Source organism: Saccopteryx bilineata, chromosome 2, assembly GCF_036850765.1.
Source record: "Saccopteryx bilineata isolate mSacBil1 chromosome 2, mSacBil1_pri_phased_curated, whole genome shotgun sequence".
NCBI lineage: Eukaryota > Metazoa > Chordata > Mammalia > Chiroptera > Emballonuridae > Saccopteryx > Saccopteryx bilineata.
The window spans coordinates 368,559,738-368,702,508 of NC_089491.1; the positions used below are offsets into that span (position 1 = coordinate 368,559,738).

Below are 142,771 nucleotides of genomic sequence, written 5' to 3' on the forward strand. Positions count from 1 at the left end.
AGCCCTGCTTCCCCAGCTCGGGGCATCTAATAGGTAGGTAATCGGCAAATATTCCACACCCGTTTATTCATTCGCTTGTCAAATATCTATTGAGCACCTGTAGTACCTGGGGACACAGAGACATGATCTGCTATCCAGGAGCTCACTGACAAGGGGACAAAAAACAGATGGAGGATTCCACTCTGTGTGATGCATGCTGGGAGAGAGCACCTGGAGGCTTTGGCCAGGCCAGGGTGAAAAGCAGGATTAACAAGGGCTTCCAGGAGGAGGTTTCTTGAAGCTGAGTCCTGAAGGCAATTAATTGTTGGAGAAGGTTGGCAGGGAGAAGGTCAGGATTGGGGGGTGTTACTGACCTGGGAATAGTATTCCAGACAAAAGGAACGGCATGTTCCAAGGCAGGGGAGAGAGAGAGAATGTGGCCTGCTCAGAGAACCGAGGAAAGTTGGTGAGACTGGAAGACAGAATTAGGACCGGGAGAGGAGGAGGGGTAAGGGAAGGATAAGGGTGGATGTTGGCCAGATCCACCCTTAAACACACTAAAGAGTTTAGACTTTTATCCAGAGGGCAAAGGGAAGTTATTGAAGGGTTTTAAGCTGGGGGATGACATGACCGGAATTACAGTTTGGAAAGATTGCTCTGGCTGCTGTGTGGAGAATGGATTAGAGGTGAGGGAGCCTGGGGCCAGGCGGAGCGATCAGGAGGCTGTTGCAGAGGTCTTAGCCAGGAAGAGTGACGGCCTGGACCACACGGAGCAGACAGGTGGAGCGACCCAGGCACATTCGCTGGGAGAAGTCAGTCAGGGCAGGCAAAGAGCCATGGGGACCTATGCAGGACTGAGGCAGAGGGGTGACTCCAGGTACGTTGGGTGGGCAGGTGGATGGCAGTGCCCCTGAGGGCAGATGGAGCAGCCCAGCAGAACCATGTGCCCTCAGGAAGAAGCAGCCACTTGCCCCGTGCCTACGACCTCCAAGGAGAAGAAGGCTGGACACGTCTGAGCCATCCAGACCAAGAGAGCCTGCCACACAAAGCCACAGCCCTGGGAAAAGTAACACTGGCCTTTGTGACCGAAGCAGAGGAAAATTCCAGAACCCCAGGGGCCGCTGGCCACAGGGCCTGGAGGAGGACCCCCTGCCCGTCTGCCCGAGGTCCAGCCTACTGCAGCGACTGGCCCAGGTTGTGAATCTAACTGTGTCCAAGCTGGATTGGGTCTTCGAGAAACATCTAGATCAACCCTTTGTTTGACAGTCTTGGAAACTGAGGCCTGGGGAGGACGGTGACTTGCTCAAGGAGAATTCGTGACGGAGCTGGGGAGAGAGCCAGGTGTCCTGGCTCGGAGCAGAGATATTTCACAGGGGCTGCTCCAGGTGCCAGCTTTCCTGGGTCGTCTCCACGTGCAGCCATGCCCAGGGGTATACTAGGGTTTGTCACCTGTGCCCCTACTATGGGGTCAGAAAACACTGTCCCTATAGTAGCCATGAGGTACAGAGTCCAAGGGGCTCATTATCCTTCGGGTTCTGAAGTCTATAGTAAAGCACGGGGTAGAAAGGAGAGAGAAGGGGGAGGCATCAGGAGATCTGTGTGAATCCTGGCTCTTCTCCATGCATGTGCTCTGCAACGTCCTCACCTTCTCTGAGCCTCAGTTTCCTCATCTGTCAAAAGAGAATCAAATGGGTTGGAGGTACAGATTAAATAAGAACATGCATGATAAAGGCTTTTTGACTTCTAAAACAACACGGATGGAATAACAGCTTCGCATTTTCATTGCTAATCCTTTAACAAACATCAGGCCTGTGCCTGCACCGTTCCAGATGTGCCCCTATACCCGTGGGAAGCAGAGATGATGACGACTGAGGCCGTCAGTGGGAACTGTCTCCCTCTTCCCTGGCTCTGGCCTCTAGATGAGCCAGGACAGAAGGGAAGGGGGCTGGGGGCTGGTCCACTTCAGCAGGAGTGTCTCTTCTGCCAGGGCCCTGGCTGGCTGCCTCGGGCCACACCCACGTGCGCTCTGGGACCCTGAGATCCCACCTAGACCTACCCTGCCAGGGAGAGACTGCTCGAAGGCCATCCAATGTTCACTCAACAGTCTTTTCCTGTATGCCAGGCATCCTGCTAAGAGCCGGGCTCTCTACCCTCAAAGACCTTACAATCTGATAGGCCTGAGAAGCAAACAGCTCATGTTTTCTTTCCCATCACCTTTAGGGTAAAAGCCCAAACTTTCTCTTGTCTCAGGACCCTGTCAAGCACACTGACTTCATGTGCCAGCCCTGCCCCTCACGCGTGCCACTCCAGCCACACAGGACCCCATCTTTTCTTCCAGCAGAGCAGGAATGAACCCACCACCAGGCCTGCCCTCTGCCCTCCCCAAACAACCACATGGTTCGTTTCCTCCATTCAAGTCTCTGCACAAATGTCCCCTCCTCAGAGAGGGCTTCTCTGATCACCCTCGCTAACAGAACAATGCCTGATCCCTCTCCAGCCTCCCACCCTGCCACATATTTCTTCAGAACTCTTACCATGACCTTCCTTCTAAGTTATTTAGATTAGGTTCTGATTTGTTTACTGTTTGTTTCTCCCAATGGAATATAAGTTATATGAGGTTAGAGACTTGGTTTTGCTCACTGTTCCATCTCAGTACCTAGAACAGAATTCGAATGGATGGATAGATGGATGGATGGATGGATGGATAGTGAAAGTCAATTCTTGTGGTCCTTCCTTGTGCCATGAAATAAGCACTTACTACATTTCCTTGTTTCTAAAAGGCATTTTTTAAAAAACATTTCAACATTTCTGAAATGTGGATATGTACATTTAAAGCAGGGTTTCTTTTCCTCCAGAAGCTATTATTAAATCGATGGTGTATCTCACGATTGATGGCATCTTAAACCCAAGGAAATGCACAAGGACCCAGAGAGGCAGGGATCCATCCTCCCCAAGGAGACTTGGTGGAAACTTCCCCAGGCAGGGCACATTCAGCAGAGCTTTAAGGAATGAGTGAGCATTTTCTGCAATAAGATCGTAGAAAGGACATTACAGGGAGGAGAAGCCACACATGCAAAGGCACCGAGGTCCGGAACAGTATCTGTCCTTTGCAAGAAGAGAGAGGGCAGAGGGCCAGCCTCCCCCCTAACAATTCCATGTGCAAGTCACTGTGTCAAGCATGTTGCATTCCTTACCTTGTCTCCTTGTGAGCTGAGTAACATTGTTATTCCCACTTCACAGATGAGAAAACTGAGGCTACCATCCCAACACCTGCAAATGCCCGGCCCATAATAGACACTTAATGAACATATCCGTTTCCCATCGACATTAATTTAGCATTGCTAGTGTGTGCAAGGCCTTCCACCAGGTCCTGCTCCTCAATAAGCCCTAAGCTGGTCATGCTTATGCTGGTCCCTCCGCATACAGTCCTTCAACACCTGAAACCCTCCAGATGCTTCCAGATGCTGCTCAGATGCCACTTCTGCTGTGACCTCCCCAAGCAGGACCAGACACTCCTCCCTGCGACCCAGCCATTCTGCAGGGCCCTCTGCAGGGAATGAAGGGTTCACCTATCGGCTTTCCCTTCTTCTAGGGCAGAGACCGGGCCTAGCACACCACCTGGCACACAGGAGGCCTACAAAACCCATCAGTTCAATGTGTGAATGAACGGATGAACAACTGAGCGATCAACAAAAAGGAGCTGCCCTAACAGAGAGCAGAATCAGAAGAAAGAAAACAGGCCGAGCTGAAATGGGAGTGAGCAAGGCCAGCCGCTGCCGTTGCTCTGCCAGGCCCTGCGGCTGGAGCAGGGAGGGCTGGGTCCCCGGCTTCCTCCAGCGGCTGGAACAGGGAGGGCTGGGTCCCCGGCTTCCTCCAGCGGCTGGAACAGGGAGGGAGGGGTCCCTGGCTTCCTCCAGCGGGGGCGGCAGAGGCAGCAGAAGGGCTGGGGAGGTTTTCACGGAGGATGTCACTGAGCACTTCCTTCCACAGGAGAAAGGCGGGTGGGATGCCGTCAAGCTTGTCCTGAGAGCAGCCCCGCCTGGGAGGCCAGGGCTGGGAGCTCCCACTTAACAAATGAAACTGCCATTCCACAGCCCTTCACCAGCAGAACAGAAGCAATCTTTGGGTTTTCAGTTAATTTGTTCCTTTAATGGACCCATCTTGTTATCAGCTATTAAAATGGGCTTTCCCCATTAGCTGCTGGAGACCAGGGAGGCACTGCGTCCCCAGCCCCTCCGCCTTAACAGGCAGTGAATGAGCTGGCACATGTGTCCAGCCGTTCAGGGGAGGGTGGGGGAGGGCTGTGACCTCGCCAACGCACCCCTAGCTCAGAGGCACTGGAACCCCATGGCAGGCACACTGGAACTTACACTGGATAGTTTGAACACGGAGAGTCGAGAATCTCACCAATAGCTACACAGGAATGGAAAAGACTCAGTGACGCTTATATGCATAAAAAAAAAAAAAGGCAGAGCTGAAAAGGGCCTAGAGATCACTGAGCTTAGAGCTCTTCTTTTGAAGTTCAGAGAAGGAAAGCAACTTTTCTGAGGCTACACAGCACCTTGATGCCAGAACCAGGCCTGGAACCCCAGTCTCCCCCTGACCAGTTTCAGTGGTCTCCTAAAACATGAGCTGCAAAGGCTGGTTTGGCAGAGCTGGGGTTCCCTACAGTTCCCTGGGGCCCCTCTTCGTGTTCATTTTCCGCTCCATCAACTGGTCTCCTAGACATAAACCCAATAATGGCATCGCAGCTCAGCTCACAATAGTTACAATACTTACACTCCCTAACATGTGTACAGCGCTTTACAGTTTACCAACGGCTGTGCCTCATTAACCCTCCGTCCCAGAGGTAGACAGAGCTGGAGTTGTGTTGATCCCCATTTTCCAGATGAGGAAGCCAAGGCTCAGAGACAGGAAGAGATTTGTCCAAACTCATGGCTTGGAAAGACAAGGCCGGGACTCAAAGCCAGGTCTCCCAAACCCAAATCCCAGTATCCCCAGGGATGCTCTGTGATTGTGGATGCAGAAACCAAGGTCCCTCGTCCCAAAGCTGCACTCAGAAACACAAGCATGCAGGGACACACACATGCACCCATCACCCCGCGGCATATGCCTGAACACATGAGCAAGGCTGGAACACATCCACAGACAGACGGCCTCCCCCTACTCACATATTCCTCCCCCAGCCAAGGCGCTCCCAAATCTGCCGACACACCAGGCACTTAATAACCAAAACATCAAGTCACTCAATCAATAAGCTCAGCTGTTGACAACAGGCAAGGGCTGAGCACTCCTAAGAGCTAGTAATGCTTTGAGCTATAAACACAGCCATTAGCTGAGCTCTTGCCCTGCCAGGCCATCTCTGTTGTTATGGGCTGGGCGACTGCGTCTGCAGCCACAGGCCATGGCATTTCGAGGTTGGCTGAACCCACTTGGCATGTCCAGGCTGCTGCTGCCTCCTCCCTCCCCTAATTCCCCTGGGTATCCCTGCCCAGAACCCAAGAAGAGGTTGCCAGCCCAAGGAAGTCCCAGCTAGACCCCACCAGAACACCTGGAAACCCCTAAAGTCACCTCCAGGACTCCCAACTTTGAAACGCAGGCTTTGTCACAGCAATGTGGTGCCACCCTTGGAGAGCAGCTGGCGGAAGATGTTACACACCCAGCCCAAAGAAGACCCTGTTCAGAGAGGCTGCCAGGCTCCTGGCTCAGCTGCTTACTAGCTGCGGGACCTTGGGGAAGTTCCTTAACCTCCCTGTGCCTCAGCCGCCTCATCTGTAAAGTGGGAATAACCACCACTTCCCAAAGTAATTGTGAGGCTTAACTGTGATCACTGCGCCTAGCAGAGTGCCCAGCACATGAAAAAATGCTTGTGAATCGAGGCAGCAGGGGAGTGACCCATGGAAGCACCTGTGAGTGTGGCAGAAGCCGGCACCATGGGAAGCAGGGAGGAACACGAGCCAAGTGACAGATCTTGACGTCAAACATGGTCAGGCAGCAAGCAGAGGGTCTGCGTGTTTCCAGCTGTTTTCTCCAGATGAAGTCTGACCTTAAAAATTCTGTTTATCCTGGCAGGTGGGGGAGGTGAGGGATGAGCAGACCTGGGTGGCATGGAAAGACGGTGACCTGCCACGGTGCCAGGCCTGGAATAAGAAGGGCACCGGGGCCACAACACAAACTCTAAATCTGGGCACAAGATTACACCAGCCTCTCATTTTAAGTGAATCTTCATCCCGGCAGGGAGTTGCAACATCTGAGGGCTGCCCTTAATTAGTTGTTATTCCTGCAGATAGAATCAGGGGGCATGTACTTCCCCAACTTTTCAGAGGAAAATAATATACCTTCTTAGTAAGTAGGATTATTTGAAAGATGTGTCAAAACAAAAGCCATTTTTGCCTGACCTATGGTGGTGCAGTGGATAATGCATCGACCTGGAAATGCTGAGGTCACCGATTCGAAACCCTGGGCTTGCCTGGTCAAGGCACATATGGGAGTTGATGCTTCCAGCTCCTCCCTCCTTCTCTCTCTCTGTCTCTCTCTCTCTCCCTCTCTCTTTCCTCTCTAAAAATGAATAAAGAAAAAAAAAAAGCCATTTTTTTCCTCTCCAGAAATCTGTCAGTATTTCTGATTTTCCAGTGGGAACTTCTCCTCTCCTCTCCTCTCCTCTCCTCTCCTCTCCTCTCCTCTCCTCTCCTCTCCTCTCCTCTCCTCTCCTCTCCTCTCCTTTCCTCCCCCCTCCCCTCTCCTCTCCTCTCCTCTCCTTACTCTCCTCTCCTCTCCTCCCCCCTCCCCTCACCTCTCCTCCCCTCCCCTCTCCTCTCCTCTCCTCTCCTCCTCTCCTCCCCTCCCCTCTCCTCCTCTCCCCTCCCTTCCCCTTCCCTCTACTCCCCTCCCCTCCCCTCCCTTCCCCTCTCCTCTCCTCTCCTCTCCTTCCTCTCCTCTCCTTCCTCTCCTCTCCTCTCCTCCCCCTCCTCTCCTCTCCTCCCCCTCCTCACCTCTCCTCCCCCCTCCCCTCTCATCTCCTCCCCTCCCCTCCCCTCCCCTCTCCTCCCCTCCCCTCCCCTCCCCTCTCCTCCCCTCCCCTCTCCTCCCCTCCCCTCCCCTCCCCTCCGCTCTCCTCCCCTCCCCTCCCCTCCCCTCTCCTCCCCTCTTCCCTCTCCTCCCCTCCCCTCCCCTCCCCTCTGCTGTCCCCTCCCCTCTCCTCCCCTCCCCTCCCCTCTCCTCCCCTCTCCTCCCCTCTCCCCTCTCCTCTCCTCCCCTCCCCTCCCCTCCCCTCTCCTCCCCTCCCCTCCCCTCCCCTCCCCCTCTCCCCTCCCCTCTCCTCCTTGGCATCTTCCTCCTCCTCCTCCTTCTCTCTCTCTCTCCCTGTCTCCCTTTATCTTGCTTCTCGTTTCTCTCTGAGAGATAGTCATACATGCATGTGCGTTCACATACAATCTTATTTCTCCTCTCCTACTACTTACTTTTTTCAGCCAGTTCAGAATTCCTGAAAACTTTTGGATAAAGGTCCCGGCTAATGTCCGAAGACTGAGGCGGGAAAGTGCCTGAAAGGTATAAGGTTCAGGACCACGGACAGCGTCCCTGTGTTGTCCCTGAGGAAGAGGGTGCTGCACCGACCGCGTCCTGGAGCAGGTGAGCAGGGTGGGAGAAGGCTTAGCAGTATGAGAAGAAGCTTCTGGAACTGGAGAGGGTGGAAGAGGAGGAGGCTGAATCGATGAGCATGGCAGGGTTGAGAGCAGAGTGCGGGTGAGGGGCAGAGGTATGAAAGGAGGTGAGAGTGAGTGGAGTGGGAAGAGCTAAGGCTGCAAGTCCAAGGGTACCTGAGTGTAAGTAAGAGTGAGGTGAGCAGAAATGTAAATACACACGGGTGTGTAAAAGAGTGTGTATGCTCACTGGAGTAGATGCGAAGGCAGGTGTGAGAGCCGTGCAATGGGTGCAACTGCGGATTACAGCTAGGTTGCTTTCCGTCTTCCTGTTTCCCTCCTCACTGCTCCTGGGAGACGGGCGGGGTGCCGGCTAAGCCAGGGAGGGCCGGGGGGCGGGGAGCTGAGCTGTCACTCGGGGCTCTGCTAGTGGAGGGAAGGCCCGGAAGGGAAGCAGGCCATTCCACCACACTGGCGAGTAAATATTTAGAGGGTTGTTTCCACATGTATAAAAACTCAGCCTGTCTGCTAGGCAGTGTTTGCAGAGGCTGGGAGGAGAGAGCTGGACCTCAGCCAGTCAAGAAGCCTGTTTAAATCCCCTCATTCACAGCTCCTCCCACCCACACTGCACCGGCCTTCTGGCTCTCAGACTGACACAGGGCACGCAGCCCATTGGCACACATGTTCGCACACACCAGCGCCCTGCCTATAGGGACATTATTACACACTCAGGGCTTATTGGTTCTCACACAGATGCACATGTGAACACATATCCATGGCACCCAGATACTCACCGTACACTCATATCTAGACAAATGCACATAATACCCCGCAGGCCAGCTCTCTCTCACACACACACACCAGCCGCACTGTATCACATACACAACCAGACCACACAGCTCACACGTTATTACAAATACATCCACAGTAGCCCACACACAGCTCCCACATACACTCAGTTAACCAGACATCCCCCACGTGTCTACATACAACTTATACTTAAACACACAGAGACCAACAATCATAGATTAAACGGTATCACAGGTGCAAAAACACATACACAGGATATACACATGATATGTCACAGGGACCAAGCTATACTCTAAAAAGCCTGTCACTTGTACACTCAAGTCCATGGACGCACATACCGCATCTAACACCCATGGATGCACTTCAGCACAAACATAGTTTGTTTATCAAAGACCCGAGACACATCACGTGCTATCTTGCACAGGCGACTCACCACCTGTAGGGAGACTTTAAACCGTAAGTATAAAATCTATAGGGTGGTGGTTAAAAGACACACTCGAGTCAGATGGCCTGGGTTAGAATCCCAGTTCTGCTGTTTATGAGCCGATCTCCTAGGGGAGGGTGTCAGAGTTCACAGAGATCATGAACTTAAGACTGCTCTCAAGCACATGGTAAACACTCAGTAAACTCTACCTATAATCCTCTCAGAGCTTACATGTATTTACTGTCCCCTTTTAACAAGTTAGGAAGCTGAGGCCCAGAGTGTGGAAAGTTGTCCAAAGTGATAAGAATGATGATAAAGACGGTGGTGGTGGGATGAAGAGGAGGAAGAGGAGGAGGAGGATATAAGGGCAGACACTTACTCTGCACTTACCAGCACCAGCTATGTTCTAAGTGCTTTTATAATATATTATTTAAACATCACCATAACCGTATGAGAGAGGCCCTGTTATTACCCCCACTTTACGGTTTGAGGAACTGAGGCCCAGAATTGCTAGGCAGTCAGGGTAAAGTGGGCGGTGGGCTCTAGGATCACTGAAGAGGCGAGCAGGCCCCGCCCTGCCCTGCCATCCAGCCCGCCTGCTCCCCAGCCGCCCTCCGCGTGAACTCCAGGACCCTGGAGTGATATTGGTCTTTCCTCCCTTGGACTCCACTCCTTCCATCTGCAGGAGCTTTTCTTACTGACTGTCAGGTCCTCTTCTTTGGTCTGCATTCTTCCCTAGGAATCTAGGCTTTACTCTTTGTCCAAGGTGTGGGAAACCCCCAGGGGACGGGAGCCACGTCTGTGACTCAACCCATGGCCTGGCCAACTTCCTTCAGCCCTCTGGCTTGCAGTCTGCCCGTCTGTAAAATGGGAATGACTGTGTCTCCTCCAGAGGGATCGGTTGTACTCATGAGCATGAGCTGTCTCTGTAAACAAGGGAACAATCTACAGACAGTAATGCAGTTGCCAGGGAGCTGGGAAGCTCCCGGAAACCTTGACTCTCAGATTCTGCACTCAAAGCAGCACAGGATCTGAATTCAGCTTTGGCGGGAACGTCTGTATACTATGGGGTCCTTGGGAGAAAGCTCTCATGAAGTGATAGTCGCTGGGCCAGCAGGGCCAGAGCCTTGAAAGTAAACTCTACACCCCTTTTTACAGCAACAAGGGGAGGTACGTCTCAGGCAGGATCGGCTCCGTTACATTGCAGTAACAAGTAGCTCCCACATCTCAGCGGATGACAACCATGTTATCTTGCTGATACTGGTATCCAGCACTTGTCAGCAGGAGGCTCTGTTCCCAGACAACACTGAGCACTAGACCAACAGAGCAGCCAACATTTTTCCTGTTGCCAGTCACTCTACTCTGAAGGTCTCGCTTTGGCAGTTAAGCGCTTAGCCTGGAAGTGACAGGTGTCGATTCTGCTCACGAGTCAAGAGTCAAAACAAACACAGAGCCCCACTCGAGGGGCCAGGCAGTGCAATCCTTCCCTGTAGGAAAGGACGGCTGGACATATCTGTCTAGCAGTACTGATGATGATAAAGACGGTGGTGGTAGGATGATGAGGACCATAAGGATGAGAGAAGCAGTGGCCAGGACTCCGCAGGGCACACTGCACCTGCAGCCATAGCTCCTGACGTGGTCAGCCTCTGTGGCAAGTGTGCCCCGTCCTGTGAAACATTCTCTCCCTGTGTGACAAGGACGATGCAGTCCCAAAGGCCTGGATTTAAACACTGGCTCTACAACTTAAGGCTGTGTGACTATGGAACAGTTATATCTTCTCTGAGCCTGTTTCCTCATCTGTAAAACAGAGTGAGCTCTCTGCCAGAAAAGATGGCACAGAGATAGCACCCATATCGCACCTGCCACTGCACCTGGCACAGAGAGGGCACTACGTTAATAATAGCAGCTTCTCCCAAAGGCTGAACCATTGAAGAGACCCGTCCTCTGCCCCGGCTCCAGCCTCAGAGCCGAGCCTTCTTCCTTCCTCTGTCTATCCCACCCACCTGCCTCCTGCCATCACTGAGTTTCTGAAGTCCTGTCATGCCTTGTGGTGAGGCTGACCCATCCTTCACTGCTGGTGCCTGCCTCATGGAAGGAGAGGCAGGAGGCTGGTACCAGGGAGAGGGAGCCGAAGGAAATCTCAGCAGCTCATCTGCATGCTCATTAGTGAGGAAAACAATCACCCACCGAAACCAAAGGACTGGAGGGCGAGAAAGAGGGATGCCAAGCAGCACAGGTACCCTCATCCTGAGCGTCTCCCTCCTCCACAAAATGTGGATGCCGCTGGCCACAGAAGGACTGGCGGACACCCCCTGGCTCACATAGCTGGAGAAGGAAGGAGTCTGTCCTGCTCAAACCTAGCCTTGCTCAGGGTCATCCTCCCTCGTTAGCACTGCCCCCCAAGCACATGCATGTACCCCGTAGCTCCGACCATCACCCACTGTGTGCAGCTCCCACATCTCTCTCTGGTCCAGCCCTGCTCCTGAGCTCCAGGTCCGCGTACCCCTTTAGTCCTGAGCACCTTCATGTCCAAATCCAGGGACCAGTCAGTTCAACCTGCCAAAGCTCACTCCCTTCCCAGCCCATCCCAACCTGGTCTTCCTCCCACATTCCCGACATCAGTGCGGGAACTTTGGAAGCCATTTGTTTGTTCAACATGACCTTAATGCTGCCTGCCTGCAGGCCCTCTGCCAGGAGCTGGGGACACTGAGATGAAAGACAAGGTCTCAGCCCCTGGCGAGTTCTCAGTCTAACAGGGAAGACAGACAGGAGCCAAACACCACGGGGCAATTGCTAGGGGCATATGTGGCAGAGGAGGATGTGACCGACTGTGCAGGCCAGGCAGGGAGTGGGTGGTCAGGCCAGGCAGGGGTGTGGGCAGAAGAAGCCACCTGAAGAATGAGTGCCCTGGGAACAGCTGGGAAGGGCATTCCAGGCAAAAGGTGTATTGTATGCAAAGCAGCTAAAAGCACAATGCGATCAGAGAACACAGGCCTCTGAACTAAAGCATAAGGTACAAAAACAGAAAGAAAGAAGTGTGTGAGGGAAATGGGTCAGAGCAAGCAGGGGACATTGTTTCAGTGTTGCTCTATGGCTGCCTCCCTCCCGCGATGGGAAGACACGTGAGACAGGTTCTCACCTGGGAGCGGGAGACCTCTGGGGACCCCCTAGCATCACGCAGGCCCACCCAGTTTCCCCCTGTATAGCTTCTGCTTCTTCCTAGCTCATGCCCCTCTTAGTTTGGGCTGGCCATGGCCCCTTAAGGCTGACCTTGCCTCATTTTCTTGGACGCTTTCATGCACTCTAGTTACCTGCAACCTTGGGCTGTCTGCCCTTGAGCTAGGTCTACTCTAGGTGCAGCCAGCTGAAACCTAGGTGGGCCTGGGGCTGCCCCTTCAGTGGGGGCTTTGTGAAGACAAGACTGATGTGGTAGGGAGGGAATCGGAGCTCCACGAGAGGAAGGGAGGTGCTCCTGGGCATACACCCGAGTTTCTACCACTGTGGCTGAAGCTTCTTGTTTTATCAGAGCTGGAATCTTCCTCCAGGTCATGCTGATGCAAGCGGTAGGAGGAGGAAAGGAAGGCAGAGAGTAAGGGTGGTCCCACAGCAGCACGATAAAGTGGGAAACGCTCGGGCCAGTGGACAAGAACTCAGTTCTAGTAATGGCTTTTCCATGAGCACTCCCTGAACCTTGTATGTCACCGACCATCATCAAGCCTCAGTTTCCTCTGCTGTAAAATGAAGATAATCAGGGAAACCCTGCTTATTTCATAAGCCTCTGCTTAATTTCTTATTTAAAGAATGTGAAAATGCTTTAAAATAAGCTATAAAACATCAGGCAGGAATAAAGGGAAGAGCAAAAACAGTGACTGATGAGTGGTGGTAATAATCACCCTGATGATAATGGTGATGGTGGTGATGGTGGTGGTGGTGGTGGTGATGGTGGTGATGGTGGTGGTGGTGATGGTGATGGTGGTGATGATGGTGGTGATGGTGGTGATGGTGGTGATGGTGGTGATAATGGTGATGGTGGTGATAGTGGTGGTGGTGATGATGCAGGAATAAAGGGAAGAGCAAAAACAGTGACTGATGAGTGGTGATAATAATCACCCTGATGATAATGGTGATGGTGGTGATGGTGGTGATGGTAGTGATGGTGGTGATGGTGGTGATGGTGGTGATAATGGTGATGGTGGTGATAGTGGTGGTGGTGATGATGCTTATGGTGATGATGATGGTAATGGTGGTAATGGTGGTGGTAGTAATGTGGTGATGGTGGTGATGGTGGTAATAATGGTGATGTAGTAATCATGATGATCACACTCACAGTAACTAAACATAATGCCTTGAACCCAGCCTTCTGAGACTGAGCTATAAAACAATGGGCATGCTTTGGAAACAGCAGCTCCCCTCCACCTCACACCCAAGGACTTCTCTTCACCCATTTCCAGCCCAGGCTTTCGATCCCAAGTTACCCCAAACCACAGACCCAGGCTCTAGACTTTCATCCTTCCCATCTCCTCCAACCCCTCCCCTGTAGACAGCACTCTGTCCCGAGCCTATGGGTCATCTCTCTCTCTCTCTGCAGCCTCAGCTCCCCTTCCCTGGCCACCTTCCAGCTGTTGTCTACCTCGACTCACTCCTACACCTGGCAAGGAGAGTACAGACACCCACCACAGCTACATATTTATACCAGGCGCACCTCCCACAGAATCCACTTCCCGCCTTGGCTCACTCCATTCAGCACCGTCTGCAGTCAGCTTTCCAAGACAAGGGGCAGAACTGACTCCTGGGACTCGACTCCTGGGACAGGAGCACTGTGAATGCAAGAGGGCTGCTCACAGGGTGGCATGGAGCCCAGCTCTCTGCCTCAGTTTCCCCCACATGGGAGTGACTTTTTAGTCTCTGGTGATGATGAGAAGGGTTTCTGTTTGGCACAGATGCAGGTGAGTGGCTTCTGAACTCTTCTGCCAGTCCTCAGCGGGCTGGAGGCAGAAGGGTGAGGGGAGGCTCCAGGCTGGGCCATGTCCCGGGTGAGGGGAGGCTCCAGGCTGGGCCATGTCCCGGGCGAGGGGAGGCTCCAGGCTGGGCCATGTCCCGGGCGAGGGGAGGCTCCAGGCTGGGCCATGTCCCGGGCGAGGGGAGGCTCCAGGCTGGGCCATGTCCCGGGCGAGGGGAGGCTCCAGGCTGGGCCATGTCCCGGGCGAGGGGAGGCTCCAGGCTGGGCCATGTCCCGGGCGAGGGGAGGCTCCAGGCTGGGCCATGTCCCGGGCGAGGGGAGGCTCCAGGCTGGGCCATGTCCCGGGCGAGGGGAGGCTCCAGGCTGGGCCATGTCCTGGGCGAGGGGAGGCTCCAGGCTGGGCCATGTCCTGGGCGAGGGGAGGCTCCAGGCTGGGCCATGTCCTGGGCGAGGGGAGGCTCCAGGCTGGGCCATGTCCTGGGCGAGGGGAGGTTCCAGGCTGGGCCATGTCCTGGGTGAGGGGAGGCTCCAGGCTGGGCCATGTCCTGGGTGAGGGGAAGCTCCACGCTGGGCCATGTCCTGTCTGGGATGCTTCACCCGCCCTCCCCCATGGCCCTCCTCCCGGCGCAGGGAGAGATCAGGATTGGTCAGGGGCCAGCAGAGACTGAGTGCAGAAGGGAAACAGCTGTTAGTCAGGATTCAAGGCTGAGGTTTGGAGCTCTTCTGTCCAATAACAATAATGCTCCCCATCACATCACCCTGTCCCTGGGCCTTGGTTTCCCCTTTGCAGGAAGCATCATCACTGACTGATGCAGAAGCCCATTGAGTACCCCCACTGCAGAATGGACAGGCGCTGGCAGCCGCTCTCCACCCTAGCCCCTCCAGGGTCTCTCACAGACCCCCATGCCTCCTCCCACTGGCCTGGCTGCGCCTTTGACAAGCACCACTCGGAAATCAATCATCGCAGCAGAGCCAGGCCCCAGCCCCTGACATCGCAATCAAACACTTCACTCTGACCTTGGTTGCATCATCCTGGCTTGGAATAACGTCATCTATCTTCCCCAGATGGACGGAGCCGATAGGCCAGGCAGGGGGGACCAGAAGTCCCCCGTCCCCGGAGCTGGCCTCATCACTACAGGGACACATTTCAATCAAGAGGGACTGCGGCAGTCTTGGGAAGAAAAGCCGTCAGCCTTCCCAGGGACAAGCATTCATCTCTGCCTGAGGAGAAAAAAGAGCCTTGGCCTTCGCCAAGGGGAGCCCGGTGTTCATGCCTCTGCCCTTCCCATTAGTCGGGTTGTCACTGGCCAGCCAGAACTCTGGAGTCCCAGGAAAATGGCAAGCCATGGGGCCAGGGAGACCAAGAACAGAGTCTGATGGGACTTAGTTTGAAGAGAGTGAGGCCCCTGGTGAGGGAGCTTTGGACTGATGGGGCAGCTTCAGCTCGTCCATGACACAGCCCCAGATCTGAGGTGAGAGAGGGGGCCCTGCCCTGGGGCCCCTTCCAGCCTGAAAGGAGGCCGTTTTGTCTTGGGGAAGTCCCAGACTGAGCAGGGAGTCATGCCCTTGGGACTCTCTTTCTAATGAGGAAGATATAGACCTGCCCTGTGGAAAGCCCAGTCTTAGAGACCCAGTCCCTGCCCAGGGGACCCCCGTGCCCAGGCTTGAAGAGGGAAGCGCAGCCCTCCCTGGCAGCCTTAGGAAACACCATCGGGGCAAATATGGTCTGTGTTACATGCTGAGTATACCCTGCACCCCACTGGGTGAGCCCTGAGAGGACAGTCCAGGAATTCAGGGCTTCCTAAAGGAACTTTTGTGATCTTTGGCATCAGGCAGACCTGACCTGAGATCAAATTCCAATGCTACATTTTCCTTCCTGTGTGTCCTTGAGCCAGTGACTCAGTCTCTCTGAACCTCTTTTCTTTACCTGGAAAATGGGACCCGCTGCTTTGAAGAGGAAGTGGTGAGGCTACGTGTGTGAAACACCTCACAGCGTGTTAGGCACGTAGAGACCCTCAGAGGAGGGCAGCACCCCAGGTCAGACCAACTCACAGGATGAGGCAGAGAGGCAGCCCCAACCCCTCACGGATCCTGGCTCTTGACAGGGGAAGGGAGACCAGGTCCCGCAGGGTAGACACCAGACCAGCAGGGGGACCTATCACAGCCCTCCTGTGGCCACCAGAACATGGCACAAGGCCAGATGCCCACGGGGTATACTGAAGATGACCTCAGGGCCGGACTATGGGGCTAGGGAGCAGGACCCACCTCTGAAAGCAACTACAATTTAAAAATTAGACTCTATTACCCCAGAAGCTACAGAAGAGTTCCATGGACGCCCCCACCTCCAAAAACTGCCTCTGAGCTGCTGCTTCCTTGGCGTTTATTTTTAGCTTGTTTTCCCGCTAATGATTCTTTTGGGTGGATTTCAGGATTGTAGCTGTGTGCTCTCTGGGAGACGGGAACAGTATCCATACAAGAAAAAAAAAAATAAAAAGAGGGTTGTTATTCATAGTAATTTGACTGGATTTGTAAAGTTATTATTAAGCATTTGTCACCACAAAAGTCACTTTGATTTGGCTTTCCTTGGAGCTGTGCTCCATGCCCAGTGTTGCTTTCTTATCTTACATAGGAGGCCCAGAGAGTTTAGGGGGCCTGTCAAGAACACAATAAAAACTCGGAGACCACTTTCTCAGAAAGGCGAACCCTTGGAGCTTGCATCTCAGAGGAGGAGGCAAATATAATCTGGATAATAATGACAGCGAACACACAAACAGAGTATTTACCATGAGCCACTCGCTGCTTCAAAGAGCTCTGTCACTGCAAGGTAGGTACTTGTCAATATCCTTATTTAACAGATAAGGAACTGGGCACAGAGAGGTTAAGTAAGTTGCCTGAAGTCACACAGCTAGTGGATAGCAAACCTGACCTGAGTTCAAATTCCAATGCTACGCTTCTTTCCTGTGTGTCCTCAAAATAGTGACTCAGCCCCTCTGAGCCTCCTTTCTTTACCAGGAAGATAGGACCTGCCTGGATTTGAGCCCAGCAGTCCGGCTTCAGGAACTAACCTCTGAATCATCCACTGCACAGCCCCTGGCAACTGCCTTCCTGTGAGGATCTGAGAGGCAGGTGGTAAGGTGGCAGCAGGGATGCCTTCACTTAACCTGAGAAAGGGAAGGGATCTCCAAGTGAGAAAAACACAGCAGTCACCCCAGACTCGCTTTGACTGTCCCCTGCCAATGGATTTTGAGGTGAGCATGAGAAGTTCCGAGGAGATCAGCCTCAGAGGGCGTTTATAAGCAGATGTGCTCTGAGCAGGTGAAATAAACACGGGCTTTAGGGACAGAGACTTGGAATCAAATTCCAGCTCTGCCAGCTCTGTGGAATGTGAAGCATGTTACTTTGCCTCTCTGAGCCTCCACTTCCTCATCACGAAATGGAGGTGATATTCACAGACCACTCAGGATTCAAAAGGTAATGGATAGGAAGTACCTGAGATATTGTGGGATGCTGGTGTCCACTCTATTGCCTTTACTGACTCATTCATTCATTCATTCTTCATTCATTTGCTCAGTAAACATTTATTGAACACGTAATGCATGTATGGAACTATGTTCAATTTTGTGGAAGATTTAAAGATGAATAAGATATTATCTTTGTCCTTAAGGAGTTCATCAGAGAATAAGGGAAGCTAAGAGATCAGTTGAATTTTAACTACGAGACAGACAGTGATTGATTCCATCTTGAGTCACGAATAAGTCTTTAAAAAAAAAAAAAAAAAAGGCTCCAGACAGAGGTAGGAAAGAAGAACAAGTTTTTCAAGCAGAGGAAACAGCAGCCAAAAGGCACCAAAGCAGAGAAGGTTTGTTAGTGGGAGAATGGCTAGAAGGTATGTATTAGGCACTATATGAAAATCTGAGGAATTTGGAATTAATCCTGTAGGCAGTAGGGAGCCATAGATGGTTTTATAGCAAGAGTGAGATATAAGGAAGCTAAGAATCAGCTTTGGGAGGTGAGGTGGGAAAGTAAAGCAATGATTTCCATCTAAAGGGATACAGCAAGAGAACCTGAGTGTTGATCCCAACTCTGAGATGAACACCTTCTGTGAAGTCAGGCAAACTGCTCACTGCTCTGGATCTCACGTTCTCACCTGAAACACTGGATTTCCCAGAAGACCTCTGGTGGCCATACCAGTCTATGGTATAAGGGCTTCCTTCCACTTCCTCAGTACACCTGGTTCCCCTCTCATCTTCCCCCATAGCTAGCCTGGCATTCCTCACCCAAAGCAAGAATCCTGGGGCACTGTCACCCCCAGAAGCCAGGTGGAGCTGGCTCAACAGCTCCATGAGGTCACAGGCAGAGGTTTGAGAAACTCGGGGGAGAAGATGAGCCCCTGGCTCTTCCTCATCCACCTGCACCTGGCAGCCAAGTTAGCTAACAAAAGAGAAGTTGAGAAAGTTGTAAGAACATCAAGTTTACTGCGATGGAGCAGCTGGGCTGTGGCAAGGAAAGCATACTTGCTCACTCTATATTCTCTCTCTCTCTCTGGCTCTGCCTCTCTATTCTCTGCTGCACATTGGATCAGAGCTTTGCCCTGGAATTAAGTGGAGCTGTGTGGGGATGGGGAGGAAAAGATGGGTGAGCTCAGCCCATATGGCCTGAGTCCAAATCCTCCCTTGGCCGGGTGCCCAGGAGTGGTCTTAGCTTTCTGTCTGCATGTGCTAGAGGGAGGAAGAAAGGGGGGACAGTGAGAGTCAGGGTTTAGCAGAGGGTGGGGGTTGGAGGGAGTGTCCTGTCTGATGAGGAACTAAAGGTAGAGTGCTCTAGGGAAATGAGAGTATAAAGTCTGTAAACAGACGGTTCAGGAAGCAACTCATTTTGCAGAGAGTTTGGGGTGTGTGTGTGTGGGGGGGGTGTCTGCACGCACACATGTGGCGATAAGAAGCTTTATAAGCATCTCACTGTCTTTGACCACGTACGTGTGAAACCGTGTAATTGAGTAACCCTCGGAGTGCTGTCACACCAGCACATGCCTTAGTGTGTAGGGCTGTGTCTGCTTGCTTCTGCAGCCTCCCCTCCCAGCCCGCCGCAGCTCTCGGTGCCCCATCCATGCCATTGCTTGATAATACTGCACCCCCCTGGCCCCAGGTCCTTAGCAAAACTGCTCCCTCCTCCTGCAACAGCTTTCTCTCCTCTCTTTTCTCCCTACTTCTCCCCTCGCCCGCCAGCCTACACCAATTTGTCTTTCCTAAAAGTTCACTTCCTCCAGGAAGCCTTCCCTTCTCCTGCAACACTCATGGCAGAGACTGAGCTAGATGACCCTCATCCCCATTCCCCCCGTGCTTCCCTGTATGGGCAGCACTCACAGCCATTCTACGTTATAATCCACGTCTGCCCACGTACTTGTGTCACACAATGGTGAGCTCCTTGAGGGCAGAAACCACTTTCTTCAGCTAACACGGCTCCAGACACAGAGTAGGTGATCGATAATTCATTTATTCAAAAGCCATTAACTGAACATCCAACAGCTGTCAGGTGAAGGACATACAGTGGGGACAACACTGACACAGTGCCTGCCTTCCTTGGTCTCTTCACTGCAGGAGGAGACGGGTATATCAACACAATTCTATGCGTGCTTAGACGCAGAGCACAAGGCTTTATAGGTGCACAGAGCAGGGGCGGAGTGTGGGCAGTCAGGGAAGGCAGCAGAGAGGAAGAAATGCCCAAGGTGAGATGAATGAGTGAATGGGTATGTAAATGACTAAAACTGGAATCCAAGGTCTAAGCTGAACCAGCAGCCATACTGAATCAGGGCTGAATCCCCAAAATAACGGCCTGGAGAGCCTCATTTCCTCCATCAAAGAAAGGGTTAGCTCCCAAGTCCATGGTGGGACTGAGCCAGGTGGTAAAACTTGGGGGACACTGTGATGCAGGAAGCTGGCCCATCCTTTCATGGGGTTATAGTCCTGTCTGTGTCAGTAACTGGCTGTGTGACCATGGGCCAGTCACTTGCTCTCTCTGGAACTTGGGTTTCTTACTTGTAAACCAGGAAGGGGACGGATTCTGACCTATAATCCTTATTGAGAACGTGATCCCATTCTAGGGAGGACTTACTGTATTGCGATGGCTGGATGCTCAAGATGAAGACAGAGATTGAACAAGGGATACTGTGATCGGGACTTGAACCCTGACTGGTTTCATTGCCTCTGTTCGTTGCTTTTTTCTATGAGACCATGTAACCATACCACAGAGAAAGTCCGGGAAGACGCCCTCGAGAAGACCCGAGTTGAAATGTTAAGATAAGCAGGATTTGAACTGGTGGAGAAAAGGACTGATGAAGCACGGGGCCCAGCATGAGTGCAGCTGTGGAGAGAGGGATGAGCCCGGCATGAGGACGGACATCCCCAGTGATCATGGTGGTCAGCCTGGCCTGGCTGGGGCCAAGCATTCACACCGGGGCATAGTAGGCAATGCCTATGGCTTCAACCTGCAGGCTTTCGGGTCCCAGCAGTCAGGGTAAGGTTGCTATGGCAGCCGGAAGCATTGGGAATGAGGCACAATTAGAGTTGAGACAACCAAGAGGAACATCAGCATGAAGGTGACCTGGGCAGTGGCCTCCCAGGCTCTGGAACATCTAAGACTAAGGTGCCAAGCAGGTCCCTTACGTGAACTCAGACCCAAGACCTGATTATAAAGACTGGATAAAAATCAATGGCCCTGTTACCAAAATTATTGATTATAACTAAATAATACCATGAGTCTTGTTTTGTTGAGCACATATGTCAGGCACTGTTCTGGGTGCTGGGGATACGCTGGCGAACAGTCCCTAAAAAGAATCTTGGCCTTGGGGAGTTCATACTTAACAAAGGAGTCAGATGCAACAGACAAATTATAAAATTAAATGTCAACTGCTATGGATCAAATCAAAGTTGAGTAAGAGGACAGAGCAAAAGGCAGATTGATGGTCGTATTATTTGGCATTAGGTGGTCAGAGGAGGTGTTAGGGGAGTAGTGACCTTAATAAAGTAAAGGAGCGAGACATGATGTCTAAGGGCAAAGCATGCCAGATGGAAGGAACAGCAAGTACAAAGGTCCTGGGGCAGGAATGTGCTTGACATACTCCTGCATGGAGGCCTTTGTGGATCCAGTGTAGTAAAATAAAAGGAAAGTGTTAGGTAAGACATGAGTTTAAAAAAGTAGCTATGGGTCGAGTCATCTAGGACTTTGTAGACCACGGTGAGCAGTGTGGTTTCAAAAATTGTAAGTCAACATTACAGAGCATGCATTTGTGCCCAGAACTATTGAGCAATCAGGATACATTAACTGGAATTGTACAAGGGACTGGGGGGTGGTGTGGTAATCTACATTTAACAGATGAAAAAACTGAGGCTCAAAGAAGTGAGGCCATAAGCATTGTCCCTTAGCTGCAGACATTCTCCTGGCTTGATCAGTATAGGTCTTAAAATCTGAGCTGAAAGATTAGCCTTCAGGGGGAGGCAACATGGCCCAACTGCAAAGTAGAGGTTGTGTGGTTATTGTAATAGCCATGTGTATGCATAACTGTGTATTAAACTGGATGTATATCTAACAGCAGGGAAGGCGAGAGGCTGAGTCACCCAGTGTAGTGCTGTGGGGAGAAGGCTACTCTCTGGTCAGAGGATCCTACGCCCCCAGAACCCCTGTGCTGGCTGCCACAGCATCGTCTCCCCTGCATTGAATGCCCTGTTTATGCCTGGTGTCCCCATCGACCATGACATTTTCCAGTCATGGTCACAGGAACTTACACTTCACAAGGAAAGTAGCTAATTGGGTTACATACCTGAGTTATGGCTTTGCTACTTTCTAGCTGTGTGACCCTAGGCGAGAAACTCACTTTCTCTGAACCTACTTTCTCACCTGGGAAATAGCAATAATAATAGCATCTACTTACATAGTGAGGGTTGTAGAGAGGACCTAGATAATGCATGAAAAATGCCTAACACAGTGCCTGGCACATAGAAAAAACACTCAGCTATTAATAGGACTAGGCACTCAATATGGACTTGTGCAGCTAAATTCTTGAACTTCCCCATCTATGTACTGGTTCCCCCTGCCCCCCCACCATGCCAAAGTAAAGCGTTCCTATGAAATCTTTTGTAAGAGAAAAGGCATAAAGCAAAGAAGTAATTACCGTAGGACACATCTTGCTAACGATGCACAAAATAAATCGAGATAAAGCACAGAATGCTCGCAGACACAATTCAAAGGTATGGTGGCTTGAGGCTGAGATATTGAGTGTTATTCCCAGGGAGAGAGCTTGGCAGGGCCACTCTTGCTACTCAGGGTACCATTGCCTCTATAACTGGCTCACTGCAAAACAAACACTGAATGCTATTTTTGCTTTCCACCTTTTCTGAAAAACCAACAATCCTCTTTGGATATCTTTCAGTTGGTGAAAACAGGCACTAATGTATTTGCTTCCTAAAAGCAAAGTGCATAAAGTGAACCTTGGAAAAGTTGGGGGGGGGGTGCCTGTATTCTGGTATCTAGCACAATGCTTCTCACATAATCAGAGTGCGATAAAAAAAAAAGTCAAAGTATTTAATAAAAGGACTGAAATAACAGGCCCCAGTTTTTGCAGCTGCAAAATGAGAGGGCTGGCTTAGGAAATCTCCTTGCCCCTCCCCAGCTGAGCTGTACTAGAATTCCAGGGGTATCCAGGCAACTGCCAAATGGGGGGTTTCCCTTAGTGAAGCCCCTCTCTGGCCTGTCCTAGCTTCTCCTGTTGGCAGGCATCCTGAATACCAGGGACATGCCGATAGGTCAGATGCCGCCAGGGCCACCGTGGTGGCGAGTTAGGCAGAAGAGTAAGTGGGTGTCAGTTTCTGGGTCCTCAATGGACATCCACGCAGGGCACCGGGGCCTGACACAGAACCCCTCCCTTACTGGCCAGCTGCCTGATGTGAGCCTGGGCTGTTCTGGGCACCACCCAGAAGCTGAGGATCAAGGAAACCCCCGCCCATTGCCAGTGCTCTTGCTAGAAAGACTCTTGGGCCTGAACAAAATGGAAGTGGCAGAAATGAGAAGACATCACCTTACTAAAAAAAAAAAAAGTGCTCATTTAGGGCAGAGAGGACACACATGCCAGGTTCCCCCTGGGCTTGTTCCTCTGACCTCCTACCCAGGTTCCAGCAGGCATTGCCAGTTGGGCTCCATGACCAGGCCTCCTGGGTGCAGTCAGGGCAGTGTGTGAGTGTGGTAGGAAAGACCCACGGTAAGGTATGAGCATCTTCCTAAGAAGTCAATGACATGTAAGACTAGAATAATTGGGGCAGCTGGCTGCATCTTCTCCATGCCAACTTCTTTCTCCCTGAGCCCTAGGACTGGCACTGCCAAGAGTAACAGGTCCATTGGAATAATCTGAGCATTTAAGTCCCAAGCACAATGGAGGAAGGTGGGGTCAGCAGAAACTTCCCTTCCCTGGGGCAGGGAGAGAGGATCTTCCATTTGGAGGATCAGAGAATGATTGGACACACTGCCCTGGCAGAAGCCTCTGGGTCCATGAAGGGTGATAGACATAGGAGGTATAAAAGAAACTGGGGCTGAAATTACATTCTCTAAAGACAGCAGGCTTAGAGAATGCTGTCTAAGCCCTACCCGCAAACCTTTCTGACCCTGGCCTCCGACTCCTCCAGAAGATGAGCAAAAATGCATAATGCTACATAAAGTATCACAACTGTGATCAATCGTAAGCTTACTGTGTGTCCTTCCCTCGGTCCATGAGGACAGGCTGGGCCTGTCTCGTTCATTGTTGTGAGCAGTGCCTATGGTGTTGGAGATATTCACCCTACTGTGAAAGGGATGACGAGAGAAAGGAGTGAGGGAGAGAAGGACAGCTGAGTGGGTAAAAGGGAGGCTCATTTTTTTTTATCCCCTAAGAGCCAGAGGGTGAGGTAGGAGTGGGGGCAGGTAGAGAACAGATCCAGAGCACTGTGCTCTGTCTCCAGAAAAGACTGTGAGAGTGCGCTGAAATTGCGGACCTGTCGCGGCCAACCTCTGTGAGGAAGGGAGCCTGGTCACCCTCACTGGGGCAGTCGGTCCTCAGCTCAGGGCAGCAAACTTGTATCTCTCCTCTCTGGACTTCTGCACTTAACTCTTGACAGGCCCTGTGCCCCTTCCATTTATGTGTGGAGGAAGGAAGGAGGGTGACCTCTCTGTTTCCTTCTTCCTCTACCAGGAGCCCTCCTGTTCTCAGGAGGTGGCTTCTGCCACACACATCCTAACTGCTAGCTTGTCGCTCACTGGGATGGTTAATAAGCCCAAGGGTGACATTAATTGCCATCAGACATTAGAAGCCTAATGAGAATCATCTTCCTTGACGATTCTAGCACCTTCAATCCCCAGGGCCTCCAAGAGCCAGCCAGCCCACTCCACCCTGCACCTTGGAGCTACAGACAAATGTGACCACGGGGGAGGGGAGAAAACCACTCTGCTCTCAGCTCTCCACAGGCCCAGGATAAGCAGAGGCAGCCACAGCCCAAAGACAGGGAGGCGGGAGGCTTCCCAGAAGCGCCCAAGCCCATTTTCCCAAAAGAAAATGTCACTTTTCTGGATGAACAGGAAACTCACAGGGTCAAGAAGTGTAAGACCCAGTCAAGCAGATGGGGGTCAGAGACTGAGCACCCCATCTGGCCTTGCTCTGACCTACCTTGCCCCACACTCGGTCTGGCTGAAGGCAGATCCACAAGATCCTCATTCACCCCCCCCCCCCAAGAGCTATGTCCATAGGATTGAAGACCCTGTCCCTCCAGAGTACAGTGGGATTGAGACCCAGCCCCTGGGGGTTGGAGCATGATACCCAACAATGCTACAAAATCATTGCCATTGATCTAATGCCTGCCTGACGTTTGACAGTTGACTTGTCGGGTCTGATCTGGGTTGCGTTCTAATGGAACGGGCCTGACAGTGGGAAGAAAGAAAATAAAAAACCACTCCTCCCCCTCGTTAGCAGGTGACTAGGTGAGTGTGCAAGAGGGGCAGCTCCCCGCCCCCACCCTATGTCCCTGGAAGGGCTTGCAAAACAACCTGTAGGAAGGCACGTTCCTTCCTCTTCACCCTCCCCCCTTCCCCAGCAGGGGACGGGCTTTCCCTTAGCTGGGCCCCACGACCCATCCCCAGACGAAACTGAGCCGGGAGCTCTGGCTTGGGCAGAGAAGGACTGGGCGCGGCAGCTCGGCTGATCCCCATCCAGTGCTCCCCGAAAGCCCCACGCAGAGTAGGGGGGGTGGAGGAATGGTGCCCCCTACCCGCGCCTCTGGCAGAGTGGCTGTAAAACACCTCCGGCGCCCGGCTGAGAGCGTGCGTTCTTTAAAAAAGGACATCGGTGGCTACGATTGCTCTACCCGAGGGAAATGCAGCTACCGCAGCCGGCCCCACACCGGCCCCAGAGCTAGCCTGCACTGGGGAGAAAAAAAATAAAACATAAAACGGGGGCGAGCGGAATTGAGAGGTCGGCCCTTGCCAGTCTCATTAAGGAGCCGCGCGCGCCCCCAGGCTGGGAATGCGGAATGGACACGTGGATAGGGGAGGGGACTGGAAGGAGAGCGGGCGGGGGGGGGGGGTCCTCCGTGGTGCGCGAGTCGTGGGCCGCGCGCTCCGGGGCCACGTGACCACGGGGAATCGGCGTGGGGTGGGGGGAGCGCGGAGAGCAAGCGCGCCAGGCTCGGCGCCCGCTACTGCCAGGGTGGGCTCTGAATCCCGGACGGGGGAGGAGGGCGGGCGAGCGCGAGTGTGAGTCTCTCTCGAGTCATTTACGGCGGAGCAGCCGGCGCGAGCGCTGAGGCGGCGGCGACTGCTTGGTGCAACTGTGGCTCCCCCCACCTCCTCTTCCTTTTTGCTCCTAGATTTTTCTCCCCACACACATCCATGGGGAGCCGGCCCCCGTGCCGGCACCTCCTCTCCGCTCGGCCCGGTAGATACCAGCTGCCGCCTCCTTGGCCGAGGGCTGCGCGGGCGCCGGGTGCCCCGGCCCTTGGCGTGGCGCCCAGGTCTGGCCGCCCGCAACCCGGACTGACGCTGCGCTACGCTCGCCCCAACTGACTCCGAGAGAGAGAGCGCTGATGCCTGGCTGCACCGAGACAGCGGCCGATCGGGCATCCGGGGGGCAGGGCGGGGGCGGCGGGGAAAAGAAGACGTCGGGGATTCTGAACCCCAGAAAAGTTCAAGGTTTCTGCAGGTCTCCCCAGGAAAGGCGAGGAGAGAGACGGAGCAGCGCGCCCCTTTGCTGAGACAGCGAGACCTGGTAGCAGAGGGGGGCGGCCAGGAGTTGCCGCGGGGCTGGCCGAGCCCCGCTCCATCCTACTACGTTTACGACCAGGAGGCTGGAGTCGGCACCCCAAGCACGCAGGGCTCGGATCAGGCCACTGGCCGGCTTTCCTTCTCCCTCGCTTCTCCAAGCCTCATCTCCATGGGGCAGCCCATTCTGGCCGCGCCACCCGCGTCCCAGCCGCGGCGCCGCGGCCCGGGCGGGCGGCGCTGAGCCGGCCTGTGTGCAGCCTGGGCCCTGGGCGAGACTGGAGAGAGCGCGCTGGGACCCAGCTTCTAGCTCTGCGAGGGGACAAGCTGCTGGTCGCCCGCCTCAGGCATTCAGTCCTGGCGTCGCGTAGGGTGGTGGCGACCCACATCGCCAGTCTCAGCACTGCACGGAAACTTTTCCTTCTCCAAATGGATTAAAGTTGTCCATTTTCTTTTTCTTTGCGAAAGAAATCATTCATTTGCACCTACCCTGGGATTTTTATGCTGGAGCTGCTGCAGGGCTCTTGGAGGAAGGAAGCCGCGCTATCCATGTAGTCTTTTTACAGAAACCGAAGAAACTGGAGCCTGTGTTGCAAATCTGCACCCTCGAGCGAGTTCGGATTCGAGCTGGACCGCGGGGCTTGGGGATCCAGCACTTGGCTCTAGGCAGCCCCCGAGTCGCCGATAGCCACCCGGGCCAGGACCGCACGTGCGTCTCCCCCCCTGGCCACACAGATCCTGCAGGGGGCACCAGCCCGGGAGGTGAAGGCTCCTCTCGCCGCTTGCTGCGCCCCCACCGGCTCCGAGGGTGTAGCCGGCGGCGCCTGGGACACCCCATCCTCTCAAACTGTCCCCGGATTGCACTCCCTGGCCCCTAGAGCCTCAGCAGAGACAGCGGGGCGCCAAGGCCATCCTAAATTGGACGTGACCAAGCCCAGACTAGGGGCTAAGTCGTCGTCGACTGTTGCCCCCTCGGCTACCACCCGCTCCCGCCTTGACCATGGCCCCAAGTATGTCGGGCCGAGGCGGCGCCGCCCTGCTCTGCCTCTCAGCGCTGCTCGCCCACGGTAAGTGTCGCGGCGCGGACTCGGGAGTGAAGATGCGGCGGTCGCCGCTGGAGGGGCACGGAGGAGACGAGAAAGGCGAGTCCCCATTCCCGGAATCGTAGCCACCGCTCTTAGCTTGACATCTCAGGCTGCAGCTCGAGTTACCTCCAGACCCCCAAGCGCCTTGGCGGGAGAGGAGTATTCGAGCCCCACCCTGGGGACCGAGCCCAGCCCAGGAAAAGGGGTTGAGAAATCACTCCAATCCTTTCCTGGTTAGTAAGAAGGGTCCAAACCCGAGTATCCGGGGGCGTGTCCGCGTACGGAGATCTATAGAGATCCGAAGGATCCACTAGATCGTGTCTGTGCCGCCCCTCCTGTCCCTCCCTTCCCCGCAGCCAGCAGGGCTGGGGACTGTTGGCATCCGCGGGGACCGTGTCTTCCCTCGCCCCCGGCTTGCAGGCTGTTGCGGGGCCGCGCCGCCCTCTGCCTCGCTTGCTACCGCGGTCCCCGAAAAAGGAAGTGGACTGACAGGGGCCTGGGGAGTCGCGGCGGCTCACCCACACGTCCTGCGAGCTGCATCTAAATGGCCGGCTTAGCCAAGCCAGGAGGGCGGGGGCGGAGGGGGGTCTAAGCAGCGGGCGCAGGCCGGAGCGGCGCGCAGCGCGCGGAGCAGGCGGGCTCCGCGCTCTCGCGTTCTGCAATCTGTTGCGTCTGCTCCCCAGGCTCGCCCCGGAATCCGCGGTAAAGGGGGTGGGAGAGAGAGGAGCTGGACCGGCGAGCTTTGGCAGTGGGACAGCAGGGATACGCTGGGGGACAGAGTGTCTCTGAACAGCCCCCTAGAATGGAAACTTCGATCCGACGGGAGGAGCCTGCATCCGGCCTTCCGCAAGCTGGAGGCGCTCCAGGAGGCGAGGGGCGAAAACCGAAAGGGGAGGGAGAAAGCTTAGGAGGCAGGAGAATGGAGAAGAGAGGACCTCTTCTTCCTCCCAACAAGGGACCAAACAGGCCTGGGACACGTTTCCCTAACCAGCGGGGAGTAGGTTGGGGGGTTTCGTCTCCTCGTGCTAAGGGGTGAACCAAGGGGTGAACCTAAACGGGCTGGAGAGAGGTTTGTTTAGATGGAGGGGGTGTGGGCTCTCTGGGTTGGTGGAGGACCCTCGATGTGTCTGATCTGCTGTAGCCCACCTCTGCCCTGTCTCTACGAGCCTGACTAAACTGGCAGTGAGAGCGCCCGAGGTCCCTAACCAGCAGCTTCTCGCCCAGACCAGGGTGCGTTGTCAAGGTTGAAAGCATGAGAGGAGTGGGGCTGGAATCTAGGGTCCATTGGGGAGCAGGCTGGCCTCCCTCTGCCTGTGGATTGCTTCTTCCATTCTGGGAGATTTTTTTGCATTCGGTTCACCAGACCCAGCGAACCTCAGTTCTTTATCAAAAGAATGGGCAGGACAGCATTGACGTGTGTGTGTGTGTGTGTGTGTGTGTGTGTGTGCAGGGCACCTGAATTCTCAGCTCCCTAAGCAAGACTGAGGCTGTGAAGGAGCTGAAAAGGTGTGGGAAGGTGGGCTCTGGGTGTCTGTGCCTGGAGCTATCGGGGCTGCACTGTGACCGCGCCCTGCTAAGCAGGAAATTTGAGCACCTGGAGGGAGGACACCCAGCTCTGGCCTGGGTCTAGGCGTGGTCTGCCCCACTTCTGCATCTTGCTGCCAAGAGTGCCCTCCTGAAAGCTGGCCATGGACCCACCCCTCCAGGTAGCTCAGATGCTCTTCCTGGGTTCCCACTGCCCACCTTCCTGAGTCCTCAGCCTGTTACGGAAGCTCTTGACTCCTCCCTCGCCCGCCCCAATCCTGCCTGCTTCCTAAGACCCAGCTGCAGCTGCCCTGCTGTCCCGGCCCTGCTCTTCTCGGAGTGCTAGCGCTCTGCCTCAGGTCTCTCTAGATGTCAGTGTCTTCTCTGTGCCCAGTTAGTCCTGGAGTGTTGGTGACAGAACTGTGGGCTGATTCTTCTATCCTTCCACACAGCCAGTGCCTGGGACATGCATGACCCATGTTTGGCTGATGATCAATAAAAAGCTGTTTGAGAAGATGGGGTGGGGGTTCCCCACTGAGCGGGCATTTCCCCCTTCTGATTTCTACTGGGTCCCTTTCCAAGCTCTTTCCCTGAGTCCCTAGCCCATGCCTCAGTCTCCCCTTCCTCAAGGAAGAGTACCCGCAGGTTCTTAAAGCTTAGGGACCCCCCCCCAGATGATGTGACCAGAATCACTGAAGTTTCTCCCCCCAAAAAACCTCATTTCCCTTGAGCCTTCCTTTTAAAAGGCTGCCTAACACCCACCCACCCAAACTATCCCTCTATCTAGGAAGATGGTGTGTGGATTTACTCTCACTCAATTCAAGCTCCTCTTGACTGGGAGTTCTGGGTTCACCCATGGTGTCGGGGCGTGGGAGCAGTTGCAATTTTCTGTGTGTCTGGCAGGCTACTAAAGCCGAAGGGTTCTGACCACACAGGCAGACTGGGAGCCAAACAGTCTAACTCTGGCGCCGGGGGGCAGGGTGACCTTGGGCTGCCTGCCACTTGTTCCCCATCTACCAGCAGCGTGGCCTCTGGCCCATCCCTCCCTTCTCACTTCCTACCAGTTCTACTGAGCAGATGCAGAGCCCAATACCTTTCGAGGGCCAGCTGAGCCTGTGGGGCAACAATCCCCACCCTGCGCCCAGTCTCCCGGCTTCCACCAGAGAACGTCTGAGAAAGCCATATTTTGTATCCATTTTCAGTTTAAATAGGAGTTTAGGCGGGCAGGTGGTGGTCAAATCTGTTAAAGCTGATTATGTCAGCCCCATATTCAATAACCTTTACTGGCTCCCACTGCCTATAGGATCAAAGATATACTTCTTGCCCCTGCCCCTCCCCCAGCGTCCAAGGCCCTTGATGATTTTGTATGAAGCTAGCTCTTCAGTTCTGTGGTACTGCCCTCCCTCCGCCCTCCATGCATCTTATGTGTGAACGCTCTTCTTACTTTCCTCTTTCTGTTTTTGCCCCTCTCAGCCCCTCCATCTGGAATACCCTGCCTCCAGGAATTCTTACCTAACCTTCAAGGCTGAACTCAAACATCACTCCTCCAGTGAGTCTGCCTAGATTACTACTTAGCCTCTCACCAACAGCCCCCATTCCTCCAACAGAAGTAACTGATCTCTTTTTAGTGCTGCCGTGGCCTTTCATGCTGCCTTGGCCCCCATGGGCTGCACTGCCTGTGTGTGAAGGGTGTGTGGGCGTATTTATACACGAGCCTCACAAACTTGCGTTTAGAGCAGGAGCCGTGTCCTCTTGGTGTTTGCCCCACTCTCCAATGACACATAGTAGGTGCTGAGAAAAAATGAATGGGGTGGGAAGACAACTATATATTGGGGGGGCCCTCCCAGTGTCAATTAAAAAGAGATCTCTGGGGCAGAAGAGGGGAGGGGGAGGAGAACAGGAAGAGAGCAATGGGATGGGATGGGGCAAGGCCATGCCACAACCCTTGAGTGGCACATACAGGAAACGTGTGTGTGGAGTGACACTGTGTTATAACACAGCTGCATAGGATGTAGATGTAGTGTCCCATGGCGCTCTGAATACATGATTCCAGACGCATGTATCCTCAGCTTTGTGGTCACAGCCTGGCACCCGTGAGTTTCTCCTCCAGGTTGTATCCATGCTTCGCTCATCCCCTGATTACCTAAAAGCTGGGCTCCTTAGAGATGCAGGAGGAACACAGCAGGAGGACAGGATCAGCGCCGGGTCCTGGACAGCTCTCTCGCTGCTGGCTTGAGGAATGATGCTTGTTCCACCCCCTCCCCCCAACATGCACACACCCATCTTCTTTCTGGCCACACGGAGTCCTTCATCACAACATAGCCTTGTAATGTTTAAGACCAGTAGGTGGAGATGTGTGATAAGTTGGTGGCAGAAAATGAGTTTACTGAGGGTAGCTCAGTTGCCTGGCTGTAGGAGGTAAGGCCATTTTGGAATAGCAGGGTAGGCATCGCCTCAGCCCTCACTGGAGGCCTCTCTGGAACTGATAGTCCCCAGGCCTGCAATTGTGAATGAATTCTGTAGAAATAGAGACCCTGAGAGGCACCAACTCCCACCACCGGGATCTGCCCACCCACTGTGGGCAGGGTGTGTGTGTTGGCGGGAGGGCCTTGCTTTGTTGTTCTACACACAGCGATGCCCATCCACAGTGCCAAGACTGAATGAGGTCACAGAGCAACCCAGTCCAGCACTCGTGTGGGTGAGGAGATGGGCACTCGAGAGAGAAGGGTACTGGCCAGGGTCATCCTGCTGGTTGGTTCTGGAATCAGGACTCGCACCAGAGCCCAAAGGGTGTCCCCGGGTTGGCGGTCCTCCCAGCCCCTCAGCAGAGACTCCGCCACCTTTGTTCTCCCCTCTCTCTGAAACTCCGTGCCAAGATGTGCTTCTTGCCTCAGTCCGGCCTCGGGGCCCAGGCAAGCGAGATAATCAGACACCGAGTGCTTGAGTAAACCTTGCCAAGCACTTTGCCAAGAGGAGGCATGAAGGGGTTAGGGACCAGGTCTCCCTTGTATGAGCTGGAAGTCCAGTTGAGGAAACGAGAAAGAGTCTGAAATCGGAGTCCCCAGGATACGAGAGGCAGAGGTTCTAATCCTGACTTGGTCAACTTTCTGCATAGCCACAGGAAAGTCACCTCCCTCTCTGATCTTTTCCTTCTTTGACAAGAGAGGGGACAGTGCCCCCAAACTCTCTGCCCTCTCTCTTGTTTGATGATGGAGAAGCCTCTTGTTACCTCCCTTGGGTTTGTCTGCCGCCCCTCCCTTGCCTCCCCCCACCGATGCCCACATCAGAAGCTACCCAGTGGAGACATCCTTCCTCCCCATTTCCTCCCCGGGGTCTCCCTGCCTTCTTCTTTGCTAGTACTCAGTATAGAATCTTGGTAAGAGATTAATGAATCAGTTGTATGTGCTTTCATTTTTTTAACGAAAATAAATTTATTTTTCTGTTTTCCTTCTTTGTGTTTTTAAATGAAAAGTGGGCCTCCTTATCATCAATTCAGCTGGCTGTGCCATACTCCAGCGGTCCCCAAGGATGAGGCAGTGTATCAGGAAGTTCCGACACTCTGCTAGCTATTGCACCAGGTTCTGGAGGACAAACAGCCTGCGGGTTCGGTGTGGGGGAGGCACCGAGACAGGTGAAGCCAGTGCTGTAGCAGAGAGGGGACATGCTCTTCTAGGGACACAGGCTGAGAGTCCAGTCACATTATCTCCTTGCCTGCTTGCCCTTTTCAGCCCCTCCTCCTCTCGTACCACCCCAGTACGCGTGCGCATGCACACACATGCATGCACACACACACACACACACCCCTCCACCCCAGGCCTGCTGGCTGGCTGACAACCCAGCAGGATGAAATGGAAAATGGAAGCAATTACCTGGATTATTCGATGCTTGTTGCATGAATGAATGAATGCAAGAATGACTAATTCAGTGCAAAAAAAAGAGTAAACTGTATAATTGAAGAAAATCTGCTTGTGCCTGAATTATCTGGATAATTATCTGTTTTTGGAAAGTTCTGCTTTTAATCAAACCGCACTCCTTCCTGCTACATCATCACTCACCCCTTTTGGCCTGGGATGATAGGCACCAGATCCCTCTCTTCTCTTGAATGTCTTTTCCTGTTCAGTTCAAAATGGAGGCAATGGATAGGTGCTTTTCTGGTGGGATTTCTCAGCTTAGCTCTGTTTCCTAGGCCCATCCGTCAGGACCTAGGAAGAGTGATATGCCCAGGGTCACCTAGATAAATGGGATGGCACTCAAAATGGTCTCGGTTCTCGGAGGCGTCTCCATCCAAGAATCCAGGTCTGATCAGTATCAGACCTGACAAGGCAGACCCCTGGTCCTGAGAGAGAGCAGGCAGCCAGGACATCCTCAACCCTGAGCCCGTCCCAGGGAACTCAGCCCAGGAAGGGGCCAGCCCGTAAACCGATCCAGCCGCAATCACCCTGAGTGACATCCTCGCTGCTTTTCTGAGGGAGAAGAGGGGGAGGAAGGGGAAATGGTTTCTGCCTTCTGGGAGTGCCCACTATGACAAGAAACACTGAGTCTCATCTGCAGAGCGGCCCCCTCTGACTAAGGAGGCACAGTCCCAGCCCTTCGAGGTGGCCTTTGTCCCTTCACGTGGTCTGATGGCGAAAGGCGAGGTTATCAGACCCCACTTGCAGGTCTCCCCTGATCCCTGCTTCCTCCAGCCCCCAGGGCTGTGGAAAGCCTGGCTCGGGGCCAGAAGCCAGTGTATTTTTGGCGGTTTGGGACAGACAATGTAGCCGACTTGTCACAGTAGGAGACGGTGTCAGTGGGAGCTAATGGCGCAGGCGCACGCTCACAGGCACACGCGCACAGTCATGGGCACGCTCTGATACGATATGCTTGAGAGTTCTGATGGTCCTTTGGAGTTCATTCAGATCCGTGGTCTCATCTGATTCACACAGCAGGTGCTAGGTGAAGGCAGCTACTGTGATGCCCGTCTTACAGAGAGCGAAGCTGAGGCCCAGCAGAGTTCTGGTCACACCAGCTCTGAAGGTCAGGTTTTCTGGCATGGACTGTGGATGTCACCTTGTATCCCTCTCCACCTTGCACATACAGGAAATAAGCACCGACATGGACAGACAGACACACAGATCCATACAACTGTGTGACCCCATCTGACCCGGTGATCTCTCCTGTCTCGTCTTGAGCTGCTCTCCCCCGGGCTGTCTGGGCTTCTTCCAGTCCCTTGAGTGAGTCCTGCTGTTTTCCATGCGTGACCAGAACACGCTGCCATTCCTATGCCCTACTCAGACTTCAGGCCAGAGTGTTCCCACGCTTCCTCTTGGAAGCCTACCCTGGTGCTCAGATGAACAAAGACCCCCCGCCACCCTGCAGCTCATAGGTGATTTGCCCTGTTTGTAACTGCACTGCCTGACCTCTCTGCTGGCCTTAAGCTCAAGTGGACCTGGAAGGGGCGTGACCTCTTTCCTGCTGCCGTGCTCCCAGGGGCTGCTGGGATGTCTGGAATAAGGTAGACCTTTCATGCTTGTCAGGTAAGCCCGTGAATGCGCGCACGTGTACACGGACTTGTATACTTTCCCTGTCACTCAACAAGTATTCAGTTAGTGCTTACTACAGGCCACGCATGTGGTCTCACTCCATGAATTCAACAAAATCTCTGCACTCGTGAGCCCATGTTCTTGTGGGATGGGGAAGAGCACACAATAAATAATAAATATATAGAGTCGATTATATAATATGTTAGAAGGCAGAAAGTGCTAAGGAAAACAGGAAAAAGTAGGGAATTGGGAATTGCAGTGTGTGTGTGTGTGTGTGTGTTGGGAGACGTTGTGCAGTATTAAAATGAATGTTCAGTAGATAAGTGTCATTTAACATACTTGAAGGAGGGCAGAGAGCGAACTAAGGGAATATCTGAATATTACCGAGGGACCAGTCCTGGGCGGGTGTGGGCTTATCCGCTCCAGGGACAGCACGGGGGTCCAAGGGGCTGGAGCAGAGTGTGGGTGGGGAGGATGGGGGGAGATTGGGTGGGGAGGGAGGCCCTTGTATGACACTGACTTGTGGGCTGAGTGAACTGGGGATCTCACTCAGTGTGACTGTGGATGAATCTGTCTAGGGCTGGCCACCACAGCAGGGTTTGGAGCAGCCGTGGCCTGAGCTGACCCGCAGCTGCAGGCTTGCAGAGCTCCAGAACCTACAGGGATGGGACTGCCCCCCACCCAGGGCCGCGGGGAGGGACCTCTGTCTGCTCTCTTGGTTTCTTGCTCCTCACAGTCCTGGCTGTAGCTGCTGTTTCTGCCCCCCACGGCCCCCCCTGGCAGGCAGGACTGGGGTGCACAGGAAGCAGACTGCAGAAGAGACCGCTCAGAGACTGGCCCTGCCCCATCAGCTCTGTGGCCGTCATCATCTCTTCCGTTCCGTGGGCAGGGCCTCCGGTCTGTAAAATGGGGCCGCAGCACCAGGCGCTCCCGCAGCCACTGCTGGCTCAGTCCCCACGATCACTGTCGTGAGGGAGGCGAGGTGCCAGCTGGGGCACCGGGGACGCCAAGCAATCCTCAGTTTCCTTTGCAGAGTCGGATTTTTAACTAGTTATCCACCTTCACAAGAAATTCGCTGTGGGGGTTTGGGGGTGCGGGTTACACATACCGGCTTGGGCAGTGATCTTAAACCCCACTCTGATTTGGGGGGTATGATAGCCACCAGGATGTCTGCGGGCTGTTGTGCTCAGGGAATGCAAAATCGCATTTCCCCGAGTCCCTGAGCACCTGGCAGCGACTCGGGCTTACCTGTTGCTTTGACCTCTCTGCCTGTCCCTGTTTTATGTCTGCAAGCGCCCAGTTGCTGGCCCCCTCCTTCAACCACCAGCCCACTGCAGCTCATGCCTCTTAACCAAGGACGTGACCAACCCTGAGGCGACCCACGCTCTCTTCTGCCCTATGGGGAAAAGCATATAGGGCCTTTGTCCAATAGGAAGGAACCCTTGGATTAGAAATAGGAAAAAATTGTCATTTTCTCAGCTGCCAACAAAGCAGAGAAATGATCTCAATTTTCTGTGGCTGTTTTCAGCAGGAGAAAAACTGCCAGCCACCAACCCTGTGCACCCAAGGTCTGAAATGCTGGGGAAAGGAGGCTGGAGCTGGGGGAGGGGGTGGGGAGAGAGGCAGAGGGGCTGGAGTAGTCTGGAGGGCTGGGCTCCCCCCTTGGGCACTGCAGCCGTCTTCCCTGGGAAACCAGCAATCCCCGACCGCACACTTCTGTTGCAGCAGCTATTGAGCTGTCTAGTTAGCTTAATAGTATGAAGTATTAAGTGAGCACCTACTATGCACCAAGCCCTATGCTGGGCACCAGAAATGGTTCCCTGGGAGCCAGCAGTCCACTGCTGTTTCAGCTTGGTTCTGACGCTCGCTCATCACTCTCCTCCTCACCCCTTCCCTGCGCCTGGCTCTAAAACCAAACGTCCTGGCTTTGTCACTTTCTATGCGATTTTGAACTCGTCACTTAACCATTCTGTGCCTCAGTTTCCTCATCTGTAAATGATTATAAACGTACCCAACGTACAGGGTTGTTGTGGTGATTAAATGAGTCATTATTTCATGTCAAATATTTAGAATAGTATCTGGCCCTAGTAAGCGTCCAAAAATGATCATTGTCACTATTATTGTTATTAGTATTATTAGTACACGCCAAGCACTTAGTACAGACCGTGCTTTCTTCATTTTACTAAAAATGAAGAAGACCCCGGTACCTGTCCCACGAGGAGCATCTAAGGCAGAGTCCTGGGGACATGAGCCGTGTCTGCACAAATGGTGATAAAATGTAGTCCCAGGCATGTTGGAAGACACAGAATGTAGGGAGGAAGAAAACTCTCATAATTGCTCAAGGGGTCTGGGGAAGCTTCATGGAGGAGGTGCTAGCTCAGGAAGCCTTAACCAGGTTAGAGAATTCTGCCTCTGAGGACTAATAAGTCAGCATCTACTGTGTGTCTGATCCCCTGGGGAAGACAGAAAGCAAGGCATAAGTGGTCACTGGCCTCGCGGCTCTGAGACCCACGGGGAGAGCCAAGGCTGCCTGTGGGGGCGCAGTAGGGGGCTAAGAGCAGGGTCCATGCTTGATATCCTTTTCCTGGATCATCTCTTAACACCTCTCAGAACTTTGACCCTACCTTTCCTGCAGCACCAGGGAGCCGTTGAGTGTTATAGAGTGAGGGACCCAAGCAGGGTTCTCAACAGTGACTTGGTTAGGGGCAATTTGCAGCCTGGAGCAGTGTTGAAGGAAGCTGGTACAGCAGCGGGTCTGGGAGCAAGAGCTCTTGGGACAGGGAACGACCGCTAGACATCATCAGAGGTGCCACCACCTGGAAGAGCCCACTCTTAGAACCAGGGAGATGCATCTGGGTGTTGGCTCTGACATTTCCCAGGAGCCCAATTTCTCTTTTCTGCTCCCTGGTTTCCGCTCTGGGAAGACGGCATGCCGAACGAGAGGGGCAGCACTTGCAGCACAGGGCTCAGTTTTTGGAGCTCTTTATTACAGTACTTTAGCAGCCAAGGCCCAGAGAGTGGAGGGAACTTGTCTACAGCTCACAGCCGGTTCTGACCCCCTTGGGGTACTTCGCTGTCCAGTCAGAAGTCCTGGGGAAAGTGGCCGAGGACAAGAACCGAGAGAGACAAGGTCTTCCTCACTGTTGTTGTGAGAGAACCAGCCTCCTCCTCCCTTCTCACCCCACAGACAGCCCGAGGCTGAGGGTCAGATCTTCCCAGGGGTCACTGTCTGTGTTTGGGCTCCAGGAGAACCCCAGGAGCAGCCATCGTGTAGGGATGGGGGCGGGGTTTCAAGTTGCACAAATGTAGCTTGGACTCCCAGCCCTGTGGCCGTGTTGCTGGTTGCCCCAGGAGCCCCGGCCTGCCTGGTGGTCTCCCTGAGCCTCTCAACTGCCCCACCTGCTGAATGGGAGTCCCAGCATCATCTCTCCTGGGCGGGGCTGCGGCGAGCCTGAGACACCACAGTGTAGACGCACCCGGAACAGAAGCGGTGTGTCTGCTGGAGGGGTTCAGTAAAGGCACAGCGTTCTGTCTGTTTCCTTCCTTTCTGCCGGGAGCCAGGCCTTGCTGCCGGGAAGCACGTTTAAGACGGTGCCAAAGACTTCCCGGAGAGCTGCTTTCTGCTGGTTGGGTTGTTTGTTTTGTTTAGGGTCTGATTTCTCTTACCCTCAATGCCTCCTAGCAACACGCTGCTTGTTTTAAGAACAGCAGTGGCCAGCTGCTGGCCCCTCTCCCTCTCTACCTCCCTCCCTCTCTACCTCCCTCCTCCTTCCCTTCTCAGGAAAGAAGCCACAGGCATGTCCCCATTCCAGTGCCTCTCCAACCCTGGGGCGAAGGAGGTATTCCTGGGTCTGGCAGCTGGCCCCATGGCAATGCAATCTCTGGGTTGCTCAGGCCGGTGAGGCCACGGTTTCCCAACATCTGCAGCAGCCCCCACGGTGGGCCTGAAGCCTGACTGTACACCCACCAGACAGACGACCCGCCCTCCCAGGCAGCCCGCACCCTTGACGGAATCAGGTCTGGGTTTGCAGGGAATTCCCAACACGGAGCGGGCGTCCCTGGAACGGTTGCTCCCCCCCATCCTGCAGCCTGAGGGAGCAGGGACACCCTGGTCCCAGGGAGCCCTTCTTTCCTTCCAGGCTCAGATGCCCGGTCTGCAAGCAATAGGAAGAAAATGCTCCCCTAGTCGGGGTGTGGGGGGCCTGGTCACTGAGTTATGCACTTGCAGCTCCATCAGAACTCTGTGCACGGTCCCTGTGGCCATATATTCATCGTGACTCCCAAGGAGTCCCCTCCAACAACCCGATCCACCCAGAGGACCCCTCAGCTCCCCTCCTCCCACCACGTTCTTCCTCCTCTGCCTCGGGGAGGCTCTGCTTCCCCCCGTTCTTGCTCTCAGCAACACTGTACCCTCCAGCCAAGGCTTTCCTCCCACCGGAGTTGACTTGCCCCGTCTTTGAAAGATGGATTTACTGAGCCGGATCAATCCTGTCCAACAAAAATACACCATGAGCCACATATGTAATTTAAGTTTTTCTAGTTATCTCATGAGGAAAAGTAAAAAAAAAACAGTTGAAGTGAAGTTGTAATCATGTATTTTAACCAATCTACCCAAAAGATTATTTCAACGTGTAATCAGTATAAAAATTATTAATGAGATATTTTACATTTTTTAAATTTTATATTAAATCTTCAAACTCCCTCGTGCATTTTGCACTTAAATCACCAGTTCTCGCAATTCCAAGTGGCCCCCTGTCAGTTGCTCAGGAGCTACATGGGGCAAGTGCCCACCCTCCTGGACACTGCAGGACTAGGGTCTCTGGGGCCCTGAGGGCCAGTGAGCTGGGCCCTCTCCTTTCTGAGACTGTCCTGGAGATACCCTGCCAGCATGGACATGGTCAGCCCTCTCCGGCCCTGCCATGCTTCCTGCTGGCCGTGGTGACTCCCACTCATGCCTCTTTCCTTCCCTCCGTCTGCCGGGAGATCCTTGGGTCAGATGTGGTCACCCTTCTGCTCAGAACCCTCCTCCTCACTGAGAGCAAAAGTCAGTCTACACATCACAGTGGCTGACAGGCTGGCAGAGTCTGTCCCTTGTCCCGACAATACCTCTCTGACTGGACCTTCCCTCTCACCCACTCATTTCTGGCCGCGCTGTCCTTTTTGCTGTCCCAAGACACGTCAGGCACCGAGCCTTGGCAACCCTGGCCTTGCTGATTCTCTGCTTGGCATTGTCTCTCAAATAAACATGATTTACCCCTGTACTGACTTCAGGTCACCACTCAGAAGCATCTGACCAGAGCGGCCTTCCCTGGCCACTCCCCATCCAATATAGTCCTTCCCACCCTACTCTGCCCCCTTACCCTGCTTCCTGTTCCTTCACCTGCCTTCTTGTTCATAGATGGACACCACCACCCCTCTGGGGAGGAGGCTCCGGAGAGCAGGGGGCACATCTATGTCGTCCACTGCTCTGTCCCCCACACCTGGACTGGAATGAATGGATAAAAAGGTTGCTCTTTCCCCTCCTCTCACCCTCAGGGAGCCACTGGGAAAAGAGATCTGGGAGCTAAATGGGTGACAGGGACCAGAGGGGGGATTTATTTATTTATTCATTCTCACACTCATCTGCCATATCCTTGCCTTGTGGGCTTGGGTTTATAAGGAATTCCCAACAAACCTGCCCTGTGGCTCAGTTTCCACATCTATAAAATGGGATAATAAGAGCACTTTCTTCAGAAGGTTTGTTGTTCTGAATAAACAAATCAGTGCCTGTAATGTGCTTGGACCAGTGCCTGCCTTGTTGCAAGTGCTCAATAAAAGGTTGCTATAGTTTTATTCAGCACTGTTTTTGAAGGTCTACTCCCTGCCAAGCACAGTGACACACACTGGTCATGCAGCAGCAAGGATGGGGTTAGCGGTGTCTTAGACACTGCTGTGGGCCAGGATGCAGACAATCTCAGTGCTGTTCAATGCCAGGGTGGCAGAGGGGCAAGTGAATGGCCTCACCGGGACTTTGGAGAGGGGCAGGTATGGCTTCCTGTCAGTTTGCAGCAACTACTGCCAAAATTTCTGTGAGTTGAGGTCATCAGTATCACGGGGTGACCATTTGTCCAGAGCCTTGTCCATCCAGCTCCTGTAGGACACTGGAGAGAATTCAGCACAGCAGCTGGGGAACCTTGGCTCTGCCACTGACCTGCCAAAAGTCACTCCTGTTCCCTAAGCCTCAGTCTTCTGCTCTGTAAAATGGGCTAATAACAAACAGTACCTACATCTTAGATCTTGGGGAATCGATGAGCTAATGTATATAAAGTCCCCAGCACAGCCTGATGCTTAGTAGACAGGTGATGCTGTCGTTACCCATCAGTGAAGCGCTGGCCGGAGGGAAGAGAGGCAGTGTGGATCTCCTGGCACGGACCCCTGCGTGCTGCTGGCACCCCATCAGTGTTTGCCCCCTGCAAACCTCTCTGGACTGTGGCACAGAGGGGCTGCTCAGTGAGCTGAGGTACTTCAAGTCAAAGAAACCTGAGCCAGGGGCACTGGATAGGAGTTTCAGGCCCCTCCTATCCTTGAACCATCCTTACTTGAATGATAGAAAGACTAAGGTCCAGAGAGGCCTTAGCTCAGCTCACCCAGCAGTCAGTCGGGGCAAAGCCAGGAGGAACACCCAGGTCCCTGACGCCCAGTCCAGTGGGCTTGTTTTTGTCTTCAGAGGTTTTGCAAGTAGATGGAGGGGGGGACAGTATGGGCAACAATTGCTGGAGGAAGCTGGTTGGTCACAGACGGGGTGACCCTCACCTCTTGTTTGCCCAGAGGCCATATCTCGAGGACTGCCTCAGCAGGCATGATGTTTACATCGAGTAACCAGATCTCATCTCCAATAATCACATCACAAACAGCATGGAATGCACCTGTGGGAAGGCTTTGCTAAATGTGCAAACCGATGTTTCCACCATCTCCCTCCCTAGGGCCTCCCCCACTCCCTCCCATATCATGTACACACACGCACACATGCATGCACGCACACACACGCACTCACATGCATACACACACACACACACACACACACACACACACACACACACCCTGCATTCCCCAGGCATCCAGTTCAAGTGCCCGGTCCCAGCTCAGTGAGGGCCAGTTGTGTCATCCAACCTTAGAGACCGACTGCTTCTCGGGGTGGGGGGAGGAGTGGGTATTTGAAGGTCAGGTTTTCGCTCCTGAAGCTCCCCACCGTTCTCCACCATCACCCTGGAGTGTGGAGCCCTTGGCGGTTCAAAAATTGCTACCACGTATCTCACCACACCTTGTCCCCTTATCGCAGGTAAGCCTCCCCTGTGGCATTGGGAATCATGATTCCCATGTATGCATGAGGAAACTGAGCTCAGAAAGAGGCAGGGACTGGCTCAGGTCACAGACAGGAAGAGGCAGAGTGGGACTCTGGCCTACACTCCCCCTGGGCCCCACCTCCTGACTCTGTGCTTCTGGGTCCCAAGGGCCACCCTCACCCCCAGTGTCACAGAGGAAGCATCACACCCATTCAGTTTGATCCCAGTGCCATCAGCTCAACCACACTGGTGCCCAGTTTCAAAAGGGGAAACTGAGGGACAGAATGGCCAGCTTCTCTTGTGTGTCTCAGCCCCCTGCCCAACCTACACCCCCCCCTCCATCCCTTTTCCTCGGTCCCTGGCTGCTGTCTCTCCGTCTGGGACCCAGCATGGTCAGACCAGAGTTCTGTGGGCCGGCCCTCCTGCCCCTCCCACACCCTCAGAAACCAGCTTCTCCTTCTCCATATCCCTGCAAAACTGATCTGCATAAAACTATCCCTGGGCTTTGCCTTTAAAAGTCTTCATCTTTTTCTCTCCTCCCTAAACAGCCCCTAAATGATTTCTGTAAATTGCTCTAAGTAGCTCAAAGAAAGAAAGAAAGAAATAATAATAACTCAGTGACTGGCTGCCTGACAGGAATGTCAATGGCTCTCCTCCTGCCTGGCCAGAGCTCCCAGCATCTGTCCACTGGGCACTCAGGCACGGGGCCCCTCTGCTCCAGACCCAGGACAGGGCAGCAGTGACCATGAGATGGAGCCTGGCCTCCTCCCTCAGGCAGGAGGCTGCCCAAGTCGGGTGCATCCCCCATCAGACAGGAGGCTCCTCGGGGCAACAACACCCTCCTTTCCCTTCCCTGCCCCCTACCAGACTGAGGACTTTCCCAGGGCAGAGCTCTGCCTCCCTCATCAGCCTGGGCTCCTCCGGAGAAGACTGTGCCTCTCTCCTCTCTCGTCAGACAGGGGCTTCCCCAGGAGAGGCTGCCTGCCTCGTTGACGTCAGACGGGGTTCTCCCTGGGCAGAACTGCAGGAGGCACCCAGAAGCCCCTCAGGGTCTAACTCTCCCTTTTCTGCAATCAGTTTCCCTGCAGAACCTCATTTCCTTCACACCAGATCAGAAATCTGGGTCCTGATTCCTAGACTGAACTGTTTCACTGGTTCAATCACTCATTCATTCGTTCTGCTAAAGCTTTCCAAATACCTACTGTGTGCCAGACACTGACAGGATGTGTCCCTTCTGCAGAATTAGCCCCTTTGAGGCAATCCTGTGACCAGGGCCCCCAGACGTGGACCTGGTTCTCCTGGGGGTAGAGTATCCAGCTAAAGAGCTGGCAGGGCCCCATGGACGCGAACCCAGCCTCAGCCCCTGACTACCACCGTGCCATCCAGATGCCGAAGCTGGGAGATGCCCCACCCGCTTCGAGGAGGTGCCTCCGTGGGACTTTGGCCTGGGTCATCCCTCCACCCATAATCTCTATCCACAGCCCCCGCCGCACTTCCTGCCCGTGGAGCTCCACCTGTCATGGGCAGGAGACCTTGATCCTAGCAATCTAACCCCTAAAACGAGCAAGTCTCTTTCCCCTTCTGGGCCTCAGTTTCCTTTTTTGAGATATGACAAGATTGTATTCAATCAATGATTTTCTTTTCTTTTTTTAGTGAGGAAAATACACTATATCTATTATAATATACATAAGTTATGTATAACACATAAGTGACATATAACACAAATTATATATGATGCAGATCAAAGCTGAGCTGCTGGTTGAATGGCAAGTGGTGTCCTCCTGAGGTCCCACCCATCTCACCTTCCCCTGTCGCCCGATGACAGCCCTGGAGACACCCCCCCAATGAGCCCCGCTGGCAAGCCCCTGGCCCACATAACCCATCCCTGAAGCCCCTTCCACTGTGCAGTTGCGGAGTGTGGGTAATGCTGCCCGAGGGGGCCATCTGTCCACCTCTCTGTCCCGCTTCCCTGGGTCCCCACTGAGTTTTCCAATAAAGGTGAAGCCCATGAGAAGAGTTGGCTGTTGCCTGGGCACCCAGCTGCCCAGAGCAGCCCCGAGTGAGCCCAGCCCCTGACAGCAGTGCAGACAGGAGAGCTGCTGGGGGGGGGCACAGCGGGCCAGGTCACGGGCCAGGTCAGGACAGCCCCACCTACCCACCCCGGGCTAGGGCGGGTGGGCCCAGCCCCTGACAGCAGTGCAGACAGGAGAGCTGCTGGCGGGAGGGGGGGGGGGGCACCACGGGCCAGGTCACGGGCCAGGTCAGGACAGCTCCGCCCACCCCGGGCCAGGGCGGGTGGCTCCCGAGGAGATGGAGCCTGTTTGTCATCCTCCCAGCTCTCCCTCTGACGTGCAGGAGGAGGAAGGAGGAGAACAAACACAGACACAGCCCTCCGCTTCTGCTCCCATTTAATTGGAACCCAATTAAGTGAATAATTGTTACAAATGTGAAATCACCTTCCGACAACTTGGGGATGTGAGCCTGCAGGAATCAGCTGGAGATGGCGGGATCCCGGCTGGGCCCCGGTCTCAGTCCCGGCCCAGTGGTAGGACTTTCCCAGGGCAGGAGGGTGGTGACCATCAGACCTCCTGAGCCTCCGGCTGGGAGAGAGGCAGGGACCCAGCCCGGCCCCTGCTGCGGGAACACAGCCTCGGGTCTCCAGTCTCCGCAGTCAGGCTGGGCCAACTGTGCTGACCCAGGATGTGGACGCCCCACCCCAGATCCCACGGACACTTGCTCTGTCCGGGTGCAGGCAGGGGAAAGGAAGTGTCACAGCTGAGGCACGGGCAAGGGTCCCAAGGAGAAACAGAAGGAGGGAGCCACCTGGAAAATCACAAGCCTTCAGCAAAAGCGTTCAAGGACTGGGGGAGCCAGGCTCCCTGGGCGGCCCAGAGAGGGTCTCTTCGGGAGAAACAGAGGTGGGGGTTTCTCCACAGCCGGAGGGTGTGAGGAGAAGCAGAGCCAGGATGATGAATCGCTCCCATTAAGGAGCATTCTGGAAACCATCGTAAGGAACACCCCACCGTGGGGCACCCGCTCACGTTGCTCAGCCCCACGCTGTCCACGGTGGGTGGTCAGCGGCTTGAGCATGGAGTGCATCCTGCCCTCGCCTTCAGGGTGGGTTTCTCTGACAGTGGCCTTTGCGCTGGGGCTTTGGGGGCACAACCACGTCCTTGGTGACACCCGCAAAGAACAGCTGAGGCTGCAGTTTTCCCTCTGCGGTGCGGGGCGGAGGGGAGGGGAGAAGGGGGAGACAGCGGGCATGGGTTTAGGGAGCCTAGGAATTAATTCTCTTACCCGCAAAAGGGAAAATTTTTATGTGACTAGAACAATTCCAGACAGCGGCTCTCACTCTTCGCTGCATGTTCGGGAATTCTTTTTGACATGCCGAGGCTTTGAGGCCCAGCCCTAGAGATCCTGAGTTCACTAGACCGGGTGTGGTCTAGGCTCCCGGGTGATTCTACAGGGAATCCATGACTGAGACGCTACCTGGGCAGGACTGAAACATAGTGGGATGAGGGTAAGACTCACCTGCTCAGGCCCCACACAGGCCTGAAGGAGGAAGGCGGGGGAGGGTCTTGGGAACTGCAGTTTATAAAGCGGATTCCTGGAGTTGGGACAGGCCTAGACGGGATCCCAGTACTAGGGGTCCTGGTGGGGAGGGGAGACTTGGAGGCGCTGAGGCCCAGAGGGAAGGAGTCCTGGGGAGGAGGAGGGGTCTAGACAAGGTGTTGATGATGGACCTGTCCTATTTTTAAATGATTTGAAGAGAAACTTTTTTTTTATTATTCTATCTCTTCATCTTTCTCTCTTGTGCACTTAGCCCTCTGTTTCAGGATCTAGAACTCAATTACATTCTTAGAACCACTGTTTAGTCTCATTATGTCCATAGCAGGTACTCAGTAAACAGTTATTGAACGAATGCTAGGTAAAATCTGTTTGGTGCGCTAGCCTCGGAGTGTAACTACTACTGATAATATTGTCTCTCTAGAGAAAGGTGTTGAAATGTGTTTCCAAGTGTTTTCTTGTTTTTTGTTTGTTTGTTTGTTGTTGTTTTACAGAGACAGAGAGAGGGATAGATAGGGACAGACAGACAGGAATGGAGAGAGATGAGAAGCATCAATTATTAGTTTTTTGTTGCGATACCTTAGTTGTTCATTGACTGGTTTCTCATATGTGCCTTGACCGCGGGCCTTCAGCAGACCGAGTAACCCCTTGCTCAAGCCAGAGACCTTGGGTCCAAGCTAGTGAGCTTTTGCTCAAACCAGATGAGCCTGCGCTCAAGCTGGCAACCTCTGGCCTCGAACCTGGGTCCTCCACATCCCAGTCCGACGCTCTATCCACTGCGCCACCGCCTGGTCAGGCTGTTTCCAAGTTTTGACAGCCGGTTTCCAATGAACTCTAAGTCAGGGACAGAGAGAGAATGTTCTGGTGTCCGGACGTGGACTCCAGCCTTGCAGGTCTGCATCAAGGTATGATATCAACAGCACCCAGACTGAACCCCGTGGAGCATTTTTGGAAATGGAGAGAGGAATGTGGTAGAGGAGGAGGGCTGAGCAGTGGTTTCGAGGGGAGAAGCCGCGGGGGGAAAGCCAGAGAAAGCCCGATGCGTCCCTAGAGCAGCAGCCGGAGTGTGGCCGGGCAGAGCTGGGGCCCAGGTTGGCGCTGTGACCGACACTGAGGGGCAGGGTACTTTGCGCAGGGCCTCAGCACCATGTGCAAGGACAGCCCAGGCAGAGCAAAGATTCCAAGCAGGAAAGACAGATGCAGACGGAGATGGGGAGCTGTGAGGGGGAGGCCGTGAGGTCACGGGACCACGTGAGCCGGAGCTCCTGGGCCCAGGCCCAGCTCACTGTGGGCACTCTGTCAGTATTTGCTTGGGAAGGGGGAAGAGAATGTTCCCACCAGGGAGCAGGCAGAAACCAGAGGTGATGTGAGTGTCTTCCTTGCTTTCTCGCAGGGTAGGATTTAGGCAGTAGCAGCCAGCAGGAATCCCAGGAAGTGTCACCAGAGACTAAGGAGGGCTCTGGCTGGCACCTTCTAAAGGTTTTCAGGAGACTGCAGTTTGACCATCGCCACAGTGTCGTAAGGCACACTTGCGGAAAGCCAAGAGGAGCAGAAGTGGTCCCGATGCCCGGGCAGAGCCCCCGCTACTGTGACGCGCAGGAGTCAGCCAGCACCTCTGAGGAGCTCTAAAAGCCAGCCTCCAAGGGACGGCTGCTGAACTCAGAACGAGGGGCCTGGGAGAGCCCCCAGCCCCTGGGGCTGCCCCATCCTGGACCAGGCTGTCTCTGCAAGGAAGCTCTGACCTCTGGCTGGAGGCTGCCTTTGTCCTCGAAGTCTCAGCCCTATTTCCTGCTGACAGAGGACTCCAGAGAGGCAGCCATTCACTGGGGAGAGGACCCTGATGGCCTTGGGGGAGGCGGGCTGTCCCTGACCACACAGGGTGACAGTGATTAAATGGACCAGCAGCTGGGCAATCGGGCCCTCCCTGCTGCTAATTTGGGTCAATTAAGCCAATTTGTCTTTGTCGACTTGAAGTCCTTCCCTGTAATGGCGCTGGCCCCTCTGGGGCCTCTGAGGGGGGAAGGCAGTCCCCCAGCTACGGGGCTGCCTCTCCCCTAGTCCGGTCCCCAAGCCCCGGGCTCGGGGGACATTCTGGAACCTTGTGACCCCTCCCGCGGCACTGCCCAGGGCCTCCACAGCTGTCACCCTGCAGCTGACCTGTAAGGTAGATCAGGCAGGGTTAATCTCTCTTCCTCAGATTAGCAATTAGGGGTCCTCCAGGGAGGGGATGGCTCACAGTTAGTGTGAGTCATGGGCTTGTCTATCCCTAGAGCGGGCCTAGTGACGTGGGGCCTGGCCTCGCCCACAAAAGGGCGGAAGCAGCAGCATTTTAGGTGAGCATGGGATCAGAGGCCAGACCCCCACACTGACCCTGAGTTGTGTGAGCTCAGGCAGGTCTCTTAATTCCTCTGCGCCTCAGTCTCCCCATCTCTGGCATGGGGGAGCCCGCAGAGGAAATTGGGCCAGGTTCCTTCAGATCTCACATTTGATGGGTTGTCCTGAGGGGGTGAGGGTGCAGGGAGCAGGGAATCTCTTTTTGATGTCTGGGGAATGGCATGCCCCCTCTCTCTAGAATGGACAGTAAGAGCAGGTGGGACCCTTTGCCACACTGGGAGACTGGCAGGGCCGAGGAAGATCCAGAGCTTCACAGTATCCCCCTGAAGGAGGCTTAGCTCAGGGGTCACCCCCACTGAGCCAGGCTGGGCCGGACACTCAGAACAGAGGGCGGCCGTGGCCCCTGTGGTTTCTGAGGGAGGTTGGTAGGAGAAGGGAAGGGGGGAGCCAAGCGCTAGCAGTGTCCACCATGGGATTGGTCGAGTGTCCCTTTCAGACCCCACCGATGGCTCCCTGAACCCATCCTTGGCACCAGCGTCATTCGTGGCAAGGGCAGAGGATGGGGGAGCAGGTCTGAGCCAGATGGAAGTGGTGGCCTGCCTGCAGAGAGGTGCGAGTCACCTCTCGGGTCTTCCCAGAAGCGCCGGTACAAACCGCCAGCAGCGGCCACGCAGGTGTCCCGCAGGTGTGTCCGCCAGGGAGAACCAGAGGACCTGTGCTGTGTCCGGCGGTTAAGCTATTGTACTGTCACCCCTGTGGCTGCGCCTAGGCTGACAGAAAGTGGGATGGGCAAAGGTTAGGGTGCGGGATCGGCACAAATGGAGGAGACCCTCACCTCCCGGTCATCTTCTCCTGGGTCATTTCCTCAGAGGATAAGCCGTGTTTCATCTCAGTGTGTGTGATCTCGGATTCCCCAGCCTGTGGGTGGATGCAGGAAGCTAAGGGGTGACAGCCTCATAGACCACTCGGAGCCCTGAGACAGAAGCTGTCAGGGCTGGAAAGGACCCAGAGAAGGGCTGGTGGGGAGACTGAGGCTCAGAGCGGCCCCACAGGGAGGAGATGCGCCCCCCCCCACCAGCAGGCTGTACGGATGTGCCCATGGGAGACTGAGGCTCAGAGCGGCCCCACAGGGAGGAGATGTGCCCCCCCCACCAGCAGGCTATACGGATGTGCCCATGGGAGACTGAGGCTCAGAGCGGCCTCACAGGGAGGAGATGCGCCCCCCCCACCAGCAGGCTGTACGGATGTGCCCATGGGAGACTGAGGCTCAGAGCGGCCCCACAGGGAGGAGATGCGCCCCCCCCCACCAGCAGGCTGTACAGATGTGCCCATGGGAGACTGAGGCTCAGAGCGGCCCCACAGGGAGGAGATGCGCCCCCCCCACCAGCAGGCTGTACGGATGTGCCCATGGGAGACTGAGGCTCAGAGCGGCCCCACAGGGAGGAGATGCGCCCCCCCCACCAGCAGGCTGTACGGATGTGCCCATGGGAGACTGAGGCTCAGAGCAGCCCCACAGGGAGGAGATGCGCCTCCCCCCCACCAGCACACTGTACAGATGTGCCCATGGGAGACTGAGGCTCAGAGCGGCCCCACAGGGAGGAGATGTGCCCCCCCCCCACCAGCAGGCTATACAGATGTGCCCATGGGAGACTGAGGCTCAGAGCGGCCTCACAGGGAGGAGATGCGCCCCCCCCCCACCAGCAGGCTGTACGGATGTGCCCATGGGAGACTGAGGCTCAGAGCGGCCCCACAGGGAGGAGATGCGCCCCCCCCACCAGCAGGCTGTACAGATGTGCCCATGGGAGACTGAGGCTCAGAGCGGCCCCACAGGGAGGAGATGCGCCCCCCCCACCAGCAGGCTGTACAGATGTGCCCATGGGAGACTGAGGCTCAGAGCGGTCCCACAGGGAGGAGATGCGCCCTCCCCACCAGCAGGCTGTACGGATGTGCCCATGGGAGACTGAGGCTCAGAGCAGCCCCACAGGGAGGAGATGCGCCCCCCCCCCACCAGCACACTGTACAGATGTGCCCATGGGAGACTGAGGCTCAGAGCGGCCCCACAGGGAGGAGATGCGCCCCCCCCCACCAGCAGGCTGTACGGATGTGCCCATGGGAGACTGAGGCTCAGAGAGGCCCCACAGGGAGGAGATGCGCCCCCCCCACCAGCAGGCTGTACGGATGTGCCCATGGGAGACTGAGGCTCAGAGCGGCCCCACAGGGAGGAGATGCGCCCCCCCCCCACCAGCAGGCTATACAGATGTGCCCATGGGAGACTGAGGCTCAGAGCGGCCTCACAGGGAGGAGATGCGCCCCCCCCCACCAGCAGGCTGTACGGATGTGCCCATGGGAGACTGAGGCTCAGAGCGGCCTCACAGGGAGGAGATGCGCCCCCCCCCACCAGCAGGCTGTACAGATGTGCCCATGGGAGACTGAGGCTCAGAACGGCCCCACAGGGAGGAGATGCGCCCCCCCCACCAGCAGGCTGTACAGATGTGCCCATGGGAGACTGAGGCTCAGAGCGGTCCCACAGGGAGGAGATGCGCCCTCCCCACCAGCAGGCTGTACGGATATGCCCATGGGAGACTGAGGCTCAGAGCGGCCCCACAGGGAGGAGATGCGCCCCCCCCACCAGCAGGCTGTACGGATGTGCCCATGGGAGACTGAGGCTCAGAGCGGCCCCACAGGGAGGAGATGCGCCCCCCCCCCCACCAGCAGGCTGTACAGATGTGCCCATGGAGGGCACATCAGCTGAGCATTGCTCTCCTGGTCATATTAAAACACCTCCACAGCGTGCCAGGTGCCCTGGAATTGGGGGCGTGTGCCATGCCTGCTCCTGCACAGGCACCCAGCAGATGGGGGACACAATGTGGCAGGTGGAGATGCTAAGTGGGCCTTGGCCTAGAGCCTGGAGGGGGCCCTCGGGCCGTTCCTTCCCTGGGTGTGGGTGGTCCTCCTCTGGCCAGCTCTGTCCCCTGGCCCTCGGGCCGTTCCTTCCCTGGGTGTGGATGGATGGTCCTCCTCTGGCCAGCTCTGTCCCCTGGGTGTCCCCGTTCCCCCCCCACACTACCTTCTCAGCCTCATTGTGGCTCCTCCTCAATGCCCACCACCTTCAGCCCTGTGCCCAGTGGGCAGCCCACCCCTCGGCCATCTCAGCCATGCTCAGAGACTAAATGTGACCTCTCTGTGCCCCGCTTGGCACATGGTAAGCCAAAATAAGGACCTAGTAAAGGAATGAATGCGTTTTGAGACAGGGAAAGTTCTAAGTCTGATGAGAATGATTTACTGTTAACGTCAGCTGCTAACATTTATTAGCTAGCACTTCTGTGCCAGACACCGTGCGTAACACTTGCAGTTAGCCCCATGGCAACCCTGTCAAGTGTCTATTAATGTCGTCAGCTCTTTAAAGGAGAGGCGGCTGAGGCTCAGCAAGGTTGAGCGGCTTGCTCAAGGTCACACAGCCGAAAAGAAGCAGGACTGAGACTCGAAGTCAGATTTAACTGAATCCAGAACCTAAGCTGCAGACCTCTGCTGCCGCAACCCAGCTGCCCAGGGCTGCCCAGGATAAGGGTGAGCCTGCGGGGGCCGGCGGCCGCACACGCGCACCACGAGGGACGCATGCGCCCGTCCTCCGCAGCCTAAAGAGCTACTTGTATTTCCTAATGCGATCAGCCACGAAGTCCTAAGTGAGCAGACTCAGGTTCCTCGGCCCTGACTGTCACACGGGCAATTGGGGCCTCAGAGCATGAACCACATGATGAGTGGGGCTCAGCCCAGCCCCAGAATCACATGGCTCTTCAAAGCTGAGCTTAGTCAATGTGCCTCCTTTTTGGAATAAGGGGATCAGTGTACTCAGCACCCGCGCCTCAGTGGGTGGGGTGGGGCAGGAGGAGGGGTGACACCTTCTTCCCTGTGGGAATCCTTCCCTGGATATCCAGCAGGCCCCGTTGAGCCAGTCTCCCCCAAATACACCCCAAGCATCAGAGCAGCCTGACCCTGTCCTGCTGGCCCACTCGGGCTGCTGACAGGGAACTGCCTTCTGCCTCCAATAAGCTGTGATCTTGTCTGTAGCAGAAGGGCTGACACGACCCTTCCAAGCCCCTTATCAGCACCAGGATTTCGTGTATCCAGGGAAGATTTATTAGCCAGCCGTTGCCATGATAATGCCATGTAACAAACCTCCCCAGCCTTCTGTGGTGTGAAACCGTGCACACAGATCGCTTGTGAGTCTTTTGGGTGTCTGCGGTTTGGCTCTTCTAGACGGGGTCTGGTTGGCTGGACTCTAAGCTGCTGGTTGGGTCTTGGCCTATCTATATTTTTTGCATGCTCTTTGGACCAGGTGCCACTTGAAGCTTATTTTTCTGGTGGCAAAAAGGCCCCACTGGGCAAGCACATTTCAAACCTCTATGTGTTTCCCATCTACTAACCTCTCATTAGCTAAAGCAAGTCCCAAGACCAGGCTCCAATCAGGCGGTGGGAATTATACCCCACCCACCACAAAGCCATGGCAGGAATGTGGCTGCCTCACAGAATCTCACAGTTAGAAGATCATTCAGGCCATCCCTCTGCCTGTGTAGAAGCCCCTGTGCAGCAACCCCAATAGAAATCATCAGTCTCAGGTGGCTGGGATGCTTCCAGGGATGGGGAGCTCACTACCTCCATGAGATAGCCCTACTATTGCAAGGCTGCTCTGACCTCAAGAAACTACCAATTCATTTTTAGTTCCAAGTCTGCTTCCCCCCCAATTCCATTCATTGATCTTACTGCAACCAATATTTAAAGAAAACTTACTCTATGTCAGCTGGGGGCTGGGGATACAGAGATGAGAGTCACTGTCTACAGACAACAAAGGAGGCAGATAAGCAGGCGAGGTGACAGGTGCTTTGGCAGGGGAACTGTGGGTATCCTGGGGATGACACCTAACCTTCCTGGAGCAACACACACAGATCTATTTCCCAGGATGCCTTGCAAATGCTTCGGTGCTAGTCAGAGCTGGGTTTGAGTTCCAGATCTGTCATCTATTAGTTGTGGGTGGCTGCAGCATCTTTCTGTATAAAATTCGGATAATGGACACATGCTTTCACGGGAGAAGGGAGGCTAGAGCTCAGGGAATGGTATCGTCGCTGATATTGCTGTTAACTGCGTGCCCCAAGATGGAATTAGCATCAAGTACTTTTGTGCTCATGAAGTTAAAAACTTTAAAACCTCGACCTTCAGAAATGGACTTTATTCTTGTCCCCAAGTTGGAGTGAGTAGAGAACTGTTGGGAATGTGACTCTGTTGTCTGCCTTCTTGTCACTCCCTCTCAGAGGTGAGGACCAGAGGCGCTCAGCAAGGGGGTCGGCAGTGGGCATGCAGACTACAGAAGAGTTAGGGCGGACCTTTTAAGCAGAGATGGGGGAGCAGGTGGCCTTGGCCTTGAAGAGGGTATCATCCGCTCTTGTGCAGCCTCTTTCAGAACCTGAGGGCTGTAGGGAACCTCTAAAATGTCTACTTGAAGACCCTATCTGATGCTTGAGTCAGAAGGGCCAGGACAGTAAAGCTGCGACATCGAAGCCCCCTCCATACTCACAGCAGACATTGTTCATCAGTTACAGCTCTCTTCTCCCCCCAGGGGCGGGCGCATTCTTCCAAAATTCCGAATCCTTGTCATCTCAGACTCTTCAGCGTGAGACAGGAATCTCTAGGCCAGCTTTATTTTACAGCAGCCCAGACAGGCTTCCTAGAGGAGGCGGGATTTCGGGATCTTTTTAAATGGTGGGTGAACACAGGGAGCAGAAGTGAGGAAGGCATGTTCCAGGTATGGAGTGTGTGTGTGTGGGGGGGGTGTCTAAGGAGGGTCCTGTGCTCAGTTCTACATGTGGGCTGGAGGAGAAGCCTCCCCATCTGCTCTGCCCTCAGGCATCTTCCTGGTAGGTGCTGGGGAAGGCGGGGGGGGGGGGGATGTGAGAAAGAGCGAGATGAACTGCAATGGAGCGGAATGGTGATGGGAGACGAGGAAGAGGAAGGCCACTGTGATCAGAAAGGGCCAGCAGGTGAGGAGGGGTTGGAGGGAGGTACCTGCCAGGGGTCCCCGCCCCTTCATGGCAGGATGCCGGGGGTTGAGCCTGGTGGTGCAGGGCGCCCTGTCCTCCCCAGCTGGGCCGGCGACCTGCCAGGCTGTTGAAATAACATCAGCTCAGGAATTAATTAGAGCACTTGCTTCTCGTGCTATGTATCAGCCCTCGGAACGGTGGCTTCATCCTTCTCCCTTGTTTTTGCCCTCCTGTTCCTGTCTGAGTATATGTGGTGTGTGTGTGTGTGTGTGTGTGTGTGTCCAGGAGCAAACACGGCCAGGCACCCTCTCATGGCGTCACTCCCCTGCTCAAGACTCCTAGTGACTCCCCATCACTCTGGCATGATGGACAAACTTGTAAACGCAGAGGAATTATATATTATTTATAGAAAAGCCTGTGATGACCCATGACTATATAAACTGTTCAGGATCCCGTGTAGGGCTTGGGACCCTTCCACAGAGCCCCAGGCCTCCAAGGAATACAGTTTGAAAACCCCTGTGTCAGAATCCACAGACGCCTTTGCCTGACTTCTGAAGCCCTTTGCCCACTGGTGCCACCCCGCCCGCTCAGTCTCAGCTCTCCCTGTTGCATGGCACTCAGTCCGAAGCTTCCTTTGATTCCTGGCCCATTTGCCACCCTGTTTTCTCCATTTAAAAGGCCCCTGACCCCACTCAGGTGCCATCACACTGAGTTAGTTGTTGAATTTCCACCCATTCTTTTTAGACCCAACTCTTGAAATCACTCCCCCGCCTTCCTGCGATCCCTGCCTCCGCAGCTGGCTCTCCTTAGAGCACCCAGGAGCTCTGCACTTCTCCGGAGCCTCGCAGCGCTTCCTACCTTTTAGCTGGTTATTTATGTACTTGTCTGGTCTCTTTGTTAGTCGGCAAATTCCTTAAGGGCAGAAGCTACCGTCTTTATCTCTGTCTCCCTGGCGGTTCCCAGCAGGTTCTTGAGCAGAGAAGGGGCAGAATAAATATTTACTTGTTGAATAGCAAAAAAAAAATGTAGAATGATGGGTGTGAGGAGCTCAGAAGCCATTGCCTAATCCAGCCAATGGGTGGCCAAAAAAAGGCTTCCTGGAGGAGGTGACACTTTTCAGGTGGAGGTGTGGGGAACAGCACGGCAGGCAGATGGAATACCATGTTCAAAAGCCGAGAGAGAGTGGCTGGAGCTGCCCAGACTCAGAGCGTGGTTTGGGAAGAAGTGGGAGATGACTCAAGAGCAGGTAGAGACAAATAATTCCAAGCACTGTGGGAAGAAGGAAACACTCGTGGGAACACTGGACCGGAAAGCACCCCCACCCCAGGGGTCAGACATTTGAGTTTCAAAGCCCACTCTGCCACCAAACCTCCAAGTATCTCCCATCTCTCTGCCTCCAGGAAATGGGGCTCCGAAGAGGGCTCACCTCTCAGGATTGTGTAAGCACCGGAGGTGGTTTATACAAATGAACTGTGGACTGGCGAGCAGGTCCGCTCTGCACAATCACGCCCACCTCCAGTGCAGGCCTAAGAACGTGGTTCAGTTGACTAATATACCCGGTCCCCAACTTCCAGGCCCCAGTGCACTCAGGAAATGAGCCCCAAGCCAGGGAAATGAGGAGGACCCGTGGGGCTGAGCCACAGCTGTCTGTCCTGGCACAAGCCTCTTTAGTGTCTGCTTTGGTTCCTTCACTGGTAAACACAGGGGTGGGTATTTCCCTGGTAATTGTGAGGGTGTGCGACACAGTTAGCCAGTGCCTGCACTCCATAAGCAGCCTCTAAATGTGACCTTGTCCCTGCTGGCCCATGCCACACCCCGGGGGTCCTGCTGTCCCCTGCAGTCCCGACCCTGGACCGGGGCAGAATGGGCTCAAGGAAGAGGTGGTTCCCTTGCTGTCCCCTGTCAAGGCACAACTCCAAGCCCACCCCACCCACCACAGGCAAACGCTCCAGCACACAGGGCCTCTCTCTCACACACATTTTCTTTTTTCATTGTTTGCGGCTAATTGTTTATTAGGAGATGCAGGCGGCTGTGCCGGTGGGAAGGCTCAGCTTGCTCCGCTATAATTAGGATAATGCACATTAGTCATTTAGTGTAACTCAGAGAGCAGCCCCCTCCCCCGCACCCCCTCCCCTGCTGCTGCTGCTGCTGCTGCTGCAGCTCACTGGGCTCCCCGGCCAGCCTGCGCAGGTTTGCACAGGGTCCCTGCGCCGGGGGCCTGGGTCACCCCCACGCCCCACCCCCTGCCCTCTGACCACCCCCTTCACCTCATCCTTCTGTCCCAACAGCCGCCCGACCAGAATGGGGATTTTCTCCCTTCTCTCTCTCTCTCCGCCCCCACTCACCTTCTGTTTCCCTTCTCTTTGTCCCTTGTTTCTCTACACTCCCTTCCTTTCCTGAGTCTAGCTTTCTCTCTTTTTCTCAGCACCACCACCTCCAGCTTTCTTGTCCTTGCCTCATTTCCTCTCTCTCTCCCTCTCTCTCTCTCTCCCTCTCTCTCTCTCTCCCTCTCTCTCTCTCTCCCTCTCTCTCTCTCTCCCTCTCTCTCTCTCCATCCCACGCCCTCCCTAGTAGCTGGAACCAGAGGTCTGGTTAGGCAGGTCAGCAGAACCGGAAGAGCTGGGGCTTCCAGGTCCCGGGGGTGGAGGCAGTTCAGTGTGTGGTGTGACCTGGTGGAAGTGGCCAGGCCTCCTCCCTCAGGCCTCAGGCCTTCGGCCCTGGAGGGGTCCCTCCCTCCTGGCAGCTGCCCTACCCCCTCCCTGCCCTGAGGGCCCTAGCGTTTGTTTGCAGAAGACTGGACTGGCAAAGGCCGGCCCGGTCTTCACAGGCCCTTACCAGGAGCATGGCAATGTGGCCCTAGTGCTCCTTCCCCAGACTCACTCAGTCTGTCCTGAAATTCAAGGAACCAGACCCCACAGGAAGCCATGTGGTTTAGAGTTCAAGGTGTGAGCTCCCACAGGGCTGGCTGGAGCAGGGAGCCCCTCACCTCACTGGCCTGAGCTGTGTGTGTGTGTGTGGGGGGTGTCATCAGTCCACTTGAACAAGGGGCAACTGCAATAGTAGTATCCTTTTGTCCCCTCTCCCACAGCCCCTGGCAGACTTCAGACCTGTCAACAAATGAACCCCCTGACCCTTCTTCCTCCACCCCTGAGCCCCCCCCCAACCCTTTCCATCACAAAAGGGACCTCACATCAGCCCCGTTCCAGCTGGGAAGTCTGCCTTCTGGGGCCAAGGGGTTGTTGTGGGGGGGCAGGGGTGAGGATGAGGCCTCTTTCCGATTTTCAGAAATAAATAAAAGAGCTGTTCCCAGGGGTGAGGGATGCTCGCCTAGCAATACAAGGCCTCTTTGTTTTCAGAAGCCTGTTTGAGCTTCTAGGCCTGATCCTGAGATCACAGAGGCAGACAGACCAACAGACAGACACACGCTCACACTCACAAGGGCAGGCTCACGGGGCAGCACCCGAAGGAGGCCAGGCTCACTGTGCGCTTGGAGGGGCCAGGGCTCCTCCCCTGGATGTCTTCCCCTCGCCCTCCCCACTGTGCGCTTGGAGGGGCCAGGGCTCCTCTCCTGGATGTCTTCCCCTCGCCCTCCCCACTGTGCGCTTGGAGGGGCCAGGGCTCCTCTCCTGGATGTCTTCCCCTCGCCCTCCCCACTGTGCGCTTGGAGGGGCCAGGGCTCCTCTCCTGGATGTCTTCCCCTCGTCCTCCCCACTGTGCGCTTGGAGGGGCCAGGGCTCCTCTCCTGGATGTCTTCCCCTCGCCCTCCCCACTGTGCGCTTGGAGGGGCCAGGGCTCCTCTCCTGGATGTCTTCCCCTCGCCCTCCCCACTGTGCGCTTGGAGGGGTCAGGGCTCCCCTCCTGGATGTCTTCCCCTCGCCCTCCCCAGAAACCCCGCCTCTGTGCCCCAGGCTCCTATGGTCCGGTCGGTTGGCCCCTCTAGCCCACCCACAGATACCAGCCTGAGTTGTGTCCCTTGAGGTCCTTGTTCCCAGGTGGTCTCATCACTTCCTCCTGGGCTTCCCCTTCTTACGCCCCTCTTCGTCATGGTCCCAAGGCTCTGCACCCCAGTGCCCTGCGTAGCTTACAGGTCCCCACGAGAGCAGAGCTGTAGGGAAAGTGGTGACTGACCCTGGCCTAGCCAGTCTTTCATGATCGGGAAATCTTCCCACCGGCTTCACTTGGGATTGCTTCTTCCTGGTGGTGAGGCTACAGAGCCAGCAAGAAGGTGCCCCTGAGACCAGCAGGGAGCCAGGAAGCAAGAAACTTGGCTACCATGGGTCTCTGGTCTGTCTTGCTGTGTACCAAGCAGGGCACCTGTGTGGCCAAGGGCCACCACCGTCGTGGCCATGCAGGTTCTCATTGAATCTGGGCAGCTGGTAAAGAAACAGCGCAGACAAAAAAATGGTGAGCCATTCCTTTATCAAAGTCTCTCACCAGCTGATGAGCAAACACACAGGGCTCCCAAAGCCACTGACACATTCTCCGGTTCCACAACCAGGAAGAATCTTCTCTGGTTTCTCCTAGAATCAAAGGCCCCACCAGTCTTAGCGGAGCTCGCAAAGCCCCTCAGCTCTGGTTCCCCGTCTGCACACCTTCTCTTTCCCTGCCAACGTGGCTTCTCTCTCAGCACTCTGCATTCTCTCCTCTCTCACCCTGCAAACATGGCTTCTTCCCGCCTCTTCCTCTTCTCTCTCTTCTCAAAACTTTCTGGCAGGAAAACCTCTCCTCCAGCAAACATTAGCAAAACAATGGCCCTTCCCAAGCAGGAAGGTAATTTGCAATTTCACAGACTATATACACCTGGCGCTGCCCAGCACCCAATGCAAACTATAAGCGACCCAAACATAAAAATCATATTTTACAAACTTATTTGACCAACAGCATCTCTCCTGGACCTTGGAGTGCCCAGGAGCAGGACTAGCTAGCCAGTTCCAGCTTACAGGAGCTGTCTTAGCAGTAACTTCTCAGGGTCCCATGGCCACCCGACCTTCTGGTGTCCTGGCCTTCCTTTGGGCTCCAGGGAAGCATTCCTAGCCCCCAAGTTAGCTGAGCTGGGTTCCTTTCATTCAGTATGACTCTTCCCGTCCTCTATGCCTCCTCCTGTGTTTCTCTGATTTTCTCTCTTTTTCTCAAAGAGGAGAGATTACGGCTCAATGGAGAGCAGGATTTTAGGCTGAGGAAGCAAAAGAAGTGACCAGGTTCAGATGGATGTCCCAGGATAGGGTATGGCAGGGGTGTTTGCAAGAGGAAGACTGGCACAGACTGTGTATGTGTGTGCATGTGTGTGTGTGTGTGTATGCATGTGTGTATGCGTGTGTGCATGTGTGTGTGCATGTGCGTGTGTGTGCGTGTGTGTGCGTGTGTGTATGCATGTGTGTATGCGTGTGTATGTGTGTGTGCATGTGCATGTGTGTATGCATGTGTGTATGTGTGTGTGCATGTGCGTGTGTGTGTGCATGTGCGTGTGTGTGCGTGTGTATGCATGTGTGTATGTGTGTGTGCATGTGTGTGTGTGCATGTGCGTGTGTGTGTGTATGCATGTGTGTATGTGTGTGCATGTGCGTGTGTGCGTGCGTGTGTGTGTATGTGTGCGCGTGTGTGTATGCATGTGTGTATGTGTGTGCGCATGTGTATGCATGTATGTGTGTGCGTGTGTGTGTGCGTGTGTGTATGCGTGTGTATGCGTGTGTATGTGTGTGCATGTGTGTATGCATGTGTGTATGTGTGTGTGCATGTGTGTGCGTGTGTGTGCGCGTGTGTATGCATGTGTGTATGTGTGTGTGCATGTGTGTGTGCATGTGTGTGTGCGTGTGTGTATGCGTGTGTGTATGCATGTGTGTATGTGTGTGTGCATGTGTGTGTGTGTGTGTGTGTGTTAGGGGCCCTTGCCCTATGACAGGCAAGCCAGCCACAAGAGAACCAGCATTGGGGTTCACACCTGTGGGGGCAGGAGCCAGTCACTGGGTCTCAGAGGATCTCTGGCCCTGTGATGATGATAATAATTTAATATAATTTCTTTAATGATGAGGATAATAACACTCAAACAATAGCTCACATTTAAAGAGGGCTAATTGTGTGCCGGGCCTGGTCGGAGCACTCTGGAGGTGATCTGATAACCCGCCCATTTCACCCTCACCGCTGCCAGTGACAGGGACCGCTGTCGCCCCAGTTTACCGTTTAGGAGGCCAAGGCGGAAGGGTGCTGAATCACTGAGATTTACAGAGCTGATAAGTGGCAGAGCTAGTCTGATGGGAGCCCTCCCGACCCTCGGTGGCTTCATCTACAAAATGTAGGAAAGGGAGCCCAAATCCCTTCAGCTGAGAGGTAGGGCGTGCCCAGGCAGATGGCAGGAAATGACCTACCAATGAGCAGAGCTGCTGGGAGTAAGCAGGCAGGTCTCCCGGGAGGGGATTTAGGGCAAAGTAAGGGAGGGCTGCCCCTTCTGCTGGCCCCTCCCCCCACTTATGGGGGGTGGGGAGGGTAGACAGTATTGGGAAGCTGCCTCTCAGGATTTCCAGGCTCCGGGGTCATGGGCTGCTGGAGGCTGCAGCTGGCCCTTGTCCCCCAGCCCCCGTGCCCACCACAGGAGTGGCTATTTCATACACGCTGGCTGTGAGTCCTGCCCGGGGGCTCCTGCTGCTTCCAGCCAGCCCTGGCCACCACGGCACACGGGGATTTTCAGCGTTGGGGACACAGAGACCAGAGGGAAAGGGAGCCCCCGGCGTGATGGGGGAGACACTGGCCTGCCCTGGGGGCTCCTGCTGCTTCCAGCCAGCCCAGGCCACGGCACACGGGGGTCCTCAGCGTTGGGGACACAGAGACCACAGGAAAGGGAGCCGCCGGCGTGATGGGGGAGACACTGGCCTGCCCTGGCGGAGCGGCTTTGGCAAAGGGGTAGCAAGGCGGAGGAAGGAAGTATGGAAGGAGTCGGGAGCGTGCGGCCTCTCTCTTGGGCCCCAGACCTCAGGGAGCACCCATTCTTCGGCTGGGCTCCTCTTCCAAGAGGCAGCTTACCACAGCCCAGCCTTGGGTGGAGACTTGTTTATATGAACCAACATACGTGGCAAATTTGTCAATGTAGAAGAAAACGGAAGCAGTCGGCTCTAGGTACCAGGCTTGGTGGGCAGAGCCGGGCTGGGTTTCAGTCCCTGCTGGCTCTCTGTCCCAGCACCTTTGTGCAAGACTCAAACACTCACTGCTGCTATGATAATGCAGCACCCGGGGTGTTTGGGAGGCTCTGTCTTAGTGGGTGCGAGAGGGCAGTGTTCAGGCAACACCTCCAAGCCCAGCTGCACTCCCTTTTTATCCAGATTACCCCTGCATGGTCCAGAACCCGCCAGGACCCCCTGCATACATGCCCCCTGCTCACCCCGAGGTCACCCTTGCAGCAGGCAGAGCAGGGACTGTTTCTCGCAGGTGAGGAAACCGAGGCCCAGAGAGGAGAGGAAACTGCCCAGTCACACAGCAGATGCGTGGTTTCCTGGGCTGGATTCTAGCGCCCCCAATCCAGCACTGGATTTCCTGCCTCAGTGCTTCTTTCAAGGTCCTTGGGACACTCTGTGGGCCCGTCATCTCTGTATTTGTCTTATTTAACTCGACAAACATTGACAGAGGACCTGCCCTAAGCTAAATAACACACCAGGTGCTGGAGAAAAACAGCTCAGCACATCCTCTCCCCAGAACTAAGTAACCGCTAAGTGCTGAATGAATTAATGAATGAAGCCTGGGACTGAATCCGCTCCAGAAACTACATCAAGAACTTGGCTTCTGTAGTGACCACAACTCTATGAGATAGGTTCTGTGATCCTCATTCTACGGGCATGGGATTCGGGGCTCAGAGAGGTTAAGCAACTTGCCCAAGGTCACACAGCTCAGGGACTGTCAGAGCTGGCGTTTGGATGTGTATTTCCGTGGCTCCCAAACCACACAGGTTCTTCTTTCCTTCCCTTTTTTTTTTTTTTTTTTTAACTTTTTTTAATTTTTTTTATTTTTCTGAAGCTGGAAACGGGGAGAGACAGTCAGACAGACTCCCACATGCGCCCAACTGGGATCCACCCGGCACGCCCACCAGGGGCAATGCTCTGCCCACCAGGGGGCGATGCTCTGCCCCTCCGGGGTGTCGCTCTGCCGCGACCAGAGCCACTCTAGCGCCTGGGGCAGAGGCCAAGGAGCCATCCCCAGCGCCTGGGCCATCTTTGCTCCAATGGAGCCTCGGCTGCGGGAGGGGAAGAAAGAGACAGAGAGGAAGGGGGGGGTGGAGAAGCAAATGGGCGCTTCTCCTATGTGCCCTGGCCGGGAATCGAACTTGGGTCTCCCACACACCAGGCCGACGCTCTACCGCTGAGCCAACCGGCCAGGACCTCCTTCCTTTTTTTTTTTTTTTTTTAAATTTATTCTCTTGTATCTTTTTTTAATTCTTGGAATAACTTCTAACATTTTCCTTCATTTTTAAATGACATTTATTGTTTTCCTTCTAATTTTATAAGCAATACATGTTCACTGCAGACAACTGGAAAATACATAAAAATATAAAGTAAAAAATAACAATCACCCATAATCCTCACCCCCCAGAGATAACCGCCATTAGCATTTTGATGTATTTCCTCCTGGAGCCTACATATTTTCATACAAAATTGGTAGCACGCAGCATTGCCCGTTCTGTGCCCTCCTTTGTTTAGTTCAGATGATTTTGTATTTGCCATTCTGAGTAAATTTTTTTTTTTCAAATCTTGATCTATAACGGCTGCGTACATCCATTCGTAGGCATTTGCTTTCATTTGACCATATCCTCCTGCTTTTGGACATTTAACTTATTTCTAATTTTTTACTAATAAAGATAACATTGTGGTGAATATCTTTCTACATAAATCTTTGGGATGATTTCTGCTTATTAGATTCCCAAGGCCTTTAAAACATTTTTTGTGTGTGTGTGAAGGGGGTGGAGCGAGTGAGAGAGAGAAGCATCACTTATTGTTCCACATAGTTGTACACCCATGATTACTTCTCATACGTGCCCTGACTGGGGCTTGAACTGGCACCCTTGGGATCAAGCCGGTGTCCTTAGCACTCTGGGACCACACTCTATCCACTGCGCAACCGGTCAGGGCAAAACATATTTTGAAATTGTACTCTAGAAAGCTTGCCCGTTTAACCTCCAGCAGTAGGATGTGTGAACACCCCATTTCCTAAAACTCTCGCTAACACTGAATATTAAAAAAAAAAAAAAAGAACCTTTCTCAAGCCATAGGTTTTTCCCACTTCAACACCCTGCTCTGCAGTAATTGGTATATTGGTTGATAATCTCCCCATTTTGCCGATGGGAAGATAGGGCCCCAGAGAGCAGAAGTAACATATTTGCCCTAGGTCAGATCCACCAATTAGCCAAAGAAAAGCAGGACGGGAACCCAGGCATCCTGCCTCTTACAGTCATTTCCCTGCACCCTCAGTGGAGAGCTTCCTCCACTGCAGATCTCCTGGGCCAGGGGGTTCCGCTAGGTCACACCCCTCCTGCAGGCCTGGAGGTCTGGGTGGGGAGGGGGCCCTGGGCATAGCCCGTCCCTGGCCTCTTGATCACCGACCACGTGGCCCCAGGATCTTCACCAGCTGCATCAACTGTGGCTTTGCTTCCTCTCTTTCATTCGTTCATAGACTTGGCCCCTGTACATGCTGGGCACTGTTCTAGGCTCCGGGCACTTGATCATTCACTGTCGGCACCACCGAGTTATACCATCGAGTCGGAGCCCCTCCAGTACGTTCCAGTCCTTCCTGCTTAGCCCTGTGGTTTTTGAACTTCTGTGGTGATCACAAGGCCTGAGATGCTTGACAGACATACAGATTGCCAGGTCTCTCCTCTGCAAATTTTGACTGTGGAAGCCTGAGTCTGGCTCTAGAATTTGTTTGCTATTGTTGTTTTGTTTATTCTGACTGAGACTAACATTTAGGCAAGTTTAGGAGCAAATGCTGAAGGATCCCCAAGCGCTGACATCTGGTGTAGTGTTTACACACACACACACACATGCACGCACACACACACACACACACATGCACATGCACACTCACACATGCACATGCACACTCACGCATGCACACAGGCACCGTTCAGCCCCCTTGGGCCCTGCAGTCATGCCCTGCTGTGCCCCTCAGCCTCAAATTCATCAAAGCTAATGACAATCTCTTTTTTTTTTTTCTGATTTGCAAGCGATTAGTTTTAATTTGGGGACAATTAGAGGTAGAAGCAGGAGGCATCTGATTCTGATTAGAAACAGGGCGATGGCCAGAGGCATCCCCACTTCTAGCCTGCCTTGCCCTAGCCTCCATGTGGATTAATTTAGATATCAATGTTGAGGGGGGCACTGACCTCCGTGCCTGGGCAGGAAGTGCGAGGGTTGCCTGGGGGAGGCTGGAGGCTCAGGCCGTGCTCCCAGGTAGCTAGAGCCAAGCTGAGACAAAGATGGAGGGCCACAGGCCCCCGATTCAGAGGGAAGAATTGACATTTGCTAAGCACCTACTGTGTGCCAAACCTTGTACTCTGCAAAGCTGGTCTAGACCCAGTGTCTGCCCATATCCCAATTCAGCTGGAAAGGCTAAAGCACAAATAGCCACACGCCTTCTGGTGTTGGAGGTGCCGGAGAGAGCTCTGCATGGGCGAAGGGCACGTAGGCCAGCATCGAATCCCGAAGAACATTTACAGAAGAAGTAAGGAATGAAACAGTGCATTGATAATTTGCAAAGCTCCTGGTGGATCAAAGCCAGAGCTGGACAGAGCAAAGCAGCAGCAATGCACCACCCAGGCAGTGGCAGTGGAAGGTATCAAGGAAGGCTTCAGGGAGGAAGTGATGCCTAGGCAGGGCATGGAAAGATAAAAGGACCCCCATATCCCACTCCCTGTGCAAGTCTTCTCTAGGGTGCTGGTGAGTCTGATGAGCTGCTGTAGGGCCAGTGAAGCCTCTCTTCAGGCCTTAGTCTCTTTCTGGAGTAAGGCAGGAAGGACGGGGGCTTCTGCCTCTTGGCTGAGCGTGTAACTGAAGTGGACGCTCAACAGCTGGTGGGAGAGGGGACTTGGGGGGAGGAGTCCAGGCCTGTTGCATCGACACTCCATCCTTAGTTACCAAGCTGTAAAGAGCTGGGTGTATCCTCCCAGGGTTGTGGGAGGAAGGATTTGGTTCAGCTCAGCTGGGAAGGGTCACATGCCAGGCACAGTTAGGGAGGGAGCTGAGAATAATGCTTCAGCTGCCATTATTATCCCCGGGGACAAAAGCTGCATGACCCCAGCCTGTCTTTCTCCCACTATATGATGTCTCCAGATCTTACAGGGGAAACTGAGGCTGTGAGGGGTAGAAATATCCTCTCACCGTGTATTTGTCCACTTGGGCTCCGTAACAAAATACCAGAGACTGGGTGGCTGAACCAAGGAGAGTTATTTCCTCATAGTTCTGGGGTTGGTTTCTAGCTGTGTTTACACACGGTCTTCTCTCTGTGGGCTCGTGTCCTAATCGCCTCTTCTTACAAGCACACCAGTCCTATTGGATTAGGGTCTGCCTTAAGGGTCTCGTTTTAACTTCCTTACCTCTTTACAGACTCTATCTTCAAACACAGTCACATTCTGAGGCCCTGGGGGTTAAGACCTACACATATCTTTGGTTGAACCCATCTTAATACAATAGACTAAAACCTGTTTTGTCAATTTGGTGTGTTTAACGTATTGATGTCCCTATTGGTTATGAAACAATAGTGCATAATTATTTGCGATACTTAGCAACGTAAGCATTCTTACCATTTTGCTGATGAGGACTGAAATGTTTACAATTTCCGGTGAAATCAAGCTCTGTCTATGCACTATCCTAAATCTGTGGTCACAAGTCACCAGTTTTCTACTGTCAGATCTTCATTCTCAATTCTTAATAATCTCTCCATTTGCTGTTGTTTTCGAATCCAGCTTCAGTCTCCTGTTTTAAAAACTTATTTTTATTGATATATAATTGATGTATAGCATTATATTAGTTTCAGGTGTACAACATAATGATTTGATATTTGTGTAGATTGCAAAATGATCACATTACGTCTATTTAACATCCATCACCATACATAAAACAAAAAATAAAAAAGAGCAACAAAGAGCAAAACTAAAAAAAATACTTACACAGTTGAATTGGAAGGGGACTCAGCTCAGCTCAGCCCGAGTGCCCATCGTAAGCCTGAGAAAACATGGAGAAGCCCCTTCTATAGAGAGAGGGCAGCAAGGGAGGAGCCCTGGGCTGGATCCAAGTGACTCCTGAGGCCCTGGGCTGTGTAGACAAGGGAATCCAGCTGTTACCCTTGGAGATCCACACTGCCAATAGGGAGGGAGACAGTGCTGAGTCTGGTCCACAGGGCAAGTCGGGCCGGAGCACAGGTGCCGAAGGCAGAGGACACAGTGGAGTCTGGGAGAGAGTGGAGCAGGTGTGAGGACGGGGCTCCAGGGTTCAGAACCAAGCCTGAGAAACTGCTGTGGGCTGCCTGGTGCAGAGCCTGAGGGGCAGCGTGTGCAAGCCTGTGTGTGAGTGTGAGAGCGTGTGTGCATACACACATGTGCCTGTGGGGGGTGTGCAGGCTCCCTGGTCAGTTTGGACAGTGAGCACCCCCTGCTGTGTGGAGTGTGTCCAGGGCAGGATAGGTCCAGGCTGTCATGTCCACCCCAGTCGCACCCTTGAAACGCCTGGCCTGACCTCAGCCCTTTCCCATCTCTCTTCCTTCAGAGAACCAACCTTCCCGCAACTTCCCAAGCCTGTGGCGGAGCTCCGTGCGCGAGGCAGGCCAGCACGCCCATTAGCGCACTCAAACATGCACACACGTTCACACATAGGGTCTCTGCAAACTTGGCCGAGTCTCTGCTGACAGCTCCGCCAGACTCACCTTCCTCTCCGCAGCCCCTGCCACGCCATGGTGCTTCCAGGGCCTCCCTCATCCCTCTGGGGACACTGAGTCCCAGCGAGGTCAAGCAACTTCCTTTGGCTCCAGAGTAAGTGAGGAGAAGAGCAGAGACCAGTGCTGAGGTCTCCCCTAGCTCCCCCACAGAGGAGGCCGCAGGGCCCCAGGGGACAGAATGAGTCACAGTGATGATGGCAGGGGCTGCGGTTCGTCACGATGCCATAAATACTAAAATTGTAGTACCCCAATACCCTCTTGTCTGGCTTCTGTTTTCTTTTTCTCTTGGCCATAAAATGTTGCACTCGCCGGGTAAAACAGCTTCCCTTTCTGAAAGCTACCTCTTCTCTTAATTACTTCGTCTTCCAGAATTTCAGTCTCCTTCTGTTCGAGGTTGCTGAGAGGGGTCAAGAGCCCGTGCCAGGAACCCTTGCCCTCCGTGGTCACCCAGGCTCCTCTTGGTGCCTCAGTGAGGAGACGCTCAGTAGTCCACAGCCTCGTAGTCAGTGCTGGGCTGCTCATTCAGAGAACGCCATTCATCCAACCAAAGCTGAGGGCGAGGTGTGCGCGCAGACACATTTCCTCAGTCCTTTCCTCCGTGCCCCTCTGAGTCTGCTGCCCATCTGGTGGCTTCTGCCCCCACTATGTCACCAAACGGTCCAGATGGCCAGCTGTGAGGTTGGGACAATAAGAGGGTCAAAGGGGACTAAGTGCCACTTAGCAGCCTCTGGGGCCTCCTAGAGATCGTGAGGCAGGGCCTGTGGTTCTGACTTCCGCATCCCCACCCTGTGCCTCAGGCCTGGAGAGTGAGCACTTGCTGCGCACTGACCACAGCTGTCCTTCTCCACCTGCAACAGGACAAGCACAGTAACCCCTCCTCATCTGGGCCCTGGACATCCCACTGCATCTAATAATGTCCCTCCTCCCTCCTTGATTAGCTACTCTCAACAGCCTTGTGAAGGGGCTGATGTCACCACATCAGTTTTAAAGATGAAAACTGAGGCTGTTTCTGGCTGGTCAGTGGATAGAGCAACAGCCCAGCATATGGATGTCCTAGGTTCAATTCCTAGTCAGGGCATACAAGAGAAGTGACCATCTGCTTCTCTTCCCTTCCCTCTCCCCCTTCTCTCCTTCTTCCCCTTTCACAGTCAGTGGCTTGATTGGTTCAAGTGTCAGCCCCGGATGCAGAGGATGGCTTGGTTGGTCCAAACCTGTCCACCTCAGGCACTAAAAATAGCTCAGTTGATTTGAGCATTGGCCCCAGATGGGTGTTGCTGGGTATATCCTGGTCAGGGCATATGCAGGAGTCTGTCTCACTATCTCCCCTCCTCTCATTAAAAACAAAACAAACAAGCAAACAAAAAAAACCAAACAAAAACAAAAACTGAGGCTGAAATGGAACCAACTTGCTCACTGAGTATTGCAAGGATGATCCTTGAACTTGAGTCCCAGAGCCTCTGTCTGTTTGCCTGCATCCTGCTGCCTCCAAAGCAGCTGCTTGGCTGCTGCTCCCTGGCTCAGGCCATTATCTTGGACTCCCACACTCGCGCTTTGGGGCCAGCCTCGTCCCAGGTGGTATGGGTACCTTCTCAGAGACTCCAGAAGTAACTGTCAGGCAGGATTCCAGGCACCAGCCAGAAAGTCTCTCTTGTCTTTCCAAACACCTCCCTGTCCTCATCTGGGACTCAGCTGCTGACCTCCACCCCTCCATCAGTAGCGGCGTACCTTGCAGAGCTGCAGAGTGTCTAGTGGGGAGGGGTGGCCTGGGAACAGAGTTCAGAGAATCGAGGGAGCAATCTGCTAGGAAAAGCATGGGCTGCCGGGAGGCCCAGAGAGCAGCGGTTTCCCCGCTGGCCCTCAGGGTTGCTCAGCAGCCACACGGAGACCGGGTGCACTCCTCCGAGAACCGCTGACTTCAGGACTTCTGCCGTGCCCCGAGCTAGTCACTACCTCAATTTTAAATGAAGAAATTGAACCACAGATTTAAAAAGTAAGATGTGGACACCAGAGCCTCAACAGCCAGGTTTTTAGCTCATCGCGTCTATGAAGAATTGGGTAGGACTCTGTGGAACTGTTAAGGTTTAGTTGGCAGGGGCAAAATTTAAAAATGGGCATAAACCTCAAGTACTCACTGTAGGACTGATTGGGAGAATCCTCCTCAAAGCACAGATCTCCCGCAGTGTAGACCAACCGGGATATTTTGAAGCCTTGCTCCCTGCAAGGTCTGTAAATAACTAACTCCCATGCAACACAGGATAAGAGGTCTCTCAGGGCAAAGCTCTGAGGAAAGTTCCAGAAATTGAGATTGCATCTTGGAGGGTTTCACGGCAGTGGTGACTTTGGAGAAAAATTAAGTGTGCATGTGTACAGATAGGAAAAGAGAGAATTGGCCACAGAGGGCGCAGCGTGAACAAAAGAGGGGAGATAAGGCAGCCTCAGTGAGTGCTAAAGCCAGGAGTTGTCCTGTTACCCTGGTGGTGGTGGGCGGGGTGTTGGGAAGAGGATTCCTGGGGAAGGGGGAGCCTGGAACCCCATTCTAGGAGGCCTTGAATGCCTAGAGTCTAGATTTTATTTGGCAAACAGAAGGAAAAGACTCTTTCCTAATATACTGCTCACAAAAATTAGGGGATATTTTATTGCTTCATATTCATTTTGAAATATCCCCTAATTAGAGTTACACGCAATTGCTGCATTGTGTTGCACAGTTTATAGAGCACTTTCTTACTTTGATTCTCAAAAAGAAAATAGATGACAACACAACATCCCGTGAGACGGCATTGTGACTATCACCCTGGTTTTAAGGAGGAGGAATGTGACTCAGGCATCCATGGGAAGGTCCTGAACTGGTTCTGAAACCTCAAACCTCCACGTGCTGGTCCTTCCGGTTCTGTGACAGTGTCCAGCACGTGTTGAGCTGGGAGTGAGGAGCCAACGAGGTTCGATTTGTGATCCGGGAGAAACAGACCCGGGGGGGGGTAAGCTGGGGAAAGGGGAGACTCAGCCGCTGTTACATTGTCATAGCAACAGGAGTGAGGCCAGGGGCCTGGAGATGGAGGACAGGGGGCAGCCTGGGACATACCAGCGAGTCCAGAGGTGGAATTGCTAGGAGTTGGCAGAGTCCTGCGAGGATGAGGGGAGGGGGCTGAGAGGAAAGAGAAGTCAAAGCCCAGACCACATGTGGGTTTGGGAGACTGAGGATCGAACTCCCTGTATATGTATAGTGTGTGGAAGTATAGGGAGTAGGAGGAAGATATGGGATCCCTGGGAACGCTGCACCATCTGAGGCAGCCGGACCAGTGAAGGGCTTGGGCTGGAGGGTCAGGTGGCTGGCCCCTGTTGGGAGTACATTATTACTTCAGTGTCTTATACCTTTATCTGTAGGATGTAAAAACAGGCGCTCAGAAAAGAGAAATTATTGATAGAAAAGTGGTTCAATCGATGGAGATTGTAATCATATTTGCTCAAAGGATTGAGCTGAGGATCAAATAAGCTAATGCCTGTTGAGCCCTGAGCAAGGTGATAATGGGGAGTTCACACGGCTCAGCGCCACCCTCCGATGTCAGCCCTATGCACACGACTTCAGTAAGTCCACTTTAGTAAGTGGCACCTTGAGGCAAAAAAAAGAATGTTATACTCATTTTACAGATGAGGATGCAGAGGGATAAAACCTCTTTAAAGCGCCACGATGCTTTGCTCTGGAATTAACTCGTCCCCTCATTGCAGATAAAGAAATGAAGCGGCAGTGAGGGAATGAACACCCCTGCGAAGGTGGGGCCGGGCTCAGAGCCCGGGCAGCCTGGTCCTGGGCCACCCCAGGACCCAGAGTCCGGCTCGGTGCTGCCCAGTGTGGAGTGGATGGCTTGTGTGAGGGTGGCAGGCTGAGGTGTCCTGGGGCCCGAGCGCAGCCACTCCTGACCACTGTGGGCAGATTGAGGTGTCCTGGGGCCCGAGTGCAGCCACTCCTGACCACTGTGGGGCCTTTCTTCTGTCTGTCCCCAGCCTCTGGCCGCTCCCACCCAGCCAGCCCCAGCCCACCCGGGCCACAGGCCAGCCGGGTGCTGCCCATCAGCTACCGGCTGTCACACACACGGCTGGCCTTCTTCCTACGCGAGGCGCGGCCGCCGCCACCTGCAGTTGCCAACAGCTCCCTGCAGCGCTCCGAGCCTTTCGTGGTGTTCCAGACCAAGGAGTTGCCTGTCCTCAATGTCTCCCTGGGACCCTTCAGCACCAGCCAGGTGGTGGCCCGGGAGCTCCTGCAGCCGTCCAGCACCCTGGACATCCCCGAGCGCTTGACGGTCAACTGGAAGGTGCGAGCCTTCATCGTCCGGGCCCGTGTGCCCGCCTCGCAGCCCGTGGCCCAGGTGCTGTTCTACATAGCTGGCCGGGACTGGGACGACTTTGGCGTCACCGAGCGGCTGCCCTGTGTCCGCTTGCATGCCTTCCGAGATGCCCGGGAGGTCAGGAGCTCCTGCCGCCTCAGCGGGGGCCTGGCCACCTGCCTTGTTCGGGCAGAGCTGCCCCTGGCCTGGTTTGGGCCCCCTGCCCCGGCCGTGCCGCCCACGACCCGGCACAAGTCTCCAGAGGGGCTGGAGCCCGAGTTGGCGGGGGAGAGCCAGCAGGCTGAACTGTACTACACCCTCCACGCCCCAGACGCGTCCGGGGGCTGCGGGGGCACCCGGCGTGGGGCTGGGGCCGGAGTCGGGGCCCGGGCAGAGAGCCCCACCCAGCACCCACTGCTGCGCATAGGGAGCATCAGCCTGTTCCGCCCGCCCCCCAGGAGGACGCTGCAGGAGCACAGGCTGGACAGCAACCTGATGATTCGCCTGCCAGATCGGCCCCTCAAGCCGGGAGAAGTGCTCAGCATCCTCCTCTACCTGGCCCCCAACTCCTCCTCTCCCTCCAGCCCCAGCGTGGAGCACTTCACACTCAGGTAGAGGGGTTATGGGTCCGGGTCTGCCTTCCCTTCCAAGGTCAAATGCACATCTGACTCTCTTTGTAGGGGCTCACCCAGCCTGTCTGCCCAGCATCCTAATCGCAGTTCTTCCATTGATCACTTGGTCAATCTCAGGAAGACACCTCACTTATTGGAGTCTCAGTGTTCTTATCTGTCTCATGGCTGTAGAAATCTCTGCCGTTCCTCCGTATCTCACCGAGATGGCATCCTGGTGAAGGAGAAATAATTCGTTTTCACAAGCATGGATGTCCAAAAGGATAGAATTGGGGGCTGGAAGGGCCCTTAGACATTAGCTAGTGCAGCCCTCCCGTTTTACAGATGAGGAGACCGAGGCCAAAAAGGAGAAAAGGAGATCAGAGAGCAGCTTCCTGCTGGGAGCCAAAAGGCGAACAGGAGTTTGTGCCTGTGTTGGAATGTTTACCCAATCCTAGAGTTGGGAGGAAAGCTTTCGGGAGTCCCAGTTCTTTCCGTACCCTGGCTTCAGAAATGCCTTAAATTGTATCACATCCCCACAAAAGAGAATGGTTTCTTACAGTAGGAATCCACGGTTTGAGCCCAAACTCTTCCTCCCACCCTGAGCACTATGCAGCGGGACCTGAAACATCACCGTTAGCCTCCAGCTTCTTGGAGTATCGCCCTCTCTCCTGAGTGTACTGCCTCAAAGTTCACATATTCCCAGAAAGGATCGTACCTGAGTCAGTGATTGATACCCGAATGTGAACATGAGTTAAGTCAGTCACCAGAGATCTTGGGCTGCATTAATAGGAAGAGAGCATGCAGAATTAGGGAGGTGATAACCATTCCGCTTTAGTCAGTGTTAATTAGAGCAGCCCAAGTGGTGTATTTAGTGTAGGACAGCACACCACGTAGGTCCAGAGGAGGGAGGCTAGGGTATGAGGGATAGAAAACTATGGCAAAAAGCAGCAATTGGAGGAACTGGAGCATTCAGTCCTAGAAAGAAGACTCAGAGAAACCTGCTCACCTTCCCAGCTTTCTGAAGAATTGTTACCAGTACTAGGATGGAGGAGAGTTGTTCCCTCTTGCCCCAGCAGAACCCATGGTTGTTGTATTTCAGCTAATTATAAGGAAGAGATTCTAATCCTTAGGGCTTTCTGCAAGTGGAATGGGATGTGCGCAGAAGCAGTGAGTCCCTTGTCACTATGGTGTGCAAGGAGAGGTTAGGTAAAGGCTTCGCAGAGATACGGTGGAAGAAGCTGCAGCTTCTGCTGAGGGTCAGAGGTTATAGCTACGCGATACCTGGCTCCCCAGATTAGTCTCAAGCTTTGAGTCTAGGGCCCAGGGTAACCTACTCCCCTGCTTCCAACCACAGCTGAGGGGTCATGACAAGGTGGGCAGCCGTTGGGCCCTAGTGTGACCTTTTCCCTCTTCTTCCTCCCCCTTTGTTTCAGGGTGAAGGCCAAGAAGGGTGTGACCCTTCTAGGTACCAAGTCAAGAAGTGGCCAGTGGCATGTGACCTCGGAGCTGCTGACCGGGGCAAAGCACTCAACAGCCACCGTGGATGTGGCCTGGGCCCAGGGCACACCCCTGCCCCCGTGGTGAGCTGAGGTGGTGCCTCTGCCCACCTTTTTGCAGGACAGGCACCTGGAAGAGTGGGGGAGGACTTGGTGGAGGAGGCCAGGCTTCTAGGAGGGCTGGGCCTTAGTTTCCGGGGACTCTGAGTCCCGGCGGGAGCGCCTCGGGGGGGGGGGGGAAGCTCAGAGACCTCAGATGGCAGGCTGCCAAGGAGGGCTGGGTCCCCACCGGGCTTTCCGAGCTCCTGAGCTTCTCCCAACCCTTCCTTCCTGGTTCTGCCTTCCTCCCCCGGCAGGGAGGGCCAGGGGCCCCTGGAGATCCTGCAGCTGGACTTTGAGATGGAGAACTTCACCAGCCAGTCGGTCAAGCGGAGGATCATGTGGCACATTGACTACCGCGGCCATGGCACTCTGCCTGACCTGGAACGGGCAGTCACTGAGCTGACGGTCATCCAGCGGGATGTGCAAGCAATCCTGCCCCTGGCCATGGTGAGCAGGGTGGGTGACCGGACCAGTAGATGCACGTGTCTGTCTTGGGTGCATGCGTGATGGGAATGTGCACGGCTGAGTGTGCACATAGGTCAGTGCTTGTGTGTGTGTGAGCCAGTGCCCAGGTGTATGACTGCTTCCTGACTCAGGTGGGCCCGTGTCCAGGTATCTGCGTGTGAGTGTGTGCATGTGCACTCATAGGAGGCCGGCGGCGCTCAGTGCCTGGTGCTGGAGTAAGACAGCAGATGTTGAGGGGGACAGAGATGGGGGACGCCACCCCCCAGGAGGGGCCCCGCAGGGGAGGTTTCCTGGAGGAGGTGGCCGTGCATTTGAACCTTGAAGGTCATGTGGGGGAAGGGTTCAGACAATCAGAGACCTGAGGCAGGTGCTCTGGGCAGGGGATCCTGCAGACAAAGGCGCAGCAATAGGAATGTGACTAGTTTGTTCAAGAGCGCAATGGATTTAGGAAGAGAGCACTGGGGTGGTAAGGCTGGAATGATCCCTTGGGGCCAGCGCAGGAGCAGCCTGAATGGCCAAGAAAAGATGGGGCCAGCCCAGGGACATCTTGAATGGCCAGGCAAATGTGTTGGACTTTCCTCTGGGAGTGCCGGGGAGCACGGAAGATGCTGAGAGGGAGGTGATGGGAGGGGCTGGGGAAGGGCTGTTTTCCGGCAGCAGAGTAAGATAGCCCATGAGAGCTGCTGCAGAAGTCCAAGCGAGCTGAGCTGGGTGGATGCATGTCTCTGCACATGTGTCCAGGTGTCCACATGGGAGGGTGCACATCTGAGGAGTGGGGGCAGTCAGGAGCCAGGGCTTTGGCTGGCGTTCCTGGGAAAACAGGAATCTGCAAACGCCCAGGCTCAGCAGAGCCCCACCCTCCTCTACTCCCCACAGGACACAGAGATCATCAACACGGCCATCCTGACCGGCCGGACAGTAGCCATCCCTGTCAAGGTCATAGCCATCGAAGTGACCGGCCTCATCCTAGATGTCTCTGCCCTGGTGGAATGTGAGTCTGACAATGAGGACATCATCAAGGTGAGCTTCCTGGAGGTGGGGTCCCTGAGAAGGCCTCAGACCTTCGAGGGGGAGCCCCAAGCCAGAGGGAAATTCACATCCCATGCAGGTCCCTTTGGTAACAAGAAGATAGGAAATTGGGGTGGTGGTGGGGGGAAGAGTTGTGGGCATCCCTTGCTGAACCTGAGTTGGAAAGCTCTGGGTACTGCCCTGCCAGTCCTGGAAGGCTGCCTGTAGGAATGTGGAAGAGACCATTTGGCGGACCAAGGGGGAAGGCAGCATTGATAAAGAACTCAACCCAATCTGGCAAATCATTATTGGGCCCCTGCTGTGTGACTGACACTGGGCAGGGTGGAAGGGGTGGGGGGAGACAGGAGGATGGACTCCTCAGAGGCATGCCCTGAACCTGGATGCTGGTTCCAAGTGGAGGAGATCCATCACAGGGAGGAAGCTCCCAGGAGCATGTGAGTTAGGCCAGGAGTGAAGGTTGTATAAGGAAGGCACACACCCTCACCTTCTCCAACTCCCAAAGGCCCTTCCCTGAGCTCCTCCCCAGAGACCCACTCCCCAGAAGGGCCTCCAGGCTTGCCCCTTTCCCCGGCTATGGATAGCGGTCAGAGGCAGTAGAGTGGGCAGAAATGCAAGAGGGTGTCCAGCCCCCGTACCTGGGGTGGGTGAGCTGTCTGCAGTGCCAGCCTCCAGCAGGTGCCCAAAGCAAATGGTTAGACACTGAAATCGGTTCCCTATTCCTGACAATGCTTCAGTTTGAATGAGAGTGAGAGGAAGGGGGTGTGGGTGTCCTCCTTCTGGCTCCCTGGGGCTAACTTGGAGTGCCCTGTTCTCCCCACTGAGTCCTGGGTCCCTTCAGGTCTGGGAGCCTGAAGCTCACCTCGGCTGTCCCCACACCCGTGAAGAAGGCCTTCCAAGTGAGCCAGGTCAGATGGCTTGGTCCCACACCCTCGTCACCTCCTGAGTGTAGCAGCCTTGCTCAGGTCCCTGGGGCTCTCCGCGGCTGGCACACTAGCACGGGAAGAAATGGGCCTGCTCCCAAGAGCCCTGCGCCTTTCTCTGCTGCCCAGACACCCCCACCCCAGCCCCAGAAGGACCAGAACAAAGTCGCGATGGCTTAGATACCAAAGGGAATTAGCAAAGATTCTAAATGGAATTTGTTTCTGCTCTCATTGAAATACACTCAGGTTCTGTATGGAGTGTAGCCAATATTCTAAATGGAACGTGCCAGCCGTCAGATGGAATGCTCTGCCTTCCGAAGCGGGGAAGGAGCCTTTCTGGCCGGGCTGCTGCTCCACCTGCACCCCCCTTCCGCGGTGGTTAAGTGAGCTAGCCGGAATTCAGGACGGTCCAGCGGCTCTCTCCACAAACGGGCCAGAGCCCCGCACTCTCCCCACCCCACCAGGGCCTCAGGGGGTGTCATCGCCCCACAGGCTGCAGCTCCCAGCGGGAGCACCTGAGGGCATGGCACACAGTGTTCACTCCAGGTGTCCATGTGGGCACATGTGACGCACACACCCATCTGCATCTGCCCTGAAGGGCTGGCAGCAACATCTTTGTGAGCAGGCACAGGTATTCACCCAGATGTGTTCAGTGGGCGTATGCCCATTTGGGGAACCTTTAAGAGGCAAGTTGGTATCCAAGTAGGCGTGCTTTTGCTGAAGGTGCAGCCATTGGTGGCAATAATCCTCTTGTCTGTGCTCAGGGTTCTCTGGTCCTGACTTTTCCTCTCCCCTTCCCTCACTTGCACCTCTGGCTAGAGCAGCCCCCTCACCTGAAATTAACCAGTGCCCATTTTCCTGGGCCAGAGGGGCCCTGGAGAAGCCATTGGCCTGCCCCATACCCCTGACCCCTCTATCTGACCTTCTTTCTGCTCAGTTGAGCAGCAGTGTCCTACTCAGGACAGGCTACTCTTCAGTAGAGTGGAGGACTCTACCAGCCAGACACCTGTTCCAGAGCCCCGGTGGCCATGGGAGGGGAGGGGAGCCAGACCTGAGGACCTTCAGCCTGAAGCCTCCTCCGAGGTATAGCCTGGCACATCAGAAGCGGTATCTTGTAAAAAGCCTTTGCACATTGGCTCCTTGCCAGGGAGCAAACGCCTTCCACAGTAACCCCTAAGGGATGATTTCTGGAAAAACAGAATGGAGGCAGGGCACCAGAAGCTGACATCTCCCAGAAGAATTCAATTAAGTGCCTTCTTCCACCTGGCCCCTCCCCTTCAGCTTCAAGTGACTGGTACTTTTCTCTCCAACAGCCTTCTGGCCCTGCCTGTCAGACTGCAGTCCCTCTTACTGTCCCACAGGATGACCTGTAGGGCAAGACATGCCAACCAACCTCCCCCGCTCTCCCCAGGTGTCCAGCAGCTGTGACTACGTGTTCGTTAGCGGAAAGGAGTCTCGCGGGTCTATGAATGCCAGGGTCACCTTTCGCTACGACGTCCTCAATGCCCCCCTGGAAATGACAGTCTGGGTCCCCAAGCTGCCCCTGCACATCGAGCTGTCGGACGCCCGCCTCAGCCAAGTGAAGGGCTGGAGGGTTCCTATCCTCCTCGACCGAAGGTACAGCCCCTCCACACACGGCAGAGTCTTGGGACGCTCGTGGGTGACACAGCTTTGGCACACAGTCTGATCTGCATGTGTGTATAAGAGCCTAGATGCACACAGTCTGCAGGTTGGTTATGCAATCAACAAACTGTTACTGAACAGCTACCATGTGCCAGGCCCTGCTGGGTGCTTGAGCTGTGAGATGAGTATGGCCTGTGCCTTACTCGGCCATGCCATGGGTCCACCAGCGAAGCCATTGTGTATATGTCCCAGAGCATGGTGGATGCAGGAAGCAGGGAATTAAGTAGCACAAAGGAGAGAACCACCCCTTCTCCAGGAAAAGTCAAAGCAGGCTTCCTGGGAGAGGTGTCTCTTGAGCTAGGTCAAACTCAAGGATGAATGGAAAGGAGTTGTCTGGGAAGCAGGGAGAGAGACCAGTCAAGCAGCAGACCAAATGGAGCAGATACAGCAACACAGGAGTACACACACCTGTGCACAGGTGTCCCAGCTGGGCACACACTGACTCACACAGGCTCACACACCTGAGTGCCCAACTGTGGGGCATGTACATCTGAACTCAGTGTACCCCACTCACCCACTCATGGCTGCTAGAGAAAAAAGCGAGCAGGGACGAGAAGAAAGGGCAGGGTTAGGGAGAGATGCAGGTGGCCAGGTGAGATTTGTAAAAACAAGGCAGTGTAGACCAGAGCCTCTCAAACTCTACTTTGCACATGACTCGCCTGCAGATTCGGTCAAAAGGCATATTCTATATTTTGGACCAGCTCCTGGATGACATTCATGCTGCCTTTTTTTTTATTTTATCAAACATTTTTTATTAATTTTAATGCGGTGACATTGATAAATCAAGGTACATATGTTCAGAGAAAACATCTCCAGATAATTTTGACATTTGATTATGTTGCATACCCCTCACCCAAAGTCAAATTGTCTTCCGTCACCTTCTATCTGTTTTGCTTTGTGCCCCTCCCCTCCCCCCACCCCTTCTCTCCCTTCCTCACCCCCCCCCATCACCATCACATTCTTGTCCATGTCTCTGAGTCTCATTTTTATGTCCCACCTATGTATGGATTCATATAGTTCTTAGTTTTTTCTGATCTACTTATTTCACTCGGTATAATGTTATCAAGGTCCATCCATGTTGTTGTAAATGATCCAATGTCATCATTTCTTATGGCTGAGTAGTATTCCATAGTATATATGTACCAAAGCTTTTTAATCCACTCGTCCACTGACGGACACTTGGGCTGTTTCCAGATCTTTGCTATTGTGAACAATGCTGCCATAAACATGGGGGTGCATTTCTCCTGGAACAGTTCTATGGTGTTCTTAGGGTATATTCCTAAAAGTGGGATAGCTGGGTCAAAAGGCAGTTCTATTTTTAATTTTTTGAGGAATCTCCATACTATTTTCCATAGAGGCTGCACCAGTCTGCATTCCCACCAGCAGTGTAGGAGGGTTCCCTTTTCTCCACATCCTCGCCAGCACTTATTCTGTGTTGTTTTGTTGATGAGCGCCTTCTGACTGGTGTGAGGTGATATCTCACTGTGGTTTTAGTTTGCATTTCTCTAATGATTAGTGATGTTGAGCATTTTTTTCATATGCCTATTGGCCATCTGTATGTCCTCTTTGGAGAAGTGTCTATTCATTTCTTTTGCCCATTTTTTGATTGGATTGTTTGTCTTTCTGGTGTTGAGATTTACAAGTTCTTTATAAATTTTGATTATTAACCCCTTATCAGACGTACTGTCAAATATGTTCTCCCATTGTGTAGTTTGCCTTTTTATTCTGTTTTTAATGTCTTTGGTTGTGCAAAAGTTTTTTAGTTTGATATAGTCCCATTTGTTTATCCTGTCTTTTATTTCACTTGCCCGTGGAGATAAATCAGCAAATATATTGCTGTGAGAGATGTCAGAGAGCTTATTGCCTATGTTTTCTTCTAAGATGCTTATGGTTTCATGATTTACATTTAAGTCTTTTATCCATTTTGAGTTTATTTTTGTGAATGGTGTAAGCTGGTGGTCTAGTTTTATTTTTTTGCAGATAGCTGTCTAATTTTCCCAACACCATTTATTAAAGAGGCTGTCTTTATTCCATTGTATGCCCTTACCTCCTTTGTCAAATATCAGTTGTCCATAGAGCTGTGGGTTTATTTCTGGGTTCTCTGTTCTGTTCCATTGATCTATATGCCTGTTCTTATGCCAGTACCAGGCTGTTTTGAGTACAATGGCCTTGTAGTATACCTTGATATCCAGAAGTGTGATACCTCCCACTTTATCCTTCTTTTTTAAGATTGCTAAGGCTATTCGTGTTCTTTTTTGGTTCCATATAAATTTTTGGAATATGTGATCTATATCTTTAAAGTATGTCATTGTTATTTTAATTGGTATTGCATTGAATTTATAAATTGCTTTGGGTAATATAGGCATTTTAATGATGTTTATTCTTCCTAACCATGAGCATGGTATATGCTTCTCCTTGTTTGTATCTTCCTTGATTTCTTTTATCAATGTTTTATAATTTTCCGAGTACAAATCTTTAGTCTCCTTGGTTAAATTTACTCCTAGGTACTTTATTTTTTTGGTTGTAATAGTGAAGGGGATTGTTTCCTTAATTTCTCTTTCTGACTGTTCATTGTTGGTGTATAAAAATGCCTCTGATTTCTGAGTATTAATTTTATATCCTGCCACCTTGCTGAATTCATTTATCAGGTCAAGTAGTTTTTTGACTGAGGATTTAGGGTTTTCTATATACAATATCATATCATCTGCAAATAATGATAGTTTTACTTCTTCTTTTCCAACTGGAATGCCTTTTATTTCTTCTTCTTGTCTGATTGCTGTGGCTAGGACTTCCAGGACTATGTTGAATAAGAGTGGTGAAAGGGGGCACCCCTGCCTTGTTCCTGATCTTAAGGGGATTGCTTTTAATTTTTGCCCATTGAGTATGATGTTGGCTGTGGGTTTGTCATAGATGGCTTTTATCATGTTTGGTATGTTCCCTGTATTCCCACTCTGCTGAGAGTTTTGATCATGAATGGGTGCTGGATTTTATCAAATGCTTTTTCTGCATCTATTGAAATTATCATGTGGTTTTTCTCCTTCTTTCTGTCTATGTGATGAATCACATTGATTGATTTGCGAATATTGTACCAGCCTTGCCTCCCAAAAATAAATCCCACTTGATCATGGTGTATGATTTTTTTCATATATTTTTGGATCCGGTTTGCTAATATTTTGTTGAGGATTTTAGCATCTATATTCATCAGGGATATTGGCCTATAATTTTCTTTCTTTGTGTTGTCTTTGCCTGGTTTTGGAATCAGAATTATGCTCGCCTCATAAAAGGAGCTTGGAAGTCTTCCTTCCTCTTGAATTTTTTTGAAATAGCTTGAGAAGGATAGGAGTTAGTTCTTCTTTGAATATTTGGTAGAATTCACTTGTGAAGCCACCAGGCCCAGAACTTTTCTTTGTTGGGAGTTTTTTGATAACTGTTTCTATCTCATTTGGTGTAATCGGTCGGTTTAGGTTTTCTGATTCTTTCAGACTGATTTTTGGAAGATTGTATGTTTCAAGGAACTTGTCCATTTCATCTAGGTTGTCTAGTTTTTTGGCATACAGTTCTTCATAGTATTTTCTTACAATATTTTGTATTTCTGTTATGTCAGTTGTTATTTCTCCACTCTCATTTCTAATTTTATTTATTTGAGTCCTCTCTCTTTTTTTCTTGGTGAATCTAGTTAAAGGTTCATCAATCTTGTTTACCTTTTCAAAGAACCAGCTCTTGGTTTCATTGATCCTCTGTATTGTTTCTTTAGCCTCTATGTCATTTATTTCTGCTCTGATCTTTATTATTTCCTTCATTCTACTACATTTGGGCTTTACTTGCTGTTCTTTTTCTAGTTCTTTTAGATGCAGTGTTAAGTTGTTTATTTGAGCTTTTACTAGCTTCTTAAAGTGTGCCTGTAGTGCTATGAACTTCCCTCTCAGTACTGCTTTTGCTGTGTCCCATACATTTTGAGTTGTTGTATGCTCATTATCGTTCATTTCTAGGATTTTTTAAATTTCTTCTTTGATCTCATTCTTAATCCATTCGTTATTTAACAACCTGCTATTTAGTTTCCATGTGTTTGAGAATTTTTGAGCTTTTCTGTTGTGGTTCATTTCTAGTTTCATGCCATTGTGATCAGAGAAAGTGCTTGATATGATTTCAATCTTCTTAAATTTGTTGAGATCACTTTTGTGCCCTGACATGTGGTCTATCCTAGAGAATGTACCATGAAAATTTGAAAAGAATGTATATTCTGCTGCTTTAGGGTGAAAGGTTCTGAAGATATCTATTAAATCGAGTTGATCTAATGTATCCTTTAAGTCTGCTGTTTCTTTGTTAATTTTCTTTCTTGAGGATCTATCTAGTGATGTTAGTGGGGTATTGAAATCCCCTACTATTATAGTATTTCTGTTGATCTCACTCTTTATATCCATCAAAGTCTGCTTTATATACTTAGGTGCTCCTATATTAGGTGCGTAGATATTTATAATAGTTATATCCTCCTGTTGGATTGCTCCCTTTATCATTATGTAGTGGCCTTCTTTATCTCTAACTATATCCTTTGTTTTAAAGTCCATTTTGTCTGATATAAATATTGCTTCCCCAGCTTTTTTGTCATTTCCATTTGCATGAAATTTTTTTTTTCATCCTTTTACCTTCAGTCTATGTGCATCTTTTGTTTTAAGGTCTGTCTCTTGTAGACAGCATATGTACAGGTCCTGTTTTCTTATCCATGCAGCTACCCTTTGTCTTTTGATTGGATCATTTAATCCATTTACATTTAAGGTTATTATTGATATGTAGTTGTTTATTGCCATTTTATTCTTTAAAGCTGGTATTCCTCTTTTGCTATATTCTTTTCCCACTTTTATCTGTTTACAACAGGCTTCTAAACATTTCTTGCAGCATTGGTTGGGCTGTAATGAATTCCTTGATGGTTTTTTTTTTTTTTTTTGGTCTGGGAAGTTTTTTATTTCTCCTTCAATTTTAAATGATAGCCTTGCTGGATAAAGTAGTCATGGTTGTAGACTCTTGTTCTGCATTACTTTGAATATTTCTTGCCATTCTCTTCTGGCCCAAGTGTTTCTGTTGAGAAGTCTGATGTCATCCTTGGTTGACATCCTTGGGGGCTTCATTGTAGGTGATAGCCTTTTTTTCTCTAGCTGCTTTTAATATTTTCTCTTTATCTCTTAGCTTTGGTATTTTAATTATGATGTGTCTTAGTGTAGGTTTCTTTGGGTTTCTCTTTAATGGAGTTCTCTGTGCTTCTTGAACTTGTGAGAGTCTCTCCTGCATTAATTTAGGGAAGTTTTCAGCTATGATATGATTGAACAAAGTCTCTATCCCTTGTTCTTTCTCTTCTTCTTCAAGAACCCCTATGATGTGGATGTTATTTCTCTTCATGTTGTCACAGAGCTCTCTAAGAATTTCCTCAGACTTTTTGAGTCTCTTTTCTTTTTTCTTGTCTGCTTTCATGCCTTCGTTCAACTTGTCCTCCAACTCACTGATTCAATCCTCAGCTCCATCCATCCTGTTTTTAATTCCTTCCATTGTGGTCTTCATTTTTGATATTGTATTTGCCATCTCCAACTGATTCTTTTTCAATATTTCAATATCCTTTTTTATACTTGCTATTTCTTTATTTAGGTGTTTGTAATGACTATCCATTGTTGTTCTAAGATCCCTAAGCATCCTTACAATCATTATTTTGAACTCTGCATCCAGAAGTTTGGTTATTTCCATATCACTCAGTTCATTTCCTGGAGGTTTCATTTGGATTGCACTTCTCTATCTTCTCATTATGTCTGTGTGTTTGGGTGTTTTGTTTGTAGAGCTGGTTGAGTCTAGGCTTGGTGTTGTCTGCCTCCAGTTTTCAATTGTGTTATTTCTAGATCTTCTTGGGTTGGCATCAGCTATTATTTGTAATCCACTTTCAGATTTGGGCTGCTTTGAAGTCTTGATTTGTTTGTTTTCTTAACAGGTGATAGTCTTGTTTACTGATCTCAGCAGGGGGCTTATTTGAAACTATATCCAGGAATGAGGTGGGTGTAACCTGAGACTCTGAAGGCCTCTTCTGCCAGTTTCTCTCTCTGGGGGCAGGGTGTTTTCTCAGCTTCAGTAGGGGGAGGTGTATCTCAGATCTCCATGGAGACCTGAGTTACTGCCCCTCCTCCCCACTTCTTGTTTTCAGCTGTGTCTTGTTGCACTGATTGAAGCTGGAGAGATATCTGGAGATCTGTGACCCGGAAGCACTTTAGTCTTTTGTTTTGTGGAAGGATCAGCCCCTCCCTCAGCTATGGCCACCTCCAGCACTGGATGAGTCAGCTTCTCAGGTCATCTCCTGCATTCCTCTGCCCCTCACCGTCTGTCTCTCTCTCTCTCCTTTCTTTTTGGAAGACAAGCCAGCCCTTTAAACACACCTTGTTCCCTGGTTGCCAGGCAAGTGGCTATGAGGAGTATTTTCTGCTCTTTTCCTTGGAGTGAGAGCCCTTCTGGGCTCTCAGCCTCACCCTCCTCTGTTCCTTTAAGTAGGGGAGATTCAGGCGCTCCCTACCAGGTTTGTTGTGGCTTCTTCTTTGCTCCTTGATTTTTTAGAGCTGTTCTTGTAGTCCAGAGTTGGTTTTTCATGCTGATTGTTCCTAAATTAATTTGTAATCCAGTTCAGTGGTGTGAGCTGGGAGTCTGTGCATCTGTCTACTCCGCTGCCATATTCAGGTCCTTTTTTTTTTTATTTGATGCTGCTTTGAGTAGTGAGGACATAGTGACTCTGAAGCCAGAGAGCCTGGGTTTGAAAACTACCTTCTGATCTTCAGTAGCTGGGTAACTGTGGGCTATGTACATAACCCCTCTGTGCCTCAGTTTTCTCTTCTGTAAAATAGGCACGTTAACACTTACCTCACAGGATTGCTTAACATGGGTAAAAGAACTCTCTTTGTGAATAACTACACTGGTGGTTAACTCTCCCAAGCACTAGCAAAGCAGTAGCCACACCCTTCACAGAGCACATCTGGTTTCAGCACTTGGGGCAATCTGGATAGGTGGAGAACTTCCCAAATCATCAAATCCTGGCTCCCTTTTGCCCACTAGTTCTTCCCTCAGTTTTTCACTCTCCTTTTGCATTTAACTATAATCAGCAACAGAAACCCAGGCTACCCCTTCAACACTTTGCTTGGGAATCTCAGCTTATCACTTACAAGTTCTTCGCCACGCAGCATTGGACACACTCCAGCCGAGCTTTCTGGCGCTCTGTAGGGGGATCATCTTTGCTCCTCCAGCTTAGAGCTGAGAGCAGGGTCAGGCGCACACCCGGGCTGAAAAGAGGCAACACTTGTTAGCATTTGATGCAAGCTTTTCGCAGGCATGGGTGAAGCCAAGCAGAGGCAGAGAGGGACCAGGAAAGGTCAAGAAATGCCTTTCTAGGAGGGGAAAGCCTAAGAATTCTGGCTTCACACTTGTTAGGAATAGAAGGAGTGAGCCAGGGAAAAGCCTTGCCATTGGCACAGTTTCCACCCACGGGAGCTGGAGAATGGCCAGCAGGGCCAGGGTAGGGAGGGGTTTGCCCAGCCGAGGAGCCCTGACCCTGTGCCCCCACCCCAGGTCAGCCCGGGAGAGCGAGGACGAGGAGGAGGACGAGGAGGAGTGGCGGCAGAGTGCCAGCCGTGGCTGCACCCTGCAGTACCAGCACGCCACTCTGCAGGTCTTCACCCAGTTCCACACGACGTCATCTGAGGGCACCGACCAGGTGGTCACCATGCTGGGCCCGGACTGGCTGGTGGAGGTCACCGACCTGGTCAGCGACTTCATGCGAGTGGGTGACCCCCGAGTGGCACGCATGGTAGACAGCAGCACGCTGGCAGGCCTGGAGCCGGGCACCACCCCCTTCAAGGTAGGAACAAGGGCAGTGCTGGGAGCCTTGTTTATCTGTGGGTAGAGGACACAGACCGTGGAGGTTTGGGGAAAGGATTTCCAGAGCCTCACTCAGCCTCTGAGAACAAAACACACTTTCTTCCCCACCTGCCTCTCTCTGCCTGAAGTTCACCATCCAAGGTCAAGGTCCTTTAACTTCACCTTGGTGAAGGATCTCCCTCTAAACCTAATCAGCATGATCAACCTTGCATCACTATGATGAGCAGGTGAGAGGGCTCAGGAAGCCTGGAGGCCAGGAAAGGGAGTTGAGCATCTAGCAGCTCAACTCTGACCTTCTTCCTTGACAACTGGGTGCCGGAGTAGAAACCTTCCACCCAGGAGAGGGTAAACGAGGAGCCGTGGGCTGCGAGCTGCATGCAGAATACCCGTTTCTAAAAACAACTGATCCTACATTTTAAAATTTGGAAGTTTCTTATTTTTTAGAAAACTAGATTTCTGGTTTTACACAATATTCATCTGGCCACACTGGGCTGATGAGCTGCCAGAATCAGTCCTGGCGCCCCATTTATAAGAGCATGTGTTCTCCCATTTGCCACAGTCCCCACCACTCCCTTCTCTCACCTTGACATTGAGGTTGGAATATCAATTGCAGTTTATCACTGTGCAAGCTTATTGTTTTTCTTAAAATCTACTTATCGGCCCTGGCCGGTTGGCTCAGCGGTAGAGTCGGACTGGTGTGCGGGGGACCCGGGATCGATTCCCGGCCAGGGTACATAGGAGAAGCGCCCATTTGCTTCTCCACCCCCCCTCCTTCCTCTCTGTCTCTCTCTTCCCCTCCCGCAGCCAAGGCTCCATTGGAGCAAGGATGGCCCGGGCACTGGGGATGGCTCCTTGGCCTCTGCCCCAGGTGCTAGAGTGGCTCTGGTCATGGCAGAGCGATGCTCTGGAGGGGCAGAGCATCGCCCCCTGGTGGGCAGAGCATCGCCCCTGGTGGGCGTGCCGGGTGGATCCCGGTCGGGCGCATGCAGGAGTCTGTCTGACTGTCTCTCCCCATTTCCAGCTTCAGAAAAATACAACAACAACAAAAAAAACACCTAAAAAAACCCTACTTATCTCTCTCATCTGTGTCCCTGAGAGCCCCTGGCCCCTGGTCCCCAGGTGCAGCCTGCCCCAACCCCGGGGCCTCTCTCTGGCGGCACTGGGATTCCTCCCTGATGGGTGATCCTGGGGGGTGCCGCTTTCCTGGCCTTCTCTCAGCCCTGCCGCTCTCTGCCTCAGGTGGTGTCCCCACTGACAGAGTCTGTGCTTGGGGAGACACTGCTGACGGTGACAGAGGAGAAGGTCAGCATCATACAGCTGCAGGCCCAGGTGGTGGCCAGCCTTGCCCTCTCCCTACGTCCCAGCCCTGGGAGCAGCCACACCATCCTGGCCACCACGGCTGCCCAGCAGACCCTCAGCTTCCTCAAGCAGGTAATTGGATGCCCAGCCGACCACCCTGGGGTCTTGGAGTGTGGAAGGGAGACTTGCAGGCTCTGACCTGCCTTTATGCCATGAGTCCCCAAAGTAGTGAATTAGGTAATGGAAAAGCAATCTACCCTCCATGTCCTGCACGCTTGCTCCACCCCCTCCCCCTGACGTCTGCACAGGGAGCTGGGCCAACGCCTTGCTTCTTGCACCTGCCACCCTGAGATGTTCCTGCTGAGGGTTCCCCTCCCAGATTCTCAGAGGGCCCATCGCCTCTGCCTCTAATCCCAGGAATTACCCTTTCTGGAGCCCCAGCCACAGCCCCCCGCCCCAGACATGCCAGGGCACTGCCTGCAGGCAGAGGTGGAAAGAGCACAGGGAGTGAGAAGGTGGGTGCTGAGCACCAAGCCAGGAGTCAGGATCCAGAAGTCTTCTGCTCCTAACTTGCTCCGTGACCCCAGGCCAATCCCTTCTATGTGGGCCCTGCTTCCTCATCTGCAGGGAGGCCAATTTAACAAAAAGAGGAGAAGACTGGGTTTGGGCATGCATTCTCAACCTCCAAGTATCTGATGGGGATGATTCCAAGGTTAGGCATGGAGATGTGGGGTTACTCCTGCAGCAGAAGGAACCTGAGTTAAACCCAAAGCAGAACTTACCTTTAAGCTCATCAGAGCCTTCCCCCCTCGGGGCGGGCTTTGCGTGGGACCCAGCCGGGACCCCTGCAAAATGAGCAAAGAAATTCTCAAGGCAGTAGGAGGTCATAGCATGCCCGTCACAACCTCCAGAGGCAGACTCCCACTCAGTCATTCCTAGACACCTGCCACCTGCCCCACACAGTTCCAGCACTGGGAATACAGCAAGAAACCAGAATACCTTGGTCCCTGCCCTCACAAAGCTCAGTGTCCAAAAGAGAAGCCAGCCAGGACAGGCTCTCTGACTTCTTTCCACTTCTCCTCCTCCAGGAAGCCCTCCTTAGTCTCTGGCTCTCCTACAGTGATGGCACCACAGCGCCACTCTCCCTCTACAGCCCCCGGGACTATGGACTGCTGGTGAGCAGTCTGGACCAGCGGGTGGCTACAGTGACCCAGGACCGGGCCTTCCCGCTGGTGGTGGCTGAGGCGGAGGGGGCCGGGGAGCTGCTTCGTGCTGAGCTCACCATCGCTGAGAGCTGCCAGAAAACCAAGCGCAAGAGTGTCCTGGCTACCACCCCCGTGGGGCTGCGGGTGCACTTTGGGCGGGAGGAGGAGGACCCTACCTACGACTACCCCGGCCCTAGCCAGCCGGGGCCCGGTGGGGGTGAGGACGAGGCGCGGGGAGCTGGCCCGCCAGGCATGGGGGTGTCCTCATCGGAGGCCTTGGGGCGGGTCACCGCCAGCCCAGCACCCACAGAAGATTTCCTGCCGCTGCCCACTGGCTTCCAGCAGATGCCGCGGGGGCTGACGGACCTGGAGATCGGCATGTACGCGCTGCTGGGGGTCTTCTGCCTCGCCATCCTCGTCTTCCTCATCAACTGCATCGTCTTCGTGCTGCGTTACCGGCACAAGCGCATCCCGCCCGAGGGCCAGACCAGCATGGACCACTCCCACCACTGGGTGTTCCTGGGCAACGGGCAGCCGCTGCGGGTGCAGGGGGAGCTGTCCCCGCCCGCGGGCAACCCGCTGGAGCCCGTGCCCGCCTGCTGCCACGGCGACCACCACAGCAGCGGCAGCTCGCAGACCAGCGTCCAGAGCCAGGTGCACGGGCGGGGCGACGGCTCCTCGGGGGGCTCCGCCCGGGACCAGGCCGAGGACCCCGCCAGCTCGCCCACCTCCAAGCGGAAGCGGGTGAAGTTCACCACCTTCACCACGCTGCCCACGGAGGAGCTGGCCTATGACTCGGTGCCCGCCGGCGAAGAGGACGAGGAGGACGAAGAGGACCTGGGCTGGGGCTGCCCGGACGTGGCGGGCACCACGCGGCCCGCTGCGGCCCCGAACCTGCACAGTTACATGCGCAGAGTCAAGGAGATCGCGTAGAGGCGCCTCCCCCTCGGGGCGGGCTCTGCGTGGGACCAGCCGGGCCCCCTGCTCGCGCTGTCATGGCGGCCGGCGTGGATTGTGCGCCCTGCCCCTGCAGCTTTGCTCTTCGCGGGCGCGGCCTCCCTCATCCGGTCCTTCCCGCCACCTCGCCTCACTCCGTTACCCTCTTGTGCCGCCGCAGCGCGGAGGTGGAGGGCTCCTTCTCCGGGAGCTCTCTAGGAGGAAACAGTCCCAGCCTTCCTTCTACCCTTTCCAAACCTCCTCCCACTTCAGACAAACCTGCCCCAGAAGCGAGGCGCCCAGGCCGAGCTTGGGGCCAGGTGGGCCCACACTGTGAGCCGCCCCTGCTCCCGTGTCCCCTGTGTTCCCCCTGTGCTGGGGGCTCTGTGGGGTCTTGTGTCACAAGCTGCACAAAGACTTTTTTCAAACCACTATTCAGGGATTTTTGTCCTGCAGGGCGGGGAGGTAGCAGCTGCTTGCCCTGCCAAGGATCTTGCTGTGGACAAAACACTTGGGAAGTGGGGGACCCTTATAGCACCTTCTGGCTTTCTGGTACCCCCCAGTCCCATCCTAGGACCTGGGAGCTGACCCCAGAGGGGTCTGTGGCCAAGCCAGGCACCTTCCGAAGAGCTAGGACTCCCCCTTTTGCCCCCAAGGGCTGTAGAAGGGGCCGAAGGGGAGGAGTCCTCAGTCCACTCCTAACCAAGCCCCAGCCCAGAGCACCATGGTCTGGGTGGGCCTGGGGAGGCCTGCATGCCTCCACCCACCCTACAGCAAGGTCAACACTACGCCTTAGCCCCTACAGCTCTGCTGACCACTCCTTCCTTCTCGACAGGGGCAACCACCCATCCCCCCCATGAAATGCAATCCTGGGGGGAGGGGGCAGGGGAGAGTGCCAAGGAGTGCGGGGAGCACCTCGGGAAGGGCAAGGCAGAGGGAGTGGGCGTCCCCTCCCCCATCCCACAGCCACTTTTCTGTTGGGTTCTACCCACCACTATGTCGGGTTTTTCTTAAATAAATGGAGGTGACCAGATTGGAGGTGGGGGCAGCAGCCCCTGCAGAACAGACAGTACTGCCGGTCGGCTCTGTGTCTCTTCTTTATGTGCATACATGCACACTTACCTCCCCCCACCACACACATGGGTGCACACGTGCACACTGTGGACACGCTGAGCACGTGAGACGGAAATACGACTGAGCCAGGCTGCAGTCCTGGTCTTCGTCTTTCGGCATCTTGGTCCCTTAGACCTCTCTCTGGAGATGCTCACATCAGAGGATGAAGGATTTACTGACCTAGAAAGGTGTCCTTCCAAGGAGGTGCCGCCTTTAGGAGTCTGCTGTGATTGGCTCAGGAGGGAGGGGCCAGCCCCACAGCCTCCAGAGAACTGCCTTGGGGGTGAGAGGGAACGGAAAAATAAGGAGAGAAGTGAGAGTTGTGCTCGCCTGAGCTTGCTCGCTCGTTTCCATCACTGCCTTCAACCCTCCCCTCAGAGGAGGCTCCTCCCCATCACCAGCACCAGCTCTCAGGGAGGCCCCTTTCTCTGGGGATTGATGGGGAAATCCTGGTGGTCACCATGCAGGAGCCAGGCCAAGAGAAGGAAGGCTGTTGGGTGTGCGCCTCCTCCCACTTTAGGCCACGGGCTAGCCCTGGGAGACCACTCCCTGACTCCGGACCCCTGGAGGAGCACCGGACCTGGCAGAGAACCTAGCTGAGGCTGCCTGGCCAGACTCCCACCCTCTGGACAGGTGGCTACAGCAACCATCTTGGAGAGGGGAGAGGAGATGTCGCAGTAACCTGCATCTGTTGCAGAATGGGGCGCTGCCACCTGCCCCAACATGCTGTTGCCACCTCAGAAAGATGCCTGCCTTCCGCAGTCATCTGTTCAGGAATGATGGCAGCCCTGGGGGCACTACGAGGATTAAGTGATATCAGGGATGTAAAGCTCTCTGCACGGTGCCCAGCAGCTTCTGGCACAGACAACAAGTGGAGTTTGCCACATCCAGGTTTAATTTTCAGGTAAGGTAAGGTGTGGCCCTGAAAAGGAGACTAGAAATTAGCCAGCTCTGCCCAAGGTGTGTTGGCAACAAAAAAAACAGTGTTCAGTGGCAAGGAGAGAGCCACGGGGAAGCCATGCCGAGGGCAGAACACAGGGGCAGGGCTACTGTCTGAGCCGCCAGAACACCAGGTACCTGCTGTTCAGATGATCCCGACAGTGTCTTCCTGAAGGGGTCTCAGTCATTTCTCTTAACTCACGGTGCCTAGAACCAGCAAGTGTTCAACAAACGTTTGCTAATAGAGTTCAAACAAAAAACTACAAACGACTTCCTCATCATTCCACATTTGGCAATTTTCTACACTCTGCCATCTTACCACCTGAGCAGTTCAGAAAACCACAAGTTACAGAGACAGGTGAGGAGGACACAGGTGTGAGTCAAGGAAGAATGAATATTCTAGCTCAGGTGTGTGCATACAGGAAGGGGTGCTGGTGTTAAAGTTGGAACATGGCTCCATTTGCTTATTGAACACAAAAGCTCCTACAATGTGCTAAGCCCTGCCAGGGAGCGTGGAGACACAACCATGGGCCTGTCCTCAAGGAGCCCAGCTCGGCAGGGAAGATGGGCAAGTCTGACCACGGCCATGTGGGATGACGGGTGCTATGTGTGATCGCTTTGCCCTGGGTTGGTGGGGCACAGAGAGGAAGAGACGTTTTCAAACTGAATTTGCTGAGGATGAGGCCAGAGACATTCCAGGAAGGGGGGATGGCAGGTGTGAGACCCAATAGCCACAGAACTGCCACCTTGTGCTTTCTCCTGTTGCCCTGTCTCTGCACGTGCTTGTCCCATGTCTAGAATAAGAGTCCCTGGGGATAGCGAAACACAAACACACCGATGCAAAGATGCGGAGGCCGGAGGGAGCAGGGGCTTGGGAGTCAGGCGTAGACTTGAGGTTCAGATCATTGCCTTTTCACTGGGTGAAGGAAGGAAGATTGAAGGCCCCAGGGGCCGCATTAGGAAAACGCTGCAGCAGAAAGGATGAGAGCCAGGGCAGTGAGACCAGACAGCTGGGTGCATACAGTGGTTTTCAGCTGCAGACTTCGCCAACTGCTTTATCCCCCCTGGGGACGACGGGGAGGAGACAGGAGCTGCTGCTTGACAGAGACCAGGCCACTCCAAGAGAGATAGTGGGTGCTATCCTACTGGTGTTTCTAAGCATCCAGGCTTCTACAAACAGGGAAATGAGGACCCAGAGAGGGGAACAGTTGGCCCAAAGTTACACAGCCAACCTAGTGACAGAGCCAGAGTCCCGCCTGCTACCCGTCCTGTAATTTGTGTCCCCTCATCTTCATTCTTCACGCCCTGTCCAAATGCGAGGACTTGGAGGCAATAGCTAGAAATGGCAAGTCCTGACCCTCATGCAGTTCAAGGGGGAGCAAGCTTGGAGGAACAAGGCGGGACATTAAGTTAACAGCCCCTCTGGAATGGCTCTGGCACTGAACTCCTCTTTAAAAATTTGTCTTCAACCCCGAAAACGAATCGAGGGACCTTATAAAGAATAGTTATTGACAGAGAGCTGCTCTGGGAGCAGCGGGGAGCCAGGCCCATGAATCAGCCCGCTAGCAAAATGAGATTTCTCCGACAGCCAGGGCCGGCCAAGGCAGAGCTGGAGAGGCAGAGAAGCAGCCCTGAGCCTGTCCCCACCCCGGTGCGCAACTCCCCGCCTCAGTCCCACACTGCCAGCCTCTCCACGCCAGCCCTGGGCTCACTCCATGCTGGTCTGCAACAAGTATGGACAAGCACGCACCTCCTATGTGCCAGGCACAGTAGCCTCCTTGAGGGAAGATCTCCAGCGTAGGGAGCCAGATGGGTAAAATGGAAAATACAATAAATGGGCCAGAGAAGGAAACTCACTTGAAGTGATGAAATTTCAGTAGATGGGTTGGCAGGGACTCCTGGGATCAGACTGTGCATTTGCTGTGTGACCTTCAAGTAGTGTACCACCAGCTCTGGGCTCTTGTTTCCCTATTTGTACAAACACGGATGTCACCACTACTAGGTAGCATCCACTGACTTCCCTGAAGATGCCCCACTGTTTCAAAACCTGTATTGCTGACAAGCATTTAGAGAGATAGGAATCACTACTCCTGTTTTATAGACGAGAAGACAGGAACACAGAAAGGGCAAGCAACTTGCCCATGGTCCCCCGCTTAGAAGCCAGCTGACAGACAGCTACAAACCTACCCTCTTTCTGCTACATCCTGAAGCACCACTGACAAGGGAAAGGGAATGAAGTGGCAGAGAGGCGGGAGGGGGATAGGGAGGGATCTCTGAAGTCAGAAACAACTACTGAAGGACTCAGAAGTGGGATGGATTTACCCCGGGCACCCCCTCACACTGTGACCCGGTGTGCGTCTCTGGCCTTCCTACGTGAGACAAGCAGTCTGGAGGAGACGTCTTAGGGCACACCCTAGACCAGGGGTCTCAAACTCAGCTCAGCATGTGGGCCGCAGAGCAAGATCACAGCCGTTCGGCGGGCCGCACTAGGTCTACAAAAGGCAACTGTTACACAACACTTTTCTCACTGCAGTTGAAAACAAAAAAAAATCAGTACAACAAGCACAGTCGTACATGCAGTTTACTCAGTGTCACAAAACACCAGAAACTGTAGTTCGCATCACAACTGCTGTTAACTAAGCTAATATCTAGCTAGGATGCTAGAGAAATGAAAAATACAAATAGGCCCCTAGGCTTACTTAATTTTATCCAAAATATTTTGAACTTTGTGGATTAATCTGCGGGCCGCACAAAATTGTTCGGCGGGCCACATGTGGCCCGCGGGCCGCAAGTTTGAGACCCCTGCCCTAGACTGAGGTGTCCAGGTCAGGAGCCCTGCAGTGACCCTCCTGTAGCGTGGATCCAAGCATAGGAGTCATAGTGCCCGGCAACGCCTGTCCTGAGCAGGGCTGGAGGGAAGAGTGGGCCTCAGCCCCTGGTGGCATTTTGGGGGCACGCAGCTTCAGGACCCCCTGAGGAGCGAGCCTAACCCCAGTTCTGCTGCTGCCTTCCTGTGTGAGCTCAGACAGTGCCTCCCACCCCACCCTGCTTTTGGAGCAGGCACTGTCCTTCCTCCCGACCTCTTGCAATTCAAGAATGGCTTTCTCCTCCATTATGAAAGATCCCAATAGCCTCAGGACCATTGGGGCTGGTCCTTGTAACTTACCCCACAAGGAGGGGTCCTGTAGCTAAAGTGAGCAGGGCCCTGGCAGTGACCTCTGGACCTACCTGTTGTACACTTCTGCAGACCAGGCCTTGCCCTGAAAGTGGACTCCAGCTGCGAACCACTCCCCGACCTTTCAAGGAAGGAGGGTGGGTAAAGGGTTGCAGACTGCAGGAGGTGGTAAGGGTCCCTCTTGCCCCCCTTCTCTCTACCTGGCCATATTATTTACTCTCTACCTCCGTGTGGACACGCACACTCCACCGCTCCAAGAGGCAGAGAGTAGAGCTTCTTGCCTGGTGGGATGCAGTTCATCACTGCACACGGAGCTGGGACTCTGTTCAGGGCCTCCTCCCTCCGAGAGCAGAGCCTCTTGCCTGGTGGGATGCAGTTCATCACTGCAGATGGAGCTGGGACTCTGTTCAGACCTCCTCCCTCCAGAGAGCAGAGCCCCTTGCCTGGTGGGATGCAGTTCATCACTGCAGATGGAGCTGGGACTCTGTTCAGGGCCTCCCTCTTCCCTCCAGAGAGCAGAGCCCCTTGCCTGGTGGGATGCAGTTCATCACTGCAGATGGAGCTGGGACTCTGTTCAGGGCCTCCCTCCTCCCTCCAGAGAGCAGAGCCTCTTGCCTGGTGGGATGCAGTTCATCACTGCAGACGGAGCTTGGACTCTGTTCAGGGCCTCCTCCCTCCCACACGTTTGTTTGCCCACAGGGTCCTCCTTCCACAGTCTGTGCCCCTCCCTTTGCAGGTTCCGTTCCAGATTCCAGATCCCCTGGGGGATGGCTCTGTATCGGGGAAGGGGCAAGCCCAGGGGAGGAGGGCTGGTCTGTGATTAGCCCGCTGGGCAAGTACCACATCCCCCAGGGAGGGAAGAGAGGAGGTGGGGAAAGCAAAGAACTCTGGCAGCTGCAGCCTCTCCAAGAAATCTCCAGAGACGCCAGAGTTACAGGTGACTGTAGCTGTTTCCACCCCAGCAAACTCTGCTCCAGGAACAGACACCACGAAGCACAAATCATCCGGTGGTTAAAGAGCTGCTTTTGTTCGACGATGAGGACCCGGGCTCTGGTGGGCAGCAGGGCGAGTAGAGTGTGCCTGCATACATTCTCGACACACACACGGAGCACACACCCCAAGTGCACTCTCTGAGCTCCCCTACTCCTCACACTCACAGGCATCTACAAACGGGCACAGGCCCTGCCTACACATGTATGCACAGGCATGCACACACAGTGTATATACACATATACTCCCTACATGCTCACATGTACACATACAGGCATGCATACACAGTGCATACACACAAACACTCCCTACATACTCACATTTACATGCATAGACATGTACACACAATGCATACACACATACACTCCCTACATGCACACATGTACATCTACAGACATGCACACATAGTGCATACACTCCCTACATGCACAGGCATACACACACAATGCATATACACATACACTCCCTACATGCACACATGTACACAACAGGAATGCATACACAGTGCATACACACAAACACTCCCTACATGCTCACATTTACATGAATAGGCATGTACACACAATGTATATACACATGCACTCCCTACATGCTCACATGTACATGTACAGACATGCACACACAATGTGTATACATATATACTCCCTACATGCACACATGTACACACACAGGCATGCACATACAGTGCATACACACATACACTCCCTACATGCACACATGTACACACAGAGGCATACACACAATGCATACACAATACACTCCCTACATGCTCACATGTACACACACAGACATACACACACAATGCGTACACTCATACACTCCCTACATGCACACATGTACACACAGAGGCATACACACAATGCGTACACACATACACTCCCTACATGTACACATGTACACACACAGGCATACACACATACACTCCCTACATGCACACATGTACACATGAACACACACAGGCCTGCACACTAGCAGTTGGAGCCCTACAGCTCCGGTGCAGTAACAACCAGGGGTAGCTAATGCTTGACCACAGTGTGGGGCAGAGCCCTCACAGCCCGTCGACCCCACCAGAAGGGAAGGCAGAGGTCGCAGAGGATGAGGGGTTGGGACCAGAGTTGTGACTGAAGGATGGGTAGACCTAACGAAGAGGGTCAGGAGTAAAGACGGGTGGCACTCTGGCTCTGGTCTACCTACCCATGGGCCTGCTGCCCATCTGCGCGACTCATCTTCAGAGTCGTCAACTAGACGGGAGCTTACCGGAGAAAGGGGTGGTCAAGAGCATATTTACTCCTTACTTAAAACAATAAGTAAATATTCTCAAAGCACTTGGAAGCATACCTACCCATTTATATGCAAGCCATGGCTAAGTTAATTACAAAGATTCTTATCTGTTCATTAAAGCTGACTGGAGGATCCTCTATTTGGAAACACTTTGCAGTTAAAAGGACTATGTTATTAACTCTAATGAAATGATTTCTTTTGGGCCCTGTGCCTGGTGAGGTAGAACATGGGGCCAGAAGTTCTCATTCCCGGGGTGTGCCCTGGTTCATGGGCTGACATTCTTTGAGTGGAAGCCAAGCAAACTTCTAGGAGGAAAGGGACAGAGATCCTGGGGAGGCATTCAAACCTCTCCTATAGACGGAGAGCCCAGCTGAGTGTGATTGGAAGGCAAGGGCACCCCGGGGGACTCGGGCTCAATCTGGCCTAGCCACGGAAGGCAGCAGAATTGATTTCTTCCTGAACTCAGCCCCCTGTCCTGAAATGGGTATAGAATAGCACCTATCTCCTAGAGCAGGGGTCCCCAAACTTTTTACACAGGGGGCCAGTTCACTGTCCCTCAGACCATTGGAGGGCCAGACTATAAAAAAAATCTATAAACAAATTCCTATGCACACTGCACATATCTTATTTTAAAGTAAAAAAACAAAAAGGGAACAAATACAATATTTAAAATAAAGAACAAGTAAATTTAAATCAACAAACTGACCAATATTTCAATGGGAACTATGCTCCTCTCACTGACCACCAATGAAAGAGGTTCTCCTTCCGGAAGTGCAGCGGGGGCTGGATAAATGGCCTCAGAGGGCCACATGCGGCCCGCGGGCCGTAGTTTGGGGACCCCTGTCCTAGAGGGTCTTACGAGGATTAAATGAGTTCTTGCCTGTGGATGACTGAAACTGTCCGATCCCACCACTCTCCCTAGTCAACGCCAGGTATTATTTTATTGTTTCCCAAGGAAAGATGAATTTTCTAAAGTGATGTCACATGGAGAGCTGGTCTGAAGCTCCATTTGATTCTCCAACTTTTTTCTCTTTTTTTCAGCTTGGTGTTTAGATGCAGGACTTCCCTCTTAGATGGAGTCATCTCCCTGGGGCACTTCAACAGTTTTGAGGAGAGGGTGGTAGTCCTCAAAAGAAAGATATTGATGTTTTCCTAATTTGGGGCAGAGAGGTTCAAGCGGTTCGTCTGACAGGCCGTAAAGATCTGACTCCGAGCTGGTGTCATGACGCCTGCATTCAAGGCACTCTTCAAGGCAAACCCTTTACTAATAACCCGTGAATTATTCTAAAATTGGAAAGCCCGAACAGAATCTTTTGTGCATGTTGGGTGGGGAGGGGTGCAGTAAATCACTATTCTTGGTTCAGGTGACATGATAGGGAACAGGCAGGCTTTGAGAGGGCAGGCCCGTGGCGCTGAGGCCGGGGACATTCAGCTCACAGAAGCAGTCCCACAACTAAGGCAGGCCAAGGAGCAGTTCACAGGCCACACAGAGCCCTGTGCCCACTCCTCATCCTGGCACGGAGCTCAAAGGACCACTGCGGGCCGTCGGCATCACACACGTCTCTGCGGGGTGTAGATAAAGCCCAGCTTAACAGCAGGGAGTAGCTCTCCTCTCCCACTGGCCTTTCCCTGGGCTCTGCTCACAGGTCGGTGAGGGGAGAGCCGGCTGGCCCACTGCCACGGCTCCCCACCCCATCTTCCCACTGTCCTCTTCCAAGGCCTTGGTCTCAGCCCCCCTGATTGGCTGAGCACCGGGAAAAGGGTGCTCCAAGCCTATACCAGTCTGGGTCTCTCTGGCCAGAGGAGTTTCTACAGTTGGAGTCACCAGGGTGAGAGAGGCGTGAGGTGCCCATGGGGAAAGCTGGGACTCCCCAGGACCTTCTGGTGTCTCTGACAGCAGAGGTACCTTCTAGCAGGGACCCGGCCCAGCAGGGACCTACCTCACCCACAAATGCTCTTTCCTCGGTATGAGCCTTCGGGCTGGGCTGTAGCCCCCATCTTGAGGGTGTCCATCCATATGTTCAAGGAGATGCTCAGACTTTGGGTCAGGTCACCGGGAAGCCATCATCTGCTTGTCCCCTCTCAGACCTGGACAACAGCATTGGCTCCTGAAGTCAGTTTGTGAAAACTCACCTCCTGAGGAATTGCTCCATGACTGTAGGCCCAGTGGGAAAAGCAGTGATCTGACCTCTGCTCATGTCACCTCCTCAGAGGGACCTTCTGGGACCCCTCTACTCAAAACAGCAATCCTCAGGCACTCCACCCCTCTGGCTGGCCTCTGTTCTTCACAGCGCTGCCACCACCTGGCCCGTGTACAGTTACTGTTCTGTCCGTCCCCCCTGCTAGAGTGAAGCCCCCATGAAGGACTTTGTCATACTCAACATTGTGTCCCCTACATCTGGAGCAGGGCCTATGCCTCAGCCTTCTCACCTGGACGGCTTTCCCAGGCATGGGGGCATGGGAAGGAACTCCAATAGCTAAATAGATAGCGGAGGCATTAGGAAGGTCAGCACTTTCTTCTAGAAACAGCATGAGCAGAACTCACATCGGCAAGAGAGGAAATCCAGAGTCCAGCAAAACCACAGGCGTGAGAGAGAGGGCTGGGCGTTTTGGAAACTCCCAGGGTTCTCCCACCGAGCTCGGCCAAGTGAGCCAGGAAGACAGGTGAGGCGCACGAGGAGTTAGGAGGGGTCCTGAGGCCCGAGAGCACCAGTGACTGAGTGGCCCGAGACTGGGTTTTAGAAAGATGACTATGAGGCGGCAGGACAGGGAAGGACAGGCCTGGTGACAGATGAAGCTATGCTTGGCCCAGGCATGGATGCGCTTCCCCACACGGCTCGCTCACAGTGCCCACATCCTTTCTCTCAGTTATTATTCCTCTATGAGATTCTCCGAGTCCAGGCCCCAGAGAGTCTCTGTGCTGGGGAGAGTCAGGTCATCTAGTGATGAGAGAAGACTTCGAGGGACGGGGCTGGATTTAAATCTTGGCTTTGCCATTTACTTCATTATTATTATTATTATTATTATTACTATTTTATTGATTGATTTTAGAGAGAAAGGATGGGAGGGAGAGAGACAGAGAGAGAGAAACATCAGTCTGTCCCTGTATGTGCCCTGACCTGGGATTGAACTGGCAACCCTTGCATTTAGGGAGGATGCTCCAAATAAGTTATCAGGCCAGGGTCTGCCATTTACTTCTTGTGGGTCACTTCAAATCAGTGTCTTGGTTACCCACTAAGGAAAATTGGGCTGAAGTTGGCTTCTTCCCAAAGTTCTTGTGAAGATCAATGATCTTTTGCATCCGGTCTAAGTCACACAGTGAATGCTGGGTAAGCTGTGGAACGTCAGTGTCACGGCCTGACATCCCCAATCACCAGCACTGGAGGGAATCCAGTCCGATTTTTGGAAAAAACAAGACCAAAAGGAGTGGAATGATTTGCCCAAAGCTCTAGAGCAGGGGTCCCCAAACTACGGCCCGTGGGCCACATGCGGCCCCCTGAGGCCATTTATTCGACCCCCATCGCACTTCTGGAAGGGGCACCTCTTTCATTGGTGGTCAGTGAGAGGAGCATAGTTCCATTGAAATACTGGTCAGTTTGTTGATTTAAATTTACTTGTTCTTTATTTTAAATGTTATATTTGTTCCCGTTTTGTTTTTTTACTTTAAAATAAGATATGTGCAGTGTGCATAGGGATTTGTTCATAGTTTTTTTTTATAGTCCAGCCCTCCAATGGTCTGAGGGACAGTGAACTGGCCCCCTGTGTAAAAAGTTTGGGGACCCCTGCTCTAGAGCTTCATTGATAGAGAAGCTGCTATTCAAGTCCGGGTCTCCAGACGGCTGTTCCCCCTCCCCCCTCCCAGCTGCCTCACGGCTGGCTCTTGGCGTTCCCGCTCATGGTCATCACGTTCTGAGATTGAGTAAGGTTATCAGGTGTGAATCAGGGCGTTCTCTTCAGCTCTTCCCTGGTCACAGCATCGTCTGCTCTCTGTCTTGGAGCTTCCAGGTGTTGTCAAGGTCCGTCCAGTCTGGGAGGCAGGACACCTGCTGCCGGGTGGAGCGGATGGATCTTCGAGGGGAGGAGGAGCCGCACTGAGGAAGCAAAAGATGCAAAATGTTCCTCTTGTCTGCACTCTCTCCCCTGCGCCCCGGAGGGAGCGGGGCTGAGGGATGGGCTGTGCCCTGTCAGCGCCCCGCTCTGCGATGGATGTGGAACCTGGTAGGACGGTGTCGGCAACACTTGGTGAGGTTCATTTTCCCTCCGCTAGGAGAGAAAAATGTGGCCCGCGTGTCATCCATCTGCTCTGCAGCGAAGTGGTAAACAGGTGAGCTGCACGGAGAGCAGCCGGGAGCGGAGCCGGAGGCCCAGCAGGCTTCCCGCAGGGCTGGGGGCTGCGAGGAAGCACCGGGATTCGGGGATTCGTTGCCATGGGCACCCATGGCTGGGAAGACAAAGGATAGTGGAGCCACACTCCAAGGGCACACTCGGTGGAGCCACACTCACCTTCAAGAACCCAACAGTAGGAAGTCAGATGGACTACGATTCGACTTCATCATCATTCTTACCTCCGATGATCTAAGAGAAACACAGCGTTTCCCCGCGACCCTGAAGCCATGCCGTTGGTGCCATCCTGGCACTGAGCTGTTCCTCTCCCCAGGTGACTCTCAGATCCCAGCCTTGCCAGCACACAAGTCACCTCCTCCAAGGAGTTCTCCCAGATCCTCCTAGCCTGGTCTCCCAATGTTCCTAGGAGGCATCTTAACATCGAATTCGGCTTTATGTGGTTGAATACCGTTTATCTTCACTTCTGGACCTCATTCCTCTCAGCTGCCCCTGGAGTGAGTGATCTGCAGTCCAGGAGAATCAAGGACTGAGCCCAAACACATGCAGAAAACCAAGATCTCTGTTTCCCTCCGAGGTCAGGAGCCACCTCCTGGCAGGCCTGTCAAACGCCCTTGTCAAGTTCATTGTGCTTCCAGGTCAGGATAACGACTGAACACATTGAGTGAGGTCCGACTCTTTCTTCTCCTGACTCCCTCTCCACCCCCATCTTTCCTCCTATACAATCTTCCTCGAGTCCTGTCAACAAACAATCCTTACATCTGTTCTCTACAAGCACCAAAGTGAGTTCATGCCCACCCTCCCGTCTTCAGGCCTCATATGCTAAGAAGGGTTACCACTAGGATTATTTCCCATTTAACAGAATAGGAAAACAGAGGTCAACATGGAGACAGGTGTTGCCCAGAATGACACAAAGTCAAAGCAAGGACTAGGGCTGGATTTATTTTGAACCTTCAGAAGCAATCTCTTTCTACATTTCTAAAGCGCCCAACTCCAGCATGAGGCCCCTTCTGGCTCCTTTGTCACCTGCAGGGACAGGGTTCACTCCACTGTTCTTTCTCTCTGTCTTCCTAACCCCTCATTCTCACCAGGACACCACAGTAACCTCTACTTGGCCTCCCCGCCCAGCTGTCTCCACTGCAGGCTTTGGCCTCAGAATCACCTTTCTAATCTGTGTCTGATCATGTCACCACCGCTGGGTGAGTCTGCCCTACACCCCGTCCCCGGGCCCCATGTATATGGCCTTTGGGGAATGGCAGGGATAAGGTTTATGCTGCCCCAGGTGAGGGGTCCTTGTAGGTACTTTCATTCTGCCTACTTAAGCACCAGAGTCCCTTCCCACCTCTGGACCCGCTGGGGAAGCAGGTGGTTCAGCTCATCCACACAGCTACACACACCAGACTTGGAACCCCCTGGTGGTACCCCACCTCTGCCCCTCAGGCCTTCCGCCCGTATGGCTCACAGGAGAAAGAAGATGAGGGGAGGGACAGGAGACCTGGGTTCTCTCGTTCTGTGCCCCTCTTTAGCCAGACAATGGACAGCAGAGACCATGGGGGAGATGAGGACAATCGCCACCCAGCCCGGACCCCAGTATCCACACATCTGCCCTGTGACATGGGACAAGCCCCTTCGCTTCCCCATCTGTCAAGCAAGAGGGCTAAATCCAGGAGATCTGATCTTCTGGTGGGCGAGTATGAACCCTTTAGAGAAACTGATGAAAGCTGTGAACCTTCCCTTTGCCACTTTTCTAAAAAAGTCGTATTAATGCTCAGTGGAGGTGGTGGACCCCTGAGCACCTTCGCATGGACTCTCCTTTAAATCTCCATGGAGGGCCTGACCTGTGGTGGCGCAGTGCATAAAACATCGACCTGGAACGCTGAGGTTGCCGGTTCGAAACCCTGGGCTTGCCCAGTCAAGGCACATATGGGAGTTGATGTTTCCTGCTCCTCCCCCTTCTCTCTCTCTCTCTCTCTCTCTCTCTCCTTCTCTGTGTCTTTTTCTCTCTCCTCTCTAAAATGAATAAATAAAAAAAATTAAAATAAAAAAAAAATCTCCATGAAGGCCACTTCAGAGTCCTTGTAAGATGGTCCCTAAGGACCTTTCCAGATTAGGTCTCTTAGACACACTTCTGCATGCCCAGGAAGAGACCGGGCTGAGAGCAGCCCCTCCCTGTCCCCAGCGGCCAGCCCTAGAAGGGGAGGAGAAGGGACATTTCTCCCCTCATCCCTCACCTGGGGTGTTAGTGGAACCGGCACAGCCATTATTCACTGAGCCGATCTCTCCCTCCAGCGCTGGCCCAACCACACCTCCTCTTCCAAAGAACAAAATTAAAAGAGATTTGTCCTCAAGCTACGACAGCTCATCTCTCTCCACCAGCAGTGACAACTTCCCTGGGCCGGCGGCTGCGCGCAGAGGGGATGCCCGGTGAACCTGGACAGGAGTCCCGAGAGCCCAGCATGGCCTCGTCCTCCTGCTCTGGGCAGCCCCTTCCGGCTCACACCCTCCCTCCAGCCTTTTCCTGCCCACCCCACTTTCAGCCGAGGAACGTTTTAAATGGGTTACATTAAAAACTTCAGAAGCGATCTCTTCCCACGTTTTAAAAATTCACAGTCCCAGCATTACACCCCTCATCTCTCATTTGTTCGTGCTTCCATTCAACAAGTGGTTCAATTTGTCATCTTTTGGCTGAAGCCTTCCCATCCCTTCAAGCTGAATTATGGTGTCGTGCTCTCAGAGTAAGTGCCTCCTTGAGGCTTCTGTCCTCAGGTTAAAGGCTCGAGCTGCCAGCCTCTCCGTCTCCCCCACTGGATGGATGAGCTACATAAGGGCATGACCCTTGGGGTCCATCTTTGCACCCCCTCCTGTACTGGCACAGAGCACATGCCAAGATGGCTGGCTGCATCTACTGACTGTGGTCCACCTTGTGCTGAGCACTGTTTAGACCCCCAGGGGCTGACTAAGAACAATGCCTCTAATAGAGGAGGTGGGCGCAGAATCACAAAGAATGCCGCTGTGACCAGTGCCACAGTAGGGGTGAGCAATCCACACACTTGATCTGCTCACCCCACCTCTCTGGCCACATTGTTCCACCCTCTGGAGCTGAAACAGTATCTCCCAGGTTGACAAGATGCCCAGTGCACCAAGATTCCTTGACCATTCATTCCCAGGACACTGGGGCCGGAAGAGCTTAGTGTCAGCACTGCTTCTTGAGAGAGGAAAGGATTATGGGAAATTCCCTGATGGCTGTTCTTATAAAAAATGGGGAGAGGCTGGCAGAATGGGAAAGAGGACCCTTCTCTTGGTCTGCCCTACCACTTGCTTACTTTGGCCTCACTGGTGAGAGAATATTATCCCAAATGCCACGAGGACAGCAAACTCTCTGCAGAAAACAACAGAAGCCCTCAGAACTGAACTTAAAGAACCTGCTTTGGCCTGACCAGGCGGTGGTGCAGTGGATAGAGCATCGGACTGCGATGCCGAGGACCCAGGTTCGAGACCCCGAGGTCACCAGCTTGAGCATGAGTTCATCTGGTTTGAGCAAAAGCTCACTAGCTTGGACCCAAGGTTGCTGGCTCGAGCAAGGGGTTATTCTGTCTACTGAAGGCCCATGGTCAAGGCACATAGGAGAAAGCAATCAATGAACAAGTAAGGTGTCGCAATGCGCAACAAAAAACTAATGATTGATGCTTCTCATCTCTCCATTTCTGTCTGTCTGTCCCTGTCTATCCCTCTCTCTGACTCTCTCTCTCTCTGTCTCTGTAAAAAAAAAAAAAAAAAAGGAACCTGCTTTGGGGGGAGGAGCTTTCCTAACCCCCTATATCTGCTTCTTTAAGGGACTTGCAACTAGAGCAGAAGGCTAGACCAAACTGCCATTTCATATGAGGCCTCAGTTCAAAGAGCCCCAGGGAGGACAACCACTAACACTCAAGCAAGAGGGAGTCTTGCCCTCAGTTGGCGGATGTTCTTAAAGCAACAGATAGCAAATATTTCAGGCTTGCAGGACAAATGGTCTGTTAAAACTTCTCTGCTCTTATAGCTCCAAGGTTGCCATAGACAATACCTGAGCAAATGCTGCAACACAATTTTATTTACAGAACCAGGCAGCTGCCTGCTGGAACTCAAATATCATACACACACATGCATGCGTGCGCGCACACACACGCACCCTAAGTAACATGTGGCTACCTCTTATCTCTCAGGATTATTATGCTCAGCACTGGCATGGTACAGCCCATAAGCCTAAACATCTGCTCTTGTGATTAACACTGTTCGGGCCCCAGGGAAATGCGTCTCCACATCTTTTGCTCTAGGCTTGCAAACTAAAAGACAACAGAGTGAGAATGTCGAGAAGGTTTCTGGGACCTGCTGCTGATGTCGGGCTCCAGTTGATGGAATGGAGAGCGTGGAGAGCATTCAAGCAGCAGGAGCCCTTAGGTAAGAAAGAAGATGAATTAATTAGCTTTGCCAATCTTTGCTCTTAGATAGCAGGAATAGATTCTTGAAAAACAAAGCATCATTTCCAAGTAATGTCAAGTGCCCATTTTCTAGCTTTCTGACTGTTCCAGTGAATGATTCTGGAAGTAGTCACACATCAAGGAACATTTCACTTCATTAAACAGCTCTTTGTAATCATGGTATACATGTACAGGTATGTCTAGACGTGAAAAGCAGGAGACTGAATCAAGACATTAACAAAAATATCGGACATTTAATGCTGCCGTTGTGAACTGGTTTATTTTTCATCAAACTATTTAATGGTACATACACTAGCTTTTCAAAAAATTAAAATTTCAGCTTTATTTAAATAATTTTGATTTACATTTTTTATATTCGTTCATTATAATGTGGATGATAGCCTTTAATTTTAATAGATCATTTTGAATGATTTTTGAAAAACATATGTGAAAAAGTAATTTTTTTAATTTTCTTACTAGCACTTGAACTTAAATGTTATTGAAATTATATCCATCAGCTCCAGATGGGGGCTGCCGGGTGGATCCTGGTCCGGGCGCGTGACAGGTCTGTCTCCCCTCTTCTCACTTGAAAAAAGAAGAACAAAAAAGAATTTTTAAAGAAGAAAATATATTCAGATTTTGTACTGTGAGTAAAATCGCATTTTTAAAGATCTTTTGGCTTATCTTTTAATCTTTTGGCTGAGATGTTAACAGAGTAGCCACTCTCTACATATGACAACTGAGCCCTTGAAAGGCGGCCAGTCTGAATTGAAATGTACTATAAGTGTGAAATAGACACCACATTCCAGAGATCTAGTACAAAATAAAAGAATACATACTGTTTCATTAATAATTCTTTTACATTGATTACCTGTTGACATAACATTTTGGACATCTTGTAGTCGATAAATATTATTAAAATTCATTTCACCTGTTTCTTTTTTACTTTTTAAAATGTGGCTACTGGAAAATTCTATATGTAACTCACATTTGTGGCTCACAGGCCTGCTTTAGACCATTACTGTGAACACACATTATATGAAACAACACACTGTGTATTCAAATCCTGATTATAAGAAAAAAAACTAGTGATGTGATGGAGTAAATTTGTGACAATTTTATGCATGAAATGCATCTATTTGGGGGTGATTTTTGACACTTATTTGTTCTAAATTTCTCATGATTCTGATGTTGTTACTTTTTTTGAGATCTAATGTACACTCAGTGAAATGTCCCCATGTTAAGTATACAGCCGGATGCCTGTGGGTCAGTGTAACAGCCATTCTTCCAACACCCCGCTCTAGATACGGGCCAACTCCGTCACCCAGGCAGGTCCCTCGTACTCCTTTTCAGTTGAACCTACCTTCCAGGGGGAACTGATTTTCTGATTCGTATCACCATAGATTCATTTTACCTGTTCTTGAATTTCACGTAAACAAAATCATGCATTATCCACTCATTTGCATCTGGTTTCTTTTGCATGTCTTTATTTTATCACCTGACTTCAAACGATTCCCTTTTGAGAAACCTTCCCTGATGTATCCCATCTGGATTTTCCGCCCCTTCCCCTAAGCTCCCAGGGCGGGCGCCTTCCTCTCTCTCTGTTACAGCATGCATCGTGCTGGGTAGGGGCCATTTGTCACAGCATCAGACCTCCCACCACCGAGAGCTCTCTGGTGGGTGTGGGGAGTGGAAGAGGTGATGTGCTTGAGGACTGCATTTGAGCCCTGGTTCCAACACCTAGAAGCTCTATGACTTTGTCCTGATGAATTCTTGTCTCTGAGTATCAGTTTTCTTGTCTGTACGACAAAAACAATTACAGTTACTTCATATATTTTTTTTGTGAGGATTAATTATGTCCACAGCAGAAAGATACTGAATAAATGTTAGTCTTTCCTCACACCTCCATTCCACCCACCTTTGTTTGGGAGGCCCAGCACCCCCCAAAGGGGGGGTGGTAACTACTGCCCCCAACCTCTGCCTCCAGGCCCGGCAGAGCAGATAGGCAGTTAGAATGGTGAGACAGACAGAAACGGAATGGAACGGAGGCTCAGGGCTCCTGAGGTCCCTGGCCCGCAGAGCGCTGGGGAGAATTGGTGCCCAGTAATGGCTGAGGGTATAGAAGAGATAGCTTCTCTAGGGAGCGCCCAGGCTCACAGTCAACTGCCAGGGCATGCCCTGTGTGGCGGCAGGACAGTCTCAGAGCAGCTGGGATTCAGGTGGGCACTGCCAGGAGCAGGTTGCTGGAGCACTGCCCAACGCCGCTTCCTAAATCCCATCTTCTCTGCATTTCCAGAGTGTGGTTGCCACAGTGCCAACAAGCCTCATAGCGCCTGGCACCTCCCTTCCCAGAGCAGCCAGGGAGCCTAGGACTTTGCCAAGCCAGCCACTATGAAGCTGAGGTGCCTTGCCTGAGCCCCAAGAGCAAAACCCCTTCCAGCTCAGCCCCAAGCTCTGGGCTCCAAAACCTGAATCCCAGCTGTCCTAGAACCAAGCTCCAACCCCACCAGGCCAGGCAAAGCACCCCCACTCCGGACGGAGATGGCCGGAGTCTGGATCTTGAATTCACTGCTCCATTGCTGACTCCTTCTTTGACCTGGGCTTCTCTTTTTCTTCTCCGAGTGTCCATTTTTCATCTATAAAAAAAAATAAGCTCTGTTCTATTTCCCACAACTCTGTGATCATAAAATGAGACCATGCATGAGAATGCACTTGACATATGGGTCCACTTGCTGTGTGACCTTCACCAAATTGCTTCCCTTCTCTGTGCCTCCAATTATACGAGGACGCATGAGAACAGAAGCTAGTATAGTTCTGCCCACCTTCCAGAAAGGAAAGACTATCTCATAGTTGGAGCTGCTTGGGGTGACTGTCAGGTTTTCTCTCTTTTTTTTCCCCTTCAAGAAAGCCAAGACTTGATTCTCACCACCCTTCTCCCAATTTCCATCTGTTTGCAGAGATGTCTGGGGCAGTTCCTGCGTCCTGGACGATGTCCAGAGGCTAGTGTCCTGAGAGATAAGTCAGCTCCAAGATGGCTGCCAGGTTCTCATCTGGAAAACAGTGAGGGGTAGGGCACCCCCTGTGGTGAAAGTGTGCACCCCATGTGTCTGACTGGTCTGGCTCCTTGTTCCTGCTTCCGGCCGTGGGGCGTGGCCTGTCCCGACTGCTCTTCCACTGCATTTTTGGTAACAGAAGCGTGGGAGGACTTCAGCACCCCCTTCTGAAGGGAGGTCCCAGCCCCACATTCGGAGCAGAAAGGGTCTTTCTCTTCTCAGTCACACCCAGTCCATGGGTCTCACCACAGAGGGCTTTGGGAAGCAAGGAGTTCTGGGTCTTCTGCTGATTTCTTCAGTCAGTCATTTGAGCAGCATTAACTGAGCCCCTACTATGTGACAAGCGCTCTGAGAGGGGAGTTGAGCAGGGCTCCCCCTTCTGGTCTCTCTCACCTTCCCGAGGCCTCTGCCCTGCTATTACTCATGTTCCACTGGCCCTGGTGTCAGGTGGAGTCTTAAGGAATCAGAGCAGCCCTGTGTTCCTGCCCCTGCCCTACCCAGCAAGCCTGGCCCCAAATCCCCCTCTGGGAGGCCAGGGCCTCCAGACCCCAGGGGATTGAACTGCCCTGATGGCCACTCCCTCCCCTGGGGAAGACTTCCTGCTGTGGGGCCCCCTTCCCCAGAGAGGAGTCAGCACCTGTCCCCACCCAAGCTCCGGGGTCTCTAGTGTCCCCCTGTGTGTAGAGCGTCAGGCACAGTGCGGTTGGGAGTTGGGGCCCCAGTGCTTCCGCTCACTACTCACTGTGCATCCTTGTGCCCGGAGCCTCACCTATCGTTTCTCCACGTGAACGATGGGGCCCGGACAGCCTCGGCCTCCTGAGGCGGCGAGCAGCAAACAGGACCGTGCTAAAAAGCCACATTGCCGAACCCCATGCACAGTAAGCTCTGAATAAATGCCGGCTGATATTACTGTGGTTATTAATTATTAATCTCTCTCATGAAAGGCTAAGTGGGGTCAGGGTTGTTAATGCCTTGCCATAAACTGGCAAATTGAGGTCCAGATGATAAGGAGACTCAAAATATCTCTAAATGTAAGTTCAAGTACAAAGCCCCAAAACAAGAACGAAGGACCCCCTCCCCCTACACACACACACCCGATTTGAATTCCCCTCATCCATTCCCAGTGAAAAGACAGTGCTATTTAGTGAGCAGACAGGACAGAAGAAGCAGAATGGCCGCAAGGCCCGGCCACCACAATCCTAGGAGTTCCGTGGCCAGTTTGCTGGGTCCACCTTGATGTCGTTAAGGGGCCACATAGATAGCACCCTGCTCCTGGCACTGCAGCTTAGAGTTCCAGACACCCCTGCCAGGGAGCGGGGGGGGGGGGGAGAGGCCTCTTCACCTGGGGTTCCCACTCAGGGTGCTCCAGCACATCCCTACCCGCCCCACCCCTCTGGGCTACTCCGGCCTGCAGGGAGCAGTGCGTGGGTCCCCTGGGAAGCAGGCGATCTGGCAGGCCCCACGGAGGCTCGTTAAAGAGCTTCTGGAGACTCCACTGCAAGCTCACAGAGGGGTGGATGGACAAACAGCACAGTGAGGAGAGCTCTTTCTGGGAGAACACAGCCCCACCTTCCTGTTGCATACACACACAGCCTCTCCTTTCAGTCACGGTGGACATGGCAGGGCTCAAGGCGAAGGACTTCCAGAGGAGGGGGCCAGTGTCTACGGGGAGAGGGTTTAGATGGGATCACATCCTATTACGAGCCAGGCATTGTGTTAGCACCAATAGGTGACCCTCCTGTGGTGCATACCCCATACCAGGCTGTAGTCCAAATGCTTTACATGGGCTATTTCATTTAGTCCTCACAACCACCGTTAAAGGTGAGTATTATTATTATCTCCATGTTACAAATGGGGAAACTGAGGCACAGAGAGATTAAGGCACTTGTCCAAGCTAAGCATGGTCCATGCAAGATCTCATTGATTTATTCTCACAAAAGCTCTGGTAAAACGGATCATTTTTTTTATCACCATTTTACAAAGAAACTTGTGGTGGTAGAGCATCGGCCTGGTGTGCAGGAGTCCCAGGTTCAATTCCCAGCCAGGGCACACAGGAGAAGCACCCATCTGCTTCTCCACCCCTCCCCTTCTCCTTCCTCTCTGTCTCTCTCTTCCCCTCCCCCCAGCCAAGGCTCCATTGGAGCAAGGTTTGCCCCGGCGCTGAGCATGGCTCTGTGGCCTCTGCCTCAGGCACTATAATGGCTCTGATTGTGGCAGAGCGACGCCCCAGATGGGCAGAGCATCGCCCCCTAGTGGGCATGCCGAGTGGATCCCGGTCGGGCACATGCGGGTGTCTGTCTGACTGCCTCCCCGTTTCCAACTTAAGACAAATACAAAAAAAAAGAAAGAAAAGAAAAGAAACTTGTGTAAGAGCATACACAAGAAATAGGGGACTACGAATTAGAACATAGGGTGTTAGCTACCACCCCCGAATCCAGGTTTGGGCCCTTGATCATGGTATCAACCCTGAGATGCCATCAACCCTGAGACGTAAATGTATTATCACCAATCCCATTTTCCAGAGAAGGAAACCAGGCTCCAGGGGCAAAGTGACCAGCCCGGGGCACATGGCTAGTAACACGGTGACCAGGACTAGCACCCTGTCTACCTGTCTCCACACTGCAAAGACCTCCGTGTTCCCGGATACCCCACACTGCTGCACATGTGGGGGCCACGCCCTCCCCATCCAACCGGACACTCCCAGAATCAGGGGCTTGATAGCTCTCTGCTTCCAGACCTTCTTCAGAGTTTCCAGCTGGAAGCAGCTCTGCCTGGAGATGATGCTTCCTCGGTCGGGCGCAGGGTCTGCAAACAGACTGGGTGGGCTCACAGTGGGCAGTTCTCAGTCCCTGAAGGTCTGCATCAGAGAACAGAGGAAAGAAAGGGGCTGCCCTTGGGGGGCTTACTGGGTGGGTAGGGCCTGTGGGGAGGGGCTCAGTGGGCTTAATCTCAGAGACACTTCAGTGTTCTACCGAGTTCCAGGGGCTTCTCCTGGGTTCCTGGACCTTTGGGAGCCTCAGGCCCTCCTAGGACCTGCCCTCTGTCCCTGGGAGCCTCAGCCTGAGGATCAGCAAGAACTTGGAGCTACACTGGCCCCCGGCCTCTCACCTCTCTGCTCCCCTCCTCCGTCCTGGTGATCTTGAGTGGCGGACTCTTCCAAACTAGCCCTCTTTCTGCAGGGGAAGCAGAGGGTCCTTGTGAGTATCCGCCCAGTGGAGGCAGCGAGTTCCAGGGCACCCAGGAACCCACCCACGGGGCCCACGTGTGGCCTCGCACTGGAACAGGAGGAGGGCTGCCTGTGGCCCAACGTGTGGCTGACCAGACGAGGCGCAGAGCACACAGGATCCCGCAGGAGACGGGTAGGGAGAGCAGAAAAGGCAGAGAAAGTCAGAGACCTAGGGATGCGGAAAGGTGAACAACAGACAGAGCAATATGGTGGAGAAAGAGAGACAGAGGGAGTGTTATGAAGATGGAAGCAGAGAGAGAGAGAGAGAGAGAGAGAGAGAGAGAGGGAGGGGGAGAGAGAGATGCACCTACAAATCCAAACACAGACCTGGAGAAAGACAGGCAGAAAGAAAACAGGGAACTAACATATAGGAAGAAAGGAGGAAAAGAAGGGGGAGGAGAGACAGGGAGAGCTAAAGGGAAATAACGAAAGGACGACAGAAGAGAGGGGAAAGACAAAGGCGGAGGATTGTCCGGAAGGGAGGAAGGGAGGACAGGATGGCGGAGCAGAGAAGGTGCAGCCAGCAGGGAGCCAGCAGAGGTGGGCACCCCAGCCCCGCCGCCTGCCGCCCCCCACCCTTCACATACGTTTCCTGGTTTCCTAAAGGCACGAGAACGATAACCATTAATCTATAAATAATTTTATCCACCGAGCCTCCTAAATGGTTCTCTGTGTCTGTGAAAGCTTTTAAAACCATTTGCTTGGTAAACATGCAAGCAGCAAACAAAGGCCTCTTCCTAAGAGCGGAGGGGAGGCTGGAAGACCAATTAGACCGAGGGGGTAATTAAAAGGGAGAGTATGCCCGCCAGCCCCCTGCCTGCCTCCCTCTCAGGGCCTTGAGCCAGTTGCGACTGCCAGTCTAGCCCAAACGGGATGAGTCCCCAGCTCTTCAGCCCTCTCCCCTCTGTGTCCTCTTTTCCTGGCTCAGTGGGTTTATAGACACATCCCGGGACTGGGGGGGAGGGAGATACCCTATGGGCACTTCAGCATTGCCCAGCCAGAGTCAGACACATGGAGGGCATCTTATTCCTAACAGAAGCCCACCCAGGGGAGGTGAAACCGTGGCACTGGTATTCCTAAGGACTCAGAAAGTCCTTCTTTGTCTCTAGCCTGAGTTTCTCATGCTTTTTCATGCCTACCAATCTTTGGAACTGAGGTTTTCTCCATCCCAGCTGTCTAGAAACAGACGGAGTGGCCTCACGGGTAGCGAACTTCTGTCCCTGACTCTAAACCCCAGTGTTTTGTGTCCACCACAGGTCAGCTTTCCAAATAGTTTTCAAGGCTTCTCCCACCCAGCCACCCTGGATATTGACACCCTACTTTGTCCATATCCATCCTAAATTACACTGGGAACTGGACTTGCCCGGAAAAGAACCATCTTGCCCCTTATTCTGGCTGCTGTTTGGTAGGAACAGAGCCTGGGAGAGCGTTAGCTGCTTAGGTATCCCCATGTCCCCCATGGAGCATCACCGCTGCCTGGTCTCAGCCATCTGACTTGATCGTCGCTTCTGCTGGGCTGGCCTTGGCTCCAGGGCTCCCAAAGCAGGATGTCCCCTATGTCCCTGCAAAGCATTATTTTGTCAGATTCTGGTCTTCACTCCAATCAACCAAGATCCTCTTAGACCCCGATTCTATCACCAGCTTGTTCAGAATCCCTCTGGCCTCGAGTCATCCTCGGGGGTCTGAGCGCTGCTAGGGACACTCTGGGTGGTGCTGAGTACAAGGTACCTATGTCTCCCCTAACCCTTCAGGGTTGACCCCTGTGTGGGATGCTTTGGCTCCCTGAACTGCCCACTGCCAGCCAGCCCTCCATTCCTGCTGCATGAAATACCTAGCCTCTGGGGACCCTGGCTTCATGGGACATGCCCCCAAAGCGGTCCAGCAGTGCTGAGCACTCTCCAACCCCTAAGCACCCACAGTTCCCTGGTTCTAGGAATGAGAACCCACACAGTCTCCAGATAGCAAAGAGGAACCTGCCCCCCTCCCACTCCCAGAGACCTCGGTGAGGACGACTGAGGGAGAGAAGGATAATGAATGAAACCAGGTTCTGATATTGGTATTTCACAGCTTTCTGCAACAAGTCCTCTAAGGAGGTGGTGGTTGTGATTTCGCCACCAAACTCCTCCTGCCGAAGAGCCCAGCTCTCCAGCCAGCCTCTCCTTCAGTCCTGTGTCCAGCAAGGTGAAGGCCTATGCGAAGGGGCAGGTCACAAGCCACCGGACAGAATTCATCTTGGACTGACTCTGGCAAGAACTAATCACCTGACAATGGGCATTCTATTTTGGGGACCTGTCTGGTGACTCAGACTGTGAATTTTGTGTTTGACTGTAGCTCTGCCACTTAACTGCTGGTTGATTCTGGAAGAGTTACTTAATCCTTCTGAACCTTCATTTTAGGATGTGTAAAAAGAAAACACTACGCCACCTGGCAGAGGTCATCTGGGCATCTATGGAGGCCACAGTATCCAAGGAGCCACGGGAGGATTCCTTTATGTCAGCCCCATCGAGTAGATGCTATAGGTCCAAATCCATTTTCAGAAACACTGTTTATTTCATAAGGCCTCCCGGGTTGGGTTAATGATAATCAAATACATCAATGCATCCACAGTGGAACATGCGACTGCTCACATCAAGCAAAGTGAGTAAATTCTATATGTGTACAGCCTCACGTCAGTTCAAGGCATGTCACCAAATGAGTTTTGAAAAATAGTTTGATTTCAGAGATTGTTGGCTTCTTGAATGGCAGGTAGGAAAAGTGGTCCTGAGTTATTGTCCCCATTTCATGGATGCAGCAACGGAAGCGGAGAGGGTTCGAGTAACCTGCCCCAGACACTAAGTGAGTGCAGTCAGGGTCCAAGGTGGGGCTGCAGTCTGTCTGTCTGTCTGTCTGTCTGTCTGTCTGTCTGTCTGCACCCGGGGCCTGAGCCCCGACTCGGCCACCTCCCCTCTGGGGGCCTCAGCACCTGACTTGGCCTCCAGCTTCCTACCCAGCGCTTTCCGGTCAGGCCCCCCCTTCCCTCCCGGTAACCTCCGAGGGGCACGCTGGGAGGTTTCATGCCTATGAATGAGACGAGGCACTGAGTCCCAGACATTTGCAGGGACACAGGGTCTCCCCTTGCTGCTCCCCACCGCCCCTCCCCGTTGGCCTCTCTTTCTGGCTCAGGACCTTTCTGTGGAGAGTACTCACACCACAGGCCTCGCTCAGGACAGGGTCAAAGGTCTACTGCAGCTCGGTACCCACGGGAGTATGTGTGTGTGTGCTTAATTATGAGCCAAAAGCAGGCGTGGAGGGCGTGGGATTAAGGCAGGGTGCCTCGCAATGACAGAGGACCTGGTGGGGGCATGGCTTCATGGTGCGCAGGAAAAATCTCTCCACTACAGCCACCGCGCCTAGGAGTCAGGCTTCAGACCGCCCCCTGCCAGGCCTCCCCACACCCCTCCCCTCAATCCTAATCCACAGGGAAGCCCCTCCCTCCAGCTGACTCCCCCAAGCCTAGGAGTTGTGAGATTATTGAGGGCTAGTGCACTGTGCTGTCCCCAGGCTCAACCATCCTTTCTGCCTCTGTCCTGGGGCGGGGCTCCCACCCTGAGATCAGGCAGCTTCCCAATGTTATATGTGTGGATCAGGGCTTATGGATATCTAAGGGAAGGATGTTCCAGGCAGGCAGGAGCAGTCTGTGCAAAGGTCCTGAGGCAGGAGTATGCCTGAAATGTTTGAGGAGTGGCAGGGAGACCAGGATGGTGGAAGGAAGCAAGTTATGAGCAAGGACTTTGGAGAGGCAATGGGGCTGCAGTAAGTAGGGCCCAGTAAACCAGGGGGAACACTTTGGGTTTTATCTTAAACAAGATGATCAAGTTGAGAGTAATAACTTTTCAGGAATTAATGTTGTGTGAAAACACCTAGCGCAGGATCTGACATATAACAGCAGCTTAATAAACCGAAATCCCTAACCACCTGGGCAGAGACCATGTTTTTCTCAGTGAGTCTAGGAGCTGCCTCGGGCTGGGCTGTGCCTCCTCATCAGACTAGGGGTCCCCCACAGCAGAGCTGGGGGCCCTGGGCCTGCAGGGGCTCCTCCGTGCCCTGTGCCCTCACTGGGCTGCTGTGGCCCAGAGCCCCGCCCCCTCCCGACAGCCCTGTTTGTGTCTGCTTAGCATTGCCTCGCAGCCCCCACCGTTCTGTTAGTTTTCATTGCTTGCTCCTTTATTAATTGGTTTTTCTGTCCTTGGGATTATTTGATTTCCACTTAATTGCTTGATGACAACAAGGTTTACTTTTGTTCTTTTCTTCCCCAGAGGAGGGGCAGATGCTGGAGATAGACTGGGCTGTCTGCGCAAGGCTGTCTGGTCTCCTCTGAGCATCTCTCCTCTTCTGCCTGGACCGTTGGGTTCCCCTCCCCCATGTCACCTTACAGGGGACGGAGGTAGGAGGTTGCTACAGATCTAAGCCATGGGCCAGGTCTGTGGCAGGGATGGGGGTGCAGGGGCACCCTCTGTGTTTACAGCCAGGGTCTGGAGCTGCAGGTCCAGTCACACACACACACACACACACACACACACACACACACACACGTCTGTGTGGCCTGTCTCCTGAGCAGCTGGGCCGGGCCTGAACCCCATGCAATCTCTCACTCTGAGCAGCCTGGCGTTAATATCCCAGAGAAGGCAACAGGGGCTCCCAGGGCACTTGCCCGGAGCCACAGAGCCAGCTTAGAGCAGGACAGGAAGCTAGATCTGTCAGACGCAAAAGGCGAACTCTTCCCGCCTTTCCATGGGTGAACCCTGCCTCTAGGAACTCTCGGACTAGACCCATGACAGACAGTGAGCCAACAGCGTGTACCTCAAGTAGAAAATGTCCCTGCCACACAGCTGAGTGAAAAAAAGCAAGTTAAAAAAAAACAACAATTGGCCCTGGCTGGTTGGCTCAGTGGTAGAGCGTCGGCCTGGCGTGCGGGAGTCCCAGGTTCAATTCCCGGCCAGGGGACACAGGAGAAGCACTCATCTGCTTGTCCACCCCTCCCTCTCTCCTTCCTCTCTGTCTCTCTCTTCCCCTCCCGCAGCCAAGGCTCCATTGGAGCAAAGTTGGCCCTGGTGCTGAGGATGGCTCTGTGGTCTCTGCCTCAGGCGCTAGAATGGCTCTGGTTGCGGCAAAGTGACGCCCCAGATGGGCAGAGCATCACCCTCTGGTGGGCATGCCGGGTGGATCCCAGTCAGGCGCATGCAAGAGTCTGTCTGACTGCCTCCCTGTTTCCAACTTCAGAAAAATACAAAAAAATAAAAAAATAAAAATAAAAAATAATAAGGCAACCCATTGAATGGAGAACATATAGTATTTTTTTAAAAACAAACAAACAAACAATAAAAACAATCACCGGACAGTGTGGTCCTACTTTGCATAAGTGAATCCCATGTGTATACATGTGTGGAAAGATTCGTTCTCTCAACAGATACTTAAGAGAGCTCTGTGTGCCTGTTTCCCATTGGTTCCTAAGGAATACAGAGGGGGGTAGTGGGGGGAGAGTACAAGGGCCTACCCTCATGGACCTTACACTCTGGGCAGAGAGAGGGATCATAAAGGAGTGAATCAGCAGTTGGTCATTTCAAATAACAGTATATAACGTGAAAAAAATAGGGAGCCATATTAAATGGCATGGCTGGGGAAAACCTCTCCAAGAAGGTGGCATCTGGTTGAAACCTAAGTGATGAGGAGCTAGTTATGTGACAATCAAGGTGAGATTGTTCCAGACAAAAAGGCCCTGAGGTGAGAATGAGCTTGCTGTGTTTGAAGACTGGACAAGAGCCTGGTGTGTGAATGATGAGGGAGGTCGCAGGGGCAGGGCGGAAGGCAGAGAGGGGGCAGAGGCCAGATCCGTGAAGGCTTTGAGGATAGACTCAAAGCCTATCACATAGAGTTTGGGTCTAATGTCACTGGATGCCGTGGGAGGATTTTATGCTCTGTGTAGAGAAAGGTCTGACAGAGCACCTAGGATGCTCTGTCGTTACGACTGAGGTGAGAGGGTTGAGGAAATAAAAGAGGAACTGATGGGGTCTCAGAAACAGCAAGACTAATGGCAAACTTGGGGCACTCACAGGCTTGGAGGGACCCAGCACTGGGGAGGCAGGAGGCTTCAGTCAGAGGTCTGGGGTGGGGGCACGGGGACAGAGGTATCCAGACACCAGTGGGAGAGATCACCAGACTGGAGAATGAGAAGAAGCTAGAAGCAGTGTCCAGCCCCAGGGTACCCTGCCAGGGTAAGGCAGACAAGGAATCGGGCTTTGGAGACATGAGCAGCGGGCCAGCTCTGCACACTGGGTGTTCATGGTGGGAGAGGGAAGAGTGAACAGGTGGCATTTCCGAATTGGGTGGGTCCTAGGAATCGGTTTTACATGTATTAACTTATTCAATGAGCATATATTAAAGATTTAAGACAGTGCCAGGTGCACCCTCGTCTTTGGACATGGGTGAATGAACATAATTGACTTGGATCCTGCCCTCTTGAACCTTACAACACAGGGATGAGGCCGCTGTAGACTTGGCCAGTCCCACCCAGATGGGAGGGAGGAAGGTAAATTATCTGGGTGTAAACAATGCACCAGGCATGTGCTGGGCCTCTAACACTCAACATATCATTTAATCCTCATGAGAACTCTAGGAGGAACTATTATCAATCATGATTTATATAGATGAGGACCCTAGGGCTCAGAGAGGTTAAGGGATTTGTTCAAAGTCACACAGCTGTGTGTGATTTTGTATGTGTCCTGAATTTAAACCCAGATCTGTCATAATCTGTCACAGCAACAATGAACTACTCGGAGACCAGATGAAATGCTCCAAAGGGCTGAGGGGAGGCAACAGCCCCGGTCAGCAGACCAAAGACTGAAGCCGTGTCCCAGCCTTGCTCAGATCTTTATTAGCCAGTACAAATAACTCAAGGAAGCAGACAGAAGAAGTTTTCAGGGGACAAAGTAAAGGACAAGAAACATGCTGATTCCTAGTCTCTGTTCTGAGATTACTGAATCTTATCCTGCTGTTGTGCTGTTTCCAGCACACACTATTTCCAGTTAAGGGTCAGAGAGGCCCCTAGGGGGCCTCGATGTCTCTAATTGTCATCCTAACTCTGCATATTTTCATAGCATATTCCCACAATAATCCAAGTCCTGAGCTCTTTGGACGCCACCGTGCTGGGAACTGGATAGAGATCTGGTTTTCATGGGATGGTCTGGAGAGGGATGAACTTCTAGATAGCTGGTTATCACTGAGTGTGAGGCTTTAAGGGCAGGTTACACAAGACTGACGATCCTGGAAGGAGGGGGTTTGCTAGGGAATCTGACAGAAGAGGCCTTCTTCATGCAGGAGCACCTGGGCCTGGGCCTTGCAAGGACCACCCAGCAAGACTGAGTTGCCCCCCAGCACTCGAGGCTCTCTCTCTTTGGGGACACTTGGGACCTAAACTTCAGGTTTAGTCCTCTTCTCCTTTACTACATTTGGGCTTCCAGGGTACTCAGAATCTCAGTGACGACCTCTCCCTTACACACACAGACACACACACACACATACACACACGCAATCTCACAGCCTGGTGTGCAAAGCCCTGCCCGACCTGGCCCCAAAGTCCTCAGGGCTCATTTCCTCCCCGGCACACATCCTCCATCCTGCAGCGAGCCAGAGGCCTTAGCCCAGGAGTCGTTGGTGGCCAGACACATAAGCCCACTTGTACTAACTCAAGGGAGAGTAATGGAAGCACAACAGGACCCAGAGTCTCATGTGGGTCCCAGGGTCTCTACCCAGCTTCTCCCTGCTCCCGATCCTCACTACACACCAGCTTTCGCTGCTTACTCACAGCCCCACGTCCCAGGCTGCCAGGTGGCTTTGCTTGTCTGATGCCAATTCTTACTCCCATGATGAGCACCCTGCCAGCTTACCTGCTCAGCACCATCCAGCTGACTAGTTTTCAGGGTTCAAATTCCAAATTCTGGCCCTGGCTGGTTGGTTCAGTGGTGGAGTATCAGCCTGGAGTGTGGATGTCTCGGGTTTGATTACTGGTCAGGACACAAAGGAGAGGCGCCCATCTGCTTATCCACTCCTCCCCGTCTCTCTCTTCTTTCTCTCTCTCTCTCTCTCCCTCTCTCTCTCTCTCTTCCCTACCTGCAGCCATAGCTTGATTGGAGCAAATTGTCCCCAGACACTAAGAATGGCTCCATGACCTTCACTTCAGGTGCCAAGAAGAGCTCAGTTGCTAATCAACAAAGCAACGCCCCCAGATGGGCAGAGCATCACCCCCAAGTGGGCTTGCTGGGTGGATTCCGGTTGGGGCGCATGCGAGAGTCTGTCTCTGCCTCCCCTCCTCTCAATGAATAAAAAAATTTTTTTTCAAATTCCTGGGAGTGGGGCTCTAATTGGCTCAGCATAGGTCAGGGTGTATCCCTGGTCCAATCAGCTATGCCAACGAGATACAGTTCCTTGAACAGAGGTCTGTCCTGTCTAAGGGCCTTGGATCTCTAAGAATGGGCAGAGGGCCTAGAAGCAAAGATTGCCATCAGGCCATGTCCTACTCTTCAAACAGACCGATGCTTGCTGGCCTCTGAGACTTTCCTCACACTGTCCCCTCCACCTGGAACACCTGCCCACAAAGCTCTGTCCTTTGAGATCCAGACCCAGTTATCTAATTCCACCAGCTCTCTAGTTTGGTAATCCCACCCCCAATACCTTGGGATGACCCCCTCCACCACCACTTGCACCTGGCCTCCGCCAGGGGCTCACTGCTGGCCTGCCCCAGCCCTCCCCGACACACTGACTCACTTGGTCCTGCCCGGCCCCAGTTTGCACTGGGCATGACATCCTTCACCCCAGTCTCTCTCCCCACCCTCACCCCAGGCCCCAGCGCTCATGTCCAAATAAACTGAATAGGGAAAAGCAAATACTAATTCTAAGACCCAGTCAGGCCTGTGAGGCAACCTCAGTGGAAAAACCATTTGCCAGTCTTTTCCTCAGCAAAGCTGACACCCTCGCTGGATCGAGTAAACGTCTCCTCATCAGTCCAGCCTCCAAGTAACCCTCACCCTCAGAACAGACCTGTTTGGCCATAATCCTCAGCCAGCCCCCCATCTTTCCCTGTTTCCTATTCTGGGGACCCCCCTTCCCTTCCAAACACCTAAGCCGAAACTCTCGGAGTGTGTGTGGGGGGGTACTCCGCCATCCCCTTCTCACACCTGTGAAGCCTTTTCTCTCAGAGGCTCAGCACGCTCAGGTGCTGAGGAAATCACCCCACCCTGCCCCACCCACTTCGCCTGCAGAGCGCTGTGTCTCCCTTGGACTTTCCATTCTAAGTCCCATTATCCCTCCCCCCTTCTTTTTAAAACACAGGCTAATTTAAACCCTCTTTACACAGATGAGAGGCTTTCAGCTTTGGCACTAGAACTTGGGTTTGATTTATATTTTTGATACTCACAATAGGTTTTTTGCAGCCAGAGGGACCCCAGATCCTCTGGGCTGAGTACAAGCTTTCACAGAAATGATTGCTCAGAGGAGAGGTGACCCGCCCAAGGTCACATGGCACAGGTGGGACAGAAACCCAGGTCCCCCGAGACCCCACATTTGGACTTCTCTCTCCTCACTCTGCCATAGATGCTCATTGTTTCTATAACATGCAGACACCATGCTCTTAAAGAAAAACTCAGGAGGTCATAGGAGAGCCCTGAGAGAAGCAGAGGCACACCAGCTCCACACAGACCAGCACATTGGGAGCACAGTCCCTGGGTGAGCCGCAGCGCTGGCGGCAGAGCCTGGCAGCAGTGCGGGGACACGGCCACCTGCAGAGCCCCTGGCCCTGAGCAGACCTTGGGCACTGAGACATGTGACTCTGATGCCTCCCCTCCTGACACTCCAGGTGAGGCTGGGGTGCCAGGATCCACTCATTGTTCTGGCCGCTGCCATAATAGGAGCCGAGGTTCACTGAGGGCTGCTGGGAATGTGCCAGGTTCTTTGCACACATCATGACATCCAGCTTTCCCAACCCCATGAGGTAGGCACCATGTCACTGTGCCTACTCTACAGATGAGGAACCTGAGGCCCCAACTTAACTCAGCAGCATGCCTAAGATCACACAGCAGCCTGACCAGGCAGTGGTGCAGCAGATAGAGCATCAGACTGGGATGCGGAGGACCCAGGTTCGAAATCCCGAGGTCGCCAGCTTGAGTGCGGGCTCATCTGGTTTGAGCAAGGCTCACCAGCTTGAGCCCAAGGTCACTGGCTCAAGCAAGGGGTTACTCCGTCTGCTGAAGGCCCGTGGTCAAGGCACATATGAGAAAGCAATCAATGAACAACTAAGGTGTCACAATGAAGAATTGATGCTTCTCATCTCTCTCCCTTCTTGCCTGTCTGTCCTTATCTGTCCCTCTCTCTCTCTGTCTCTGTCACAGAAAAGAAAAAAAAAATCACACAGCAGGTACATAGTAGGTCTGGGATTAGACGCTGTCTGGCTCCAGAACCCATGCTTTTCTCAATACGACCCTGGATTAGAGATTTTACAATTCCACAGGCTGGGGAGGAGCCGGGTGGAGAGGGGCAGAGTAGGACTGAGGGGTCCTTTCACTGAGAACGCTGTCTGTCCGGAGTGCCTGAGGCTGTGCGAGTCAGCAGAGCTGACCTCACTGCCAACCAGGGTGGACGCCAGCCGGCGGAGCCAGCAGATCAGATGCCCACCTGGGGTCAGATATGTCTTCTCTTTGCCCTGCCCAGGTGCATAGCCAGCCACCCCAAGGCCACCTGTGTGACCCCAAACAGGGGTTTGGCCCTGGGCCACGGGAGTGGGTGGCATCAACGCAGAACTAGACAGAAGCAAAGTGTGCCGGGACCATGGGAGGACCTGCCCCAACCCATAAAGCCCTGCACTGATAGAGGGAACCAGGGAGGCTCCTACAGTAGAACAGTGAAGCTGTTCCCTCCTCGGAGCTTGGATCTCAGGAGGGTTCTCTGTGGGGTAGGCACTTTCCCAGCGTAACAGCCACAGTCCCGAGATGACAGTCAGGGCCCAGTGTGATCTGGGCCCTGTGAACTCACTGACCACATGTGCGATGCCACCTTGCCATACCTCAAACCCCATTGTCAGACTCCAAAGGCCCAGCCCTGCCCCCAGGCCTCCGCAACGCCCGCGCCTCTTCCTGCCCCTCCTCCAGACATCACATTGGTGGCGGCTCACTTTCTTCTGGTCTTGACTCAGATGTCAGCTTCTCAGAGAGGGCACCCCAGGAACACTATCCAGAATTACAAATCAGCCCACCACCGCCTCACCCCTACTTCCTTGCCTCCTTCTTAATACCTCGAGCCACCTGGTATAATATATTTTTTCCTGAAGTCTACATGTATTGGTTTGTCCCACATAAGCCCCATGAGGGCAGCGACTCTGGCCATTTTGCTCCATCCCCGAGTTTCTAACGGGGCCTGGCACTGACGAGCATCATCACTGAACACGGTCTTTAGCCTCCCAACACCACCTGGGCCACAGACTGGTTGGTTGGTGTTTGGAAGCGGCAAGATGTCACTTCCAGGCACCTGTAAAATCACCCAACTGTGAACGAGAGTGGGAGTGAGTAGCTGCGGGAGCCAGGCCAAGCCAAGGCGGAAATTTCCAGTGGATGGTCCCAATCATTACGATAATTACAGCCACACGTTTCTCCCTATCACAGCATATGCTTTCTTTTAATCAAGAGGTTCTAGACTAACACTGTGTGTGTGTGTGTGTGTGTGTGTGTGTGTGTGTGAGAGAGAGAGAGAGAGAGAGAGAGAGAAGGAGAGAGAGAGATTCAGAGTAATGACAGCCAGACTGACAGAAAATGAGAGGAGTAAAGGGACAGAGGGACAGCCAGCGCACCTGGAATAGCTTGCCGTTGTCTGAACACATGCTTCATGCTGTTGGAATTTTTATGCACGTATCACATCGTGTGTGGTTTGGGTGCATTTGTCTCTTTCTCTCCTGCCCTTTGAGGGCAGGGACAACGTCGCCCTCACTTCGGCCTCCCGTGTGCCCACCTGATGCCTGGCACGCAGTCGGTGCCCAGTACATCTTTGATGAACTGACTTGGCGGGGCCAGGGCATGGTATGTTTGGAAGCTCCCAGGGGTCACTGGCGGGCTCATCCCAGCTCTGCCCCTTACCCGCAAGGTGGCAGTGGAAACACTCCCGCCCTCTCCAGACCTCGTGTTGGCATCCAGGAAATAAAGGGTTGCGCTGGATGATCTCTCAGAGCGTCTCCAACTCCATCGGGCTGTGGATTTATGAGGGTTCTATTTTAAATTCCACTATCTACTCCCTGAGTGGAGGCAGCAACCCCCCTTACCCAAAGGGAAACGGGGACCCGCCGGAAGAGACCTGGTGTGTCTGGCCTCATTGGCTGGCCCTCTTCTTCCTGGTGGTGCTCACTAGCCCTCAGGGGATCACCCTCACTCAGCCTTATGTGGGGTCATTGTTCCTTCCACATGGCTTTGCTCAGACCCAGGACTGCCCCAGGCCTCTTGTCTCGTCCCATCCCTCTTCCATCCCTTCATCACACCAGTGCTGGCGAGACCGCATGAGTGCTCAGCTCCGCTTCCTCCTCCCCAGCTCCCCCGGTGGCTCCGCATTGCCTAGGACTCGGCACAGTCTCCCGCACAGCAGTCAAGGCCCTTCGTGATATGGCTCCAGCCTCCCTTTCCAGCTTCAGCTCTCTTTCCGTCCTCTGCTCTCCAGACCCTGTGCTGTCCACCTCCATGCTTTGTTGTTGCTAACACCCCATCTTGAAATGTCCTCCCAGTACCTCCTCACCGTCCGGTGACCCAGTCGAAGGCCACATCTTCTCTCCACTAGACCTTCCCGCCTCTCCAAACAGTTGGAACCCTTGAGCCAGCCCTGCCCCACTGCCCCTCGCCTGTCTTCGTGGTGAACATCATGCAGAGGCGCGTCAGGGACCGTCTCTAACTGGTCTTTGCAGGGTTCATACACCAGCCAAAGACCTGCACATGCGAGGTGCTCTCTACACTTGGGGAAACAGGACACCGAAAACCCAGCCTTGCAGCGCATGCTCCCGTCCAGGCACTGCTCTAGCCCTTGTGTGCAGGAAATGATTCCATCCCATGGCAATCCCATGAGAAAGGTAGTATTCCTGCCCTTATTTTACAGACGAGGACACTGAGGCTCAGGGATCAGCCTAAGGCCACACAGCTGGTAGCGAAGCTGGAGCTCAGATGGTCTGCAACAGAGCACATGTTCTCAGTCATTGCATCTACTGCAGCCTTTGCCAAGCCCCTGGCCCGACCAAGCTCAGCTCTCACGCCCTCCCAGACCTGTCTCTCCTTGGTCAGGAAGCACAGGGGACCCTGCCGGGAAGGGGGCAATTTGGATTGTCGACCCTGAGCCCAGGCAGAAGGCTTGCACAAGGCAGACCCTGCACAAGTATTTGTTAGGAAAATGAAAGGATGACTGAGTGAGGGCCACGGCAAATGAGGAATCGAATCCAAGTGCAGAGGGATTAAGGAGGTGCGACTGGGTGCAGTGAAGGGTAAGTCCCCTCTGTCCACCCCCTCAATCAAAGGCCAATTGCACCAGCCATGCAGCTGGCCACAGAAGGAAGACACCTCCTCAAAGCACCCTAAGAGAATGTGCCGGCAAGAACAACTGCTTTCTCCCTTCTTTTTGCTTCTTCACGGGGGCTGTGGGACCCTGAGTTAATAACAGGGGGTTCTAGGAAAGGACAATTAAAGACCCTTCCAAGGCTGTATGTAGCTGCCACCCAACATCTGGATGAAAAGTGGAAACTCACCGCTGTCAGTGTTTTATTTTCTCCGTACAAAGCTCTAGGTATTTAGAAACATCTGGGTGACGGCTGGCTGATTCAGCTTTTCATCCAGGTGTTCAGTGTTACCTAAGTTCAGCCTGACTGTGGTTGCTGTACAGACAAGCTCCAGCTGAGGAGGCCCGGAGACGGTGAGGAAGAAGGGGCAGCAGTCCTGCCCTGTGGAACCTTCTGTCCCTTGGCTCACTCTAGCCTTCACCACCCTTCACAGACCTGACCCCTCGGCGGAGAGGACTTGTTCTCCTCAACCCCCTCCCACAGCCATCAGGTTGCATGAAGCTAAGAAACATTGACATTTATACATCTTCCGCCGGGGATCAGCTGGCCCAGCACAAAATTAGCCAGTGTATTCCCGCTCCTGGATTATGCAGGCAGCAACTTTGATTGAATCTGGCAACCAGATTTATGAATCAGTCGATATTTATTGCAGAGAACAATCCATCTTTCTGTCTGGTCTGTGCACACAGAACCCTGCTCTGGGCACACCCAGAGGCCTTGGTGCTAAATGTTGGCGAGGTCTCAGTACACCCATATGAGGCAACGAAGAAGGGTCTGACACCAACCCAACAGGGGACAGGATAGAATGTTGAAAAGTACCTGGGAGGGGGTGGGGTGGAGGGGTGGTGGCTACCCTCCAAAGCCCATGTTTATCCTGGTCTGCCCTTCTCACACCTGTCCAAATCCCCCATGCCCCATACAGTCTGACTAGCAAAAGCCAACTAATTGTTATATTATTTGAAATCAAACATGGTGCAAAATTTTGATATAATGTATGCCAAAGTGCACTGAAAGTAGTGTGTGTGTTCTAATTACCTACTCTTTAGTTCCTGCCACTGACCACTGGCCCATTAAAGAAGGTAATTGAGCCTGAACTCTCAAGCTCAGTATTATGATGGACCAATCAAAGAGCTGAGGCTATAATTTTGCTGATGACTGGCCAGGGAATAGGTTACTCAGAATTCTCTCATTTGCATACCTGCACCTATTGGCTAAAACACTGCTTCCTGTGATAGAAAGCAAGCTCCCTGTTAAGGCAGGAAATCCTGGTGACAGTCCATCCAATGGCAGTCCCCTCATTTTGAGGGCTAAGAAGCATAAATGGCCTGTTACTATTCTGGGCTTCTCAGCCTAGTTGGAAGAACAGGAGCGAGGGGCAGAATTTAAGATGTCTGGGAGGAAGAAAGTAGAATGGTCTCCCAAACATCACCATCTGCTGTCCCCTTTTTAGCCCTTATTTTACCACTTGCCCTAACCACTTATTTATTCCTCTGGTTCTGTCCCCCAAAGTGACAGAACCTTTTTGGCATTGTGCCCATCTTCATAAACACTCCCCCGCTTGAAGCTTCTTCCAGGAAATGCAAGGCACTAAGAGGCATTGAGGAGGGAGAAAGGAAATGTTTGAAGAAGCTTAGCAGCGCCTCACAAATCATAGAACAGAGTCTCTAGCAGCAGAGAAGTGAAAGCTATCCTAGCCTGTTCTCGTGGCTCCAGCTTCACACCATTTATAATCATGGAGGCTATTCTAGCAGTGATGGAGGAGGTGAGGGGCAATAGCTGGGGTGGGGGAGGACACGATCTGGTATCATCTCTGCCCACCCACAAGGTCTGGGCAAGGGAACTGTTTTCTTACCTTATAGACACACTAGGTCCAGGGGTGAAGGGGTGGGAGGGGGTGGGGAAAAGGGGAAGCTCATAAATTAACTCCACAGATGGTACAAGCAAGCAATGGGCTGTTCAGCCCCCCAAATGGGAAGAGAATGGGAAGTACCCAGAGGAGATAAGAAACAATTGCCCTTCATCCACCCAGGAGCCAGGACACCTCAGTTCTTAACCTGTTTCTGGGCCGCTGGTCCAGAATTACTTCACCCCTCCAGGCCCCTGTGAGATGTGGAGTCATCTCTTCTCAGACTTCTGCCAGAGGCAGTCGAATAAGACAACACATGTGAAGGACCCATCTTTGTGGCCCCATCTTTGTGGCTCCAAAGGACAGAGTCAGGACCAACGGGTAAGTTCACCAGCAGGCAGGCTTCCCCTCAGCATGTAGAAGAGCTCTCTTTATTCAAAGTGTCCCTCAGTGGAAGAGGTTAAGATGGTAACCAAGCGCAGTTCAAGCTCTCAAGCACAGTGTCAGTGGCCATCTGTTGCAGAGTTTAATTTCTGGACACTGTCACGCACTGAATTGGAATTTTGGCATAATCTGTTGGCTGCCACTAACTATTTATGATTCTATAACTCATTCATTTAACAAATGCTTATTGGTTGCTCACTAGACCCAGCTCTGTTGCTAATGGGCTGTGAGACTATCACTTTTCCTCTCTGAGGCCAGTTTCCCATACATGAGAATGGTTCATTTAGTGGACCTCTGAGGGCTCCTCCGGCTCGGACAGGCTGCATTGCTCCAAATGGGATCAAAGGACACTACAAAGGCCCTCCCTTCTGCCCCTCACCACCCTCCTACTTCATTCAGAACCACCCATCACTTAGCAGAGTTGGGACGGAGTGGACTTCTCCTGGCCTGGGATGCCATGTGAAACAGATGGCCCTGTTGCCATGGAGACCAGGGTGGCGCTTGTCCTGGGGGACTGGGAAATGAAGCAGGGGTGAGGGTGGGGGGGGGGAAGCAGGCATGGGTGATATACTCTTGCAATAACCCAACCAGGAGTCTACATGAATGTTAAACAGGGTGGCTCTAGGCAATCACTCAGCTAGACAGATCAGAAACCACTTAAGATGAAAGACCCAGAACATCTCTTCCCAGGGATGTCTGCAGCTTTCTCAGTTCCCCACCCCCACGGCACAACCTTGAGCACGACGTCATCCCCCTCTCTGGCCCAGAGGCTTTGACTCAGCCCTCCCACAGGCAAATCTGGAGGAGCACACGGTCTGTACTGAAGGAGGGGGTACAGGCAGTTGTGGAGGGAACTTGCTGAGGATTAAGGGAGGCTCACTTCTTGGGCTCATTAGAAAAAAAAAAAGAGTTCTCTGGCAATCAGTTCTGTGCAACCATTGAGGGACTGCTGAGCTCCCTGTCCCCGGAAACATCCAAACTGGGCTGGGAAGACCCTCTGTCAGAGATTCTCAGGATGACTTCTCCATCAAGAAGAAGACTGAACCTGGTGACTTCTAGAGGTGGCTCTTCCCTTTCTGAGATCTTGCAATAGGAGAGGCAGCAGAACGTGGTGGTGACGAGCATGCGTTTCAGCATCAGACAGGCCTGTGCAGGTCCAGCTCTGCAGCTTTCCTGTTGTGTGACCTTGAGCAAGTTCACTTTCTCTGAGACTGTTTTTTCACCTGTGAAATGTGAGGTATAATACCAGCTTTGTAGGATCTTGGGGGGAGGGGAGAGGATTAAAGTGAAACAATGCATCTTAAAGTGCTTAGTACACTACCTTACACATATCAAATACCCAATAAGTGGGTGGTTATCATTATTATTCTGTAATTAATAAACTGACAAAGGGATAGGAGTTCCCCAACTGTTTGGATTGGACTCAGCCATGATGTCAGGCTCCTGATCTTCCATTTACTGTGTGATCACGGGCAATTTCTTCATCTCTCTGTGCCTCAGTTACCGCATCTGTAAAAAGAGGCTAATAATCTTGCTTGCCTCGGGATTACTGTGAGAATTTAATTCTTTACCTGTCTAAAACGTTTAGTCTAGAGCCTGGTACGAAGCTAGGACTGCACTGCGGCGTGTGTGCCGTCCCCATCGTCCCCATCGTCACTGTCATTGCCTCATCCTCAGCTCAAGGTCACCTGCCCGATGTCTGGTATTTGTTAGGGATTATTCAAAGATCAAGTGAGGCTGTTCTGTTGTTTTGTTTTGTGGCAAGGAGAATATTTAAGTTCTACTCTCTTAGCAAATTTCAGCAATGCAATTTAGTGTTGTGGACTGTATCATTGGGATTTACTCATCCTAACTGAAAGTTTGTACTCTTTTACCAAATTCTTCCTATTTCTCCCCACCCTCAGTCCCTGGAACCACTTTCTACCCTCTGTTTCTATGAGTCTGGCTTTTTTCTTTTCTTTTCTTTTTGATTCACATGTAAGTGATAGCATGTGGGATTTGTCTTGCTCTGCTCAGCTTATTTCACTTAGCATAATGTCCTATGTAAGGTGATGGATGAGTTAATTAACTTGATGGGGAGAATTTCCTCACAATGTATATGTATATCAAATCATCAGATTGTACGCTTTAACTCTCTTATGATTTTATTTGTCAACAAGAGATGACAAATGCTGGCAAGGTGGTGGAGAGAAGGGAACTCTGCACTGTTGGTGGGAGTGTAAACTAGCACAGCCACTACGGGAAACAATATGGTGGTTCCTCACAAAATTAAAACTAGAACTCCCATATGATCTAGCAATTCCCCCTTGGGGTACATATCCGAAGGAAATGATATCAGAATCGTAAAGAGCTATCTATAGTCCATGGTCATTGCAGCACTATTCACAGTAGCCAAGACATGGAAAAACCCTAAAGAACTGTCTACAGATTAATGTATAAAGAAGTTTATATATATATATATAAACTTCTTTATATATATATAAACTTTGAGTGTATATATATATATATATATATATATATATATATATATATATATATATAATGGAATATTATTTAGCCATAAGAAAGAAGAAAATTCTGCCATTGTGACAACATGGATTGAATAAGTTAGATGGAGGAAGACAGATACTATAAGATCTTACTTAAATGTTGAATTTTAAAAAGCAAAGCTTGTAGCCCTGGCTGGTTGGCTCAGATCAGCAGTAGAGCATCAACCTAGCATGTGGAAGTCCCAGGTTTGATTCCTGGTCAGGGTACACAGGAGAAACGACCTTCTGCTTCTCCACCCCTCCCGCATCTCTCTCTCTCTCTCTCTCTCTCTTTCTCTCTCTCTCTCTTTCTCTTTGCCTTTTGCAGCCTGGCTCAATTGGTTCAAGTGCATTGGTCCTGGGAAATGAGGATGGCTCCAAGGAGCCTCCACCTCAGGCACTAAAAATAGCTCAGTTGCAAGCACGGCCCCAGATGGACAGAGTACTGGCCCCAGGGGTGGATCCTGTTTGGTCAGGGTGCATGCAGGAGTTCTGTCTCTGTATCTCTCCTCCTCTCACTTAAAAAAAAAAGCCAAATTTGTAAAAAAAAAAAAAATAGAGTAGAATAATGGTGATAGGGGACTGGGAGTGAGGGAAATGGGGAGATGTCAGCCAAAGGGCACACACTTCCAGTTATAAAATGAGTAAGTTCTGGGGACCTAATGTAAGCACAATGACTGTGGTTAATGATACTGTATTATATACTTGAAAACTGCTAGAAGAGTAGCTCTTAAATATTCTCACGCCAAAAAAAGAAATGGCAATTATTTGAGGCGATAGAGGTGTTTATTAACCCTACTGTCATGATCATTTTGTAATATTCATGTGTATCAAATCATCATGTTATACACCTTAAACTCACACAATATTATATGTTCATTAAGTCTGAGGAAAAAAACAAAAGAAAAAACAAAGATCAAATGAGTGAATGGAAAGGTATGAGGTGAGTGGGAAACACTCATAGCAATAAGCATCTGGTTGGGTCTGCCGTGACCGTGGCCTCCTGCCAGCCCAGGTGATGCGGGAGAGCTGCCCTGAGTTTAAACAACCCGCACCTTCAGGGAGACGCACAAACAGCAGAAAGCACTGCAGGGGGTCAAATAAGAGCCACCATATCCCTGATGGCTCAACCAGTCAGACTTCCTGGAAGAGATGAGAGGTGCATGAGGCATGGAGGAAGGATGGAAATTTGGCAAGTCCCCAGAAGTGGGGTGGGTATGTGGGTGGGGAGCATTCCAGGAAGGGGAACAATGAGGGCAAAGGCTCAGGACAGTGGGGCTCATGGCTTTTTGGAAAGAGAGTGCTGGGCACAAAAGGAGGGGCCCCAGGGCTTCCCTACAGTGCACCCATGCCTGAAGAGGTAGTAAGAAGAAGAGAGTTAGGGAGCAAGGTGCAGAGCTTCCTGCGGAAGGCAGAGACCTGGATTCCATTTCTATCTGGCAGTTGAGTGACCCTGAGCAAGTCACTTATGTTTCTAAGCCTCAGTGTCCTTACCTTTACCAGGACACCAACATATGCCCTTAGAAAGAGTCATTGTAAGCTAATATGCAGAACCTGGCATGTAGTAAGTACTCAGTCAGGGGTAACTATTGTTTGTGCTGTGAGCAGGAAAGAGAAGGGAAGTTTTTCTTGCTGTGTTTCAGGGAAATTAATCATTCTATGGTAGGAAAAATGGATTGGAGGGAAGGCCAAGAAACTGATGTGGAGATAGTGATTCATGAGTGAGGTATGTTGCTTTAAAATTTAGTAGAGGCAACCAAACCTGAAAAGAAGAAGAAGAAAAGGAGGCAGCCTGAAGGGAGAGCCAGCAGAGCAGGAGCCGGTGGCTAACGCTCTGACTAATGGAGATGAGCAAGGGCTCACCAGTGACCCCCACACTTTAAAGGAAGAAGTGGAGCCTGAGAGAACAGGAAAAGAAGGGACTGATAGGGAAAAGGGTGGTTGGTTCTCCATGGAAACCCTCATCTCCATGAAATGCAAATGTTCTGTATTCAGTCAACAAACATATCTCGAACACCTACAGTGTGCGTCAGGTGCTAGGAATATAAATATGAGCAGAAACTTCTAGCAGTTTTCCTGCCCTCTGGGACATTGTGGCATGACTGGAGGAAGCAAAGACATCAGCAAGTACATACAATGAACTAGAACAGATGCTTTTTTTTTTTTTTTCTTCATTCTTCCGAAGCTGGAAACAGGGAGAGAGAGTCAGACAGACTCCCGCATGCACCGACCGGGATCCACCCGGCACGCCCACCAGGGGCGACGCTCTGCCCACCAGGGGGCGATGCTCTGCCCATCCTGGGCGTCGCCATATTGCAACCAGAGCCACTCTAGCGCCTGAGGCAGAGGCCACAGAGCCATCCCCAGCGCCCGGGCCATATTTGCTCCAATGGAGCCTTGGCTGCGGGAGGGGAAAAGAGAGACAGAGAGGAAAGCGCGGCGGAGGGGTGGAGAAGCAAATGGGCGCTTCTCCTGTGTGCCCTGGCTGGGAATCGAACCCGGGTCCTCCGCACACTAGGCCGACGCTCTACCGCTGAGCCAACCGGCCAGGGCTAGAACAGATGCTTTTATCCACAGTATCTGTCCAAGTACACTGTCAAACAAGGAAGTGATTAATTTTACCAAAATTCAAGGAGGAGTTGTTCCTGAACTGAGTAGATGTTCCCCAGGAAGACTGGGGGGGGGGGAGGGATGACCATACTTCCTATAGAGGGAAAGCATGAGAAAAATACCAATGAGTAGAAAGCCACAACATATTCTAGACTTATAGGTCACTCTGATAGTTAGTACCAGCAGATCCAGAGCTGAGGCTGGACATGCAAAGGAATAGGGACCATAATATGGAAAGAGGAAATGATGAAAAATTGTTGTGTTTGGGCTGTTGGCACCCTAAAAGGTAAGGAGATAGGAGTTCAGAACATGAATTTAGGGTCAGGCATATAAGAGGAGAGTTCAGTTGGGAAAGATCAAGGATAATTCTTCCTTTAAGCAAGGAGGGAAGGATGAAAAAGAAGATAAACACAGTTGGAAGTAAGGAGTGGCGAACTGAGAGGTCTTTCCAGAAAAGTCAGAGGACAGGGCATTACTTAAAACAAACAGCAACAAAAAATGTAGGGAGAGGAAAGAGTGGTCCAGAAAAGCTAGATTGATGAATGAAAAAAGGGCACAATTACTACTATCAAATATAAAAGAGGGACTATTACTACATTTCTTACAGGTGTGAGAGGGCAATAACATTATGAACAACTTAGACAAAGTGAACCCAATCATTGAACAATACAAGCAACTAAAACTGACACGAGCTAAAATAGAAAAATCTAAATAAATATGTTATTAAAAACTTTCCCACAAAACCAAAAAAAATTTCTAGACCTGGATGTATTCACTATAAATTTGATCAAATGTTTGAAGAAAAAATATGCCAATTCTACATAAACTCAGAAAATAGAAGAAGGTAAACATATCCAACTTATTGTTCCATGATGCTAGATTAACCCCAATCTACAACCCGACAAAGACATTACAAAAAGAGGGGGGAAATGACACACCAAATGTCCTTCAAGAACATAGATCAAAATTCCTTAAAAAATAATCAGCAAGTAAAATCCAATAATAAAAGAATAACATATCACGACAAAGTGAGTTTATCTCTGGAATGCTAGATTGTTTAACCACTCAAACTCATTAACATAATTCACTATATTGATAGAATAAAAAATAATCATATGATTATTTTTATAAAATTGAACACCTGTTCATCATTTTTCAAATATATGGACAAATTAGGAAAGGAAGAAATTTCTTCAATCTGATAAAGGCCATCCACAAAAAGCCTACAGCTAACATCATATTTAGTATGATTTAATATGCATTCCTCCTAAGATCAGGAACACAGCAAGGATGTCCACTCTCACCACACCTATTTAATATCTTATTAGGGGTCCTACCTGCGGCATTAAGGCAAGATAAAGGAATAAAAAACACAGATCAGAAAGAAAGAACTAAAACTTTAGGCACAGATGACATGATTATCTACGTAAAAAATCCCAAGTGATTTATAAAGTAGCAACTAGAACTAAAAAATGAATTTAGCAAAGTATCAGGATAAACTGTATTCCCATATACTAACAACGATCCACTGGCAAATAAAATTTTTCAAAATTTATAATGACCAAAAAACATTAAAATACTTAGGAATAAATATAACAAAAATGTGCAAGACCTATACACAGAAAACAGAAAAAAAAATAGATAAGTTAAAAAAAGAAGACTTAATTTAAGTAAATGTTCCTGTGTGGGAAGATTCAATATTGTTCAAATGTCCATTCTCTCTAATTTGACCTATAGATTCAACATACTACCAATCCTACTTTCCAGCAAGCTTTATTTATAGAAATTGATAGGCTCATTCTAAAATTTATATGGAAATGTAAAAGACCTATAATATCCAAAGCAATCTTGACTAAGAAAAACAAAAATTGGAGGACTTACATGACTCAATTTCAAGGATTGCTATAAAGCTAGTATACTGTCATCAAGACAGAATGGTAGTATAAAAGCAAACATAATTTAATGAAACAAAATAGAGAACCCAGAAATAGACCCATATTTATACGACCATTTGATTTTCAAGTAGGAACCAAACCTATCCAATGGATAGAGTCTTTCCAATAAGTGTGATTGCCTATCAATATAGGAAAATATAAACAGTGAGCCCTATCTCACACAATACATAAAATTTAATTTGAGATGAATCATAGTTCTTAAACATAAAAGTTAAAACCATAAAGCTTCTAGAATAAAGCATAGGAGAATATCTTTATGACCTGCAGAAAGGGAAAGATTTCTTAGATAGGAGACAGAAATGGTAATTATCAAAGAAAAAATGATAATTTAAATTTTGTAAAAATTAAAAACTTTATCAAAATATAGTTGGCCCTGGCCAGTTAGCTGAGTGGTAGAGAATCAGCCTGCTGTGTGGATGTCCCGGGTTCAATTCCCAATTAGGGCACACAGGAGAAGCGACCATCTGCTTCTCCACCCCTCCAACTCCCCTTCTCTCTCTCCTCTCTCTCTCTCTCTCTCCTTCCACATCCATGGCTCAATTCGTTCAAGCACATCAGCTCCAGGTGCTGAGGATGGCTCCATGGAGCCTCCAGCTCAGGTGTGACACATAGCTCATTTGAGAGCATGGCCCCAGATGGGCAGAGCATTGGACCCAGATGGGGGTTGCCTGCTGGATCCTGGTTGGGGCACATGCATGAGTCTGTCTCTCTATCTCCCCTCCTTTCACTTGGAAAAGAAGAAGAAAAAACATTGTTAAGAAAATGCGCAATGGTTGTAAACAGCAGCCTTCGCAGTAGTACATGCAGCCTGTTGCTTGTATGGGTTGCCCTAAGGGACTTTGGAGACCACCCTTTCCAGTGGACATTCATGTCTGACTTCATGCTGTCCCCAATCTGGGCTCCAAATAGGTACAGTAAGTTCCCACTTAAACCTGTTGGTAGGTTCTGGACATTTTGCCATAGACTAATTGATATAAACAAAAGTTAATTTCTTACAGCATCTCATCAACATTATAAGAAAACCACAATGAATGAAACTACATTGCTCAAGGGCCTGCTACATTCAGGGTGCCTTTGGAAAGACCCGGGGCATACATTGGCCATTTCATCATTTCCATCCACACTAAACTGCGGAGAACAGAGATCACATGATTTAGGTTTTACACAGGACCAAGTTCAAGTTCCCTGGCTGTCAAGAAATCCACATCTCCAAGAAGGGAAGCTTTATCAAGTTTAATGAGGATGAATTTGAAGACAGGGTACCTGAAAAACAGCTTATCCTGGATGGCTATGGGGCCAAATACATCTCTAATCATGGCCCCCGGACAAATAATGAGCCCTGCCTTCTAAGGGCTTCAGCACTGTCCTGTCCTTACTCATGCCCACCAATAAATTCTACTTCTTGCCCCCAGCCACAAGAAAAGAAAAGAATGGCAAAATGCAGACTAGGAAGAAATAGTTGCAAAACATTCTCCAAAAAGAACTTGTGTCCAGTATGTGTAAAGAACTACAACACAATACTAAAAACACAAACAAGCCAATGAAGAGAAGGGCAAAGAGTTAAACAGACATTGCACAATAAGGTATGTAAGCCAAACATAGGCCTCACCTGTGAACCAGCAATCCCGCTTCTACGTATTTACCCAAAAGAAAAAAATATATGTCCACAAAAAGACTCATGTAAGAACATTCATAGCAGCTTTATTCACCCCTAACTGGAAACAACCCCAAATAAACTGTCCAAGAACAGGAGGACAGATTATAACCATTGTATCAGTGATATATATATATATATATATATATATATATATATATATATATATATGTGTATGTGTTTATATACATAATATATACATATTTAAAAAGTACTGACACATGCAACATGAATCGCAAAAACATAGTGAGTGCATGCTATTTGATTCCATTTATGTGAAATTCTAGAAAGGTTTTTGATAAATCAAAACTGATTGCTTCTGCAAGATGAGAGCAATGATTGACTGGAAAGGGGGATGAACAGACTTCCTGAGTGATAGCAGTGTCCCCTATCTTGATAGGGATCTGGATTATATATGTGTAAGCATTTGTCACATCTCTTCAAAGAACACATTTATAATTTGTGCATTTCACTGATGTAAATTTAACAGAGAAAGAGAGAACCACGAGCAAATATTGAATTCTACTTAATGGTATGCATGCTAAAGTGTTTGGAGGACAGTATGCTGATGGTCAGCCTCTTACTTTGAAATATACCCCAAATAAGATGTATTGAAGGATAGCTAGGTGGGCAGGTATTTAATGAAGGAAATATAGCGAAGTGTTGACAATTGTAGAATCTAAATGCTGAGTGCTCGACTGTGTGTGCTCACAGTTCTTTCTGATTTTCTGTATGTTTAAACTCTCATTTTGTATCTGTATCTGGGCTGGTCACAAATGGGAAACACTCAGAATTGCCTGGAGGTGAGGACGGAAAGGAATGGTCAGGACTTCCCAGGGAGATTAAAGGGTTCAGCTAGGGTTCTATAGCCCTTGTGTGTGTAAAAAAAAAAAAAAAAAAAAAAAAAAAAAAGGCAGACCCATGTCTCCCAGAGGTTCTCTCGTCATTAGTGGCCCCCAGACAACCTGATTACCCCTATCCAATAGACACCTGGGGGGCAGGATGCTTACATTACATTTTCCATCTCCCATTGGAGAGTGTCTTCCCATCAGACTAGAAGTTCCCCAGGGCAGGGACTAAGGCTCCCCCATCAGACTAGAAGCTCTCTTTCAGCAGAACCTAGGTCTTCCCCAGCACAGGAGGTCATGTCTCTTCCATCAGCTTGGAACACTGTCAGGATAGGGACTGACTCCATCAGAGCAGAAGGTCCCTCTGGGTGTATCTGCCATCTGAGAGGGGCTTCTCAGAGGGCGGCCGACAGCTGCTCTGTATTTTCCCCACGACTCCCACTGGGGCTCGGTGCATGCTGAGCCCTCAGCAGAGAGTGAAGGTATAGAGATTGACAGTATCCAAATAGGAACACTTGAACGTCAATCATCCCAGTTGCTGACACTCACTTATACAGGTTTCACATTTAGCCAGGGAAAAGCGACGTTAATTCACTGTGGTGACTGAGACTTTTCATGACCTAAAGTGAAGAAATTCTAACTTGAGGTTCCCTCAGCAACTGTAGCTGGGCAACATCACTCCCAGGCATTGGCAGGAGGTCACAGTGTTCAGTGACTCACTGGGCAGGTTCCCACAGCTGCCTTCACACATGTGGGCCCACAGGAACTGAGGGCAAGGTATACCCAGAGATCCAGAGAATGGGGAATGATGCTGAGGTCCCCAAGATGAAGAACAACAGACAGGAGAAGAGAGGGGAAGAGCCAAAGCGTGTTCTCTGTTTTCCTTCCTTAGAGAACCCCATCAAACAAGTCGCATGCCTCCCCCATTATCTCATTCTCTCTCCCTTCCTCCTGCCCCCCTTCTATCCTCCCTCTCATCAATATATGGACGCACAGCTTAAACTATGATTCACGTTCACAAAGATAAGTTCCCTAGCAATTGATGACATGTTTTCAAGGTGTTGTGTGATTGGACACTAGAGTAGACAGACTCCTGGTTATTATACAGAATACAAGATGTATTTCTCCTTATCCTTCAAGCCAGTTTCCCCAAAACCTGTCCCCCCCCAGTTATGAACCCTATAAATTTGATTAACTTCCAGATTTTCTTTGGAATTTAGTTTCTATCATTTCACAGCTTCTTTTCATTATTCTGGGTGAGATGGAGAGAGGACCATCAAGCCGTCATGAGAACTAATCCACCATATTCTATGTCAGACTTATTCAGTGTTATCTTGGATTGCTTCCAGCAATAGCAGACTAGATTTTTTTTTCCCACTACAAAGCAACTAGCTCTTGCTAAAAAAAAAAAAAAAAAAAAAAAATGTGAGTGTATTTCTGCGGTCGACATAAGTAAGAGAAATATGTAATAGCTTCATCAATTCCTCCAAATTCATTGAAAGGAAACTCAAAAGGCAAGTGTTAGAACAAGATAAGGATACATAATTTTATCACTCCTAGTCAACATTGTACTACTACTAGAGCAATTAGACAAGAAAAATAAATAAAAAGCATCGAAGTTAGAAAAAATAAGTTAAAGCTATCTTTATTCACAGATGACATGATTATGTATATATATATTGATAATCCCAAATAATCCACAAGATACAAGGGCTAACAATTCATCAAAATTGTAGGGTATAAAATTAAAACTAAAATATCAGCTGTGTTTTATACACCTGCAGTGCATAAAGGGAAATTAAGAAAACAGCACCATTCACAGTAGCATCTTTAAAAATAAAACATTTAGGAATAAATTTAACCAAGGAGATGAAAAACTTATACACTGAAAACCACATATATTGCTGAAAAGAACTAAAGACCTAAATAAATGAGAACACGCCCATGTTTATGGATCGGAAGACAATATTGTTAAGATGCCCATACTACCCAAAGAGACTTAGAGAGTTAAAGCAATTCTATCAAAATTCCAATGGCCCTATTATTTTAGAAAGGGGAAAACTAATCATTAAATTAATGTAGCATTGCAAGAGACTGAATTGCCAAAACAATCTTGATAAATAATAACTAAGTCAGAGAACACATTTCCCCAATATCAAAACTTCCTATAAAGCTGCAGTAATCAAAAGAGTGTGGTACAGGCATAAGGATAGAGAGGTACATTAATGGAATAGGATTGAAAGTCCATAAATAAATTCATGCATCTATGGCTAATTGATTTTAGGCAAGTGTGTCAAGTCCATATAATGAGGAAGAAACAGTCCCTTCAACAAATGGTTCTGAGACAACTGAATTTCCACATGCAAAAGATTTTCTCAGCAAATACTAAAACTAATTCAAAATGAACTAGTGACTTACATATAAATATAAGCGCTAATACCATAGATTTATTAGAAAACATAGGGTGAAACTTTCATAACCTTGGATTTAGCAATGGAGTCATAGATATGTCCCCATAAGAAAATATAAACTGTATTTCACCAAAATTACAAACTTTTGTGTATCAAAGGCATTATTAAAAAAAATTGAAAAGACAGACTCTGGCCGGTGGCTCAGTGGATAGAACTTTGGCCTGGCATATTGATGTCCTTGGTTCAATTCCCAGTCAGGGCACACAGGAGAAGTGACTATCTGTTACTCCTCCCCTTCCTCTCTTCGTTCTCTCCCTTTTTCCCTCCCACCACCAGTGGCTTGATTGGTTTGAGCCTGACCCCAGGCACTGAGGATAGCTCTATTGGAGAGCATCAGCCTCAAGCACTAAAAATAGCTCAGTACTACAGCAATGGCCCCAGATGGGGTTGCCAGGTGGATCCCGATTAGGGTGCATGAAGGAGTCTGTCTCAGTATCTCCCCTCCCCTCACCTAAAAAAAAGAATTGAAAAGACAAACTACAGAATGGAAGAAATTGTTTGTAAACCATTTGATGAGAGTTTAATAGAATATATATGAATTCCTACACTTAACAACAAAAAGACAACCCAATTTCAAACATAGAGAAACCACTTAAGTAGACATTATTCCAAATATACACAAGTGACCAATAAACACATGGAAAGATATTTAACATTATTAGTTATTAGGGAAATGCATAACAAAACCTCAATTAGGTATTACTTTATACTTACCAGGATAGTAATGATAATAATAATTATGAAAATAGTGTTATTGAGGATTTGGAAAAATTGGAAACTTTGTACATTGCTGGTAGGAATATAAAATGGTATAGGCTTTGTGGAAAACAGTATAATAGTTAAGAAACCAAAAACTAAACATAAGATTACCTTGTAACCAAAAAAATGCCATTCCTAGATATATTACCCAAAAGAATTAAAAACAAGAATTCAAACAAATACTTGTATGCCAATGTCAGTTACAGTAATATTCACAATAGCCAAAATGTGAAAAGAGCTCAAATGTCCATTAATAGATGAATGAATAAGGAAAATGTGGTGCATACATGCAATGGAATATCATTCAACCATGAAAAGAAATGAAGTTCTGCTACAGGCTACAACATGGACAAACGTTAAAAACATTATGCTGAGTGAAACAAGGCAGACACAAAGAGACAAAAATTATATAATTCAACTATATAAAATATCCAGAAAGGCAAAACCATAGGGATAGAAAGTAAAGTAGAAGTTATCAAGGGTTGGAAGAAGGAGGGAGCAGGGAGTTGTTGCTTAATGGTTGCAGGGTTTCTGTTTGGGGCAATGAAAAACTTTTAGAAGTAGATAATGATGGTGACACAAGATTGTAAATGTAGATAAAATTGCAAAAAAATTTTTACCACAATCACTATATTTTGCCACAGGGAACACCAGCTGATAGTAGTGTTTCTGTAGATGAGAATGTTAAACCTTGAAGTAGCAGAATGGTGGAGAATCTGAGCCAAGACTTATACTTTAATCTAGATTCTGAAAAGGGTTTATACTGATTCTAGAACAGTAACATTCTCTGGTTCCTGGAAGAAGCAAATGCAAGCCCTCATTTAAGCCCCTTGGATTCCCACAGCCTATGTGCAGCCAAACATTGATGCATAATCAAATATTAAAAACATATAGAGTAATAAACTATTATGAGTGAAAATCAGCAGAAGCAACCAACAACAAACTCAAACTGTGAAGGACCTCAGATACTAGAACTGTCCACTAGAGCGCAAGCTCCAAGAAAGCAGACGTTTCTATACATTTTGTTTACTGTTGAACCCCCCAGCTTCTATTATAATAATTGAAACATAATAAGCACTAATTAAATATTAGCTAAATAATCAGATTATTATATATATTTTAAAAATAAATAAATATCTACAAAACGCTTTAAAATTTTTAAAATCACAAAAATGGGCAAGCAGTACAAGATCCTAAAATTATCAAAAATATTTGAAAAAATCAAAAAGAACTTCTAGAAATGAAGTGGATTAGAAAATCAGACACAGCTGAAGAGAGAAGTTAATAGACTGAAAGATCAATCTGAGGAAAATATTCAGAGAGAAGATATTAAAAAATAATGAAAAAGAGATTAAGAGATATGGAAGACCAAATCAAAAGATTTTACCTGCATTTAATCAAAGACCCAGATGAAAGAGAAATATACTGGCTCTGGCCAGTTGGTTCAGCAGTAGAGCGTCAGCCTGACATGTGGAAGTCCCGGGTTCAATTCTCAGCCAAGGCACACAGGAGAAGCACCCATCTGCTTCTCCACCTTTCCCCCTCTCCTCCCTCTATCTCTCTCTTCCCCTTTTGCAGCCAAGGCTCCATTGGAGCAAAGTTGGCCTGGGCGCTGAGGACGGCTCCATAGCCTCTGCCTCAGGTGCTAGAATGACTCCAGCTGCAATGGAGCAACACCCCAAATGGGCAGAGCATCACCCCTTAGTGGGCATGCCAGGTGGATCATGGTCAGGCGTATGTCGAAGTCTGTCTGACTGCCTCCCTGCTTCTAACTTCAGAAAAATACAAAATAAAAATAAGAAAAATTAAAAATAATTATAATAATGTCAGAAATTTTTCCATAAATGATAAAAGAAATGCATCCAAATATACAGGAAACACAATAAATAGCATTATGGAATTTTTATTTACATCTACATGCATCTTTGTGAAATTACAAGACACCAAAGCTAAATAGATCTTAAAAGAGACTGAGAGAAAAGACAGATCATATACAAGAGTGCTGGAGTTAGACTGACAGTAGATTTCTCATAACTAAAAATAGTAACCAGAACAGAGTGCTAAGAAAAATAATCATTAATCTAGAAATGTATACCCTGCAAAACTATCTTTCAAGAACAAAGAAAAAATAAAGATATTTGCAGATAATCAAAATCTGAAAGAATTTACCACCAGCAGAACTTAACTACCTGAATCTAACTTCCTAAGATCTACCTTAGGAAAAAGAGAAATGATTCCAAAAGAAAAATCTTAAGTGCATAATGAAATGTTTAGCAAAGAAATTGGTGAATGTGTAGGTAAATAAAAATATTGTCTTTCGGGAAAAATAACTATTATAACTTCCAATCTGGGGATTAAAAGAAAAGATTAACCAAAAGGACTGGACATACATAATATATAGAAATATCCTTTGACTGTCTTAGAATAAGGCTGATAATATTTTTAGGTCCATACTGAAACTTTGGAAGTTAAGGAAAACATCAGTTTAAGTGACTGTTTTTTTCTGTAAGGAAGCCCAAAATGCCTGACCAGGCGGTGGTGCAGTGGATAGAGCATCAGATTGGGACGCAAAGGACCCAAGTTCAAAACCCCGAGGTTGCCAGCTTGAGCGCAGGCTCATCTGGTTTGAGCACAGCTCACCAGCTTGTACCCAACGTTGCTGGCTTGAGCAAGGAGTCACTCGGTCTGCTGTAGCTCTCCAGTCAAGACACATACGAGAAAACAATCAATGAACAACTAAGGTACTGCAATAAAGAATTGATTCTTCTCATCTATCTCCTTTCCTATCTGTCCCTATCTGTCCTTCTCTCTGACTCTCTCTGTCTCTGTCACAAAAAAAAAAAAAAAAAGCAGCACAAAATGAACAGTTTATTCAAATCTGACCATTGGATTGTGATGAATCCACTATGAAGTGGATCCATCACTTCAAAAATCTTTTAATCCCTGGCCCTGGCCAATTGGCTCAGCAGTAGAGCATCGACCTGGTGTGTGGAAGTCTTGAGTTCAATTTTTGGTCAGGACACACAAGAGAGGCAACCATCTGCTTCTCTCGCCTCCCCCACCCCCTTCTCTCCCTCTCTCTCTTCCCCTCATGCAGCCATTGCTCAATTGATTTGAGCACATTGGCCCCAGGTGCAGTCCTGGCACTGAG

The 142,771-nt window shown here is 51.8% G+C and overlaps 1 protein-coding gene and 1 non-coding gene across 2 annotated transcripts; both read left to right on the forward strand.

Annotated features, from left to right (window-relative positions):
- Nucleotides 1-25,532: 25,532 nt before the first annotated feature.
- Nucleotides 25,533-89,379, forward strand: TMEM132E (transmembrane protein 132E). The gene is made up of 9 exons (XM_066263336.1): nt 25,533-27,150; nt 70,372-71,302; nt 72,736-72,882; nt 73,155-73,347; nt 74,242-74,385; nt 76,726-76,931; nt 84,582-84,870; nt 86,130-86,321; nt 87,278-89,379. Exons 1-9 carry the CDS (start codon nt 27,084-27,086, stop codon nt 88,325-88,327), a joined length of 3,219 nt encoding a protein of 1,072 aa, XP_066119433.1. The 5' UTR covers nt 25,533-27,083; the 3' UTR covers nt 88,328-89,379.
- A 45,271-nt stretch (nt 89,380-134,650) lies between these two features.
- On the forward strand, nt 134,651-134,739 carry LOC136327430 (small nucleolar RNA SNORA70). Its single transcript, XR_010729648.1, has one exon. It is a non-coding gene; the product is annotated as a small nucleolar RNA SNORA70 (small nucleolar RNA).
- Nucleotides 134,740-142,771: the final 8,032 nt, after the last annotated feature.

What these genes read in the sequence shown, in the direction of transcription:
- TMEM132E (XM_066263336.1), top strand. Translation starts at nt 27,084, where the DNA reads ATGGCCCCAAGTATGTCGGGCCGAGGCGGCGCCGCCCTGCTCTGCCTC. An exon ending in CCTATCCTCCTCGACCGAAG is followed by an intron (nt 76,932 to 84,581) that starts GTACAGCCCCTC and finishes CCCCCACCCCAG; the next exon opens with GTCAGCCCGGGAGAGCGAGG. An exon ending in CGGGCACCACCCCCTTCAAG is followed by an intron (nt 84,871 to 86,129) that starts GTAGGAACAAGG and finishes TCTCTGCCTCAG; the next exon opens with GTGGTGTCCCCACTGACAGA.